The 144,179-nt window shown below is 41.7% G+C and overlaps 1 protein-coding gene across 2 annotated transcripts; it reads right to left on the bottom strand.

Moving 5' to 3' along the window:
- Positions 1–53,064: 53,064 nt before the first annotated feature.
- LOC126210482 (GATOR complex protein NPRL3) lies at positions 53,065–143,740 on the bottom strand. 2 transcript variants are annotated; one of them, XM_049939715.1, is made up of 7 exons: positions 142,978–143,740; positions 129,018–129,275; positions 103,289–103,463; positions 89,368–89,532; positions 81,880–82,062; positions 61,957–62,189; positions 53,065–53,738 (listed from the first exon to the last, which is right to left on the bottom strand). In XM_049939715.1, exons 1-7 carry the CDS (start codon positions 143,511–143,513, stop codon positions 53,561–53,563), a joined length of 1,728 nt encoding a protein of 575 aa, XP_049795672.1. In that variant the 5' UTR covers positions 143,514–143,740; the 3' UTR covers positions 53,065–53,560. The 2 variants fall into 2 exon arrangements, with proteins under 2 accessions (XP_049795672.1, XP_049795673.1); XM_049939716.1 differs by having other exon boundaries at positions 129,039–129,275.
- Positions 143,741–144,179: the final 439 nt, after the last annotated feature.

Here is a 144,179-nt window from a genome sequence, read left to right as displayed (position 1 = left end):
TCAACCCATATTTGTCGGGTTTCGATGGGAGATGCGTTTTGAATGGACAGGCACCCAGAAAACTCAGTAGAGTCTCATCTACTGTGACATATTCAGATGGACTATAATTTTTTTCACTGTTAGATTCAAACATGTCCCACACTTCTCTGAAAGCCGCAAATTTATCGTTGATTTTTCTGGCCTCTCTGGCGGCTTTATCATCGAAGCGGAGATTTTCTAGAAAAAATGCAAACCTTTTCTTGCACATAGTGCAACGGAATACCGGAGGACCATAGGTTGCTGAGAATATCTCACCTACACTGAGCATAGAATTTTTTAGGACACCACTCACGAAGAGAAGGCCCATCAACCCTTTTATTTCAACGCTCTCTGTTGGTGAATGAAACCACTGGACCGTATTGTACTTTTGCCTAGATTTCTCGATTTCAAAATTTGTGTACAAAACTTTTTTCTATAATTTTCGAATCTATAAATAATAAAAATATTTCCAATGCACTAGTGACACTCCTTGCTTCCCCACCTGGACCAGGGAGATGAGTAATAATATTTGACGCTGGTGTCCTAGAAAATTTTGAAGGGATGGGTTTGTTGGTCCATATTGTCTCTAAGTCTTTTCCTAGCTCAAAATTTCTCTCATCATCTACATCTGACTGAGAATTATCAGACTCGACTACTCCTGCCGCACAATGAAATACACTCCTGGAAATTGAAATAAGAACACCGTGAATTCATTGTCCCAGGAAGGGGAAACTTTATTGACACATTCCTGGGGTCAGATGCATCACATGATCACACTGACAGAACCACAGGCACATAGACACAGGCAACAGAGCATGCACAATGTCGGCACTAGTACAGTGTATATCCACCTTTCGCAGCAATGCAGGCTGCTATTCTCCCATGGAGACGATCGTAGAGATGCTGGATGTAGCCCTGTGGAACGGCTTGCCATGCCATTTCCACCTGGCGCCTCAGTTAGACCAGCGTTCGTGCTGGACGTGCAGACCGCGTGAGACGACGCTTCATCCAGTCCCAAACATGCTCAATGGGGGACAGATCCGGAGATCTTGCTGGCCAGGGTAGTTGACTTACACCTTCTAGAGCACGTTGGGTGGCACGGGATACATGCGGACGTGCATTGTCCTGTTGGAACAGCAAGTTCCCTTGCCGGTCTAGGAATGGTAGAACGATGGGTTCGATGACGGTTTGGATGTACCGTGCACTATTCAGTGTCCCCTCGACGATCACCAGTGGTGTACGGCCAGTGTAGGAGATCGCTCCCCACACCATGATGCCGGGTGTTGGCCCTGTGTGCCTCGGTCGTATGCAGTCCTGATTGTGGCGCTCACCTGCACGGCGCCAAACACGCATACGACCATCATTGGCACCAAGGCAGAAGCGACTCTCATCGCTGAAGACGACACGTCTCCATTCGTCCCTCCATTCACGCCTGTCGCGACACCACTGGAGGCGGGCTGCACGATGTTGGGGCGTGAGCGGAAGACGGCCTAACGGTGTGCGGGACCGTAGCCCAGCTTCATGGAGACGGTTGCGAATGGTCCTCGCCGATACCCCAGGAGCAACAGTGTCCCTAATTTGCTGGGAAGTGGCGGTGCGGTCCCCTACGGCACTGTGTAAGATCCTACGGTCTTGGCGTGCATCCGTGCGTCGCTGCGGTCCGGTCCCAGGTCGACGGGCACGTGCACCTTCCGCCGACCACTGGCGACAACATCGATGTACTGTGGAGACCTCACGCCCCACGTGTTGAGCAATTCGGCGGTACGTCCACCCGGCCTCCCGCATGCCCACTATACGCCCTCGCTCAAAGTCCGTCAACTGCACATACGGTTCACGTCCACGCTGTCGCGGCATGCTACCAGTGTTAAAGACTGCGATGGAGCTCCGTATGCCACGGCAAACTGGCTGACACTGACGGCGGCGGTGCACAAATGCTGCGCAGCTAGCGCCATTCGACGGCCAACACCGCGGTTCCTGGTGTGTCCGCTGTGCCGTGCGTGTGATCATTGCTTGTACAGCCCTCTCGCAGTGTCCGGAGCAAGTATGGTGGGTCTGACACACCGGTGTCAATGTGTTCTTTTTTCCATTTCCAGGAGTGTACATCATCCTCGTCATCGGTATTAGATAATACGTCATCCTCGGTTTCTAAACAGTTTTCTGCATCGGTATTGTCGCCATCCTCTGACTCAGCCTCCTGTCGGAGAAACTCGTTGCATATCTCCTCAGGAGTTCTAAGGAGTTGCTGCGCCATTTTAGTAAGATACTAGAAGAGAAAACAAAACTTAGATGTAATATAAACATCAATATGGGATTTAATCCTCCCCATAAAATAAACTAGTAAGTGTGACGTAAACAGTAAGGTGGGGTCGGATCCAACCCGAGCGCGGGTAATGTAGGTTTCGGTTAGAGAGGGTAGCTGCAGACTGACGTGGCCTCCTCGGCGTTCTCGGGACAACTGGCTGCCAGGGTAGCTGGAATCACAGCGCTCTCAGAAAAGGGAGTGGGGAGCTATAAACAAAACAGACTCGCTGGGGTCGGATCCAACCCCAACCTTACCATTAGAGGGTTAAGTTTGGAAGATAGGAGACGAGATACTGGCAGAAGTAAAGCTGTGAGGACGGGTCGTGAGTCGTGCTTGGGTAGCTCAGATGGTAGAGAACTTGCCCACGAAAGGAAAAGGTCAAGAGTTCCAGTCTCGGTCCGACACAGTTTTAATCTGCAAGGAAGTTTTAAAAAATGGTAAATCTTAACAAAGCTTGTTTCATTCAAGGAGCTTTAAGAGCTTACACATAAGAAACTCTGAGATTAATTTTGAGTTTGGCCTCGTACGTCCCCCCCCCCCCCTAAAGTGGCAACTTAAACGAAAAGCGAGAATGCTGTATTACCAAACGACATCAGCTGTTTGTGACACATGAAAATTTGTGCCGGACTGGGACTGCACTCCTTTCATCATATGAATAAACCAGATGTAAACAAACACAAACGCGATGATTGGTCAGCATCTGTAGCTCTGGAGCACTGGTGTTATTCCGGTCTTGGAAGTAGGTCCAATTTAAGTATAACATATTTTACTACCAGAGGCGATTCTAGAAGTCGGTAAAGGGAGGGGGGGCTATGTGGGGGAGGGAGGGGGGGGGCAGCGGATTTGGGAGAATGGAATACCGCTTAACAAAAGGAGAGTTGGGGTCCTCCACCGACAAACTGGTAAAATTTGGTGTTGCTTTAAGTAGTTTTTGGTAACTGTTTTGGAGTTCAGGGTAAAAAATGAGTATTAATAAATAATAAGACGCACATTTTAAGTTAAGTGCTATTTGTTGGTTTATACAGTAAGCTATTTGCTACTCTTATTATTTTGTTAAAACGTGTTTGAAATACATGGCAACCTAAATTGCTACATAATTATATAAAAAAATTAAATCTGTTGGAGTAATATATTCGCTGATTCCTGAAGTAATTTTATCCAGCTTAATATGATACTCCATTGGGGGGAGGGGGGAGCGCTATAGCCCCTATAGACACCTCCTTGCCACCGCCCCTGTTTATTACTATGTCACTGTAAATTAATCTTTAAGACATTTTGATGTATTAACAGCCATCAACGTTTTTCTTAATCACACTTTAGGTACGTATTTGTTATTTCAATACTCGTGTTCAGTCACATTCTCCGTAAGCTCTACTTGTGCTCTGATTGTCCCGCTGTTCCTAAGTACCACGAAAATGGATGACACTGCTTCCTGCTTCGTAGTAAAACACGCGCGCGGAACACCGTTGATGGCTAGAAACAAGTTGTTCTTAATGTTTTTCACAACATTACAGAGAAAAATCAGCTTCGAAGTTTTTCGAGAAACACAATGTACTAAATATACGAGGTAGTAATTTAATTATATTCGTAGCGTAATCGTTAGCGTCGTAGCTTGATAATCGAGTGGGTGAGCCGCAGTTCGAAACTCGTTGTGATCTACAAAAAAATGGCTCTGAGCACTATGGGACTCAACTGCTGAGGTCATTAGTCCCCTAGAACTTAGAACTAGTTAAACCTAACTAACCTAAGGACATCACAAACATCCATGCCCGAGGCAGGATTCGAACCTGCGACCGTAGCGGTCTTGCGGTTCCAGACTGCAGCGCCTTTAACCGCACGGCCACTTCGGCCGGCTGTGATCTACAAAAAGCTCGGTTTGAATACCTAAACCATTTAATTTAACATTTATTCAATATGTGGTAATTAACTCACACTTAACCATCATTTTTTCAAGAAAAATGCACGTCTTCTGGTTTCTAATTATATACCACACGCAGAATTCTGATTTTCATTGCAAATACACATTCTTAATTACCGATATATTAAAAAAGATTGTTAAAGATTTTGAGGTTAAGAACACATTACATATTTAAATTTTTTCGAGGGAAATGAAAAATCAGATACTCTTTGTTTGAATATGCCCATCGTTTTATAGGACAGATGTGGTCTCACACGAGATAGAATGATAAGCGTCGTATAAACACGGAAAACAATTTTTATGACGTCGAGTACACGGTACAAATGCTGCATTTTTACAGATATCACCGTAGCACTGTTATCTGAACACAGTAGAACTGATCTGGAACCAAGTTAAAGGATTTGTCGCGAGAAATAACATTTAAGGTGCCAAACTTACTGGAACTAACGCACGAAGCTTTATGACACATCACTGCCGAACGATGGCGAAATACAGAACAACACGTCATAGTAGAGGAGGAGGAGGAAATGTCGTGGTTTGGGATCCTGTTGTTCATTGCCTCGGTATCAGCGTAGCAGTACTGAAATGTACCGCTTTCCTCGAAGTCCGATATGGAAGAAGTTCAGAGATTATCAGACGACTGACTGTAATACCTTCAGTGGCTTCAATATTTAACTACATGGTTAAATCCCAGCAGTGCGCTTTTACGCCGTACATAGCTCGTGCAGAAAAATTGCTCTTACTGAAGTCATGAATTTTCATCCTCTCCCTTTTAATTACAGTACTATGTTAACTAAGTTCGAGAGCATCTTTTGCTTTAGATCACCTAAGAAGCGTTTCACTTGAGTTTTACCTTTATTTCCTTCTGTTCAAAAATTAAATGACATTCGAGACTATATTGTTCTCTGCTCGTCTCTTTCTGTGCCTGTACTACAACTGTTCACAGCACAGCATGTTAGTTGGACCCGGTGGCTGGCCAGCGCTTTCCAGGTCAAATGCGCCGGTAAAGTTGTCTTGTATTATCTCAGAGTCGACGTACGCGTAACGTACAGCATAAAACGTATCCTCATTATCGTACTTGACTGTACTCGAGACAGATTGGCTTCTGGTCCACATAGAAAGAAATCCAATGAGATTCCAGCAAACGCCGAAGGATACATAGTGCAATGTTTACATGAGCTTTATTCTTATGATGAATGGGGTATAGAACCCGCATTTCCCACTTACTGTGAGCGGTCACCTTAACCATTTCGGCTATGCGAGCAAGCCTCCGAACCAGATTTCCATATGGCTCGGATTCCACAACCCCTACAATCGCGCATTACGTGGTGCCTGAACAGAGACACAGATATTTTATTGTCATTTTAGCTCGACGAGGGATGGACACATTATTCATGGTTACAATTTCTGTATTTATACAGTGTCAGAGTGGATTATTGAAGTTTTGTGGGTTAGGGCGTTTGCCTAGAAGAGAAAAAAGACCCAAGAGTCTCTCCTTGAATGCTAAGGAAAAAAACATCAAAATCTAGTTTTATGCCGTTTTGATACTTAAAAATATCAAGCAATTGCAAAAATGTGTTTTATTTTAGCCAAAAACTTATAAATTTCTTGAAATGTGTAGCACTCACAACCTTTTCTTAGTAAATTCTTTTATCTAATTGTTTTTATATAATTCTTTTTGTGTTGGAGTTTCACATTTTTGACTGAATGGTGTGTACAACATTTGCACATCAAATTTCATCTTATTAATATGGGATACTCCTCTGCACAAGGATGACCATCTACATGCACTCACGAAGTTTACATTATTTTAATGTTGTTAGTTACTGTATTTGCTTGAATGACTCAGTTCCATTTTAATTCCCCTTTCGCAGCCAATACGACAACTGAACGTTATTCATTCTGATTATTTAAAAGACAGTGCGCATCCCGTTGCTTTTATTGAGCTATTGAAATAATGGGAATACGGTCTCATTTTATACGCGGGAATGCGTTTGTAAAGCCACAAGGATATTACGGTCCTGTAATGCGAATTCAATATCACGTGTTAAAAGGCAGCGTGATAACATAGTCTGGTTAGGAACCGCACAGCTGTTGCTGATACAGCCATACTGCGAGCACAGTTATCGGCGAACCGACGACATCGCCCCCTACCATGATCAACAGTGATTCGCTGTCAATCACTTCGTTATTGTGATCCGGGTGTAGACGTTCGGAAAAATTCAAGCAAATAGACACCATCATTAGCTCAAGAGAACTCATTACGTCAACAAATACGTCTATCCACAGGGGGGACAGTTAAGAAGTAGACATTAAATTAAAAGAACACAGCTGGCAATTCATTGCACACTTAAAATAACAGGAGTCAAACATAAGGTAAAAGTCGGCCACAGTATAAAAATCACACAGAGCGAGACACTTAAAAAACAAAACTGCTGGAAACGACGAAACACTCACTAAGAATAAAAACTGTTGGAAGGGACCTGCCGAGGGACTGGAGGTCGGAGAGGACGGAAGAAGATGGGAGGGGGGATGGGGGTGGGAGGAAGAGGAAAAGAGTGGCAGGGGGCGCACCAAGACGCAGGAGATGGGCAGGGTGGGAGATGGAGAGGGAAGACAAGGCAGGAGGGAGTGCAGAGACACTGAAGGGGAGCACTGGAGAGGGAGGGGGTGTAGGAGGGGGAAAGATGCTCAGGGGAAGGAAGTGGGAGGACAGGGAGCCCTGAGGAGGAGGCAGGAGGAAGGTGGGGCTAGAGTTGGTAGGAGGGGTGGACGTCAGGACGAAACTCATCATCTGGGAGCAGTAGGTACTGGAAGTTGCGTTGGGAAAGGAGGTGTGTGGGTGTGGAGATGGAGAGAGGGCAGGACACAACGGTAAAGGTGCAGCAGCATTCTAGGGATGCAGAGGAAGGGAGACACCAGGAAGTGGAGGGGATTGAGTCGGCAGACAATATACAGGATGCAGATGTGTTCAACGAAAAGAAGGTGGGGGAAGGGGATGAGGTCATAGAGGATGCACATGGGGGACGGAAGGCAAGGCGGAGTGCATGGCGTTGTAGGATTTGGAGGGCGTTATAGAACCTGGGAGTGGTGGAAATCCAAGTGACACTGTCATAACAAAGGATGAGGCGGATCAAGGATTTGTAAGTGTGAAGGATGGTGGAAGGATGCAGTCCCTGTGTCCAGCTGAACAGGAGTTTCACAATGCGGAGTTGGTTGTGAGCTTTGTGTTGGATTGTAAGATAGGGAGTCCAGGTGAGGTGGCGGTCGAGGCCAAGATATGTGACGGCAAGAGTGAGGAGGATAGGACAGCCATAAATGATTAGGTAGAAATCAAGAAATCATGGAATCAGAAGGAGTGGGTGGTGCAGCCTATGATGATCGTCTGGGTCTTGGAGGGGTTGACATGAAGGAACCACCAGTTGCACCGAGTGGTGAACTGATCAAGGTGGGTTTGGAGGGTATTTTGGAACTGTTGAAAGTTAGGATAAAGGGCTAGGAAGGTGGTATCATCAGCAAATTGGAGGAGATGAACAGGGGGGGGGGGGGGGGGAGGTTTGGGCATATCAGCAGTGTACATGAGATAGAGGAGAGGGGAAAGGACAGAGCCGTGGGGCACACCAGCAGAAGGTACAGGAGTTGGTATTGTGGATAGTGACATAGGAGGGGTGATGGGAGAGGAAGGAAGCAATAGACAGACGAAATTGATAGGGAGAGCATACGTCTGGAGTTTGAAGAGGAGCCCGGGATGCCAGACATGGTCTTAGGCATTCTGGAGGTCAAGAGAAACAAAGATAGCGCAGTGATGGGAGTTAAGTTGTAGGGAAAGAAGATTGGTAAGGTTAAGGAGCTGGTCGTCAGCTGAGAAGGAAGGCTGGAAGCTACACTGGGTAAGGGGAAGGAGGTGGTGCTGATTAAGGTGGCAGTGAATATGGCGGGAGAGGATGGTCTTGAAGATATTACTGAACACGGAGATGAGGCAGATGGGACGATAGGAAGAGGTATCAGAGGGGGGTTTGTTGGGTTTAGGGAACAGTAGGACACAGGAAGTCTTCCATAGGTCGGGGTAAAATCCAGTGGAGAGGAGGGTGTTGTACAGGGTAGCAAGGACAGCCAGAAAGGACAGGGGGGATTTCTTGAGGTGGCAGCAGGTGACGCCATTGTGGCCAGGGGTGTGTTGCGTTTGGAGCAGAGGACGAGTGTGATGTTATGGGTGGTGATAGGAGTGTTGATGTCTGAGGGGGTAACTGATCCAAGTACTGGAAACCAGGGGCGAGAGGTGGGACAGAGGTATCAGTGTGGTCAAGGATGGTAGGGAAGAGGGCATAATCAAAATTGTGATTGTCAGGAATGGACAAGATCTCGGAGAGGTGGGAAGCAAAATGGTTAGCCTTACTAAGGTTGTCAGGGAAGGGGCGATTGTTGTGGAGAATAGTGTCATGTGGGATGGGATGGCTACCAGTAAGGTGGTGGAAGGCTGACCAGTACTTGGAGGAGTTGACAGGGAGTGTGGAGTTGAGGTATGTGCATGTCTGGTGGTCTCATCATTTCTTTGCTTTAATGGGGTTCTGTATGTGTTGCTGTAACTGCCGGTGGCAGATGAGTGTATCCTGGTCACGGTTGCAGGGGAAGGAATGGTAGAGCCTGTGGGATTCACAGAGAAGGACAGCCTGTGGAGGAAGCAGAGGGTGGTGAGGATGGATCAGTTTGATAGGGACGTGGGCCTTCACAGTGTCAGTGATGGTCTTCTGAAGGAAGGAAGAGGCATGGCATGACGTCAGTGGGACAGTGAAAGGTGAGGGGGTGGCTTTCGACCTGTGAGGCAATAAATTCCCAGTAGGCATCCCAGTCAGTGCGGCGGTAGTCATAGATGGACTTTGGAGGGGCAGCTAGATGGGGAGCTGCAGGGGAGCCATGGCAGTGGAGACGGCAAAAAGGATGGGGAGGTGGTCACTACCAATGGGATCGAGGACGTCCATGGCGATACAACTAAGGAGGTTGAGGAAAGTGAGGATAACACCTGAGGTGGAGTTACTTTCAGGACGGGTATGTTGTGGGAGAGGAACAAGATCACCGTGGAGGGTGGCAAGGAACTGATGCCACTGCCGAAGGGTGGCAGGGTCACGGCTATGGATGTTGAGTTCGGCGGCAGTCACAGAGGTGGAGAAGGTACGGTCAACATTGAAAATGAAGTTGTAGGGGAGAGAAGCTGAGGGACAGATATAGATAGTGTCAGAGGTGATTGTGATGGAGGGATAAAAGAAGTTGAGGAGAAGGTGCTCAGTCGGGTCATTGAGTAGGGGTTGTGGCCAGACAGGGAGAAGCTTGAGAGGGCCAATAGCGACCCCTCCTCAGACGAGGGGAAGGGGATTGTCGGTACGGTGAAGGAGATAGGGAGAGGTGTGGACAACTGCACATTATTGCTTTGCTTGGCCGTCAGAAGATCTGGTTGCAGCAACAGTGTCGACTCCTTCCATGACGGCTTCAGAAAACTTGTTCATCGTTGGCAGAAATGTATCCAATTGGCTGGTGATTATGTGGAAAAGTGAATATTGGTAATTAATGATCATATTCTAACGATTATTTGTACGTTTGATTTACTAAAATATTCCCATCCAAACCCAATTAACGAAGGTGGAGGCATTACTTTTCATTCAACCCTCTTATGTATGACATGTAACACCTCAACTGATATTGAAAACGGAATACAAAAATTCGGAGGTATTACGATTTATACTTTCAGTTTCGATCAATAATTATACGAAATAGCGAATATCAAAATTTTGCTTCGTCTCGAAGCCTGTAATTGGGACCGCGTGACCGTTTTAGGAGTTTAGTACTGTACATCTGTCTAAAAGGCTAAAATCTCGCTAACAGACCTCAAATTCATCCATGACGTACTGCAACTAGAAATGATTACTTAGCACGTTATGTGTTGAATTTACTGTACACTCCTACCTGCTAAAATAAGTGTTAAATGTGTCGTCCTTGTATTTGGATGAAGTACTGCATTGACCTCTGTGGTGAGTTATTAATTCTGTCAAACACCCACGGATAACGTCAGAGAGCTTGATCAGATTTTCTGCCCTAGTTCTTCGACCTTATCGATGGGAGAGCTGGACTCTTCACTTCCGAGATCGCTCCAGACAGAAAAAGACAGATGATTGAGATAAGGTGACTTTGGAGACGAAGGTATACACTGTGATCGTTCTACCCATATTGGACGAAATTTCTATGTAAGATGTCTTCTGACATCAGTAGCAAAACATCCTGGTACCACATCCTGTATGTACCATATTCCCTAACCATAAGACATGGGTGAAATATGGGCCCAATTAGATGCGACCGTAATAGAAAACTTCACATTTCAAATACATTTGTACTAACCAGGACAATATTTCATACCGAAGTCAGTGACAGCTAGTCACCACACATTGGCAGTTACCTCGCAAATGACTCATTGGCGAACCCATGTTTCCTGGTACATTTTTGCACCTACACTGCATGACATAAAAAGGCAAGAACCCATAATGGGAGGAGGAAACTAAATAAAGCTTCAACGACTGAGAGCGCGTGTGACGTATGTGATGCACCCATTGATTCGGATGAGAAGGGTGTCATATAGCCGTCTGGTGAGGCAAGCTGGCCACAAGAACACTCTAAGACAAAAGAAAGTCAGTAGATGTGATGAACATATACAGATCAACAAACGGTTACAGATTCAGAAAAAAATGGATTTATTCAAGAGAAAGAGCTTCACAAACTGAGCATGTCAATAAAGCGTTGGTCGCATCTGGTCCTTAAGCAATCAGTTATTCGGATTGGCATTGAATGACAAAGAGGTTTTGGATTTCCTGAGGGACAGCGTGCTATATTCTTTCCAATTGGCATGTCAGAATCTCTAAATACCAACCTGGTTGGAAGGCTCTGCCCATAATACTCAAAACATTCTCAATCGGGGAGAAATCTGGCAACCTTGCTGGCAAAAATGTGCCAATGGGGTGTAGAATATCGTCGACGTACCGCTGTAACGTAAGCGTGCCACAGATGACAATTAAAGGGGCCTCAATCTGGAAACAAATGGCATCCCAGACCCGTCAGTCCTGGTTGTTGGGCTGTTGGTGGCGACAGTCAGCTGTCATCCCACCACTCTCTGGGGCATCTGCAGACACGTCTTTGGTCTGGAATCTCGTTGACTGCAGTAGAATTCCCTCCAGTAATGAGTTTTGCTTCAAGCTGAGCCCCAATGACTACCGGAGATGTGTTAGCAGATGCCCCAGACAGCAATGTGATACCAACCTGAGTGTCGCCCGCCATGCAGCCCAACAACCAAGACTGACAGGCCTGGGATGCCATTTCTTTTCAGAGCGAAACCCCTTTAATTTCATCCGAGGCACCCTTACAGTACGACAGTACGTCGACGATATTCTACACCCTATTTCGCTGCACCTGGGCTTACATTTAAGCAAGATAATGCCTGACCACACATGGGGAGTGTTTCTTCTGCTTGTCTTTGTGCTTGCCAAACCCTGCCTTGGCCAGAAAGTTTGTCAGATTTCTTCCCAACTGAGATCATTTGGAGCATTATGGGCAGGGCCCTCCAATCATCTTGTGATTTTGATGATCTAATGTGGCAATCAGCGTCTAGCATGATATTCCTCAGGTGGACATTCAGCAAATCTTTATCTATCATTGGCAAGCCGAATAGCTGGTTGCATAAGAGCCAGAGGTCGACCAACGGGTTATTGACTTGCTCAATTGCGAAGGTCTATCTCTTGAATAAAACATCCAATTTTTCTGAAATTGTAATCATTTCTTTTTCTGTGCACATCACATCTACCCCTTTCCGTCATGTTGGGACAATTCGTTCGTCATGCTTAGTTCTTTTTCTTTTTAATTTTTTTGGAGTGTATTATAATGGTCATTGATATCGTTGATACTGCCACTGGGTACATTTGATCTCTGAGCCAGTCTGACTAATCTTCTTTTGGGGACAGGTCTGGATAAGTGGTTTGTTGGAGGTACATTGCTGTTTGCTGAATGGTGACAATGATTTTTGGCACATTGAGTTTGGAGATCATACCAAAAATGAGTTAGATGTCAGGTATGACGTTTGTGAGTGTCCCAGTATGAGTTGGAACGAGGGACTGGGACGGAGAAGGGGAAGTTTGGTGATTACAACAAGCTTTGCGAGAAGTAGCGGTGCGTGGTTGCGAGGTGAAGTCGACTTGAAATCTGACTAGTAGGAATCTTTGCTTGGTAAAGAAGGAAATTGCTTCGTATTAGACGGAGAGACTACCTGTGCTGGAGTTTTCGTTATTTGGCCTTCCGATCATTGTAGACTCAGAGAATCTGCAGGTACAGTGGGCAGTTTCTGTAATTGACAGCTTGTTTTTTTTGTTTTATTTTTGCAGTTATAACAAGTTGGTAAAACGTCTGCTGCTTTCCTGCAGTATGGTATTGACACATTTAGCGGTAGGTTACAGTTTCTGTGTCCATGAAAGAATTCCTGTCAACTGTTGCACTGGGTTGTAGCCCCGGGACGTTTGTGTGTTTCCATTGATGCCATGAAGTGGAGCAGAGAGCGGTGGCTGTAAATACGTCTGTCAGTTCGATATTCTCCAAAAGTACAATAAAATTTGGTAGAAGTTCTCCTTAGGCTCCGACATATGCTCTACTTTGCCCACTGGAAATTGTTGAGCCAACAGGAATTCCTTGATGACCTCGAGATCCATGCCAATAAGTAGTTTCTTCATGACAGCTTCGAACTGTTTTGCCGGATTCATTTCGCGAGTATAACACAGAAAGCATTCATTTTTAACAGGACACGGGGAGAACGAAAATCCTGTTCTCCAGTGAACTGCAAAGAGACGTATCTCTACCCTGTTCCCCTTTGAGTGAGCCAACCATGGATTACTTGATGACTCCTAAAACGTCCAGAAAAATTTTAGTGTTATAGACCGCGATCGGAGGGATGTGTGGTCTTGATGCACATTCTGTTGATGCTGAGCGGTTGGACTGGCTTCTGTCTTGATCTGGTGAAGGAGTGTCCTCCGTGAGAGAGGACTTAGAAGTGGGTAGAAGTCAGAACGTTGGGAACTGGATCCGTCTCCATTCCACTTTCTTCGTCTGAAGTGTGATAATCTGCTGTGGCTTCCTTTTCGGAACAGTAACTGGCTTGGACGTGCCGGAGTCGCGCCTAAATGTGAAGATGCAAACTGCAGGTTGAGATTTTTCTCCTTCTTAACTTTCCCCATCATTGTACCATGTCTTTGTGTTTCATATGACTGTGTGTGGTGGGATGATGTGTGTACAGTGTCATCATATTGGGAATTGGAGGTCCTATCGGCCATAGTAGGCCCTGAGGACTCCAAAGCGGATTGGGAAAAAGTCGGAGCTTGAGGGTTTGTAGACTCATACACGAGAACACAAGAACTTCCTTTTGCCTGGCCGACGCGGACTTGTCCCGCATGAAGGAGGTCCTGGCACACAAGTCCCCTTGTTAGCAAGGAGATGGACAAAATAGTATGAACACCTAACACATACATAATATTCATTTATTAAGCCATACATTTGAATGTTGTACCACAATACAGCGAGACCTTCAGAGGTGGTGGTCCAGATTGCTGTACACACCAGTACCTCTGACGCCCAGTAGCACGTCCTCTTGCATTGATGCATGCCTGTATTCGTCGTGGCATACTATCCACAAGTTTGTTAACGCATTGTTGGTCCAGATTGTCCCACACCTCAACAGTGATTCGGCGTAGACACCTCAGGGTGGTTGGTGGGTCATGTCGCCCATAAACAGTCTTTTTCAATCTGAGATGAAAACTGCGTGTCGAACCGAGACTCGAACTCGGGATGTTTGCCAGGAGAACTTCTGTGCAGTTTGGAAGGTAGGAGATGAGGTAGTGGCAGAATTGAAGCTGTGGGGAGGAGTCGTGAGTCGTGCTTGGATAGCTCAGTTGGTATAACACTTATCTGGCAAAGGGTCCGAGTTCGAGTCTCGGTCTGGCACACAGTTTTAATTTGCCAGGAAGTTTTGTATCAGTGAACACTCTACTGCTGAGTGAAAATCCATTTGGGAATTCTGAAGATGCTTCAAAATGGCGAAACGTGTTAATAAAGCTTATGCTGTTTTTGCAACCTATTGGGAATAATACAGTTAAATAATAAACCATTAATGCAGAGTTATAGGCTTTTAATTCAGAGGATTAACGACCGTGGCCTGGTACACCAGTCAGTTTAAGTGTAGTTTTCAGGCGATTTATCACGCTCATTTGGGAAAATGCTGTGTTGGTCCCCTAATTCCGCCTCAGAGAATACGATCTACACGATTAGATGCAGAAACGAGGTTACAGAATTCGCAAAGAGGTGCCGCATACGAGTTCCCACCCTAATAGACCTTGAAGATAGTGCCGTCAGGAAGGATATCTGGACAGAAAGTTAAATAATTAAATAAAATTTGTGGTATTTTGGAAATCATTAAAAGAGCGGCTAACCAAACCATACAACTACAGAAACAAACGGCTTATCCAGGCTTACAGGTTTCTATCGAGAAGACACAGTATATGACAAACATCAAGGCAGCCTCTAATTGTATGGCAATAAGCGGACGGAAAATTCTGGTAGAGACATTTAGATACCTGGTGCAAAGAATAGTAACGGGTCTACTATAAAGAGCAGCAATGGGAGCACGAATAAACAAGATGAATTTAGCGTACAAACTATGAACATCTATGATAAGAAGAATTTTTCGATCAATCAAAAACTGAGAGATTTTGTGAGACTGTTCCCCTATGAAGCCTTATCCGCAACAGGAAGTCTGAGCATAGTAAAAACAGGAGTACTTAAGATACTAGAACATGTGGAACGAAGGATCCTCAGGAGAAATTTGGACTTCAAAGAGCAGGGGACGCCCAGTGTAGAAGACGAGCGAACCGAGAACTGTATAGCCAGATAGAGAGAATCTTGGGTACCATCAGGAAAAGTAGGAGCATGTGCTTCGGACACAACCTTTGAATGGACTTGTGGAGATTGGCACATCAGATATAGCGGTTGTTAGAGAACCAAAATACGGTGGATCCAAACGGTTAAAGTCATCTAGAAGAAATGGGAATATAAAAACTACAGATTTCCAACAGGGCGATTTTCAGGTAAGAAGTTCAGGCTTTCACGGAAGATTTGCAAAATATAAGGATGGAGGAAAAGAAATACAGTAGAAGAAGAATGGGTAGCTCTGAGGGATGAAGTAGTGGAGGCAGCAGGGGATCAAGTACGTAAAAAGACGAGGGCTAGTAGAAATCCTTGGGTAACAAAAGAAATATTGAATTTAATTGATGAAAGGAGAACATATAAAAACGCAGTAAATGAAGCAGGCAAAAAGGAATACAAACGTCTCAAAAACGAGATCGACAGGAAGTGCAAAATGGCTAAGCAGGGATGGCTAGAGGACAAATGTAAGGATGTAGAGGCATATCTCACTAAGGGTAAGATAGATACTGCTTACAGGAAAAATAAAGAGACCTTTGGAGAAAAGAGAACCATTTGCATGAATATCAAGAGCTCTGATGGAAACCCAGTTATAAGCAAAGAAGGGAAAGCAGAAGGTGGAAGGAGTATATAGAGGGTCTATACAAGGGCGATGTACTTGACGACAATGTTATGGAAATGGAAGAGGATGTAGATGTAGATGAAATGGGAGATACGATACTGCGTGAAGAGTTTGACAGAGCGCTGAAAGACCTGAGTCGGAACAAGGCCCCGGGAGTAGACAACATTCCATTAGAACTACTGACGGCCTCGGGAGAGCCAGTCATGACAAAACTCTACCATCTGGTGAGCAAGATGTACGAGACAGGCGAAATACCCTCAGACTTCAAAAAGAATATAATAATTCCAATCCCAAAGAAAGCAGGTGTTGACAGATGTGAAAATTACCGAACTATCAGTTTAATACCGAGCGAGGTGGCGCAGTGGTTAGCACACTGGACTCGCATTCGGGAGGACGACGGTTCAATCCCGCGTCTAGCCATCCTGATTTAGGTTTCCCGTGATTTCCCTAAATCGCTCCAGGCAAGTGCCGGGATGGTTCCTTTGAAAGGGCACGGCCGACTTCCTTCCCGTCCTTCCCTAATCCGATGAGACCGATGACCTCGCAGTTTGGTCTCTTCCCCCAAACAACCCAACTCAGTTTAATAAGTCACGGATGCAAAATACTAACGCGAATTCTTTACAGACGAATGGAAAAACTGGCAGAAGCCGAACTCAGGGAAGATCAGTTTGGATTCTGTAGAAATGTTGGAACACGTGAGGCAATACTGACCTTACGACTTATCTTAGATGAAAGATTAAGGAAAAGCAAACCCACGTTTCTAGTATTTGTAGATTTAGAGAAAGCTTTTGACAATGTTGACTGGAATACTCTCTTTCAAATTCTAAAGGTGGCAGGAGTAAAATACAGGGAGCGAAAGGCTATTTACAATTTGTACAGAAACCAGATGGTAGTTATTAAAGTCGAGGGTCATGAAAGGGAAGCAGTGGTTGGGAAGGGAGTGAGACAGGGTTGTAGCCTCTCCCCGATGTTATTCAATCTGTATATTGAACAAGCAGTAAAGGAAAAAAGAGAAAAATTCGGAGTAAGTATTAAAATCCATGGAGAAGAAATAAAAACTTTGAGGTTCGCAGATGACATTGTAATTCTGTCAGAGACAGCAAAGGACTTGGAAGAGCAGTTGAACGGAATGGACAGTGTCTTGAAAGGAGGATATAAGATGAACATCAACAAAAGCAAAACGAGGATAATGGAATGTAGGCGAATTAAGTTGTGTGATGCTGAAGGAATTAGATTAGGAAATGAGACACTTAAAGTAGTAAATGAGTTTTGCTATTTGGGGAGCAAAATAACATGATGGTCGAAGTAGAGAGGATATAAAATGTAGACTGACAATGGTAAGGAAAGCGTTTCTGAAGAAGGGAAATTTTGTTAACATCGAGTATAGATTTAAGTGTGAGGATGTCGTTTCTGGAAGTATTTGTATGGAGTGTAGCCATGTATGGAAGTGAAATATGGACGATAAATAGTTTGGACAGGAAGAGAATAGAAGCTTTAGAAATGTGGTGCTACAGAAGAATGCTGAAAATTAGATGGGTAGATCACGTAACTAATGAGGAAGTATTGAATGGAATTAGGGAAAAGAGGAGTTTGTGGCTCAAGAAGGCACCGGTTGGTAGGACATGTTCTGAGGCATCAAGGGATCACAAATTTGGAATTGGAGGGCAGTGTGGAGGGTAAAAATTGTAGGGGGAGACCGAGAGATGAATACACTAAGCAGATTCTGAAGGATGCAGGTTGCAGTAAGTACTGGGAGATGAAGAAGCTTGCACAGGATAGAGTAGCATGGAGAGCTGCATCAAACCAGTCTCTGGATTGAAGGCCACGACAACAACAACAAGGATGGAGGAATACTGAACAGGGATACAGATAAGAAGAAACGTGATCCTCACATGGCCAAAACACAAATAAGAAGAAGAAAAAATAAAATTTACCAAATCCTGGAAAAGCCTAGGTCCTATTCTCTTTTCGCTGTACGTAAATGAAGTGTCATCAGTTTTGTCCTATTGCAAATATCAAATGGTACGCTGATGACATACAGTTGTATCTAACTGCTACACGAATAAGCCTGAAGACAGCTATCGAGAAGCTCAGTACCGACCTGAGTGCACTACCAAAATGGGCGCAGGATACACGGCTAATGCTCGACCCGTCCAAAACCCAAGCTGTACCTGGTGGTCATTCTAGGCTCAATAGCCTAAATTATCATGAATCCCTGCCCTAAATGGGACAAATATCAGCAAGGAAAAATAATACATGAAAATATAAACTGGACTGAGCACGTAACTGCAGTATTCAAGAAGTCATCAGCATCTCTCCACACCCACAAAAATATAAAAACCTCTTCCCTGTAGAACTGAAAAGAAACTTGTGCAAGCATTTATACTTCCAACTACTGTTTAAAGAGACGTTATCCTGCAAGGCCTTCCTCAGGAAACTCACAGTGCCTGGAACTGGTTATGCCTGTGTTCGTTATAAGGAAACTCACAGTGCCTGGAACTGGTTATGCCTGTGTTCGTTATATCTGTGATGTTAGACCTTTTGATCATATTTCATCATATGCACAGTTATCCTGGTTGCGTGAGGACAAGCGCAGAGATTTCCGGTATGGAAATGTCTTCTCTGCTGTCTTATCAACGAAGACGACCTCTCATATCTCTCCTCGACGTTAACGCTCTTACCTGAACAACGTGGCAGAAACACGCGTTCCTGTCAGAGTAAAATCCTTTCTGACCCACTGTCATCAGCCACTTTCTGGAAGTTCTTATCAGTACCAGGAACTTGACTCTGGAATAACCTCCTGCATTGTATTAAAGAACTGAATAACATATGCAGCTTTCAAGACAGATATCTACTAAAACATTAATAAGGATTACAATTGTCCCTGTATCCACTCTAGTCAGTGTTATTTATTTGCCACTTTAGGGACTCAAACAATTGTAATACTATTTATCATATTAAAATTGTTTCACCGGATGGGGATATGGAGGGGCATGTGGACAGCACACAGCACTCCCACCTGTACGTTAGCTTCCAAGACCGGAGCCGCTACTTCTCAATCAAGTAGCTCCTCAATTTGCCTCCCAAGGGCTGAGTGTACCCCACTGGCCAACAGCACTCGGCAGACCGGATGGTCACTCACCAAAGCGCCAACCGGACAGCGCTTAACTTCATTGATCTGATGGGAACTGGTGTTACCACTGTGGAAAGGCCGTTGGCTCAGATGGCTCTGAGCACTATGGGACTCAACATCTTAGGTCATAAGTCCCCTAGAACTTAGAACTACTTAAACCTAACTAACCTAAGGACATCACACACACCCATGCCCGAGGCAGGATTCGAACCTGCGACCGTAGCAGTCCCGCGGTTCCGGACTGCAGCGCCAGAACCGCTAGACCACCGCGGCCGGCTGGCCGTTGGCACTAAATCGGTTAAGCGCTAGGAAAAAGAAGAAATAAGATAGACTTTTAATTAAAAATCAATCTAAAATGGTATAATAGTGGGTTGGTTATTAGAAAATTTTCCCTTCTACGGCCTGTGTCAGCGGTTAAACCTAGGGGTGCACAGATCCCAAGTGTTGACCTGATTGAGGAAGCTAAGAGAATCGGTATTTGCGGCAGGCTGCTGAACAATTCTACTTCCCGTAACATTAGTCTCATCTCACATAAGGGCCACGATGACAGATTTTGATACAGACGTAGTGCAGGTTGCATAAAACGAATCGGAATGGGTATGGGCAGATGAATCGCCATGTATGTTTTGAAAACCAGTGCCTGTTGAGATATGGGGAGTGTTACTTGACATGAGTAACATGTGGTATTCTGAGGTGTAGGCCACTGCAGGAGATGGTACAGTAAATTATGACGACACACACTTGTAACCAGATGAAAATCCTCGAGCAATCATTTAGGATAGGCATCAGGATCGCTTGAGCATTAATGTAAGGGCAGGAATTGTCAGTGACAAGGCGGCCATACACTTTATCAAGCAGATGAGTTATCATCAATATCTGCACGATGTATTACCAGAGCCATTGGAGAAAGTTACTTTTACAGAAAGACAATGACTGTGGTTTGTGCAAGACGTGGACCAAGTCATTTTTTACGGTTTGTGGCTGAACCTTCTTGGGCTATGGATTGGTCGAAAGGGTCCCGTAGCAGTGCTGCTTCGTCCACTGGACCTGAATCAGTTTTATTTCGGGTTATGGGGACATGTAGAGGCACTGGTGTATTTCCAAACCACCAGCAATGTGCAGACGTCATAGGAGCGTGTGAACATTGCATGTGACGTAATCCAAATGAAGCCAAGTGTATTTGAAACATTACTGTATTCATTCCGAAAAAGGGGTGAAGATTGTGTCAGGATGCAGGGTAACCACATGCATCTGTCACTATAGTGTCTGCTTCTACCTAACAAACAGAAAAAAAACGGAATAACGCCGCCGTGGGCGGAGCTTGTGTAGTACGCATTTCTGCCGCTAGGCGTGCATAGCGCAACTCATGGTCAGTTCAGTGCCGCCTGTGTTGCCGACTTGGCTTGTTCTGTTCATCTGCAGTGACTGTTTTTGCTAGCACTATTTTGTTCTTGATTGGTTTTTTATGATGACAAATTTAAGTGAACGAAGTGCAGCTGTGAAATTTGGTTTCTACTCGGTAAAAATGCTGCTGAAACTGTTTCAATATTGAAACTAGCTTACCAAGATGACGCTATGGGAAAAACGTAAGTGTACCAGTGGTTTGCTCTATAAGAAACGGCGATATGTCGATTGATGACAAATCTCGTTCTGGACGTCATCAACTGCCCGAATCGACGAAAAAATTGTAAATATTCGAGAGCTTCTGCTGACAGACCGCCGACTGACAATTGATCAACTGTCAGAGATTAGTGGGTTATCTCGGAGCTCTGTTCAGCGAATTTTAATGGAAAATTTGGGAATGAAAAGTATTTGTGCCAAGTTTGTTCTTCAGGTTCTGAGTTACAATCGAAAGGAATGTCGAGTTGAAACATGTCATGTTTTAAAACAACAGCTTAAAACTGATCCAGATATTCTGTCACTGGTCATTACTGGTGAAGAGTGACGGTGCTATGGTAACGACCCAGAAACAAAGCACGAGTCAAGCCAATGGAAGATGTCATCGTCACCCCATCCAAAAAAATGTCTTCAAGTTAAACATCAAAACAATGCTAATTTGCTTTTTTGATGCCAAGGGCATAGTTCATTTAGAGTTTGTGCTGCCAGGTCAGACTGTCAATCAAACCTTTCATTTGGGGGTTTTAAGAAGATTACATAAAAATGCTAATCGAAAAAGACCTGATTTGAGGCAGACAGGCTAAAAATGGCATGGTTTAACTGCCCCATGCACCTTACTCACCTGACCTGCCTCTGTGCGGTTTTTTTTATCCACGCATGAAAAGGGTCACGAAAGGACATCGATTTGACAACACTGAAAAAGTCAATAAAAAAACGAGGGATAACTGTCAGCCATTTCTAAAGGTGACTACAAAAAATGTTTCGAACAGTGCAAGCACCGGTGGGACAAATGTATTAGTTGTACACTACTGGCGATTAAAATTTTTACACCATGAAGATGACGTAATACAGACGCGAAATTTAACCGACAGGAAGAATATGCTGTGAAATGCAAATGATTAGCTTTTCAGAGCATTGACACAAGGTTGGCGCTGGTGGCGACAGCTACAACGTGCTGACAACAGGAAAGTTTCCAACCGATTCCTCATACACAAACAGCAGTTGACCGACGTTGCCTGCTGAAACGTTGTTTTGATGCCTCGTGTAAGGAGGACAAATGTGTACCATCACTTTTCCGACTTTGATAAAGGTCGGATTGTAGCCTATCGCGATTGCGGTTTATCGTATCGCGACATTGCTGCTCGAGTTCGTCGAGATCCAATGAGTGTTAGTAGAATATGGAATTGGTGGGTTCAGGAGGGTAATATGAAACGCCGTGCTGGATGACAACGGCCTCATATCACTAGCAGTCGAGTTGCAAGACAACAACCATCTGCACGAACGGTTTGACGACGTTTGCAGCAGCATGGACTATCAGCTCGGAGACCATGGCTGCGGTTACCCTTGACGCTGCATCACAGACAGGAGCGCCTGCGATGGTGTACTCAACGACGAACCTGGGTGCACGAATGGCAAAACATCATTTTTTCGGATGAATCCAGGTTCTGTTTACAGCATCATGATGGTCACATCCGTGTTTGGCGACATCGCGGTGAACGCACATTGGAAGCGTGTATTCGTCATCGCCATAGGCGTATCACCCGGCGTGATGGTATGGGGTGCCAATGGTTACACGTCTCGGTCAACTCTTGTTCGCATTGACGGCACTTTGAACAGCGGACGTTACATTTCAGATGTATTACGACCCCTGCCTCTACTCTTCATTCGATCCCTGCGAAACCCTACATTTCTGGAGGATAATGCACGACCTCATGTTGCAGGTCCTGTACAGGCCTTTCTGGATACAGAAAATGTTCGTCTGCGCCCTGGCCAGCACATTCTCCCGATCTCTCACCAACTGAAAACGTTTGGTGAATGGTGGCCGAGCAACTGGCTCGTCACAATACGCCACTCACTACTCTCGTGTTGAAGCTGCATGGGCAGCTGTACCTGTACACGCTATCCAAGCTCTATTTGACTGAATGCCCAGGCGTATCAAGGCGGTTATTACGGCCAGAGGTGGTTGTTCTGGGTACTGATTTCTCAGGATATATGCACCCAAATTGCGTGAAAACGTAATCACATGTCAGTTCTAGTATAATATATTTGTCCAATGAATACTTGTTTATCATCTGCATTTCTTCTTGGTGTGGCAATTTTAATGGCCAGTAGTGTAATAAAGAGTATTTTGAAGGTGTTAAGGTTGTTTTGCAAAGTGCTTGAAAGTGTATAGCTTTTAAAAAATAATATCGTTTCTTTTGGGCACCCCCTCGTATGATTATAGTAACTTCTTTTTATAGTTTTGATCAGTACTATTTCTTGTTGGAATACGAGGTGTGAGGGAAAAGCAATGAGACTGACAACACTGCGATCGATCTGGCAACGCTGTGTTGTTCTACTTGGGTAGACCGGCGTGTTCATCCCTTCCAGATGCTCAGTCCAAGTTTCAGCTCCATACAGCCATCGCGCGATTTTTGAGAGCGCCATCAGTGATAGGTTTTTGTCTTGCGTTACGAAAATGGAACAGCTGAATTTAGAGAAACACTATGACATCAAATTTTGTGTTGAACTTGGGGAATCTGCGAGTGTGACCTTTGAGAAGTTGAAACGGGCGTATGAGGAACATTCTTTATCATGATCAGAAATTTTTCGCTGGCAAAAATAATTTTTTGGAAGGCCGAGAACACGTTGTAGATGAAACTCGCTCAGGAAGACCGTCAACTTCAAAAATTGATAAAACATAGAACTTGGACTTGGTCTTGTGGCTTCAGACCGACGTTTAACCATCAGTATGATGAGTGACCTGTTAAATTTCCACCATACAACAAATTCTGACTGAATTTTTGCACGTACGAAAGCTTTGTGCCAAAATGGTGCCGGAAAGTCTCACAACTGAACAGAAGAACAAACGAGGAAATGTGTGGGTTTATCGTCTTGAGAGGATTGCCAATGACCACGAATGGTTCAGTTGTGTGACCACAGGTGATGAATCCTGGATTTTTGAGTACGGTCCTCAGACAAAGCGGCAACGTGAGGAGTGGCACACTGAGAAATCCCCTCCACCGAAACAAGCTCGAATGACCGAATCAACCTTCAAAACAACTGTGATTTGCTTTTTTGACAGTAGGCATATCGTGCAGAAAAAATTTGTTCTTTCAGGACAAACAGTCAACCAGGTGTTTTATAAAGATGTCCTTGAAAGGCTCAGGGAAAGGGTGAGACCGGAAGTTGCAAATAAGTGGATGCTCCATCATGACAACGCCCCATACCACATGGCCACGGAAGTTTTTACCTCAGAAGGCATTCCTGCAGTTCCAAAGCCTCCCTACCCACCTGATATGAGTTCGTCACACTTTTTTCTTTTCATGAAATTGAAAAGTGTGTTGAAAGGACATCATTTCGGGGCTCTGGAGAACATTCAAAAGAGTATGTACGACATGTTAAGGGTCCTACCAGTTGAATCCTTTCAGGGCTGCTACCAAGATTGGAAACATCGACTCTGTTGGTATATAACCGTCGAAGTGAACTACACTCATGCTCATAATTTACGGATAATTGCAGAATGTGGTGCCACACAACGTGGCACTACACAAAACTGGCGCTAATAGCATAGGCACATAGGGAACACACACGACACAGATCTGTAAGTCCACGGTATGGGTGATAATTTGAGAAAACTGTCCCAAAACAGATGTGCTACAAAACGCCATTGTTTCCTGCGCATGTACCCCAACATCAATTTGGGATATGTTCACCATGCACATGCACACAGCCCGCACAACAGTTTTTCTATTCTTGTTTACAGTATTCCTGTCATTATTTTGCAAACACGACTTATTAAATTAATAGATCGATAATATTCATACCAGCCAGCACCCTTTTCTTTTCTTTTGCCCGTATCACATATTTTGCACACCAGATGGACTAGTTTTATAATGCCTGGCTATCCCAGACATCTCAGTAATTCTGACGAAACGTCGTCTACTCCAGGAGCCTTGTTTCGACTTATATCTTTCAGTGTTTGTCAAATTCTTCCCTCAGTATCGTATCTCCCATCCCATCTTCATCTACTTCCTCTTACATTTCTATAACGGTATTTCTAAGTTCATTTCCCTTGTAGAGCCCTTCTGTATTTTCCTTCCACCTCTCAGCTTTCCCTTCTTTGCTTGGTACTGGCTTCGCATCTGAGTTCTTGTTATTCATAAAACTGGCTTCTCTCTTCTCAAAAGATCTCTTTAATTTTCCTATAGCCATTCCGATATTAGTTACTATTTGTCTACGATAAATAATTTTTTTAGTTCGTGCTGTGTATCCTGATGTCCATTGTAGCTGTAGAGCTCGTTTTACGATATGTGATTTCTCTTCTTTAAATGTGAATTGCTCGTTATTGTTATAATTCGAGTTATTTTCTTCCTGTTGTAGCAAATTATCGTATTCAAAACTAAATGGTTTTCTATGTTTCAAAATACCATCAAAGATATGACACTATAGTCGCGACGTTGTTTACGTTGTTTGTCGTTATGTCCACATCGCCACTGGTCAAAGCCGACTCCTAGTACCACAGTTTCTTTATTTGTGTGTAGACGTACACTAGAGAGCCAAAGAAACTGTTACAGCTATCTAATATCGTGTAGGGCCCACGCGAGCACGCAGAAGTGACACCATGAATCCTGCAGAGCCGTCTATAAATCCGTAAGAGTACGAGGGGGTGGAGATCTCTTCTAAACACCACGTTGTAAGGCATCCTGGATATGCTCAAAATATTCATGTTTGGGGAGTTTGGTGGCCAGCGGAAGAGTTTAAACTCAGAAGAGCCATTCTGTAGCAATTCTGGACGTGTGGGGTGTCATATTGTTCTGCTGCAATTGCCAAAGTCCATCGGAATGCACAATAGACATAAATGGATGCAGGAGATCAGACAGGATGCTTACGTACGTGTCACCTGTCAGAGTCATATCTAGACGTATCAGGGGTCCCACATCACTCCAACTGCACACGCCCTACACCATTACAGAGCCTCCACGAGCTTGAACAGTACCCTGCTGACATGTAGGGTCCATGGATTCATGAAATTGTCTCCATGCCAGTACACGTCCATCTGCTCGATACGATTTGAAAAGAGACTCGTCCGATCAGGCAACATATTTCCAGTTATGAACAGTCCAATGTCGGTGTTAACGGGCCCAGGGGAGGCGAAAAGCTTTGTGTCGCGCATTCATCAAGCATACACGAGTGCACCTTCGGCTCTAAAAGCCCATATCGATGATGTTTCGTTGAATGGTTCGCACGCTGATACTTGTTGGCGGCCCAGCACTGAAATCTGCAGCAATTTGCTGAAGGGTTGCACATCTGTCACATGGAACGATTCTCTTCAGTCGTCGTCGTTCCCGTTCTTGCAGGATCTTTCTCGGCCGCAGCGATGTGGGAGATTTGATATTTTACCGGATTCCTAATATTCACGGCACACTCGTGAAATGTTCGTACGGGAAAATCGTCACTTCATCGCTACCTCGGAGATGCTGTGTCCCATCGCTCGTGCGCCGATTAAAGCTCCACGTTCAAACTCACTTAAATCTTGATAACCTGCCATTATACCAGCAGTAACCTGTCTAACCACTGCGTCAGACACTTGTTGTATGATATAGGCTATGCCGACCGCAGCGCTGTATGTTGCCTGTTTACTTATCTCTGTATTTGAATACGCATGCCTACTCCAGTTTCTTTGGCGCTTCAGTCTAGATCGACGAAGTCTTCCGCTTGAGACGGTGACCGCTGAGATCAACGACCTACACCCGTATCGAGTTGCTACTCCCGTTGGCACACGCTAACACGTGAGCCTCTTCTATATCTGCAGACGTTGGCAGCCACCTCTGACTTACAAGGTTGGCCACACTGAGATAGCGCCGGCTGACACAGACAGAACGTATAGGTCACTGACATTCGTCCGAATGGAACTACATAGCTCATTTTAGAACGCTAAGCGAGTTTACGTAACAACTCAAAGTACAAAATGTTTGCTTATGAGATTACTGAGTTTCGCTCGTAATAAACAAAACAATGTCGAATTAAGGCGCGAAATCAGGATACGGTTCGCAGGAGATATCGTATTAACGCGCTGATCCAGGGTTCGGTTCGCGGGAGGCAGATGGAGACAGTTATTATTATATTATTATTACGGGTAGGTGAGGGCCTTCAGTGCGAGAGGACTCGGGTTCGATTCCAGGAACTACGTCAGATAATTTCTGAGGTAGGTGTAAAACGGGGACCTCACAGCTCATGTGAGGCCAGATGTGGAGCTGATTGGATAAAGGAGCAGCGGCAGCATCAGGATTCATGTACGGGCAGCAACGGCTGGACAGGTTGGCGATATACTGATTACATGTCCCTCCATCATAGGCCGCTTCTCGTATTGCATTGCAAACAGCAGTCGGCCAATCATGTCAGGCCTCATCCGTGAATGGTATTTACGATTTTGTAATAATAGTTGTAGTCACAATAATAATTTCTTCACACAACATCTCAAATGAAGTTTCTGAGTGAAACGTCTGAGCCTTCTGCAGTACATACAGAAGTTCCACAAGGTGCTGGCCTCTCCCCGTTTCTATTTAACATTGTGTTAGCCAGTGTCATCAGAGAATGGGGGAAAGAAATCGAGAGTACAAACATCAGGACCTCAGGACAGGGAATCAAAATGAAGTGCTTAGCTTTAGTTGGCGATCTAGCTACTTTCACTAATTTTTAAATGAACACAATGGCGGTGTATTCATTTAAAATTATTGTATGACTGTTGCTGAAACCAAACACGCCATAGAGAAGTTACACCAGACACCACAAAAGACAGGCCATCAGCCATCATATGAGAAGACTCATTTTATGGAAAATTTACTTAAAAGTATCATAAGATCCTCACTACAAAATAAATGTGAAACAATCACACATTTGTCTCCTTTTAAATATATCGGAGAAATCATACCACCATCTGGCCTAGACAGTAAAGCCAAAGGGTCGTCGAGCAGATGCGCAAAACTATAGGGCTATATCTCTGACATTGATCTGTTGTAGAATTTTGGAACATGTTTTTTGCTTGCGTATCATGTCATTTCTGGAAACCCAGAATCTACTCTGTAGGAATCAACATGGATTCCAGAAACAGCGATCGTGTGAGTCCCAACTCGCTTTATTTGTTCGTGAGACCCAGAAAATATTAGATACACGCTCCCAGGTAGATGCCATTTTCCTTGACTTCCGGAAGGCGTTCGATACAGTTCTGCACTGTCGCCTGATAAACAAAGTAAGAGCCTACGGAATATCAGACCAGCTTTATCGCTGGATTGAAGAGTTTTTAGCAAACAGAACACAGCATGTTGTTATCAATGGAGAGACGTCTACAGAAGTTAAAGTAACCTCTGGCGTGCCACAGGGGAGTGTTATGGGACCATTGCTTTTCACAATGTATATATAAATGACCTAGTAGATAGTGTCGGAAGTTCCATGTGGCTTTTCACGGATGATGCTGTAGTATACAGAGAAGTTGAAGCATTAGAAAAATGCAGTGAAATGCAGGAAGATCTGCAGCGGATAGGCACTTGGTGCAGGGAGTGGCAACTGACCCTTAACATAGACAAATGAAATGTATTGCGAATACGTAGAAAGAAGGATCCTTTATTGTATGATTATATGATAGCGGAACAAACACTGGTAGCAGTTACTTCTGTAAAATATCTGGGAGTATGCGTGCGGAACAATTTAAAGTCGAATGATCACATAAAATTAATTGTTGGTAAGGCACGTACCAGGTTGAGATTCATTGGGAGAGTCCTTAGAAAATGTAGTCCATCAACAAAGGAGGTGGCTTACAAAACACTCGTTCGACCTATACTTGAGTATGGCTCATCAGTGTGGGATCCGTACCAGATCGGGTTGACGGAGGAGATAGAGAAGATCCAAAGAAGAGCGGCGCGTTTCGTCACAGGGTTATTTGGTAAGCGTGATAGCGTTACGGAGATGTTTAGCAAACTCAAGTGGCAGACTCTGCAAGAGAGGCGCTCTGCATCGTGGTGTAGCTTGCAGTCCAGGTTTAGAGAGGGTGCGTTTCTGGATGAGGTATCGAATATATTGCTTCCCCATACTTGTACCTCCCGAGGAGATCACAAATGTAAAATTAGAGAGATTCGAGCGCACACGGAGGCTTTCCGGTAATCGTTCTTCCCGCGAACCATCCGCGACTGCAACAGGAAAGGGAGGTAATGACAGTGGCACGTAAAGTGCCCTCCGCCACACACCGTTGGGTGGCGTGCGGAGTATAAATGTAGATGTAGAATTTAGGAAGAGCCGCCAACCTCCTGAAAGCGTACAGAATGACATGGAAGCACTACGATTAAATGAGTGTTACCGCATAATGAGAAACTCGGGCATTACAAGGCAGTTGTCTTGCCGGAAGCACTATTAACAATAGAAACTACATCTCTAGAAGGCCATTCAAAAACCGAAGAAACTACAAAGGAAGAACGAAAAATTCTAAGAAAAATTTATGGTCCCGCTAACCCACTGATGTGACAGAAGTCGCGGGATTGCGATATGAACACATTCATATGTTGGTAGTGCTGAGTAAACAAGATATAAAAGGGCAGTGCATTGGTGGAGCTGTGATTTGTCCCATTTCGGTTATCATTAGGGAATTCAGTATTCCGACATCCAGTGTCAGGAGTGTGCTGGGAATACCAAATTTCAGACATTACTTCTCTCCACGGACAAAGCAGTGGCCGGTGGTCTTCACTTAACGACCGAAATCAGTAGCGTTTGCGCGGAGTTGTCAGTGCTAACAGACAAGCAACACTACGTGAAACAACCACAGAAATCAAAGTGGGACATACGACGAACGTATCTGTTAGAACAGTGCGGCAAAATTTGGGGTTGTGGGCTATGGCAGCAGATGACCGTTTCAAGTGCCTTTGCTAACAGCACGACATCGCCTGCAGCACCTATCCTGGGCTGGTGACCACAGCCGTTGGACCTTATACGACTAGGGAGCAGTGCGCTGAACGGATGAGTCCCGGTATTAGTTGGTAGGAGCTGGTGATAGGGTTCAAGTGTGATGGATACCCACGAAGGCATGGATTCAAGCACTCAACAAGGCACTATAAGCAGGTGGTGGCTCTATAATGGTGTGGGCTGTGTTTATATGGAATCGACTGGGTCTTCTGGCTCAACTAAGCCGATCATTGACTGGAAATGGTTACGTTCGGCTATGAGCAGCCATTCATGGACTTCATGTTCCCAAACAGAGATAGAATTTTTATTGATTACAGTTCGCCATGTCCAGACCACAGCTGTTCACGACTGGTTTGAAGGACATAGTGGACAGTTTGAGTGAATGGTTTGGCCACCCAGATCACCCAGCATGAATCCTATCGAACATTTATGAGACACAATCTGTAGGACAGCTCATGTACAAAATCCTGCACTGCCAACATCTTCGCAGTTATGGAGCAGTGTAGAGGCAGCACGGCTCAGTGTCTCTACACGGGGATTCCATCGACTTGTTGAGTCCACGCCATGTCGAGTTGCTTTACTACGCCACACAAAAGGAGGTCTGACACGAATTTAGAAGGTATTCCATGACTTTTATCACCTCATTGTATAACTGGCATACAGATTAAAAGAAAAACTAGGAACCTATACACAGCACTAGACAAGTTCTCTGATGCAATATGAAGAAGATGCTGAAGTTCTTTGGACACATCTACAGAATGGACGACACTAGATTAACAAAAAAAGTACTTATCATAATAAATCAAAAAAGGCTAAAAATTACTTGGTTAGGAGAATGAGATTTTCACTCTGCAGTGGAGTGTGCGCTGATATGAAACTTCCTGGCAGATTAAAACTGTGTGCCCGACCGAGACTCGAACTCGGGACCTTTGCCTTTCGCGGGCAAGTGCTCTACCAACTGAGCTACCGAAGCACGACTCACGCCCGGTACTCACAGCTTTACTTCTGCCAATACCTCGTCTCCTACCTTCCAAACTTTACAGAAGTAAAGCTGTGAGTACCGGGCGTGAGTCGTGCTTCGGTAGCTCAGTTGGTAGAGCACTTGCCCGCGAAAGGCAAAGGTCCCGAGTTCGAGTCTCGGTCGGGCACACAGTTTTAATCTGCCAGGAAGTTTCATTTCAGCGCACACTCCGCTGCAGAGTGAAAATCTCATTCTGGAAACTTCCCCAGGCTGTGGCTAAGCCATGTCTCCGCAATATCCTTTCTTTCAGGAGTGCTAGTTCTGCAAGGTTCGCAGGAGAGCTTCTATAAAGTTTGGAAGGTCGGAGACGAGGTACTGGCAGAAGTAAAGCTGTGAGTACCGGGCGTGAGTCGTGCTTCGGTAGCTCAGTTGGTGGAGCACTTGCCCGCGAAAGGCAAAGGTCCCGAGTTCGAGTCTCGGTCGGGCACACAGTTTTAATCTGCCAGGAAGTTTCATGGTTAGGAGAAGTTAAGCAGGACTCACGAGAAATGAATGCCACAAAAGATATCGCCAGAGAATACAAAGTTTTTGGAATCCTAGTTTCGAATCACAAAATCGTAGAGGAATCTAAAATAAAAGAAAAACTGGAAAACAGTAGACAGAGGAATGCAAGAAACAATAAACAAATTCATGAAATAATTTTGGGAGGAGAAGAACGAAATGAAGCTGTCAGACCAAGCTACCATGTGGAAAAGTAGCTTCCTACCAGGGTATGACTTAAAATAAATAATCTCTAATTTTCAAAACAAACTGTAGTATAACATTTCTGGTGTTGAGATCGCTGAATCTGGGTTTTCCAAAGTAATGGAGATAATATAGTATAAGATATTAATGAACTTCATAGAAAAAACTATTTCTCTGGCTCTCAGCACAGTTTTCGTGAATCCAGATCTACTGAGACTGCCATCTTTGCATCCCTGAATGAAGTTTTAAATGAAATTGACATTAAAAAGCACATTTCTGTAATTTTCCTAGACCTCTCAATAGCATTTGATGTCATAAGCCACAACATATTGCTTACAAAACTGGAGTGTGTAGGTGTTAGGGGACCAGTTCATGATTGGTTAAAATCTTACCTTCGAACTAGAGAGCAAATAGTTGAATTTGTGTTCCAAGAAAGGAATAACATGAACACCTGTCATTTTGAAAAACTGTGTATTAAGTATAGTGCACCGCAAGGTTCCATTCTGAGACCAGTTCTATTTTTGCTCTGTGTATGTGACCTGGAACCAGCCAGCCCCCATCACAAGTATATTAAATTTTCTGTTGAGACAAATGTGTTAGTCAAAGGAACAGCTAAACAACAGTTGCAGTATGAAATCAAAATATGCAACTCAAGACATTATGAATTGGTTCTCTGCAAACAATTTAATAATAAATATTCAAAAAACAGTTACTATGAATCTACACATAGTACAGAATAAGCATCCATTAGTTCCACCTGTAGAGTTATTCACCAGAAACTTGGAAATTTAAATGCTACAGAGTTTCTTGGAATATGGGTCCTGGAGGATCTGAGATAGGTCAGACATACAAAATATGTAAACAATAAACTGAACACCAGCTGTCACTGAATAAAAATTCTCTCAAGCTGCACATCAAAGCAAACAATTCAAAATGTGTACTTTGTCAAAGCAGAATGCCTACTGGAATATAGTGTAATCTTCTGAAGAAACTCGAGTTCTAGAAAAAGTTGTTTTGCAGTCCAAAAGAGAGTTGTATGTACTGTGGAAAGGACAGTTCTCAAAAGCTCGTGTAAGGCTTTATTTAAAAAACGTCAAGTTTGTTTATATATTTTGCAAGTAATACTTTTTATAAAGAGAACCTTACGTAATAATAATCAGCTTGTAGTTAGAAACCATGTATTCACTCACATAACACAGGAATAAACCAGGACATACATGTCCAATATTCAAATACAACACTGAAACAAAGTGGACCACTCCAAGCAGGAAACAAGCTTTACAATAAACTTCCTTGTGACATCAAAATTATCAAACATTTCTCAGTATTTAAAGTAGTTGTACATACTTACCTATTGCAGAAGTGTTGTTATAACTTAGCTGAATATCTATCAGGTTAAAATCTAAATGTGTAAGATTATTATTGTAATAAACAGCGCTAGAGGAAAATTTGTGTTGATTGTGTTAAGTGTGGAATAGAAAAGACAGACTGCAAAATTCAAGGATCTGTACACAACAATTTTCTTAATAAATATTCTTTCAGTACAAATAAATACGTATTAGCATAACTAGCAAGAACTGGACTAAAAAATGGTTCAAATGGCTCTGAGCACTATGGGACAACATCTGAGGTCATCAGTCCCCTAGAACTTAGAACTACTTAAACCTAACTAACCTAAGGACATTAAACACATCTATGCCCGAGGCAGGGTTCGAACCTGTGACAGTAGCGGTCGCGCGGTTCCAGACTGAAGCCCCTAGAACCGCTCTGTCACACCGGCCGGCCTTTTAATTTTCAAATTTGTGTCTTTTTTACAAAGAGCTGCAGTTGTAAACTATGGTCACAAACTCACTGCAAAAATTTTAAACTTTTTTAAACTAGATTAATTATTGTAAATTCGTAAGCAGAGTATGGTGTTTTATATTTGTGCCTTTCATGTAAAAAGAGATGATGAAAAGTATGATCACAAAATGTGGTAAGAACATTCTATTGCTTTTATTTCTCTTATTAAGAGTATCAATGCATTTATGTTTTTTGATGTTTAGTCAAAGTTTGAATTAATGTATAATTGTAAGTAATAATTTGTTTACAGCCTTATTGTATGTAAATTTCTGTACATTTCTAATAGATACACAGCTTATAATCATCAAATTAATTCATTTTCTCTCATCACATCTTCTCAAAACACTGGCTTGTCCCATATCAATCTGTATCAATGTACAACAATTATGAAGAGGATCAATAAAACAATACAATTCACTATGATACAAAAGCAAAACCCTGATAACTGTATGTAGTCGAATTAAATCAGGTATGCTGAAGGAATTAGATCAGGAAATTAGACACTAAAAGTAGCAGGTAAGTTCTTCTGTTTGGGCAGCAAAATAACTGAAGCTGGCTAAAGTAGAGGGGATATAACATTTAGTCTGGTATAGGAAGAAAAGCGTCCTGAAAAAGAGGAATTTGTTGACACTGAATACAAATGTAAGTGTTAGGAACTCTTTCCTGGAGGTATTTGTCTGGAATGTATGCTTGTACGAAAGTGAAACGTGGACGATAAGCACTTCAGACAAGAAGAGAATAGCAGCTTTTGCAATTTGCTACTACAGAAGAATGCTGAACATTACATTAGTTGTGGCAAAACGTGACTAAAACAAGAAATCGGTTTATAGTATACATTCTGAGGCACCAAGGGATCGTCAGTTTGTTAATGGGGAGAAATGGTGTGGGGGAGGGGGGGGGCAGAGGCGTAATAATGGCAGAGGGAGACCAAGGGATGAGTACAGTGAAGATATTCAAATGGACGTAGGTTGCAGTAGTTATTTGGTCATGAAGTGACCTGTACAGGATAGAGCACCTTGCAGAGCTGCATCAAACCAGTCTTTGGATTGAAGACCAGAGCCGGCCGTTGTGGCCGAGCGGTTCTAGGCGCTTCAGTCTGGAACCGCGCGAACGCTACGGTCGCAGGTTCGAATCCTGCCTTGGGCATGGATGTGTGTGATGTCCTTAGGTTAGTTAGGTTTAAGTAGTTCTAAGTTCTAGGGGACTGATGACCTCAGATTTTAAGTCCCATAGTGCTTAGAGCCATTTGAACCATTTTTGAAGACCAGACCAGCAGCAACAACAGTAGTGGTAACAAACACTCACGACTTTGGCAACGTCATAATTTGCACAGTATATACTGCCTGACGAAACACAAAGCTCCCAGTAGTGGTTCAGAGGATATGTGACGTTACTGCAGTGATCAAAAAAATCGATTGAAAAATACAAAGATCAATGTGAGCCCATTTATCAGTTTGACGTTGCACCCCCTCTGCACTGAATGCATGCATTGATTAAATTGGGAAGGGTGTATCCTCAACTACACCAAGCATGCCTACAACTGTCATAACTGTTCCTTCATATCCTGGATACTGCCATTCGACTGGAGTCGACGTCCGAATTGGTGTCAAACATATTCTATTATGGACAGATCTGGGGAATTTACTGGCCACAGGAGTAAGTCAACGTCACACAGACCGTTCATAGAGGCACGTGCCACGTCTGGACGAGCATTGTGCTGTTGAAAAATGGCACCATAATGCTGTCGTATGAGAGGTAACAAGAGAGGATGCCGGATATCTGTGCAATATTGTTGTGCCATCACAGTTCTCTCAATCCTACCTGGAAGTCATATCTGATGACTCGACACACGAAGAGTATCACCACTGTGCCTCTACAAAATATTGCAATAATGGGACCTCTCTCCAGGTCACCGCAGTACTCGCCAACAATGGCCATTATGGTTAGTGGAGAACAGAAATTCATCAGTGGACTACTGCGACGCCATTTATCGGCAGTCCTTGCTTCCCACTCACAACACCACTTCGAACACAGCCGTTTCCGTTGTGGTGTAAATGGCAGTCAACATGTGGTAAGGTAATTCCCAGCTACTGCTCTGACCAATGGTGCCGGATACCCAGAATGTTGCAGGGGCCCATCACTTCTTCTTGGATGACAGGCACAGACATGAAGTGGTCATTATGGTTCATTGGTTTGTGGGAGGGGACAAGGCAGCAAGGTTATCGATTCTACCGGACTAGGGAAGGGTGGAGAAGGAAGTTGGCTGGGTGTTTTCAAAGGAACCATCTTCGCCTGGAGGTATTTAGGAAACATGGAAAACCTAAACGAGGATGGCCAGATGTGGGTTTGAACCATCGTCCTCACGAATGCGAGTTCAGTGTGCTACCTCATACAATGTAATGATGTGCTTGGTGTACAGCACAGCGATCGTCCCTTGTCATGAGTCAGATGTGACTATGCCTGCTCTCACATTCCAGTGCAAGCCAATATTGTGCCACAGTCACATCCGAATGCCCACAAATTTGGGTACTGGACAATTCGACCAGCTGGTCAAATGGAGATTCACAATAAGGACCAATTCAAACGTTGTCAGTTGCTGATAACACTGCCTCATACGAATATGTGATATCTCTGTGTCCTTCACCATGATCAAACAACATTTGTTCATGCCACTTATATGCCCTACCAGGCCTGGTACCAACACTAAATACGAATAACACTAATCCACGCTGTTGGCCATTCTACCTTCCACAGAGAACTACAACTCTAATCATTTATGTACTCAGTGGTAGTGAATGCATGTATAAAGTTATACTGACATCAGACCATGTCTTCTAGAGTGCTTCACTGTTTTTAAAAGGAAGTGTATGATTGTTCAACATTACGAGTGTTTTACTTAGCAGTATGTTTGTGAACTCTGGTCTGAAGACTATCTCTATGTGAGCTTGTAAATGAGGACAGTGTTGCTCCATTCAGTCGTTTCCACCTACGTTTGGGGAGTCAGTCTTTTTGTTTTATAGTTTTTTAGTTGAAGCAGCATTCCTTTTCTGTTGTGCCCTTTCTCAGCTTCTTGTAGTTTGCTGGAGCCACCTTTGGACTCACGATTCTTGATGGGCTTGTTGATAGCAGGTAAGGTCAGCGTGGAATCGGGTGCCTTTGCCTGGCTGGAACGTTACCGGTCAGCACATCCACGTAGGAGGTCCTCATATACTGACGTGACAAAAGTCATGGGATACCTCCTAACGTCGTGTCGGACCTCTTTTTGTCCGGTGTAGTGCAGCAATTCCACATAGCGTGCACCCATCAGGTCGTTGGAAGTCCTCTCAAGAAACGTGCAGCCATGCTGCCTCTATAGCCGTCAATAATTGCGAAAGTGTTGCCAGTGCAGGATTTCACGCACGAACTGACCTCCATATTATGTCCCATAAATGTTTGATGGGATTCATGTTGGTCTTGGTTGCCAAATCATTCGCTCGAATTGTTCAGTGTGTTCTTCAAAGCAATTGCAAACAATTGGCATGGCACATCGACATCCATAAAAATTCAGTCATTGTTTGGAAACATGACGTTCATGAATAGCTGCAAACAGTCTCCAAGTAGCCAAACATAATGACTTTCAGTCAATGATCGATTCTGTTCAACCAGAAGACCCAGTGGATTACATGTAAACACATCCCACACCATTATGGAGCCACCACCAGCTTGCCCAGTGCCTTGTTGACTAATTGGGCCTATGGCTTGGTTCATGGGGTCTGGGCCACACTCGAACCCTACCATCAGCTCTTACCAGTGAAATCGGGGCATATATGACCACTCCAGGGTTTCCCAGTCGTCTAGGGTCCAATCAATATGGTCCCGAGCCCAGGTTAGGTGCTGCTGGCGATGTCGTGCTGTTAGCAAAGGCTCTCGCATCAGTCGTCTGCTGCCGTAGCCTGTTAACGCCAAATTACTCCACTCTGTCATACCGGATCCGTTCGTCGTATGTCCCACTTTGATTTCTGCGGTTATTTAACGCAGGGTTACTTGTCTGATAGCACTGACAACTCTATGCAGGCACTTGCATCGGTCGTCTGCTGCCATAGCCCGTTAACCCCAAATTACACCACACTGTCATACCGGATACGTTCGTCGTACGTCCCACTTTGATTTATGAGGTTATTTAACGCGTGGTTGCTTGTCTGTTAGCACTGACAACTCTACGCAAATGCTGCTGCTCTCAGTCATTAAGTGAAGGCCGCCGGCTAATGCTTTATCAGTGGAGAGACGTAATACCTCACATTTGGTATTCTGGGCACACTATTGACGCTGTGGATCTCAGAACACTGAATTCTCTAACAATTTCCCAAACAGAATGTCCCCTGCGTCTAGCTCCAACTACCATCCTCAGTTCAAAGTCAGTTAATTCCCGCCATGGAGCCATAATCATGTCGGAAACTTTTTCACGTGAATCAACTGAGAACAAATTACAGCTCCACCAAAGCACTGCCCTTTTATGCCTTATGTACACAACACTACCGCCATCTGTATGTGTGTGTAGCGCTATCCCATGACGTTTGTCACCTCAGCGCACAAGCAACTAAAAGCTACCCTGTAATAAAAGTAGCTTAGCTCGTAATTTTTAAAAATCTTTGTCATTTTGGAGTCTGTTCACTCACTTCTTTGGCCTTCGACAATTAACACTGAAATCTGGAAATTCGTATATGCCATCTGACGACAATTGTGAAGTGCCCAGAAGATATGGCGGGATGTCAGTGTAACTCCCTATACGTACACACCATCAGTGGGCATGTGAACAACTAGAGTTCCAATTCTCTGTGACAGGTAGTATTGTCAACCAATGCTCTATTGTTGCCTATGTTTAGTATTATTACCAGGCCGTGCAGGTTACATAAGGGGCGCGAACGGCGTCGATGACACGTGGTCTCTGTGAAAGACGCGAAGATGCCGTGTTCTCGTGTGAGACTGAGTTAACAGCAACTGACAGAATTCGAAAGGGGCCTTGTAGAGTCTTGTACCATAGGAATCAAGGGAGAGGATGTTTGGTAGCCAGTATCATTTTTCTACACCACAACTGCATAAACAGGAAGCTACTTATCTTTAAGAGAGTTCATGAGTTTTGGTAAAAGCTCATCTGTAATAGTCCATGTTAGCCTCAAAAATGGTTCAAATGGCTCTGAGCACTATGTGGCTTAACTTCTGAGGTCATCAGTCGCCTAGAACTTAGAACTAATTAAACCTAACTAACCTAAGGACACCACACACATCCATGTCCGAAGCAGGATTCGAACCTGCGACCGTAGCGGTTGCTCGGCTCCACACTGTAGTGCCTACAACTGCACAGCCACTCCGGCCAGCCACGTTAGCCTCATTGCTGGTGAAGTACAAGTCCCGCTACAAACACTATGCTGGTCGCAGTGTACTGACAGGCATCAGGTTGGAGTGTGAGTTAATGCATGCTGCCCTTAACACCACAACACAATCAGCTAGAGTGGCGCTGCGACCACGAAAAACGGATTGCAGATGAATGGCATTGCATTGTGTTTAACAATGAATTGCAGCTCTACACTACACTGGATGGGCCTATTTAGCTAGTGTTGTGGTGGCCTGGGGACAGGTTTTAGAGAGGCACCAGTGGTGTTAGTCCGTGCATCATTTGGTGGCGTGACATTGGGTATGACGTCAGGCTGTGCTACCATAAGCTGTCGCCAGCACATCGATAGGCAAAGATGAAGTGCGAAGGTTGATATTAGGTGCTGGATCAAGGGCACCTATCACTAGAGAGGTCAGAGACACACTGACAAGAAACATGCCACCAACGCCCTCTCGATAACAAGTAATTAGGCCACTGCCACTGACTGGAGGGCCTCGCTCACTCACTCATCGAGTCTGGCGTCTGTCAGTACAATTGCTGAGCGGGCTCAGTTCATGTCACAGCCTACAACAGTACCTAGCTACCAGATTAGTGCCTATAACGGGGCTGGCAGTGGGACTAAAGTTTGTCCGCTAGTCTCTATGTCCTGTGTGCATGATGTTGACATACTCCCATAGCCAGTAAGTTCGCCAGCTGTGTCCGTGACAGTGTATGACTGTGTGGGACCAGCTCGAACGTCAACCCTGTTCCTGTACCAATGTACCAGATATCAAAGTCCAGTCAGAACAGTTATGGGCTAGACGTTATGATACCCATCCCAACCGAATCAGTGCATGCATCCAGGAAAGACGTGGTGCAATATCATGCTTATAAATGGGTTTCTACCGTCAAGTTCTTTGCAAATTTGACTCGATTTTCATTTCCTCCTCCCCTTCCAGATGTTCCACTTCTTTTTGTCATGAAGTGTATCCTCGAAGTTATTTCGATGTCTGCATAAACATCTACAATGAAGCGCCAAAGGAACTGGTATAGGCACGTGTATTCAAATACAGAGACATGTAAACAGGCAGAATACGGCGCTGAGGTCGGGAATGCCTATATAAGGCAACAAGTGCCTGGCACAGTTGTTAGATCGGTTACTGCTGTTACAATGGCATGTTTAAAGTGAGTCTGAATGTGGTGTTATAGGCAGCACACGAGCGATGGGACATGGTATCTCTGAGTTAGCAATGAAGTGGTGATTTTCCCATATGACCATTTCACAAGTGTGCAGTGAATATCAGGAATTGTTTAAAACATCAAATCTCCAACAGGGCTGCAGCCAGAAAAAGATCCTGCAAGAAAGGGACCAATAACGATTGAAGAGAATCGTTCTATGTGACAGAAACGCAACCCTTCGGCAAACAGATTTCAATGCTGGGCTGTCAACAAGTGTCAGCGTGCGAACCATTCAACGAAACATCATCGGTATCGGCTTTCGGAGCCAAAGGCCCACTTGTGTAACCATGATTACCGCACAACACAAAGCTTTACGCCTCGCCTGGTCCCGTCAACACCGACATTGGATTGTTGATGACTGGAAACATGTTGCCTGGTCGAACGAGTCTCGTTTGAAATTGTATCGAGCAGATGAGCATGTACGGTTATGGAGACAACCTCATGAGTCCACGGACCCCGCATGTCAGCAGGGGACTGTTCAGACTGGTAGAGGCTCTGTAATGATGTGCTGCGTGTGCAGTTGGAGTGATATGGGACCCCTGATACGTCTAGATACGACTCTGACAGGTCTGATCACCTGCATCCATTCATTTCCGTTGTGCATTACGACGGACTTGGACAGTTCCAGCAGGACAATGCGAGAGCCCAGGCGTCCATAATTGCCACAGAGTGGCTCCAGGGACACTCTTCTGAGTTTAAACACTTCCGCTGGCCACCAAACTCCGCAGACATGAACATTATTGAGCATACCTGGGATGCCTTGCAACATGCTGTTCAGAAGAGATCTCCACTCTCTTGCACTCTTACGGATTTATGGATAGCCCTGCAGGTTTCATGGTGTCAGTTCCCTTCAGCACTACTTCAGACATTAGTCGAGTCCATCTTACGTTGTGTTGTGGCACTTCTGCCTGCTTGCGGGGGCCCTTCACGATATTAGGCAGGTGTACCAGTTTCTTTGGCTCTTCAGTGTATAAACACATTCTTTGGAAAAAACCTTCGATATATCGAACTGAGATGCCGTGTCAATTTTGTTCATAAACTCTTTCACCTGGAACTTGAAAGCTTCTATTTTCTTAACTCGCTTTGTTGTATCAACAACTCTCCCACATTCAGTTCTCATTTTTCAGGATAAGATACAGAGCTCTTATTCAAGGCATTTCTTGAACACAAACTAAAATCATATGACATGATCTGATATGAGATCTATTTTCCATTTCACTTATTCTGTGAAACTGTAGCTCCGTAGCTCAGTCCTGCTACAGTCCTCAGACGTCTATGGTCAGATAGCATTGTTTGCTACAGCAACCGCTGGCCGACCTTCGAGATCCTACAACACAGCAGCACTGTTGCCACATAAAGCATGTTTACGACAGACGTCTGTTCGGCAGTAGTCGTTTCTTTATGATGCTACTTGCACGAAATGACGTAGGAAAGACATAGTGAAACAGCATCCGTTTACAGTAGTGGGCAGAGGAAAAGGCTTCCTCGAAGATAGAAGATATGAGGAGTATTCAGTAAGTAATGCAAAAACGTTTTTTTCTGAAGGCAGTTTGGTTTTATTCAGAATTCCAATTCACCATATTATTCCCCACTCATTTGGTTACAAAACCCTATTTTTCAACACGATCTGCATTCAATGCGATGGCCTTATGCCACGTTCTACACTACACTGGATGGACATCTTTGGCGAGTGTTGTAATGACCAGGGCAGAGGTCCCATTCTTCCAATGTTTTAGAAAGGCACAGCGGTATTACTCCACGCATCATTTTGTGAGGAGCTGTCGGGTATGACTTCAGGCCAGGTAGTGCTTGAGGGAACTCTTGACAGCACAACAGTGTGTCACGGACATCCCACATCCTCATGTGTTACCTCACTTGCAGCAGAATTGTGGTGCCATTTTTCAACAGGACGTGTATCAGTCTACCAGTAGACGTCAGAGCCAACGTCTTGTTGCATCAGTACTTTCCTCATCATCCACAAACTCTTCCAGCAGACTGAATCCTTCATTGGGCCAAAGAGATGGAAGTTGGAAGTCCAAGATCCGGGTTGTACAATTGATGAACAGTTCAACGACGTTTTGTGAGCTTGTAGATGGGTGTGTTAGCACTACCAATAGAGACGTCCAGTTGAGCAGCGAGGTGTTCGATTGTGATCCGTCGATCACCTCGAATGAGAGTGTCCGCACCTTCCAACATTGCAGGAGCCACAGTTCTGTGCGCCCTGAAGCCACGCGAGAGAACTGACAGATCTATGCGGTGCAGTTGCGATGATAATAGACGCCTTGCCCAATGACTCATGGTACTTTTGTCCACTGACAGATCTCCATAGACATTCTGCAAATGCCTAAGAATATCTCTATGCTCTGGTTTTCCGCCAAAAGAAACTAAATGACAATTCTCTGCTCCTCCATTACAGAAACCATTTTGAAAGCTATGCATAGCTTTGCCACCTGTCAGAGCTTCATCAAACTGTAGGGGCAAAAGCTGGAATATTCCACGAAGCCCAACAGTAAACTCAGCATTTCTTTCAATCGAAATTGGCCAAGAAAATTGCATCATTTGTTTAATGCTCCTCATAGGACCTTCTCTGGTTAGTGCTTACAAGGGGAAGTGATCAGACATGACCAACCGATTTCGCAGTTCACTCGTATACAACCTAAAATGAAAGACTAAGATATTTTAGTTAAACACTCCATTGTTTTTGAGAAAACCATTGCTAAAGTTAATGATGCCCAAGCGACTCAAAATTGACGGGATCAGTAGGAGCAGTTTTCATAATGACACGATAAGAGATCCGCAAACACATATTTTCCTAGAAATCGAGGAAAGAAACTTCTGCGACTGCCGCTTTTAAGAAAACCACCTATAAAGTTCATGACTCACAAGCGACTCAAAACTGACAGGATCAATACATGACTCAAAACTGAACGATTTTCGTACTGAAACGATATGGGGTTCGTAAACACAAATTTTCCTAGAAATCGAGGAAAGAAACTTGTACAACTGCCGCTTATGTACCCTCAAGATAAACGCTGCTCAACAAAAGCGACGCTGGTGTAGCGACCAAGGTCTTTGACTGGCGAGGAGAGAACCTGTGCTCGATTTCGAAATTCATTCTGGATTTTTATTTTCATTGGTATTTTTTCCATCTCCATATTGGTAGAAACAGGGCGGTTAATAAGGCAAACAAGTCAATAAAGAATAACGACAAGGTAGGCAAATAAATTTGTCTAACAAAAATGGCTCTGAGCACTATGGGACTTAACATTTGTCTAACAGTTTGGATTATTAAATAATTATAATTTTAATCTTGATCGCTTTACAATCACTCTCTCTGTTACATGTCCTCGCTTCCCTTCACTTCCTTGTCACATCGCTATTCATTTGTTTACCTTATGAACCCTCCTACTCTTAACAATTTCGAAACGTGCAAAGATACAAACAAAAAAAACTGTGGAACAGATTTGGGAGTCGAACAAATATTCGCTGCACCCCAGCAAGATGCCTTGGTGTTTTACGCCAAAGGTGCGTTCGATGAACAATTTATACATTATAGGTATATAAGCGGCAGTCGTAAAAGTTTCTTTCTTCAATTTCTAGGAAAAGATGCATTTGCGGATCCCATATACACTGAAGTGCCAAAGAAACTGGTATACAGGCATGCGTATTCAAATATAGAGATATGTAAACAGTCAGAATACGGCGCTGCGGTCGGCAACGTCTGTATTAGACAACAAGTGTCTGGCTCAGTCGTTAGATCGGTTACTGCTGCTACAATGGCAGGTTATCAAGATTTAAGTGGAGGAATCCAGTAAAACATCAAATCTCCGACATCGCTACGGCTGGAAAAATATCCTGCAAGAACGGGACCAACGACAACTAAAGAGAATTAAATGGCTCTGAACACTATGGGACTTAATATCTGAGGTCATCAGTCCCCTAGAACTTAGAACTACTTAAACCTAACTAACCTAAGGACATCACACATATCCATGCCCATGGCAGGATTTGAACCTGCGACCGTAGTGGTCACGCGGTTCCAGACGGAAGCGCGTAGAACCGCATGGCCAAAGTGCCCGGCTAAAGAGGGTCGTTCATCGTGACAGAAGTGAAACCCTTCCGCAAATTGCTGCAGATTTCAATGCTGGGCCATTAACAAGTGTCTGTGTGTGAGCCATTCAATGAAACATCATCGATATGGGCTTTCAGAGCTGAAGGAACACTTGTGTACTCTTGATGACGGCACAAGACAAAGCTTTATGTCACACCTGGGCCCGTCAACGATGACATTGGACTGTTGATGACTGGAAACATGTTGCCTGGTCGAACGAGTGTCATTTCAAATTGTATCGAGCAGATGGACGTGTACAGGTTCAGAGACAACCTCATGAATCCATGGACCCTACATGTCGGCAGGGGACTGTTCAAGCTGGTGGAGGTACCGGTGTGGAATGTGTGCAGTTGGAGTGATATGGTACCCCTTATACGTCTAGATACTACTCTGGCAGGTGACATGTACGATAAGCTTCCTGTCTGATCGCCTGCATCCATACATGTCCATTGTGCATTCCGATGGACTTGGGCAATTCCAGCAGGACAATGCAACTCCCTACACATCCGGAATTGCTTTAGACTGGCTTCAGGAACACTATGCCGAGTTTAAACACTTCCGCTGGCCACCAGAATCCCCAGACATGGACGTAATTGAGCATATCTGGGATGCTTTGCCACATGCTGTTCAGAAGAGATCTCCAGCCCTTGGTACTCTTACGGATTTATAGACACCCCTGGAGGATTCATGGTGTCAGTCGCCTCCAGCACTACTTCAGACATTAATCTAGTCCATGCCACATCGTGTTGTGGCACTTCTGCGTGCTGGTGGGGGGCCTACACGATATTAGGCAAGTGTACCAGTTTCTTTGGCTCTTAAGTGCATGATGGTGAAAAATGCTCGGTTTTCAATTATCTATCGAACCTGTCACTTTTGAGTTGATTGGGTGTGATGGATTTTAGGGGTGGTTTTCTCTCGGTTGGTTGTGTCTGAAACTTTCCCCTTGTTAGTCCCATATTACCATATTACACTGTGAACTTTGCCAAATATCTTTTATAAAAGACATCTTATGCAGTCTTTGACGGCGTACTTGGGGACTTGTGTCTTATCTTTTATACAAGTTAGAGCTTGTTCATGGCTTTTATAAAAGGCATGTCATAGAGCTTTTGACAGCGTACTACAGGCCTCAAACCATCTTTCTTCCTTTTCCTGTCAGTTTTTGCGCTGCCCAGTCCTGCGCTCAGAAGGGACCTATCTCGCCACACCCTTATCATGGGCATGATGTTAGAGCCTGAACAGAGTTTATTAGTCCAGTAAAAATATCTGTTTCCCAATAATTAGTTGTTTGACACTAATGGCCTCAGGAAGTCAACACTTCTAGTTTCCAATATTTAAATATAGGATGTGAGTACCTTCTTAGTCAGTCCAATATTTCTTCTCCTCCTTCACTGCACATTTGTTATAGTGTGTAAATGAGCCAATATGTTTAAAAGTAAGTCATAGCCTGACAACACCCGTATCAAAAAAAGGTGGAGCGTTTTTCATGGGAGCAAATGCACATGATGTATGACTATTATAAGTACACACAAAAAGGGCGGCTAGAGTGCAATAAAAACAAACATAGGTCCAGAAACCAATCGGTTCCCCGATATATACATAAACACCTTAAATACAGTCTCTGAGGATTCAAACTGAAAATATGCACTTCAGGACACATTACGACAAACGCCCGATATGGTCACCATTCATGTCAACCAAGGCTCAGCATGTCTCCTCACCGATACATTAAAAAATCCCAGTCGTGTACCACAATCATTGACAGCCATACACAATGCATTGCCAGAGTTCATCGACACTGTCAAGGAGGCAGGGAGAAACCAAAGATTTTAAATAACCCCACCCAAAAAAGTCCAACTGATTCCAGTTGAGGGATCCGAGATGCCATGGTATTGGCAAACAATGAGCGACACACTAGTTGTCAGAGACCAACAGGAAAATACTCCTGTTGGAGCACAAAAAGGTGAATATCTTTATCTTTCAAAGACTCTGATAGAGAACTGGGGAAGCAGCTGGCTCAGCCCTCATTCCATCTTCCTCTCCAAAACATTTGGCAACTGAACATATTTGCACTCTATTAACATATAACTTTGTAAAGCATTTGACCCAGCCTGTCTTTGTAGTTATGCCTTCATACTCAGCATCATTTCTGTTAAATCATTTATTCAATGTCAGTTTACAGTCTTTCCAGAACTTAACAAAGTATTCTCCCCGTGCTTCAATGCACCGCTGTCAACGCTTCATCCAATCACTGAAGTCTTCAATGGGAATCTTCTTTAGTGCAGTTGTCAAGCTGCTTTTACCGCCTATAATGCCCCACCTTGAGTTCCTTTATTGGTTCTTTTGATCCTTGGGAACAAAAAAAAAAAAAAAACCTCTGGTGCCAGATTGGGGCTGTATGGCAGCTGGGGCAGCGCTGACACACCCATCTTGGCCAGGAACTTGGATACAATGAGCACAGTGTCCGTTGACGTGTTGTCACGGTGCAAGATCCAACTGTCGCAAATTTCTTTTCGGATGCATCGAACCCTATTGTGCAGCTGTTTGAGTACTTCACAGTAAAACCCCTTGTTAACCATATGTCCTTGTGGCTCAAAACTTTAAAAGTGGTCTATGTGGTGCCTGTATATTTAATAGGATCGTGCCACACAGGCAGCGGCATCTATTGAATAATAATCATTTTATCCATAATTGCTGGTGTCTGCATTCATTGTAAAAAACCTTTTGTCATTACCATATTAATATTATTTTGATGATTTCACATGCTCCAAGAGATGTATCAGGAAATTGTGCACACATTGTTTGAAAGCAGAATGACCGATTGCTTATTGCACATCCTCTTAGCATCATAGTCTCAACAAGTCAAACCTGCAGACTTATTTTTACAAAGTCTGAATTAATATTTATTACCACTTTTTATGTGGAAAAGCATACAGTATTTTCACAGACAATGAGCTTTCAACTTGTGATGATGTTCAATAGCCGCCAGGCCCTGATACTTCAAAAGATCATTGTACACAATTGTATGGGTATTTAATGACAGGAATTCAGTACAACAGAAAATTTGATTGTACCTTGATGTGTGTCATATTATTAACCACATTGTGCCATCGCATTTGTGGTGTATCTTTCCCAAGGCAAACCTATATTCATGTGTTAGATCATTTCGGCAGGATTTAAATATTTCTCTTAGTTTTATCGGCCAGAAAGAAAAGGTATGTTACAACGATATGTTACAATCCCAACCAGCAGAGGGGGTGTGCTGTAACTACTGAGTATATCTATCAGCAGGTTTAGACAACTAAATGCTGTTAGCCTCATTTTGCTGTGACCATTAGTACCGAGCTATATCAGATCAATCACAAAGGGGCAATGAAAGAGCTTGAAAAATAGTGTGTGTGTGTGTGTGTGTGTGAGAGAGAGAGAGAGAGAGAGAGAGAGAGAGAGAGAGAGAGAGAGAGCAGGGGGTGGGGGGTGGGGGGAATTCAGCTACAAACTTGGAAAAACTTTTCCAGGGACATTTCAATCGCTAAGCCAAGCATATGGAAAGCATGGATAAAGCGTCTCTTCATCCGAGAAAAGCAAGCATGAATCAGTCAAGATCAAGGTGGTGCAAAGACACTGTCCATCAGGATTTGTATGACATCTTCAGATGGTACACGAGGAAGTCTACCAGGGAATTTTAGCACATTTTTGAATGCTGTGCACAGGAAGAGACTCGAAGTGTGGGAAAACCAGACTTGGATGTTGCTTTGTGACAAAGTGCTGACTCATGCATTGCTCCTTGTCCACAAATATCTGCCAAAACATCAGACTCCCATTGTGCCTCATTCACCCTATTCTCTGGACCTGACCCTAGCAGAATATTTCCTTTATGTTGGAATCCACAGGACTGCCTTGCACAGCAACCAGTAGATATACAAATTGAAGACTACAGTGGTCAGTGACAAATACTTTGACTACTGCAGACTGATTTCGACTACAGAATAGGAGTCATCAGTGCATACATCAGCCAGCCGGGGTGGCAGATCGGTTCTAGGCACTACAGTCTGGAACAGTGCGGCCGCTACGGTCACAGGTTCGAATCCTGCCTCGGGCATGGATGTGTGTGATGTCCTTAGGTTAGTTAGGTTTAAGTAGTTCTAAGTTCTAGGGGACTGATGACCTCAGGAGTTAATTCCCATAGTGCTCAGAGCCATTTGAACCATTTTGCATACATCACACAATTTTGTCACATCAAACTTCAGCATAAACACACATCTTTCAAATTACAATACATGGTCACACCTATAAACATAATGAGAAAATGAAGCAGCATATCTGATAGAATACAAACATGAACTTTAACATTCAGACATGTCCAAAAGAACAGATACCATCTTCATTTAGTTTACAAAGCTGATCATCAAACTAAACTGAGTCAATAAATGTGAAGAGAAATGAAAACTAAACACTACAGTGTTGTGTACATAATTTAATAACAGTTCAGCACAATCATTACCCACAGGAAAGAAGATATAACAAAGTAAGCAGGATCTATACCATCTACTATTATTGCATTACGATTAACAATTACTTTTTTTTCTTTGTGTCATTTTTCACTTGCATCCAATTATTTACTTTCTGCATATACAGCATATGCCCAAATATTTTTCAGACCATATTCCATGCAAATTTATTATTCAGAGCACACATTTTAATATGCTGAGCACATCAGTGTATTTAGTTTATCAGGAAACCATATCAATTAAAAGCAATGAATAATTGATACTTACTATTGAGAATAATAATAAAAATTGATCGGGTATTCAGAGATTTTGGACTTACTGACAGCTATCATCAGAAAGCAATGACTCCAGACTGCACTGTAACATGTTTCAGTTTCATTAAATTAACTGGCTTGAGAGATAAGTGCAATCAAAGTTTAAATAGACCAAACATTTCTGCTGCCTTTTATACCATTATGCCTTCTGGATTCCTAAGTCTGACACTACACTTTCGTTGCCCTATTTTTATGGACCAAATGTCATAGACAACCTTTCAAAGATTAGATTGGTTGGTTTGGGGAGTAAAGGGATCAAACTACGTGGTCATCAGTCCCCAAAGATTAGAATGAAAATTTTATGACACTTGTGAGACAGAGGCATGTGAACCAGATCGCAAAGTTACAAGCTGCCCTTCTCTTTTATCATCATCATACACTCTTGGCTACGTCATCCTCATCTTGCTCACACTGTTTTGGGGTGTTAAAATGTCAACTGTAGAAAAGTCTGTAACTTTCAACTGTTCAGCAGAATTTAATCATTTAGTTATTTCCAGATTTTTTGCCTCTTCACAGACTGGCAACCTTTTGATTAAATTATACAATAGGTTATCATCCTCCCTCATTGCCAAATCTTCATCTTCTGTGCTAGGCCTCCTTTACGGTAAAATTTCTCCCCACGACTTAGAAACTGTATCTGACTATCTTGCTCCAAGACTCACTGATCCAGTTAATCAAGTGTTTCACAGTCAGACTCCTACAATGCCTTCACTGTCATCAAAATTGCAAGACTGATTGCAGCAATAGCTAACGATACTTTTTCTTCGGGCATTCAAAACACCCTGATACATCGGCTGAATCAGACTGGTAACATTTTGTAGGAGAAACAAGGAGCAGATCCCGTCACACTGCAGTTCTTCTACACTTGGATGTGAGAATGCATTATTCACTATCAAAATAACTTTGCAGGGCACTCCATTTTGGTTTTAAGAACTTTTTGCACTCTGGTACAAATGATTTTAAAAATCAACTATTAAGGATATCCTGATTCATCCAACCGTTATTTTGATGTATGTAGACAACTGGAAGAGCTGACATGATTACAGAATGCTGTTTGCTTGGCAGACCTCCCAATCACAACCAGCTTTACTCTGTGGTTTCTAGCTGCATTTGAAGCTGCCATATCTGAGTAACTCTTCAATTTTTTTTTTCCCCCAGAAGCACTTTTTTCTTTATGAGAAGCAATTGTTCTTGCAACAACATTTTGAAATTTAAATCAGTTTTGTTGCAGTCGTAAATTTGTTCATTAGATAAATTTTCTTCAGTTATGATTTTTTTGAATTTTATTGTAAAGTCCAAAACCGGAGAGTTTTTCTCGCAAACATCTAGCAGAAACATTCCACATTATATCTTGAACTTGCCGAGCCAGCCCACACTAGTGGCGAGACTGTCATCTCCCTCCTGTAGGTCTTTTTCCTGCAAGATTGAAACAGAAATCAGAGCCCCCTTTTTTCTTTGTTGCATAAACCACATCAACACGGTCTCAGTTGTTTCTCAAAGTCCAACTTCTTTATAGATTTTTGGTTGACAGATTCTTCAGAGCATTTCTTTGAAGAAAACTATTCCAATTTAAGTCAGTTTCTTCACCATTCACCAATAGTAACTTCGTTGGCACTCTATTCGAGAGCATTTTTTTATTGTTCCTCCTTTGTCAAGATGTTTCAAAACGTCATTTTCAACAAGATTGCTAGTTTAAACAATAAAAAACAGGGACAAGCAAGTGTGTGGTGCCATGGACACAGGCACAACAAAGGGGACTGGGTGGTTTGACAAGTGTTGTGCTATGGGCAGGGCAGCAATTCTGCCACCTAATTGTTATGTTTTTCTTATGTGAATAAAAGCAGTTTATGTATCGCGACACATATTTTGTCTAAATTTATTGAAGTCTCTTCAGTGACCTGAAACAAATGCACTTTTATTTACATGCAACACAAAGGGAGTTACACAACGCTATAGACTATACTCCATGTTAGTCAGTCACTACAATAAGCAAGTAATAAAAACTTTGAAGTTTGCCCATCCCATTATAATTCTGTCAGTGAATGCTGCCATGGTTGAAACATCAGTTCAATGGAATGGACAGTGTATTTAAAAGAGGTAATAAGTTGAACATAAACAAAAACAGTTATGTTGGACAATGCTGAGGGAATTAGATTAGATTAGGAAGTAAGCTGAAACTATGTGAAGATTTTGCTATTTGGGCAGCAAAGTAACACCCAATAGCAGAAGGATAGAGCAAGGAAAGCTCTTCTGTAAAAGAGAAATATCTTGCCATCAGAGGAGTCTTTTCTGGAAGTACTTGGAGTGTAGTCATATATGAAAGTGAAAAGTACTGACAAGTAAAGACCATAAGCTTTATTGAACAGTGAAGTTTGGAAACTCGTGGAGTTGAAGCACTACACAAGCACATGAACGTTTGTCGTTTGTTATCTGAACTTTCAAAAAATTTTTACAGTGTTTGCCTTCAGAAACGAATAGTAAAGGTGAATTGTTAAAGAATAAAGTAATTGATATCATACAATGATTTGTAAAAACATACAGGTCAGTCAGCAAGAATAATGCATAGAATGGACAGTATTGAGAATAACTACATAGGTGAGAATAAACTTCCACTCTGCAGTGGAGCATGCACTTACTTATAAGATCCTGGGAGATTAAAACAGTACGATGGGCTGCGGCTCAAAGCTGCGACCTTTGTCTTTTGCAGGAAAATGCTATACCAACAAGTTATTCGAGCATGACTCATGACCCGCCCAATAGTCAAGCCTGTCCAGGTAACAGGTGTGAGTGCTGATACAATATAAATGAGGCTGATGCAAATTTGTTTATTTACTGAATACCTTCAGTTACCAGCAGCAACTTAAAAGTGGGGCCCATTTGACAGTACAGGCATCTGCACAGATTACTTCCACTGCTCCAATCATTCCTGCACATCTTTTCCATGAAGCTGCGTATGTGTTGCACCATTTTTGTCTTTCATTGGAGGGCAACAATACATCTGTAGTAATCTTCTTATTCATTGCCACTGAGTTGACAGAGTTTATAAAACGTGCCATAGCATAAATGACATGTTCAAGGTTGAAAAACAGTTGTCACCATAACAAATTGTTCCTTGGGACTACAAGCAGTCTAGTTTTCTTTTAGTCAGTAAGCATATGGATACGAAACATATTGCGACAAAAAAGGTGAAGCATGCAGAAAGAGAGGAGCAAATGAAAGTTCATGTGTTGAAAGAGCATGTGATGTTATTTCAATGATTACAATATCAAATGAAATTTCCAAATAACTTAGCCGTATAAGCACCCATTTGTAAGTATGACGTCGCACCCCTTCTGGCCTGGATGCACCCACTGATTTGGCTTGGAATGGTGTCATAAAGCCACTGTATCCCCTCCTGAGGCTAGCTGGCTCACAACTCTTGTAACTGATCTTCGATATCATGGATACTGGATATGGGACTCAGTAACATCTAAGCTGGTCCCACCCAAGTTTCATAGGGGGCAGATCTAGGAAACTTGGTGGCCATGTGAGTACATCAAGGAAGGAAGGAAGATTAGAGTTTACCAACCTGTCTACACTGAGGTAATTTGGAATACCAAAAGTATGGGGAAGGGAACTGGAGTGTGCTTCCAAAGAAAGCATTCCAGTATTTACTTTGGGTGATTTAGGGAAATAATGGAAAACCTAAGACAGGATGGCTGCACGGGGATTTGAATCGTCATCCTGAATGTGAGTCCTGTGTGCTAGCCAAGCAGACAGTTCGGAGCGACACATGCCGTGTGTAGGTGTGTTATTCTACTGTTGAAAAATGCCAGCACAATACTGTCCCATGAGAGGTAATGCGTGAAGATACAGGATATCTGTGAAATACTGTTCTGCCGTCAAGAGTTCTCTCACTCACTCACTACCAGTCCTGAGCTGTAGTTGTACCCAAAGGCTTCCCACAATGTGATGGTGCTAGGTGTAATACTGTCGTGACTCTTCAAAACATAGGAAGAATGTGACCTCTCCCCTGGTCCCCACATACTCGTCAACAGTGGTCATCCGAAGGAGTGCAGAACTGCAATTCATTGCTATTCGTCAGCTGTCCATGCTTTGTGGTCACACCACCGTTCCAAGCACAGCTATTTGTGTTGTGCTGTTCCTGGCAGCCTACACAGGGGATGGCAATTCCACTGTCCGGTTGCTGCTGGTCTCATACCAATAGTGTGGGATGACACAGTATGAGGCAGGGAGTTCATTTGTATGTAACACAGCTGTAGTGGAAATGTTTGTATCAGGATTCTATACTTCTGTACAACCTGACATGTCTAATACCATTCTGTTAAATGACAAGACCAATAAATATTATTATCACCACCACTGCTACTACTATTACATCCAGGTAACAAAGAAAACACACACAACAGTATATAAATATTTATTTATAAAAAAAAATCTGTAAATACAGAAGCAAACTGGCCTTTCAACACATGCAAAATTATTGCACAGAGCTCACAAATGTGCTCTGTGTAAGCTACATATGCTTCTGGTAAAACTTTACGGATAACAGAAATCACAATTTAAAAAAAAGAAAGAAAACATCACAGATTGTCTTTATGGTAACAGTGGAGAGGCACAAATTTTACATCACAGTTTTGTACACTGGCTTAAAACTGGGTAGCACAGAGTTTCAATTATTCAGTATGTTCCTTAGTAAATACAAGTCAGACATTTGTACTTTCCTGTGCCTCGTAGTTTTGGTTTCCACTTGTTTTTAACACGCATGGAATGGTCGTCGAGATATGGTGAACTACCGAACTAGTGATTCTGGCCGCATCATAAAGAAATAGCTTTTATTACTTAGGAACAAGATACCATCCACAGCACAAGATGCTATTTGGGGTAATTGACACAGACACACTTTCCAGTTGCAGAAAAAGCATCCACTCCTGTCCTTTTTCTGCGCGAATATAGGCTTAGCAGATACCTGGACTGTCGGTGTGTGTGTGGAAGACTGCTATGTCGGGGTCTTCAGTATCGCAGGTAACTAGGACGTCACGGAACTTGTCCAGAAGCTGGAGCAGTGTGGATCGGCGCAGGTTCTCCTGGTACATGATCTCTTCCAGGTGGTGTTCTCCACGCAAATAGCCTGCCCTGTCGACAGAAAACAAAGTGTGATATAATTCTGTTGATGTCTCTGCACTTTATGTCAATCTGAGATCAATTGCAAGCATTCCTATTAGGCCTAATCACTGCTCAGATCATATGATCTTTGATCGTGATAGCCTAAACTTTTGTATACTGAAAGTTGGGTTTCATATACCCTAACAGACATTTTTGTTTTCAAATTACCTATCTCAATTCGTATCAGTCAGACGAAGGCCAGAAAAACAAAAAGTCTTCAATGTAAGCAGTGCTCAGTGTTTCTCAGTTCACTAGCAAAATATCAAGTCCATAAGAAATAAAATGAAACAGGCTACTGATAGCTCACTTGTTTGCATAACAGAACAATGGTGTGGGGGATCTCAAATAACACATGTAGCTCCAAACTCATAACATGTCATTATACTAGACATTCTTGAAAAATAAATCACAAATGGCTGTTGTATGATCCTTTTATAGTACTACTGGTTTCCAAATATTCGAACTGCATCTTCAGGTACATCTAAATAAAGAAAGATAGTACATGAGTGATTTAGGATATAAAACTTCCAAATTCCTTTTTAGAAATGGCAAGAATCTACAGAGAATAAAACATGATGCTCGATATATGATGCATAACTGACAAAAGCAAATATAAATACAGTAGTCAACTTATTTTCAGATCATTTACATGAAAAAGTTGAACGCATTGGATGTCCCATTATTCCCAGTCAAAATGGCTATAAAAGCAGGTCACCTCAGAATGTACAATAAAGTTGTAGAACAAGGGAAATGGGCTTAAAGATGAACAGTCATATTAAATAGTAGTTGCGATCAAACGACAAGACAGAGTGAAAAGCACAAAAAAAGCACAACAGAATAAAATCAGAATTGAGAAATAAATGGTAAAGAGATGCAAAATAAATAAAACGACTCATATCGGAACAGAACTGATGCACATCGGTAAAAAGCATCGCAGGTAGCTGCTAGCAGAATACTGAGCATGTGCGCGAGTGACAAGTAAACAGTGGACACGGCTTACCCAGAAGAGAAAGAAAACTGTAAACAATTTCAATTTGGGGAGGCGTCCTGAAAATACAAATATAATGTTAAAAAGTATGGTAATTACTTGGAGGGCTAGAGGTAGCATCTCTGATTCATAATCAAAATGTCTTCGGTCCCGTGTTCGAATCCTGCTACTGCTTAAATTTTGATTAATAATCAGCATTGGTGGCCGAAGGCTTCCGGCCTAAGAAGTCACCCTCATTCTGCCAACGGCCTTATCAAAGAGGGCGGAAGAGCGGGCAGAGGTTCAGGGCACTCTCTTGTCCTAGCGGTAGAAACTGCCCCTAAAGGCGGAAGAATCAGCAATGATCAATAGCATGACGATGCAGAAGGCAATGGAAACAACTGCATTAAAGACATGTAAAGTGTATCCACAGGACATGTGGCCTGTAACTGAAGAAGTGTCATGATGATCTCTCCATTGGCAAAAGATTCCGGAATAATCCTCCATTCAGATCTCCAGGAGGGGACTGACAACAGGGAGGTTACCACGAGAAAAAGATTGAGTAGGCAACGGAAGTATAATGTTCTAAGAGTTGGGGCATGGAATGTCAGAAGCTTGAAAGTGGTAGGGAAACTAGAAAATCTGAAAAGGGAAATGCAAAGGCTCAATCTAGATATAACAGGGGTCAGTGAAGTGAAGTGGAAAGTAGACAAGGATTTCTGGTGAGACGAGTATAGAGTAATATCAGAAAATGGTATAAAAGAAGTAGGATTTGTTATGAATAGGAAGGTAGGGCAGAGAGTGTGTTACTGTGAAAAGTTCAGTGACAGGGCTGTTCTTACCGGAATCAACAGCAAACCAACACAGAGGACAATAGTTCAGGTATACATGCCGATGTAGCAAGCTGAAGATGATGAGATAGAGAAAGTGTATGAGGATATTAAAAGGGTAATACAGTAGTTAAGGGGGATGAAAATCGAACAGTCGTGGGAGACTGAAATGCAGTTGTAGGGGAAGGAGTAGAAGAAAAGGTTACAGGAGAATATGGGGTTGGGACAAGGAATGAGAGAGGAGAAAGGCTAATTGAGTTCTGTAACACATTTCAGCTAGTAATAGCAAATACACTGTCCAAGAATCACAAGAGGAGGAGGTATACTTGGAAAAGACCATATGATACGGAAGATTTCAGTTAGATTACATCATGGTCAGACAGAGAATCCGAAACCAGATACTGGATTGTAAGGTGTACCTAGGAGCAGATATAGACTTAGATCATAATATAGTAGTGATGAAGAGTAGGCTGAAGTTGAAGACATCAGTCAGGAAGAATCAATACGCAAAGAAGGGGGATACGGAAGTACTACAGAATGACATGATACAGTTGAAGTTCTCTAAGGCTATAGCTACAGCAATAAGGAATAGTTCAATAGGCAGTATAGTTGAAGATGAATGGACATCTCCAAAAAAAGGGCATCACAGAAGTTGGGAAGGAAAACATAGGTACAAAGAAGGTAACTGTGAAGAAACAATGGGTAACAGAAGAACTACTTCAGTTGATTGATGAAAGGAGGAAGTACGAAAAGATTACTGAGGAATAAAGTAAATAGGAAGTACAGGGAAGCTAAGATGAAATGGCTGCAGGAAAAATGTGAAGACATCGAAAAAGAAATAATTGTTGGAAGGACAGACTCAGCTTACAGGAAAGTCAAAACAACCTTCAGTGGCATTAAAAGCAAGGGTGGTAACACTGAGAGTGCAACGGGAATTCCACTGTTAAATGCAGAGGAGAGAGCAGAGAGTTGGCAAGAATACACTGAAAAACCTCTACGAGGGGGAAGATTTGTCTGATGTGATAGAAGAAGAAACAGGAGTCGATTTAGAAGAGATAGGGGATCCAGTATTAGAATCAGAATTTAAGAGAGTTCTGGAGGACTTAAGATCAAATAAGGCAGAAGGAACAGATAACGTTCACTCAAAATTTCTAACAAAATGACTATTCACGTTGGTGTGTAGAATGTATGAGTCTGGCGACATACCATCTGACTTTCGGAAAAGCATCATCCACACAGTTCCGAAGCAGTCAAGAGCTGACAAGTGCGAGAATTATCGCACAATCAGCTTAAAAGCTCATGCATCCAAGTTGCTTACAAGAATAGTATACAGGAGAATAGAAAAGAAAATTGGGGATGCACTAAATGATGATCAAATTGGCTTTATGAAAAGTAGAGGCATGAGAGAGGTAATTCTGAGGTTGCAGTTAATAATGGAAGTAAGACTAAAGAAAAATCAAGACACGTTAATAGGATTTGTCGACCTGGAAAAAAAGTTCGACAATGGAAAATGGTGCAACATGTTCGAAATTCTGAAAAAAGTAGGGGTAAGCTATAGGGAGAGATGGGTCATATACAATATGTACAACAGCCAAGAGGCAATAATATGAGTGGACAACCAAGAACGAAGTGCTCGTATTAAAAAGGGTGTAAGACAAGGATGTAGCCTTCCCCCCCCCCCCCCCCTTGTTCAATTTGTACATTGAGGAAGGAATGATAGAAATAAAAGAAGGGTTCAGGAGTGGAATTAAAATTCAAGATGAAAGGATAGCAATGATACAATTCCCTGACTACATTTCTATCCTGAGTGAAAGTGAAGAATAATTACATGATCTGCTGAATGGAATGAACAGTCTAATGAGTACACAGTATGGATTGAGAGTAAATCGAAGAAAGACGAAGGTGATGAGAAGTAGTAGAAATGAGAACACCGAGGAACTTAACATCAGGATTGAGGGTCACAAAGAAGTCGAAGTTACGGAATTCTGCTACCTAGGCAGTAAAATAACCAATGACGGATGGAGCAAGGAGGACATCAAAAGCAGGCTAGCTATGGCAAAAAAGGAATTCCTGGCCAAGAGAAGTCTACTGATATCAAATATTGGCCTTAATCTGAGGAAGAAATTTCTGAGAATGTACGTCTGGAGTACAGCATTGTATGATAGTGAAACATGGACTGTAGGAAAACCAGAACAGAAGAGAATTTAAGCTTTGAGATGTGGTGCTGCAGGTGAATGTTGAAAATTATGTGGACTGATAAGATAAGGAATGAGAAGGCTCTATCCAGAATCGGAGAGGAAAGGAATATGAGGAAAACACTGATTAAGGAGAAGGGACAGGATGATAGGACATCTGTTAAGACACAAGGGAATGACTTCCATGGTAACAGAGGGAGCTGTAGAGGGCAAAAACTGTAGAGGAAGACAGACATTGGAATACATTCAGTGAAGATATAGGTTGCAAGTGCTACTCTGAGATGAAGAGGTTGACACAGGAGAGGAATTAGTGGCGGGTCACATCTAACCAGTAAGTTTAGTATACATTGCAAATGACAATTCCTATTTTGCAAAATTTGAATCTCTTACAATTATTTGAGGTATGGTGGCAACTGCCAGTGACAGTTCTCACCAACATGCATCAGATCCAATCCATTAAGTCTTGTTTTATTTGTTTTGGATCTCTTTACCATTCTTTTATCCATTCTAATTTTCGTCTATCTCACTTTTCTGGCACTTATGACTACTTACGTCTTTTGAGTGCAGCTACTATTAATATCTCTGTACATCTTTAAGACCCTTTTCCTTGTTTTACAACTTATTGTCCTTTCAGAGCTGACTTGCTTTTATGGTCGTCGTCTTCATTTCATCTGTTTTAAATTATGACTTTCATCACTATTTCAATGAATTTATTATAACCTGAATGGGAATTATGGGACATCCAATGCAATCAACTGTTTCATGTAAAAGATGTGAAAATAAGTAAGCTGACTACTATATGTAAAGTAGATTTTGTCAGTTCGACATCTTGTATCACATTATAATTTTTTCTCCCTAGAGTCTTGCCGTTTAATAAAAAAAAGTTAAGTAGTAATTCCTATATACCTTATGCACCACTATCAATCAAACAATGGAAAATCCAAGATGAAATGTAACAATATTATGAAAGGAAAAGTTGCTACTCACGATATAACGGAGATGCTGAGTCACAGATAGGCACAACAAAAGGACTGTCACAAATAAGCTTTCAGCCAGCAAGACCTCCGTATAAAAAAACACACACACACACACACACACGCGCGGGCGGTGTGGTCTTATTTTTGACGAAGGCCTTGCTGGCCGAAAGCTTATTTGTGACAGTCCTTTTGTTGTGCCTATCTGCGACTCAGCATCTTGCTATACAGTGGGTAGCAACTTTCCCTTTCATAATATCATAAACTACTCTTCTTTATTTAGATGTATCTGAAGATATTATGAGGGTCACTGCAGAAGTCATGGCAACTATTCTTTGTCACAAAAGTGGCAACACATTAAAAAATTCTGGAATACACAAATGGAAGGTTAGTTCTTATGTAATCATTACACGTAGGAAGATTGATGAACACACACTGTCATAAAGACACAGCACGAGAAAAATTATGAAAAAAAGTTTGTCGGGGCAAATGTATCAGTTGCAACAGTAGATTACAAAGTACACTCATTCCATGGCGTCAGGAGTCTCCCCAAGAAGCCACAGTAACATGGCATGACATAACATGACACAACATGGCAGTCCTTTCCAGGAGAAAAAGCCATTGTGTGGAATACACTTTGGAACACATGAAGATGTTACCACAGCAGTGATGTGTAAGATGCGACCATTCGCTCATCTTCGACAGGGTTGACAGGGTGTGACGTATTCATTGGGAGACCATTTTGAGGGACTCTAAGATGTCACAAGCCTGTGATCCTGCCCTGTACTATTGTATACTGTTGCAATTGAGAGTAAAACACATTTGAAATGACAAAATTTTTTTCTTATTTTTCCTTTTCCTATATCTTCATGGCAGTGTGTGTTCATCAACTTCCCTACAAGTAATGTTTACATATGAACTAACCTTTTATTCGTATATTTCAGAATTTTTTAATTCGTTACCATTTTTGAGGCAAAAAATAGTTGTCATAACTTATGCAATGACCCTCCTATAATGTTTGCATTATGGTAGAAGCATTATGAGACATGATGGATCAAGTATACATGTATAGGAGGAGTTTATGTCCCAATTTACAAGTAATATTATTTCGTTAAGTGAAGAAAAGCATTGAGGTACCAGCTATAGAGATAAGCAAGCCTGTCATGTTCCATAGGCTACCTATACTACGTTAAAGCCACTAAAGCTAATTAGTAATTACTTTCACGGGAGAGTAGTGTGTTCAAGAATATAACTGTACTTTCGCATGTCGTCGAACACAGGAACAATAACACAGCCGAGATATATAAAAAGATATGGCATAGCACTAGAACAAAACCAAAGAATAAACACATCGTAAATAACATTCTTCACAGAATAAACACCAAAGTCCACTGTGTGATGTCGTCGTGTCACCAAGCGGTTCCTACAGACACCCCCCTCCCCCCTGTAGAGTGGAGCTCCGGGCACATAAGGATACTTGTATTTTATAATTCTGCCCGCCCTAGAGCACTTCCCTGAGAACGGTGGGTCTTCCCGTGTGGTTTCCTGCTTCTGGCTTGGTATGTTGCTCTCTTCTAGCAACACCTCTTCATCATTTTGTGTAGGCGGCAGTTCTTCACTGGTGTCATGATTTTCTTCGGCAGCTGGTGGCCACATGTGCGCTGGTTTAACTCTCTTAATGGAAACTGTTTGGCGCTTCCCATAATGATTTATCTGCAGCGTATGTTCACCTCTCGCGAGTACTTTATACGGCCCAGTATATGGTGGCTGAAGAGGTGTTCGTACAGCGTCTGTCCTCAGCCACACATAAGGGCAATTGCTAAGCTGCTGGTAAACGAATGGTGTGTTGGTGCCATGTCGAGAACCAGGTGTCAGTCGTAGCTGTGCCATGTGGTTGCGGACTTCCTTGTAAGAAAATAAGGTATGTCGCCCACTGTCGCTTCCGTCGGTTCAACAAGAAATTCTGCCAGCAGCCTGAGGTTCTCTCTGTAAACCAGTTCAGCCATGGATGCACCTAGGTCTGATTTGCAGGCAGTTCGGAGGCCTACAAGCACCACTGACAATGCTGAAGTCCAGCTGTCCTTATGGCACAACAATGCTGTCTTTCATGTCCTGTGCCACCACTCAACTATGCCATTACTCGCTGGGTGATAAGTGGTGGTGCGGTGGTGGCAGGATCCACTGAGCTTGGCTAATTGTTGGAACAAAGTGGATTCAAATTGTCGTACTTGATCGGTTGTCACATATAGTGGACATCCAAAATGGGAGATCCAAGAAGCCAAAAATATTCGAGCTGCCGTCTCTGCTGAAATGTCCGATAGTGGAGAACCTTCTGCCCATCTTGTATACCGGTCCACCAATGTCGACAAATACTTGTAGCCTTCCAAAGGTGGTGGTAGGCCCACAATGTCCAAATGAACGTGGGAGAACCTCTTTGTTACCGAGGGAAAATCTCCAACTGTTTTATGTACATGCCGTCCAATCTTGTTCCTTTGGCACAGCATGCATGTTGTTACCCAACCGCGGCAATCCTTCCTTATACTCGGCCAGACAAAATGTTACGTGAGTAGTTTGATAGTCGCTCTGCTACCCGGATGACTGAGTCCGTGTATGCTGCCGAAAACCTCTTCTGCTGTCGAACATTTTCACTTATGGAGATTTAAAGATCAACAGGATGAGCTCCAACAGACTCCGCAAAACATTCATGAACATTACGCGCAGCTATAAGATATCACTATCAATTAACACTGCTACAAGGGCAACATAGCATTCAGTTTGAATCATTGACCAGTAAACTGCCATAGAGAAAGAAAGTTGTCATATTGTTGCAGGTAACTATGACCTTTCAGAGCATTCCACTAAGATGTTAAAATTAAACATTTCTGTATAAAATAAAACTAAAACAAAAAGGATTTTCTCTAAGCTAAAAAGAGTTTAATTTGCCATGACGAACAATGAAACTTGGGAAGAAGTGTACACAGAGACTAGCACATATGGAAAGTTTTCAAAGTTCATATCAATATTTAAATTCAAATTTGAAGAAGTATTTCCAAAAGTACTACGAATCATTAAAGCACAAAGCAAAATACACCACGTTACCAAAGCAGGATAAGGAAATCGTATGTAACTCTTAGGAACGTCCATATTCACTTATTATGTACATACAGCAAATGGGAAGTGTCATGTTTCTGTGTCAGTACAAAAGCAGAGCTGCTAACTTGCCTACAGAGCCGTGCCAGCAGCCGCAAGTCCTCGGGGTTGGCAGCTGCCGGACACCGCAGCACGGCGGCTCTCTCGTCGTCGGTCAGCTCTGCGAACGGTGGCTGGTCCACCACGGGGGTCAGGAGGTCGGGGACCAGGCTGCCGATACCCTCGTCACTCACAGTTGAACTCAGGTCACTCTCGTCCGGCGTCCCGCGGAAGCTCCCTCCTCCGCCTCCACTACTGCTTCCCGCCTTAAACAGAGGGCCGGTCGGTTTGAAAACACTGTCCCTCACTCCCTCCTCCATCTGAGGTTGGTTGCATTTCCTTGGTAAGATATTTGAAACAAAATCTGAATCTAATGATCATGGAAATGACAGTGAAGGATGATGAGGCTAGGTTGGACATACTACCAGACATCCCTCTGTAACAGAAATACATTTCTACAATATTAGGATAAGGACAGACTGCTCTCACTGTAAAGACAACCTACTGAATTGCAGACAGGCACAACAAAATGACTGTTACACATTACAGCTTTCAGCCAAAGCTTTTTTCAGCAAAGAAAACACACATTCACACAAGCAAGCACACATACGCACACATGGCCGCTACCACGAGTAGCTCTGACCGCAGTGCACTGTCACCCTGCTAGCAATTCAGGGTGGGCCAAGCAAGGGGGAGGGATAGTAGGGTATGGGTGGGTATAGAGAAAAACACTGTCTAGTGGGGGGCAGGGGGGGGGGGTGCAGGGACAAGAGACTTCCAGGCGCAGTGTCAGGAGGTGGAGTGTAGGGGGAAAAACCAGGCGCAGCAGAAAAGGAGAAGAGCAGGGAAGTGGAAAGGACAGGCAGCAGGCAGGTACACTGGCAGAGGGTGAGGGAGTCTGAAAAGGGAAGAAAAGCTAGGACGAGAGGAGGAAACTGTTGGGTGGAGTGTGTGGGGACAGCAGGCTACCATAGGTTGAGGACGGGATGATTTTGGGATCGGAGAAAGTTTTTTAAGGATACCCTCATCTGCGCAGCTCAGAAAAGCTAGTGGTGGAGGTACAGGTCCAGATGGGCTGGGTTGTGAAGCAGCCATTGAAATCAAGCATGTTATGTTCAGCTGCAAGTTGTGCCACGTGGTTGTCTACTTTGCTCCTGGCAACAGTTTGGCGTTGGCCATTCGTCATAGTGGACAACTAGTTAGTAGTCATACCAATATAAAAGGTTGTGCAATGGTTACAGCAGAGATGATATACAACATGCTTATTTTCACAGAGGACCCGGCCTTTCACAGGGCAGGATAGGCCTGTAACAGGAGTGCTGTCTGGGTGGATTGGGCAGGTCTTGCACCTGGGCCTTCCACAGGGATGTGATCAGTGTGACAAGGGGTGGGGATTGGGACTGCGACTGGGATGGACTAGGATGTTGTGGAGGTTGGGATGGGCGATAGAACACCACTTTAGGAGGGGTGGTAAGGATCTTGGGTAGGGTCCTTATTTCAGGACATCATGATAGGTAATAAAACCCAGATGAAAGATGTGTTTCAGTTGTTCTAGTCAAAGGTGGTATTGGGTAACAAAGGGGAGACTTTTGTAGCTAGTTCTTGGGGTTGGTAGGAGGATTGGGGGTGTGTGGGGAAATGGTATGGGAAATCTGTCTGCAAACTAGCTCTGGGGGCAGTACCTATCTGTGAAGGCCTTGGTGACACCTTCAGCATACTGGGAAAGGGAGTTCTTGTTACTGAGGATATGCCATCCCTGGGTGGCAAGGCTGTCTGGGAGAGACTCTTTTGGTGGTGCAGAGATGCCAGCTGTCAAAATGCAGGTACTATTGATGGCTGGTGGGTTTAATGTGTCCTTAGCTGTGGGCAGAGCCATCAGAGAGGACAAGGTCAACATTTAGGAAGGTAGCACATTGGGCTGAGGAGGACTAGGTGAAGTGGGCGGAACAGAAGGTGTTGAGGTTTTGAAGGAATGAGGATGGAGTTGTTGTGAGGTGAGTCCAAATCATGAAGATACCATCAATGAACCTGAACCAAAGCAGGGATTTGGGTTTTTGGGAGGCTACAAAGGCATCCTCTAGATGGCCCATAAACAGGTTGGCATACGGGGGTGTCATGGGTGCCCACAGCTGTGCCGTGGGTTTATTTGTATACCTTCCCTTTGTAGGAGTAGTAGTTATGTCTTAGTATAAATCTAGTTGGGTGGATGGGGAATGAGGTAGCAGGTTTGGAGTCTGAAGGACACTGGGAAAGCAAGACCATGAGCATGAGGGATGCTGGTGTATAGGGAGGTGGCATTGACAGTGACGAGTATGAACTCAGGAAGTAAGAGGGTGGGGGTGGTACAGAGTTGGTGAAGGAAGTGATTGGTATCTTTTACTTGAGAGGCAAAATTACAGGCAACTGGCTGGAGGTGTTGGACAATGAGGGCTGAAATCCTTTCAGTGAGGGCACAATAACCAGCCACAATGGGGCATCGATGATTGTTGGGTTTGCTAATTTTGGGAAGCATGCAGAAGGTTGATGCGCAGGGTGTCACAGGGGTGAGGAAGTAAATGGAGTCATGGGAGAGGTTCTAAGAAGGGTCTAAGACTTTAAGCAGGGATTGGAGGTTATGTTGGATTCAGGGATGGGATCACTCTGGCAGACTTTATATGTGGAAGAAACAGGCAATTGGCAGAGGTCTTCCACCAGGTGGTCACTGCAACTGATCATGGCAGTATTGGAGCCTTTGTCTGCAAAGACGTTTAGGTCTGGATCTGTTTTGAGACTGTGTTTGGCTATCCTTTCTTCTCCTGAAAGGTTGGTGTTCTGAGGAAGGGAACTGAGGAAGGATGGTGAGGCCAGGTTGCAAGTAAGATTGGTTCAAATGGCTTTGAGCACAATGGGACTTAACATCTGAGGTCATCAGTACCCTAGACTTAGAACTACTTTAACCCAACTAACCTAAGGACATCACACATATCCATGCCCGAGGCAGGATTCGAACCTGTGACCGTAGCAGCAGCAGCAGCAGCGCAGTTCCATACTGAAGCGCCTAGAACTGCTCGGCCACAAAGGCTGGCTGCAAGTAAGAAATTCCTGAATGTTGACCTGGGGGTGGTTAGGTGGGAAGGATTACAGTTGGTTGGTGGTTTGAATTGGGAGAGGCAGGGTTCAATGTTGGAATTAGGTTGGGTTTGGTTAAAGGGATTGCTGGCAAAGAAGTGTTTCCATTGCAGGAATTACAAGGAGTGCAAGTCATTGAAAAGCTGTGTTCTCGGGTTCCACAGTAACTACAAACTCAGAAATAGCAACAACATATTTGGCGGAAACAGTCAAATAATTGTGACAATGAAGATATAATTTTCACTGCTATCTTGTTAGGATGATGACAATGATGATTAAAAGTACTGATACCACAGATGACAGACTAAGTAAACAAAAATGTAGTGAAGGCTGAAAGTGATATAAACAATTTCTTTTTGTTTATTTAATTTTTCCTTGTATTATAAAAACATAGATAATTAATAAAGGGCATAAATTTAGAGCAGGCATAATTTTAACTTTCTGGACAGACCCCATACATTCATATAAGTTTGCAATTTGCATTATTCAGTACATGTTAAAAATAATTTTTTTTTTTTCAGGGAGCCTCTAAAATAAAAATAGTAGGGGGAGGGGGGGGGGGAGGGGGCATCAGGTGTCATATACTGGGTCATGGTGATATTTGGTGATTCAGTGATTAAGTGCCAGGCTGCAAATCTGAATGTTCAGGTTTGATCTCCAGTCATTCCTAGTATTTTTATCTGTCATTTATCACTTCTTTCACCTCTGACAACAATTGTTGACGTGAAAAATGTTGAGCTGCTCTGTGGTTTGCAACCCATGTTAAACAGAAGGTCCCCCCTATCATCAGCCGTGCAAGTCAGTGCAAAGGCCAGAGGAAGGCAACGACATACCGCCTCCGACAAGGCTGTGCCTAGTAAAACACTTTGATGTTCAAAAAAATCTTTGGATTGATGACTGCTTTACTTTCATCACATTATTAAAGCCTTCTGCTGACCGCATCTTCTTCAAAAAGTTGCCAACAATTTCGAGCAGATCCACAGCTTTCTTTAGGCTTACAGCAACTCTTTGGAGAACTTTGCTGACCTGGTTGACCCTGAACATGACTACATACAGACCACTGTACAACAAAAAAAGTTTTCTTGCAATACATCTACAATTATCAAGCAAGACGGCTTGTTCACCAACATGTTTACTGGACTATTTTTGCTTCTATTATTGTATACTTTATACTATGAAACACACTGTCACAGCAAACATGCAACTATTTGGCACCTGTTGTCTGTTTCTCACACTCAACCTTTCCAAGGTTGCCCAACAAATTCAGATTATACTGGCTTTATTGCTTTAATACAGCAGAGACATAGAAAGCAGTTATCATTCTGTCAAAGGCGCAGTTACCAGTTATGTTAGGTGCTTAGTTAAGAGCTCGTGGGACTTCTTGCTGTAAAATTATGGTTTTGCAGTACTTTTTTTAAAAAAAAAAATGATAAATTCATTAAAACGAAAATAAATTAGAAGTTTTTATTGCAGGCCAGAACTTCATGACACTTGCCATCTGCTGCCTGGTTTGATTTCTCCACTTCACTTAATTTCAACACCAGCTCCTCTAACTGATTGGATGAGAATTTACCACCCAGAGCTTTTTAACTCTCTTGGTTTGCAAATACAAATGAAAGAAGATTAGGTTCTAAGGAACCTCTTGACTTGCATTCATAGATGCAGAGCACAAGTTCAGATTTCTTAAAATTTCAAAACAGGGTCAGACTGATTATATGTAATGTACAGTTAACATGTGAGGACATTTAACAAATATTAAGAGAAATAAGAATTTTCATATAAGACAAATAGTTCATGAATTTTATGAAAAAGATCACACACTTTATAAGAAATGTGAAATCTGTAAAAGATTTCGATGTTAAATTTTAAATGTTGAAGGATCATAAACAGACACAAAGAAAGTAATAATGAAAGCATGGGATAATGAATGTGTGGCTGAAAACCGCAATTAACAACTTATTATTTCATTAAATACTGACAGCTGTTCTAGTGATCACACAACCAATAGTGAAAGTGATTCAGATATAAGCATTGTGCATCCACTAGTGGTTGTGTGTGTTATGGAAAATTCAATTGATTTATTTGGATAATTTGTTACTTTGCAACATGTGTGTACGTGAACACCTCTGATTACAGTATCGCATGCTTCACAGATACACTGATATTATGACCATTTTATAACACAATTACAGTAAAATTCTTCTTTCATTACAGAAATAAACAGGGTGACTATTAGTGATTCACTCACTTTCAAAACTCTATATTTTACAAAGTGTTACATGTACAGGTATGACTGATGCATGAAAAGAACTGTAATCTCACCCCAAGTTTGTATTTGGAACACTGCAAACATTCTACGAGTGCCCCTCTGGTCACAGAATACATATACAAAAAGCAACCAAGTTTGTTCCACACCTAATGTAGCAATGTCCTGTCAATGGTCACCATAGCCGTATTGATGCATTCTCTGAAGTGTTTCAGTGTTCTTCAAAGTGGGGGTACATAAATCTGGTCCTTCATGTACCCCCAAACGAAAAAGTGGCAGGGGGATAGGTCAGGCAACCTGAGAGGCCAAGCGAATGGAGCCACACCGCCTTTACCACTGTGCCCAATCCGGTGATGTGGAAGTTGTCATTTAGGTAGCGACAAACATCAATGGTCTGGCGAGGACGTGCCCCATCTTATCGGAGATGAAATTTTTGAAACTGGCTGTCGGTTGTGGAAACAACCACAACTACAATATATCAAGGTAAGAGCTACACTACATGATCAAAAGTGTCCAGATACTCCCAAAAACATATGTTTTTCATGTTTAGGTGCATTGTGCTGCCACCTACTGCCAGGTACTCCATATCAGCGACCTCACTAGTCATTAGACATCGTGAGAGATCGTAATGGGGCACTCTGCGGAACTCACGGACTTCCAATGTGGTCAGGTGATTGGGTGTCACTTGTGTCATACGTGTGTATGCGAGATTTCCACACTCCTAAACATCCCTAGGTCCGTTGTTTCCAATGTGATAGAGAATTGGAAACATGCAGGGACACGTAGAGCACTAAAACGTATAGGCCAGCCTCGTCTGTGTCTGTTGACTGACAGAGACTGCCAACAGTTAAAGAGGGTCGTAATGTGTAATAGGCAGACATCTATCCAGACCATCAAATAAGAATTCCAAACTGCATCAGGATCCACTGCAAGTACTATGACAGTTAGGCAGGAGGTGAGAAAATTTGGATTTCATGGTTGTGCGGTTGCTCATAAGCCGCTAAATGCCAAACGATGCCTCGCTTAGTGTAAGGAGCATAAACATTGGACGACTGAATAATTGAAAAACATTGTGTGGAGTGACGTATCACGGTACACAATGTGGCAGTCTGATGGCAGGGTGTGGGGATGGCGAATCCAAAGTGAGTGTCATCTGCCAGCGTGTGTAGTGCCAATGGTAAAATTCGAAGGTGGTGGTGTTATGGTGTGGTCGTGTTTTTCATAGAGGGGGGCTTCCATCCCTTGTTGTTTTGCGTGGCACTATCACAGCACAGGCCTACATTGATGTTTTAAGCACCTTCTTGCTTCCCACTCTTAAAGAGCAATTGGGGGATGGTGATTGCAATTCTCAACAAGATCAAGCACCTGTTCATAATGCACAGCCTGTGGTGGAATGGTTACAAAACAATAACATCCCTGTAATGGACTGGCCTGCAGTGAGTCCTGACCTGAATCCTATAGAACACCTTTGGGATGTTTTGGAACACTGACTTCGTGCCTGGTCTCACCTACCAACATCAATACCTCTCCTCAGTGCAGCACTCTGGGGAGAATGGGCAGCCATTCCCCAAGAAATCTTCCAGCACCTCATTGAACGTATGCCTAGAGTGGAAGCTGTCATCAAGGCTACGGGTGGGCTAACAACATACTGAATTCCATCATTACCAATGAAGGGTGCACGAACTTTTAAGTCATTTTCAGCCAGGTGTCTGGATACTTTTGATCACACAGAGTACCATCACAGTCTTTTCACAGAAGAATAAAAGAGCCCATACAGCTTTGTCTGTGACATTGCAAGGAAGCATTAACCTCCAATCAATCTCAACTGAAGAAGTTGGTCATAATCTTCCAGTTTTAACTATCGCAAAATCTGGAGACTGTATGGTCTGAAATGTAACCAATATCACAAAATCATCCACACAGTTTGTTGTGGTGTTCCAAGTTTATCGGCCTGCATGGACCACTGATTTTTGTGGACTGCATACAAAACCTTCCCTCACCCTCTTCAACATTGCATCTGGCACATTTGGTCGACCAGTACTTTTCTGTTTACAAGAGACAACCAGTGCTCCTGAACTATCAATACCAACATACAATGCTCTCTTTACATGGTTGTCAAGTTTTGTAATTCCTTCTGAACACACACTCCACTGTTGTAACTGATAAACATCTTTCATATTCCAACATACAAAAAATCTTTTCTTGCTCTGTTGCCATTTGGTCAAGGCACTACACTTGTAACACCAGCTGTTGGGCACGAAGCAAACCCACTGATTATACGATTCTATTCATACATCAATCACATCTGTACATGTAATACTTTGCAAAATATAGAGCTCTGAAAACAAAACCCTAGAAATTTTAAAATCTAAGTTCTTTAGAAATTGAAAAACAAATAAGATTTTTGCCATTTCATTTAAATATTTTGACACAAAGGGATAACAGAAAGAAAAGGCTCCATAGAAATAATGGAAGGAGTCAAAGTAATCAATCACTGTGTATTTGACACATAAATGGCTGACCAGTTCATAAACAATGTTTGAAGCTATTACAAAAAACAGCACTACAATATGATCTCACTCTAACACAGAAAAAAGTTGTTGCATGTGGTACATAAGGAAGAGGAGGAGAGCACCAACAGAAGGAAATTTGAGGGTAATCCCAAAAGTAAAGTGTTCTCTTATTTTTTTTCTGAAATAAAAAATATATATATATTCTATAATATTTAGATCATGTTCTCTTATTTTTTTTCTGAAATAAAAAAAATATATTCTATAATATTTAGATCATCTTAAGGTTGAAAATTTATTTGTTTATCTACATAACTGCCATTTCAGACAATACTAAGGTTTTGTACCTCAATCAGTAAAAACGGAACCCTTATAGAATCACTTTGATGTCTCCCTGCCTACCTGTATGACTATTAAAAGAAAACCCTTCTTCTGTTGTTCGTTTGTTTGTCTGTCTGCCTGCCCATCCGACTATTATAAAAAAAAAATCCTTCTTCTCAGGAAAGAGTACATGGATCAAGTTGAAATTTATGTCACACATTAAGGTCTACGGTCCCTTGGTGGTGTACAAAATCGAAGCTTCTAAGTCGATGCAATTAAAAGGTACTGCCATTTACGTTACATATTTTGACACTCGCAAACTCACTTATTAAAACCTATAAGATACTTCCCATTGGCCAAGAATGAGGAAATTTGGCAGGAAGCAAGGTTTTACAGCAAAAGTAAAGGGGAAAAAAATCTGCACACTGTTAATTTGTAATCATATCACATGAAATAAATAGTTCTTCTGAAACTGGTTATCGAACTTCAGGCTTAAAATTAATCAATCCTCGAATGTCTTGGAATTTCCATGATTAGTATCTTGTCAATGTCAATGCTGATAACACGCAAAAATCATTGAGTTTCTCAATTCCCAGTATGGATAACCGGTCTATAAACATAATTAAGTTTGTACAGAAGCCTCAAAGCACGAGTCCTACTCATATCTGGCCATTTTTTTTTTTTTTTTTTTTTTGTAGATGCTGTGACAGTTTTTGTACATCCATGTAATATCACCTTGCTTCCATGCCCTCGAAGGAGCATTGAACCTCACCCATTACCTTGTTGCAGGGACTGAACCGGCTTCTGGCCAAATGTTCTTTTAACTAATGGAACAGGTGGCAGTCACTGGGTGCCAATTCTGCACTATTGGGTGGGTGGCTCACAATGTTCCACTTAAATGTTTACAGGAGAGCAACAGTTCTACATGGGACGTGGGAGGGAGCGATGTTTTGGGGAATGCTTATGCCCTTGCTCAATATTCCTCTTCTCCAGTTCTGAATTGCTGATCTGAGTTTTTTTGGAATTCGACAGTACCTGCCTGGACCTACTGTGGTCCCAGCAGGTATAAAGTCTATCAACAACACCCACTTCCTGTTCCAAAACACAACTGGAGAGACTTCACCAACAGACTTTGTGTGTTTTGAGTTTTTGAGGCTCAAGCAAAGAGGAGTGCCACCATTCATGTTATTGTTGTCTGATCTCAGGTGTAAAGTGGAACACAGGTTTTGTCACCCTTGAAATAGAGTAAAGCAGTGAAGAAATTTGTGGAAAGGAACAAATCGCTATTTATGGTCTTCCATAACAATCTGTGGTACCCAACACACCTTCAGATATTGCATTTTTTCTGTTAGGCAATGGATTTCAATCAGTACACCCATTTGTGTGTGTGTAAAAAAAATAAAAAAAAATAATGAGCTCTGACCGGAGTGCATTTCTCAATGGCTGCCAAGCCGAGAATAAGTGTCATGTGAGGCACACGCATATCTGTTTGGAAGTGTGACAAGCAGCAATCATAACTATGTGACCAACAGCTGAACGAACTACTGGGTTGGCACCTAAGTTCGTAAGGTTTTCCATAAGTTTAATAAACATAACTGAGATTTAAGTCAACAATAATATATTCTCCTCACTATTTACAATATTCTATCAAAGCTGATGTACTTTTCTGATTTAGCGACTGTAGAAATCACGTGGTTTGGAGGTGAAGAATTCATCGAGCTATGTTTGGAGCACAATTTTAGTCTGGAAAGAAAGTTTCTCGACAGTTGTTTGATGGAGAGTGGCAAAGGTCAAAACCTGAGGGATCAGGTGAATAAGATGTGTGTGGAACAACTCCTGTATAGTATTTTTTGTCAGTCTAGCAGAGTGTGGGTGGGTGTTATCACTGAATAGCATCACTTCACACAGTCCCCGTGGTCATTGTTCTTGGACTGCATCTGCAAAACGCCTCAGCTGTTGGCGATAAATGTCAACAGTGATGGCTACACCATGGGGAAGCAATTCGTAGTACACCACAACATCGCTGTTCCACCAGATGTAGAACATTATCTTTTGTGGGTGTGTACAGGTCTTTCGTGTGTACAGGTCTTTCTAGGGAGAGTTGCTACTTTGTTTGGGCTCATCTATTCCTTTCTTTTCCTTCTGTTAGCATACAGAAACCATTTCTTGTCACCAGTAACGATACAAGATAGCATGAGACAACTCGTGGCGTGCAAGCAGAGGTGCACATATGGCCTCTGCTGATTTTTGCTTAGAACATGCCTTACCCATACACCCGATTTTTGAACCTTCCCCATTGCAAGCAAATGTTGCTTCACAGTAGAATGATCACAGTTCATCACATTTACCAGTTTCTTGAGTACAATGACATAGATCATTTTGGATTAATGTGTTTAAACAATCTTCATCACACCTCGAAGGTATTCCCGAGTATGGAGAGTCACTAATGTGAAAACAATCCTCCTCAAAACAAGACAACCATTTTCTTGCCATGCTCCGTCCAATGACATTATGCCCACGCAGGGTGCAAATGTTTCTGGCTGCCTCTACTGAATTCAAACTGAAGAATACGTCAGAAATGCTCTGACTTCTGTACTTGGTACTCTTGTTGTGGTGTCACCGCCAGACACCACACTTGCTAGGTGGTAGCTTTAAATCGGCCGCGGTCCATTAGTACATGTCGGACTCGCGTGTCGCCACTGGCAGTGATCGCAGACCGAGTGCCACCACACGGCAGGTCTCGAGAGACGTACTAGCACTCGACCCAGTTGTACGACGACGTTGCTAGCGACTACACTGACGAAGCCTTTCTCTCATTTGCCGAGAGACAGTTAGAATAACCTTCAGCTAAGTTAATAGCTACGACCTAGCAAGGCACCATTTGTACCATTGCATTTATCTCAAGATAGTCTCACTTGTATCATCAAGAATGCTGTATACCAAAGGACGATATAAAAGTTAAGTGTTCTAGTAGCTACGTTTTTTTCTTTATCACATTCATTACGAATCCTGTTCCAGACTTCGCGCCAGTCGGCGTGTGTGTACGTGTGCCCTTTCGGCTACCCGTCACTGTGGACTGGCTGCCTTGTCAGTCCACTACACTTGTTTTCTAACATCCAAAGCTCCACTCACTCTCCAAATGACAAAGTGACAATACATAAACTCAAATGGCAACACGCAACTAAAAAAATAAAACATTACACTCAATAAATAAACTCATAGCAACAGCACTACCAACATAAAAAACAAAAATGCTACGAAAAAAAAAAAATGCTACGAAAAAAACAAGATTGCTACGAAAAAAACAAGATTGCTACGGAAAAAAAAAAAACAAGATTGCTACGAAAAAAAAAAAAAAAACCAAGATTGCTACGGAAAAAAAAAACAAGATTGCTAAAAAAACAAGATTGCTACAGGAAAAAAAAAACAAGATTGCTACAGGAAAAAAAACAAGATTGCTACGGAAAAAAAAAAAAACACGGTTGCTACGGAAAAAAAACACGGTTGCTACGAAAAAAAAAAACACGGTTGCTACGAAAAAAAAAAAACCACGGTTGCTACGAAAAAAAAAAAACACGGTTGCTACAAAAAAAAACACGGTTGCTACCAAAAAAACACGGTTGCTACGAAAAAAAAAAACACGGTTGCTACGAAAAAAAAAAACACGGTTGCTACGGAAAAAACACGGTTGCTACAAAAAAACAAGATTGCTACAAAAAAACAAGATTGCTACAAAAAAAAACAAGATTGCTACAAAAAAAACAAGATTGCTACAAAAAAAAAAACAAGATTGCTACAAAAAAAACAAGATTGCTACAAAAAAAACAAGATTGCTACAAAAAAAAAACAAAAATGCATGTACCTAATATTTTTCTGCATCTCCAATGTTTTGGGAGACCTCTCTTTCAGGATTACCCTCGTGTAACAGAGAAAGAGGGATACTGCAGAATGGACGGTATCAGCGCAGGAAGTGTTAAGTTATGGTCATACGGCAGGCGGGCATGTTGTGCCCAGCAGCATGTTCTGTCACCAAGTAGTCAACTCTGTTCTCAGACACAGTTTGGCAGTGGCCATCCATTCAGATGGACAGCTGGCTGGTAGTATTGCCCACATGAAAAGATGTGTAGTACAGCACAACTGGAATATGACTTGAGTTCTTTCATAGGTGGCCCTGCCTCTGATAGGATAGGATAAGCTTGTGATGGGGCTAGAGTACGTTGTGCTTGGTGAGTGCATCCGACAGGTCTCACAAATGGGTGTCCCACAGGGGTTTGGAACATGTGGCAATGTGTCATAAGGAGGTGTATGAATAGACAAGCAAGGCTATTTTTTTTACATTCAGTGAGCAATGGAATACCACTTTTGGAGGGATCGTACGGATTGTGGGAAGGACACTCCTTGTTTATTCAAAATGATAAATAGACAAAACACTAGAGGAGCATATAGTCAAGTTGTTACTAGTGGAGCATATAGTCAAGGTGTTCAGTCCTTATTTTGAGAAAAGAGGATTTCAATACCCTAAATCTTGTAGCTGACACTGTCTCAGAACAAGCTAGGTATAACTATAGCCAACAGACATTGGGGTATGGACATGTGATGCCTGTAGCTGACCTGATGGAACAGGAATGAAGTCCAATAGTTCTATGACCACTAGGCCGAATACCAGAAAAGTGAAGGGGTGAAGAAGAACAAGAAGATTCAATGAAAGATAAGTGATGAGCTTTGATCCGTTTTGTTTTGTTTTAGGGAGCAAAAACAACTAAGGTCATAAGCGCTCACGTCAGAACGGTAGAACACTAAGACGAAAAAGGAATTAAAAGCTACTACAAGTTGAGCCCAATCAACAGACGGAGAGACAGCTAAAAACAGATACTTTCTCTTGGATCAAGTTCCACAAAATACACCGTAGAGACAATGGAGGTTCTGAACAAAAGATTAAATGTCTTTCGCCATATTGCTAAGTTGGATAAAAAGCAAAATGTGGGCAACAGCCAACACATCGTTCTTTAAAACGACCGATAACTCAAGTCGGACAACATAAATTAGAACGTAAGTGCTTAAAAAAGGGGCATTCCATCACGAAATGGTGAACCATCAAAGGTCGATGACAATGAGCACAAAGTGGTGGGCGATCAACACTTAACAAATGACGATGGCTAAAATGACAGTGCCCAAAATACGGAGCCTAGCTAAAATGATCTCCTTGCAGCGAGAGAGCCCAGAGGAGGTCGATCAAAATGCTGGGTGAGGTTTACCTCCCTGGAGCTTGTTCCCATGAAGGGAAGACCAATGGTGAGCCCGAAGGGATACTACCTACTGACTGATGGCAATACAGAGATTGTCACAGGGAATGGAAGAACTAGAGGGCAAAGGTATGTGGACTGCAGCCTTGGCAATAGCACCAGCAGCTTCATTTCCCCATCAGACTGAGATGACCAGGGACCCACATACACACCACAGTGGCTCCCTCAGAAGCGAGCAAGTGAAAGATTTCCTGGACCTGTTGCATCACGGAATTGACAGTGTACAGCACACAGAGGCTCTGAAGAGCACTGAGAGAGTCAGAGCAGTTGGCACAATTGAAAAGCCTATGTAGCTGGATGTACTGGGTGGCCTGATACAGAGCAAAGAGCTCGACTGTACATACAGAGCAGTGTTCGGAAGCCGATCCCGAAAATTGTCGGTGCCAATGATGAAGGCATACCCAACACCAGGATCAGTCCCAGAGCCATCAGTGTACACAAAGTTCCGTGCGGAGGTTGAGAAGCTTACGTTGATAAGAGAGAGTTTGCAATAGTGTCCTTAGAAAGTGAATGAAGTGCAAGGTGAACACGGGCTGCTGCACGACGCCAAGGTGGTGAAAGGTTCACACCCACTGGGAAAGTGGCAGGTAGAGTGAAGTTAACCTGCCAGAGCAATAGAGAAGAGGAACACACCCCATATTGGCAGTCAAAGGAGTCAACGAAGAAGGATGCACAGTGTGGGTGGCCAGGCATGGCTAACAGCATATGTATCTGCTGAGGACAATGTCACATTGGTATGACAGCAATAGTTTGGCAGGTTCTGCATACAGATTCTCAGCCAAGCTGGTGTAAAAGGCACCAGCGGTCAATGGGATGCAACAATGGTGGATTGTGTTGAGACGATGTAAAATGGATGGACATAGAGATGCATAAAGGAAACACTCAGTCTAGTTTTGAATGGACAAGCAATCAGTACAAACGGAAGAGGTGGTTCGCTCCGCTCTGCGGAAAGCACTGCTGAGGACATGTAGGACATTGACGGACCAGATACAGTGGGTGGCCAGGTAAGACATGTGGGAGGACCAAGAAAGTTTCCTATCTAGCATGAGCTCCAGGAATTTTGTAGTTTCAGTGAACAGAAGAGCAACAGGCCCAAGATGTAAAGACAATGGAAGAAACCCGCTGCACCACCAGAAAGTCATACAAATGGTTTTGTCAGTGGGAAAGCGAAAGCCATTGTTAATGCTCCCCAAGTAAAGACAATCAAGACAACGCTGCACAAGGAGGAAAGTCTGTGAAGAACTGCAATAGCTCAAAAAATCATGAATGAAAAGGGAGCTGGAGATACCCGGTGGAAGAGGCCATAATAGGATTAATGGCGACAGTAGGACCACGCTCAGGACGGAACCCTGAGGCACATAATTTTCCTGGATAAAGACGTCCAACAAAGCAGAACCCACATGTACCTTGAAAACATGGTCTTTTAAAAATTTCAGAAAGAAACAGGGTAGGCGGCCATGGAAGCACCACGTACAAAGAGTACAGAGGACACCAGTCCTCCAACAGGTGTTGTAGGCTTTCTCCAATTCAAAAAACACTGTCACAGCCTGGTATTTCTACAGAAAACCATACATGACATGGGCTGACAAAGTGACAATACGGTCAACTGCAGAACGGCACACTCATGAATCCACCTTGTGCAGTCGCCAGTAAATTGCGAGACACTAACCACCATACCAGCTGGGCGTGAATCGCCTTGCAAACACGGCTGGTAAGAGAAATGAGGCGGCAGTTAGAAGGAAGGTGTTAGTCCACACCGGACTTAGGTATGGGTACGATAGTGGCTTCATGTCACTGTCTGGGAAATGTGGCCTCTGCCCAGGTGTGATTGTATGTATGAAGGAGAAAGTGCTTGCCTGCAAGAGAAAGGTGCTGCAACAGCTGAATGTGAACACCATCCAGACCTGGAGTAGAGGATTGGGATGAAGTGAGGGCATGATTTAGCTCCCTCATAGTAAAAGTGGCACTGTAGCACTCATGATTCTGAGAAGAGAAGGGTATCGTCTGAGCCTCCTCCACTCCTTTCCGAGGGAGGAAGGCAGGGTGATAGTGGGTGGAGTTTGAAATCTCCGCAAGTTAGTGGCCTCAGGTTGTTGGAGATAGCAATAGGGTCCATTATGACACCATCTGCTATGGTCAGGCCAGGAATTGGGAATGGACTTCGGTCCCATAGAGCCATAAGAGGCTAGTCCACATGACAGAAGAGGGAGTGGAACTGTTGAAAGAACCAGTAAATGAAATCCGGCTAGCTTTTTTGCTAATCGGAAGATCACGACGACACTGCTCATGCAATTTTTATAATGAATACAGTTCACCATCGCAGGATGACAGTTAAAAACACGGAGAGCACATCTCTGCATGTGAATCATGTCACGGTACACCTCAGTCCACCAAGAGACCGGGACATGGCACGGTAAAGATAAAGTGCAACGAATGGAATGTTTTGTGGCGGTAAGGATAATGTTTGTAAGACATTCTACCTGGCCATCACAACTGATGAATAGTTGATTGTCTAAGGTCACCTCCAGTTAGCCTTAGAAAGCTACCATTTGTGTTTACATGTAGGTGGGGTAGGAGTCAGCAAATGGACAGCATATGGGAAATGGTCACTCGAGTGTGTGTCAGAGAGAACGGACCACTCAAGACAACGGGCAAGCTGGGCAGTGCAGAAGGAGAAGTTCAAATGGGAATAGGTGTGCATGGAGTCTGAAAGGAACGCAGGTGCTCCAGTGTGAAGGCAGATGAGGTTGAGTTGATTGTAAAGTCAGCCAAGAGGACACCTCTCTGACAGGTTCCAGGAGCGCCCCAGGCAATGGCACACACTTAAGTCACTAAGCAGTAGAAAGGGGTGAGGGAGGTGCGCAATAAGCTGGAGGAAGTCTGCTCAGGTGACTTCGAATGACGGAGGGATGTAAATGGTACATAGAGAAAAACTGAAGCGAGGAAGGAAAATGCAGACTGCAACAGGGCAACTTTTAACATTGCAGCGCGTCAGCAATCGTGAATAATTTTATGATTATAAAGAGAACCCGTGGCCCACCGAACATTGGCTGGAGTGAGGAAGCATGCTTCTGACATTTGAGCTAAGTACAGCTATTGACATGGTGCACACATACTGTTCATTTTACATTTTATGCGAGTCTTTTGCACTTTTGAGCATTCTGTATTAATGTTGGACCATGCCTCTTTCGACAGTTTGTAGTTTTAGTGCGTTCCGGAGAAGGCATGGTTATCCGCGCCGAAACCTAGGTCAACATCCGGTTTCTATTTGCAATCGAGACGGATTCTTTAAAAACATTAGACCGCAACAGCTTGCAACCGGGTGTTCAGGAAGAGGGTCTGACTATGAATGTCACCCTGATGAGCATCGTGACTTCCCCATGAGATGGAAGGTCAAAGCGAACTGGAAAGAAATGTGAGAGGTCAAAGCGGTCGTGAGGACACAATTTTGATTCCTGGTGGCAGAGAACAAGTGGACACTGCGGTTCCAAGAGCAGCCATAGTTCCTCTTTGTTGGCTCTAAGGCTGCGAACGTTCCATTGGACGAGTGTCATGACCAGGAAGGGGAGGAGGGAAAAAATGAAGGGGCGTCACCTCAGCGACTGCCGAGTGCCAACCTTCGAAATCTCTCTGCTACAGGGCACAGAGGGTGGAGGATCCTGCTCCATGACATGTACAGAGATGTCAGTATTCTCCCTCAGTCAGTCTGCAGAGTCAGAACAACAGCTAACTGTGTGGACTGGCTCACAGAGGTCGGCCGGGTGAGGGTATCACACGGTAACACAACTGAAGAGGATTGTCGAATCGCCGAAGGAGAAGACCAATTGTCTTTATTAGATTTCTTGGAGCCTTTGCGGTTGGCAGATGAAGACGCAGATGTTTGTTGGCTAGAGGGAGTGTCCAACCTGCTGGTTGTGTAGCAGCTGATTTCGGCATATGAGATGAAAATTTAGTGGCTTGTTTCACTGCTGGAGGAGGAGGAGATGGGGATGCTACCATGAAACTGGGCGACTTTACAATCGCAAGTCTGCATGGCCACGTCCTTCATGTAGCGAGATGTAGCAACAATGGTGCTGTAAGTGCTGCAGGGTTTTTGACTAGCCAACAACTTGCTAGTAACAGGGTAAGGCACTTTTTCCTTCACCCTGATCTCCTGGATGGCCTGTTCATCGAGATACACACAACATTCTCGGGAGGAGGCTGCATGGTCGCCAACGCAATTGATACAGCAGGGAGAAGGAGTCCGACTATCTGCCTCGTGAGCATCCCTAGCACAGATTAAATATTTGGCCAGGTGTGGACAGAACATTTGATTGTGGTGAATGTATGGTCGGACTGTGATGACTTCATGGATTGGTTTGATCTTAGATGGAAACACTACTCGATCAAATGTGAGAAAAAGAGTTTGTGTGACCACTAAGGATGTATCTACCATTTTCATCATCCAGTGGCCTGCAATGACGCCCTGATCAGAAATAAGTCTGGATTTCTGCCTTGATCAGACCATCGAGAAGCCCAGTGTAAATAACACCACGTGAAGAATTCAGTATTCCATGGGTCTCGAGACAAACAGGATAGCTGTGGAGGAGCAAAACTGGAAGCAGTTGCTGTGGATGAGAATCACAAGTAGTCTCCAAAAGCAAAGTGCCATTGTGTAAACGAGAGCAGGATTTCACAGGGCCAGCAACTGCATCAACGCCTTTCTGAATAATAAATGGATTAACCGTAGCAAAGGATGGATCACCTTCACTACCTGAAACCATGAAGAACCGAGGTGCAGCCATGAAGGTCTTTGAATCGTTAGCTTCATTCCATTTACATTTAGTAGACTTAGACTGAGATGATGATGTTTGGCTCATTGTGAGAAAATCCCCCACGACTTTCAGAGACTTCCACAGCATGCTCCTTGTTGGGGGGACTCCCCTCAGATGGGGACGCACCTGTCTTAGGGGAAGGTAAGCTCAGCAATCAACCCTTCCTGGACATGGCCTGTACCAGGGGTATGTGTGAATCCTACCTGTAGACCCAGGGCTGGAAATTACACATTACCCAGACACCTGTTATGCGTCGGACAAGTGGGCTCGCCTTCAGGAGCGCATAGGGGAGAAAGAAAAAGAGGAACCTCAAATGCCAAAGAGGAGGAGGAAAATTAAGAAAGAGAGGAAAAAAGAAAAAGAACGTAAAAACAGTGGAGGAACTGTCCTGATGTGAGGTTACTGAAAATTCCCAAAAATATCCCAGACTTATTCCACAAGAGAGGGGAAAAAAAGAGTAGCATGAGGATAGACATGCAGTACAGAAGGTAAAAGTGCTCCAAAGGCTAAGGCCCCACGGTACCCAAGCACAAACTCACGAAAACGTGGTGTGCCCCTAAGGGGTGTGATTTGTCTGTCACTGCACTTCCTGGAGACAGCAAAGGTACAGAATGTACAGAGAAACTAGGTACACTTTGTGTGTGTGTGTGTGTGTGTGTGTGTGTGTGTGTGTGTGTGTGTGTGTGTGTGGAGGGGGGGGGGGGGGTTTACTCGCAAGCATGTCAAACAGGCACGAGAAACAGTGAAGCTAAACAGTATGCTAATGAACTGTTCTCCGAGGGTCAGAGACCCTTACATTATCGTAAGTACTCATACTAGAAATATTTGTATTGGCGTAGAAAAATGAAGGAGGTGCCAGCAGCAATAGGGGCTTTTTGCAGTACCAGTATTTGCTGTTGTAATAGTACCAAGACTAGTAGTTCATAAAGATAACTGTGTAATTAGTCAGAATAGATTGAAGTAATGAAAATCTATGGCTCTTTTCTGTCACAGTGAAGGAACATCTGAGAGTGGGAAAGATGGTGTCAGGGAACTAAACGTAGAGTAGCTTATATGTACCCATATACAGTAAATGTTAGAGCTATAGTAGTAGAAACAAAAGAAGATAACTAGTAAAATACTATGACAGGTGCTGTAAACTTAGTTAAATTTTTAGGGAAAAAATATCATAGATTCACATAAATGTGATAGCCCATTGCTGTTGTCAAGAAAGTGGATTACAACAAATAAATAAAATAATTAGTTGGTTCAAATGGCTCTGAGCACTATGGGACTTAACATCTGTGGTCATCAGTCCCCTAGAACTTACAATTACTTAAAACTAACCAACCTAAGGACATCACACATATCCATGCCTGAGGCAGGATTCGAACCTGCGACCTTAGCAGTCATGCGGTTCCAGACTGAAACACCTAGAACCGCACGGCCAAAATAATTAGTTCAGAGTGATATTAGATAATGAAGGTGTGTCCATTAGCATTTGGTTTATTGAGATATTAAAGTGTGTGCAAATATGGTGGTGTAGATTCGGAGGAAGAGGGTAATGCCTGTCTGTAAAGCTCCCCAACATACTGGGCAAAGGACTGCTTGTCACTGCAGATGCACTGTCCACTTTGACAGAAGTAGTGTATTACCTGATTTCTTAACGGAGGGCCCCTCGCCGTTGGCATGAAGTAGACATATGTGTGCAACTGCAGCAGCATTTTGTGCTGCAGCAGCCAAACAACTACCTTCACCAGCTGCGACTGCTGCTGCGGGTGGTGTAGGGGGTTCTTCTTCTGCCCCAAGGGAGTTGGCAGTGAGAAGTCGCTCATCACCTGGAGGAGACAGTTTGACAAGTGGTAATCATTATGACCAAATTGTGTTATGATTTAAAAAGCTGTTCAGTATTAAAGAAGTAACAATTATTTGTACGTGGGCATGCTGCAAAGTAATGTCACTGAATTTATGTGAAAACTCTTAAAGCTTTTTAAATAAAACAAACTTTATTAACATTCTATATCTGCGTGATTCCTGAAATTTTCCTGGTGTAAAGAGTATTCTGTGATGTTTCAGGACTGTAGCTGGATGACATCGACTTCCTGCCAAAGTATTTCAGCTGACAACCAATGAGCCATCTTCAGGTGAGTGTTTTGCACTGACGGTTGCTAGTTCACATCGTTGACTTTGTACCAAAAATTGGTGTGGAGTTGCACGCACAAAGGTAGTTGCTATGTGAGCAACCTATGTCAAATGCTGATACTACACGCATGCTCTCTCAGGGTGTATACGTAGACAAGAAAAAAAGCTTTCTCATCAAAAATACACTTTCCCCTCGGTGAAAACACACTATACCCTGGGTGGATGCACATTTTTCCTTGTTAAGTGACAATATACTTTCTCTTGGAGCTATAAAACATATCAATCCTTTGAATGGTAAAGGTTTTATATGACAGGCATAGAAGTTCCCAGCTTTTTAGGAAATGAGATCCAGCAAAAAAATACAGCGTTTTGGTGAACTGCTGCAACTATATATGTCTTACAAGAACGATTATAAATTCGCTGTTGTGCACTGAACATTTTATGGGATACCTGGCTGAATACATGTTCCGTCAAGCACTTTGACTTTTCCATAGAAAAGCCATTTATGTGTGAAATCACTCAAGAACTCACCTCGCACTTTTTTTTAAGGATAATTATACTTTTCACCATCACTGATGCACAATTTGTAGTTTATGAAATCAGTAAAATAAATATGAAAACTAACCTTGAAGTTTGGTCTTTTTTAGTTACATGTTAGGATATATAACAAACAAAAATTTTAAATAATGGCACAAATGGCTGGTCTTCTGAACCCGAAGTTTTACTAAGTGGCTGGTCCTCAAACTTTTGGCACAAGTCAAATGCTCCTTGATTTAAGAAATACATGGCACATTCTCACATGCAATATAATTCAGCTCATGTAAAAGGAAATTTACTTTGAAACTAATACTTTACAAACCACCATTCACATTATTTTCCTGCATCCTGTTAGACATGTAAACAGTTGTGACATCACAGTTACTGAAAGTAGTTTGTTGTTACGACATATTGCATAGTCTTTATCCTACAGCCTCTGACACATTTTGCCGTCAAAAGACACTTACGCGGTCACTGTGTTTTGTTATTGCAAATGGCAAATTTTCTTTGAAACTTAAGTTTTAATTTGGAATTATTCTCTCGTTTATGTGTTATTGCTGCAGTATTATTCTGCTACACTGAAATTATTTGTTAGAGTGGCAGGTCTTACCAGCCAAAATTACAAAAATTTAACTGAAATCCAAAACAATGAAAAATTCCTGAATTTTTCTTGAATGAAATAATTCCAGTGTTTTTCCCAGATTTCGCGATTCTCTTGGGGCACGTAACACCCCTGTCTCTTTCAGAGTGCGGACTGAGAGCTAAAATTCACTGTTGAATATAATTTTGAGTAAATTAACAGTGTTGCCACGGGTAGTCGTCTCTCCCCTCTGGTATTAAAATTTTCATGGTAGACTTTCAGGAAACAGCACTTGATTCGTGAAAACTTAAACCAAAAGTCTTCTGGCAATATGTCAGTGATATCTCTGTAGTGTGGTCCCACAGTGAAGAAGAACTGTCATGCTTTCTGCAGCACCTGAATCCAATCCATGAGAATATCAAATTTAAGATGGAAGCAGATAAGGGCAGCTGCCAGCTGTTTCTGGATGCTTGGTCAGTTGGAAAGTGGATAGATCAGTGTGGCATTCTGTTTATCGTAAGAACACACATACAAACTTGTAATTGCAGGTATCTAGTTGCCACCACGCATCACATGCTATGGGAATCCTTTGAACATTGGTGCACTGGGCACATCTTGTGTCTGGTGAAGACAGCCTTGCAAAGGATTTGGAACACCTACAATATGTGTTCAAAGATAATGGGTATTCTCATCTGATCAGCACAGCTTTAGAATCTTAAGGAAACATGTAAAACAATCTTCCACCCACCTACAAAGTCGTGTGCTCCACTTGATTTGGTGAAGGACAATCTGGGATTATGGAGGGTTGGAATCTACAGAATACTTTGCCAGTGTGGCAAACCCTCTATTGGTCACACAACACACACTGTGTGTGAAATGTGCACTGAACATAATTGGCACATGTGCCTTTCTCAGACCAGTAAGTCAGCCATACCTGAGAATTGTATCTCCACATGACATTCCATGGATTATACAGCTACAGAAATCTTTGCCTTGACTAGATCCTTCTGGGCTTCAATAATTAAGGAGTCAATGGAAGTACGTTTGGCATAAGATCTGATGAATCACAATGGTGGTTTCCAACTGGATAAGACATGGAACCCAGTGATTTCTTTAATATATTCAGAAAGAAAACATTTTATGACTAATGACATGTCTGATGATTGTTAATTTTATTAATCTGACATCTGAATTTCAGCTCTGTGAGCCTGCAATCCGACAGAGAGCACGCATTTAGTATCACCAATATGCATGGGCCTGCACGCCAGAGATGGAGCAATATTGGAAGGAGGAGTGAAACTCGATACAGGTCACTCATCTAGCAGTTGCCTTGTGCATGCGTCTCTGGACTAATTTCTGCTATAACTTGTGCAATGTGAACTTATAATCTCCAGTGCAAAACACTCACCTGAGGATGGCTAAAAGGTTGTCAGCCGAAATACTTTGGTGAGAACCCTGGCAATGAACACATCTCCCCAGACCAGATTGTTGATACAGTCACTACAGAATGTCCGACTTTGTTGACGGAGCCACAACCTCACTTCCACTTCCATGGCTTCACCACCATCAAAATGAAGCTCTCAAAGGTGTACTTTAAGTTTTGGGAACAGATGAAAATCAGAGAGGTCCAAGTGGGGACTGTACAGAGGATGATTAATGATAGTGAACCTCATGCAACAGATTGTTGTAAATCACCATACAGCGGCGATGCTGAGTCGTAGACAGGCACAACAAAAAGACTATCACAAATAAAAGCTTTCCGCCAGTAAGGCCTTCGTCAAAAGTACACGAGAGACACACACACACACACACACACACACACACACACACACACACAACTGCAGTCTCAGGCAACTGAACCCACACTCAGGAGACTTCAGCTGCCTGAGATTGCAGTTGTGTTTGCGAGTTGCATTTGCGAACACGTGTGTGTGTGTGTGTGTGTGTGTGTGTGTGTGTGTGTGTGTGTGTGTGTGTTGTCTATTTTTGACAAAGGTGTTATTGGCCAAAAGCTTTCTTTGCGATGGTATTTTGTTGTGTCTATCTGTGACTTAGCATCACCGCTATATGGTGAGTAGCAACTTTCCTTTTCATAATATTGTTACATTCCATCCTGGATTTTCCACTGTTAGGTTGTTGTAAATGTCGCAGTACTCATGTGGTCTGGCATTGTCATGCTGAAGATGATGGTGCTCCGTGTGTGGAAGAACTCTTTGAATTCATGTTTTCAGTTTTTTGAAGGTCTCACGGTGCCTTTCTCATGCCCTGACACAGTTCCATTACACACTGTCACATTACACGCTGCCATGCTACAATTTGGAGCCCTCTAGCAGCGGAGGGTTGCAACTTGGGTCATTAACATGCATGGCTTGTAATAGCTGAATCAATATTGAGAACAGAATAAAAAATTCAGAGGCATTACTTTTCAGCAAACATATTGTAAAACATCCAAGAGGACGAATGGTGTATTGATAAGCATTAGGCATGAAGGTAACACACAGAACATCCCAACTGCAATATTTAATATTTTTAATGCTACATTAACAAAGCTTTTTACAAAATCTATGCAAAATTATTAACAGTAGAATGATAAAGATAGCTAATGTCCAGCTAACGGAAGAAAAAATAGGTTTAGAAAGTGATGATCTTGCTTATGATAATGTTGCTACTGCACACCTGTTGATTGAAAAGTGACATGAATACAACCTGGAAACTCAAATTGCATTTGTAGATTATGAAAAGGTTTTCAAGAGGGTGAACAGGAAATGAGAGTATCCAAGACATTTAACATAATAAAAACATTGTATCGATACACAGGAATTACAAGAAATACAGTGAAACAGGAAGTTAAACAGAATCAGATTAACACCAGAACACGCGCGCGTGCACAAGCGCACGCGCGCACACACACACATACACACACACACACACTTGCCTCTGATGAATGAAAATGACCTCCACTTTGCTGCATATCACCTAAATTAAAGACGTAAGAACTTACCTCTAAGAATTTCAGAAAATGAACAACAATTAATATTAGGAAAAGAATGGATTGCTACTGACCATAAAAATGATATGTTGATCTGCATACTTACAAAATTAAAGGACATTTACACTCAGCTTTCCAACAAAGCCATCTATTTTTTTAAAAACTGCCATCTCTTGCAGTTCAGACCGGAATAAAATTGTCATGCTGAACAGCAATCTGGTGGCAGGGAAGGGGAATGGCAGACAGAAAAGGAGAGAAGCAGGGAAGGGGAAAGACAGGCATGACAGGCATGTGCACTGGCAGAGGGTGGCACACAAAGAGGGTGAGGGGTTGTAAATAGAGGAGATGATACAACAGAGAGGGTGGAAACTGGTGGGTGGAGGGTGTGCGGACAGTAGGTTACTGTACGTTAAGGCAGGGTTAATTTTGGGAAATGCGAAATGAAAAGAGCACCTGCAAACTAGATTTACCAAAGTCCTTATTAGCAAGTTCTGCCATATGGTAGGTACGATAGGCGATAATGTCTCTATCAACAAAACTTTCAAGTCCAGGAACACTAGGTACTCCTGTACCTCCACGTACTATGGCTACAGTGAGCCAACCATTACCGTGATCGAAAGTATCGTTAATGTCAATACTAAAATTAAGTCTGCAACCACAGAAAACACAAGGTCCGTCAACAAGTGCAGTAGCAGCAACACTCTTAACTGGTATGCGGTTCTTCTTGTCTCCAGCTGTTGTGGCGAATTCGATGTTCTCAATTGTTTTATAAACTGTGTGTTTAGAACGGCGACGAATTCTCCTGTAAGGCATCGTGTCTCCTTCTGCATTGTCATGTATACTCGTAATAAGAGAAAAATATCTGTTTATGAGTCTGTATTTATTTGGGTTAAAGGTAAAGGAGTATGTAAAGTTTGTTGGTGACTGTACTTTGTATTTTCATAAATAAAATTATCTCTATGCAAACTGATCTGTAGCGTCAGCCATTAACCGGACACGGGTACATCACGAACGGGGGGGGCTCAAGGAGGCAACAGTTTTGTTTCATTAATAGGCTTATCGCTTGACCTTAGTGACCTCTCGAAGCTGCGGCCGGCTGACGCAATCGTGGCAGCGCGCCAGCAGACGCACACACCCTAGAACACCCAGTGTGCACGTCTGGGATAACACTCCGCTGGCACTGTGAAAATTTTCAAGTCCAAGCTACTGCATATACTATATAAGCGAGCGAGAGCCGCGCAGAGGCTCATTCGCACTGCTGCTGCTGCACAGGCAACTGCATTGAACGCCGCCACGATGCCTTACAGGAGAATTCGTCGCCGTTCTAAACACACAGTTTATAAAACAATTGAGAACATCGAGTTTACAAATTGTTTTGGCTCAAGAGGAACAGACAACGCTTCCAGCGCAGACGACGACTCATCGAAAGAAGACGCCTACCTGTCAGCCCACTGATTGCTAGCGTCAGCCGATAACCGGACACGAGTACATCTAGGCTCTGTCGGAGACAGGGGTGTAACAGTTTGAAAAATATTTTAGAACACATGCCACGTGAAAGAATTAATATTCGACAGAACTGGGCTTGGAGACATATTCAAGAACATTTTCCAAATGATCAAAGTGTATGGCCTACATACTTAAAAAAAATAATACTTTGCTCTAACTTTACATCTTCTGATTGTGTTACATTAGCTGCATTTCTTTTTGGACACTCAGTACATCCTTCTTTACTCTGGTTTGACATATACTCATTGAACAATAAATTTACAGCTGACAGATATCACGTTGTTGTCAGGTGGTATAACCATTTTGGACGTAGTAATTATTTAAGAGAGAAGCATACATATTACAATCTTAGACACGAAGCAGTGTTTAATTTCGATCACAATAATGGTTGGCTCATTGTAGCCATAGTACGTGGAGGTACAGGAGTGCCTAGTGTTCCTGGACTTGAAAGTTTTGTTGATAGAGACATTATAGCCTATCGTACCTACCATACAGCAGAACTTGCTAATAAGGACTTTGGTAAATCTGCTTATATGTCTCCTTCTGCATTGTCTTTGTATACTCGTAATAAGAGAAAAATAACTGTTAATGAGTCTGTATTTATTTGGGTTAAAGGTAAAGGAGTATGTGAGTATGTAAAGTTTGTTGGTGACTGTACTTTATATTTTCATAAATAAAATTATCTCTATGCAAACTGATCTGTAGAGTCAGCCATTAACCGGACACGGGTACATCACGAACAACCTACTGATATGAGTGTGCTGGTGCCTATGGAAATGACAAATAACGACCTGTCTTTTTCAAATACTCATGGTACAGATAGGAAACTAAGACGGAATCTACATGAAAAAATCAATCTTAGTCTTTGTTACTCAGCCCTCCTAATTAATCTTAGACCCGAAAAGTGCCACTACAAAACGGCTGAAACATCAGTCTTGGAAATTTGTGGTAAGGTCTTATGGGACCAAACTGCTGAGGTCATCAGTCCCTAAGCTTACACACTACTTAATCTAACTTAAATTAACTTACACTAGGACAAAACACACACCCATGCCCGAGGGAGGACTCGAACCTCCGACAGAGGAAGCTGCATGGACCGTGACAAGGCGCCTCAGACCACGCGGCTACCCAGCGCAGTGAAATATCAGTCTATTTCAGTATTTTAAGTAATTTATAAGATGATGTGGCAGTGCATCCAGAAGGATTTTAATGAAATCTTGAACCATTATTAGATGGTTCAGTACTGAAGTGGTCTTCAATGAATATATTACAAGAGTATTACTAAACATTGGCTAATGTGTTCATATTAGCGATATACAAATTTTCCGTGCTTGTAATAAAATTTTTGTTGAAACTTGTGAGGTGAGGCAGGAAACAAAACATGCTAACCTGCAGCAGATTGAGCCCTGGGAAGCTTTCTGAGAACCTCTCAACTAGAGGACTGTTGATACCAGTTGGAGCGTCAGGTGAAACCACATACACATTGTTCTCACACAGTGGGAAAATCACAGTTGCCTTTGCCCAGTACACCAAATGTCCTGTTAGCTGGAACACCTGTAAAAATTAACAGAAACAATTTAACATACATTTACAACTGCAGTTTTCATTCTCGTGTGTTATCTAGGCAAAACCTAACTGCACTCTGATACATCAGGAAAGACACACCAGATTGACGTGACAAAACTTTAAGTACTAGAAGTCTCGATCATAAATTTTCAGACTTCTTGTGCATTGTCTTTGTGCACCCACACAGCATTACACATGACACATCTTTTACTAACCAACTGCAATAACTGGAATTCCATTCTTTTGGGATTTCATTCTTCTCCTCTGCAAACAACATCCTAAATTTCTCCAGAACGTAGTTTACAGCACTTAACAAAGTGCTCTATGCGCTGTTTCTATACCATAATGAAACATGTACTTTGAAAGACAAGTGGAGATACCTTTCTTTCATTTTCTTTATGAGACTGGACTTCATTACTTTTTTGAGCCAATATCATTGTTCTTGTTGACACACAACAGATGTTGTTCTGTACAGGTAGGATTATGTTTGTCAATAAGAACAAAGCATTGAGTGAAGAAGGTGAGGGCGAGGGGGAGGAGGGGAAAGGAAGCAATAATAGACTGGCAAACTATCAAGATGTCCAAAATTTTTGTGGGAGCAAATCTGGAACACTAAAGGCACATAGCACGTAGCTGACACTCTTTACAAAGCCTCTGTTCAGCTATTTTTATCCATATGTAGCTGCTGATTTTGGCAACAGATTGTGACACAGCCACCACAGAGAATGGGGAGTACATAAGACAATTAGCCCAGTTTCACATCAATAACATCCCTGTACTTTTCTGCTGTTTTAGTCAGTTTGGCAGTTATTGACTTTATTCTGTATAGCCAAATCCTCTCAGAAACAAAAAATATATATTTTTAATCAGAAAAAATGGTGAAATAAGAAGTGATTGACTTCTATCCTGACTGTGTGACTACTTGGGTGAAAAAATGATAGGAAACGTGCCATTGCTGTACTGACAAAAATAAATCATCCTCTTCAGTTACGTAACTGAAACAGATGTTCTTGTTCAGGTATCATTAAATTGTTTTCTGAATTTTATAGGATTTACGGCTGTTGTCAATTTCCAGAGAACAATTAAAATGCCACTGCTCTTATGGAAAGGTAAAAGTTTTACACTGGCAGCTGAGGATGTTAAAAGAACTACCAGAACATTAGCCTGATTCATCTAATTTCATTCATTAGTGTAATGTGGAATAAAATTTTAGTTACGGTCTTAAATTACACAGAAGATATTATTTACATAAAAATGTGAAAATAGAGTAACAGCAAGAAGTAGGCCTTGACACTCTTCTATGTTGCAAAATAATTATGCAACTAGCGATAGTTTTAACAGCCTCACAACACAATTACTTCCATGAGAAATTTGTTAACTATTCAAAAACTGACAAAAATACAATTCATTAGTATAACATTAGGAATAAAAATGATCTCCACTATACATGACTTAAATTTCCATCTACAAAGATGGCAGGAAAAATAAAATAAAATAAAATTATGATTTAATTGTCATTGGCCATGTTTATGTGAGAGACAACTTCCAGCAGATGGAGCCAGAATTTCCACATGTTTTTCACTCTCCTATTTACAGGTTACGACTTCAGTTGGTTTTGCTAGACCAGTCAAATATTGGTTTTCCGATCATTAATTTTTTTTTTACATAAATGGCCTCTGGAAATCAGCTGTCCTGGTTTCATATTTAGTCAGCATGATGATTGTTTCTCTTCAATTAAGAGTCATTCTGTACGGAGTAGCCGAAAATGTTTAAAAGCAATATGTACCTGACAACACAAGCAAGTTTCAAAAACGGTTGTGCATTTACACAGGAACAAAAATCAACTGTGGGAAAGGAAATCTGCCAGCTAAAATAGCATTACCAGAACCAACATTGGAGTGTTTATATGACCAACCAGAAGTAGTATTGGGAAACTGGTTTACAAAATACAGTTTTGGGAGCCCCATGTTAATGTAATGGCAACATATGATGAGGCTCAAACTGGGAAAGGAAATCGGCCATGTCCTTTCCAAAATGGCCTTTCTAAATCACCTGCCCCAACATTTATCTTTAGCAGTTTAAGAAAAATATGGGAAACCTAAGTCTGGACAGTCAGGCAGGGATTTGAAGTGCTGGCTTTCAGACTGTGAGTCCAGTGTTTTACTACAGCAACGCCTTGTTTGGTAATTATGAAGTTGCAAAAAACTTTCACTGCCTTCTTAGTAAATGAAATATGCTGGCACGTAAGTTACTTTTATAAACAAACTGAAATAAATTCTGTTGGACAATTTATTCTCTTCCATACAGGAGTTAATAATAGGTGATGGAGTTGCACTCACATGCGCACATTCGTTGAAGTCTCGTCCAAATGAAAAACCAAATTATTTTGAATTTAGTGCCATTCCATTTCATCACATCATCATGGATTATGTCTGATCCATGTAACACACAAACTACTAATTTATATCATCTACTGCACATCGATACCTACAAAGTTACTGTGCAATTCACACATAACTCGCAGAGAGTTTGTAGAACCATTTTCAGTTTATTTTTCCATGGTTTCATTTTTGAATAGCATGTGAGAAGAATTAACAGCTAAATCTTTCCGTATGAGATCTGATTTCTCTTATTTTGTTATGATGGAAAATTCAGGATGGAATAACGACAATATTATGAAAAGGACATATTGGTCATTTCTCCTCCTGTAGGAGGGTGTAAACAAATTAATTTTGCATTTGGAGGAGGAAGTTAGTGATTGAAATTTCATGAAAAGATCTCACCACAATGAAAAACAGCTTTGGTTTAGTGACTGCTGTTCCCACTCACATATCATATCCATGATAATCTCTCCTATATTTAGTGATAGTACAAAACAAGATGCCCTTCTCTGAGCTTTTCAGATACCCTCTGTCAATCTTATCAGGTAAGGATCCCATAAAGTGCAGCACTGTTCCAGAAGCAGACCGACAAGCATAGTGTAGGCGTCTCTTCAGTAGATTCACTGCAGCTTCCAAGTTTTCTGTCAATAAAGTGTAAACTTTCATTCACCTTCCCCACAACCTTTTCTGTGTGACAGTTCCAATTGAAGTTACTCATAACTGTAATCATTAAATCTTCAATGTTTAAACTTGTGTGATTTATTGTGTAATTGAAAGAAGAAAACAGTACCGTACCACAAAATTTCCAGAATACCTATCAATACAGTTCACCTACAACATACAAATTTCAGGTAAGTTCTATCTGGACATTAAAAAACAACGCAAAGATATAGGGATGACTGCAGCCAAGCCTCATCAAATAAAAAGAATGTTTTTTTTTTTTTTTTTTTTTTTTTTTTTGGGGGGGGGGGGGGTGTCCAACCCAGAACACTTTCTCTCTTAATTAGAATAAAGTAGCTTGCTGAAATATTAACTTTATTTATTCAGTTGTATTTTTCACTAGACATCACTTTTTCATATGTGGTGTTAGTGTTTAACAGTGTGGAATGAAAACATAGCATATTCTGCAGCACACTCCATACGACTGTTATTCACATCTTTCGCTTACAACTTTTTTTATTTAATTTGGCAAAGCAGTACTATTAATAGTTGATCAACTCAGCCAATGAACACACCTGTCAACTCCTATCCTTAATAAATGTCCTCAATCTTTCCTCTCCCACATCCACACCGGCTATTCAGAGCATCCTCCTACAGGCCGCAAATTAGAGCAGCATGCCACCCTTCACCTCAAAAAACTATCCAATCTCCTGGTTTCCCACCTCCGGAAAGGCAACTCACTCACCCTTCACAACCTTTCCAGCAAACCTCAACCACCTCTCATTGCGCACAAACCCAGTCTCTCCCATCTACTCAATCTCCCACTTCCAGCTCCACTCCCTCCAAAAACTCAAAATTCCAATCAACACAATCTGGTACCACAACACCCTAATTTAGTAGTTAACCTTTCCTCCAAACCTCTCTCCCAATCCGAAACCTCTGTCCTATCCAAAGGCCTCACCTTCAGCCCCACTCCCAGATTCAACCAAACAGCCCTCGTCAAAGATTTACTGTCCTACACTCGTACTCTCTGCTGGAAGTATCACTTTGCCACGAAGAAAAATTATCCTAATCCTACCCCTAATGATCCAACTCCCCAAGACACTATCCAAATTGAACCCTGCCTTGAACAGTTCCGTCCTCCAACACAGCGGGACCCACCTCCTCTCCCTCGAAATCACCCTCTCCAAACCTTCCAGGAATTTCTGACTTCCAGCCTTGCCTCTCAATCCTTCTTAAAAAACCTTAATCCTACTCCCAACATCACCACTGCTGAAGCCCAGGCTATCCGTGATCTGAAGGCTGACCGGTCCATCGTCATTCTTCCGGCGGACAAGGGTTCCACGACTGTGGTACTTGATCATCGGGAGTATGTGGCTGAGGGACTGCGTCAGCTTTCAGACAACACCACATACAAAGTTTGCCAAGGTAATCCCATTCCTGATGTCCAGGCGGAGCTTCAAGGAATCCTCAGAACCTTAGGCCCCCTACAAAACCTTTCACCTGACTCCATCAACCTCCTGACCCCACCGACACCCCGCACCCCTACCTTCTACCTTCTTCCTAAAATTCACAAACCCAATCATCCCGGCCGCCCCATTGTAGCTGGTTACCAAGCCCCCACAGAACGTATCTCTGCCTACGTAGATCAACACCTTCAACCCATTACATGCAGTCTCCCATCCTTCATCAAAGACACCAACCACTTTCTCGAACGCCTGGAATCCTTACCCAATCCGTTACCCCCAGAAACCATCCTTGTAACCATTGATGCCACTTCCTTATACACAAATATCCCACACGTCCAGGGCCTCCCTGTGATGGAGCACTTCCTTTCACGCCGATCACCTGCCACCCTACCTAAAACCTCTTTCCTCATTACCTTAGCCAGCTTCATCCTGACCCACAACTTCTTCACTTTTGAAGACCAGACATACCAACAATTAAAGGGAACAGCCATGGGTACCAGGATGGCCCCTTCGTACGCCAACCTATTCATGGGTCGCTTAGAGGAAGCCTTCTTGGTTACCAAGGCCTGCCAACCCAAAGTTTGGTACAGATTTATTGATGACATCTTCATGATCTGGACTCACAGTGAAGAAGAACTCCAGAATTTCCTCTCCAACCTCAACTCCTTTGGTTACATCAGATTCACCTGGTCCTACTCCAAATCCCATGCCACTTTCCTTGATGTTGACCTCCACCTGTCCAATGGCCAGCTTCACACGTCCGTCCACATCAAACCCACCAACAAGCAACAGTACCTCCATTACGACAGCTGCCACCCATTCCACATCAAACGGTCCCTTCCCTACAGCCTAGGTCTTCGTGGCAAACGAATCTGCTCCAGTCCGGAATCCCTGAAGCATTACACCAACAACCTGACAACAGCTTTCGCATCCCGCAACTACCCTCCCGACCTGGTACAGAAGCAAATAACCAGAGCCACTTCCTCATCCTCTCAAACCCAGAACCTCCCACAGAAGAACCACAAAAGTGCCCCACTTGTGACAGGATACTTTCCGGGACTGGATCAGATTCTGAATGTGGCTCTCCAGCAGGGATACGACTTCCTCAAATCCTGCCCTGAAATGAGATCCATCCTTCATGAAATCCTCCCCACTCCACCAAGAGTGTCTTTCCGCCGTCCACCTAACCTTCGTAACCTCTTAGTTCATCCCTATGAAATCCCCAAACCACCTTCCCTACCCTCTGGCTCCTACCCTTGTAACCGCCCCCGGTGTAAAACCTGTCCCATGCACCCTCCCACCACCACCTACTCCAGTCCTGTAACCCGGAGGGTGTACACGATCAAAGGCAGAGCCACGTGTGAAAGCACCCACGTGATCTACCAACTGACCTGCCTACACTGTGATGCATTCTATGTGGGAATGACCAGCAACAAACTGTCCATTCGCATGAATGGACACAGGCAGACAGTGTTTGTTGGTAATGAGGATCACCCTGTGGCTAAACATGCCTTGGTGCACGGCCAGCACATCTTGGCACAGTGTTACACCGTCCGGGTTATCTGGATACTTCCCACCAACACCAACCTATCCGAACTCCGGAGATGGGAACTTGCTCTTCAATATATCCTCTCTTCCCGTTACCCACCAGGCCTCAATCTCCGCTAATTTCAAGTTGCCGCCACTCATACCTCACCTGTCATTCAACATCATCTTTGCCTCTTCACTTCCGCCTCGACTGACATCTCTGTCCAAACTTTAAATATGTCTGCTTGTGACTGTATATGTGTGGATGGATATGTGTGTGTGTGCGAGTGTATACCTGTCCTTTTTTCCCCCTAAGGTAAGTCTTTCCGCTCCCGGGATTGGAATGACTCATTACCCTCTCCCTTAAAACCCACATCCTTTCGTCTTTCCCTCTCCTTCCCTCTTTCCTGATGAGGCAACAGTTTGTTGCGAAAGCTTGAATTTTGTGTGTATGTTTGTGTTCGTTTGTGTGTCTGTCGACCTGCCAGCACTTTCATTTGGTAAGTCACATCATCTTTGTTTTTAGATATATTTTTCCTACGTGGAATGTTTCCCTCTATTAAAACCAAGGAGAAATTTAGACAAGGGATTAATGTTCAGAGAGAAGAAAGAAAAGCATTACGAATTTGCCAGTTACACTGTAATTCTGTGAATGACAGCAAAAGGCTTCGCAGAGTAGTGAAATGGAAAGAAGAGTGTCTTGAAAAGAGTTTATAAGATGAATATCAAGCTCTGATTTCTCTTATTTTATCATGATGATCATTTCTCCTTATGTAAGTCGGTGACAAAAAATATTTTCACATCCAGAGGAGGAAGTTGTCAAATCTCACAAAAAAGCTCCCATGATAATGGAAAACGCTTTTGTTTTAATGAGTGCCACCCCAGTTTGCATATCATATTTGTGATACTCTTGCCGTTATTTCATGATAAAACAGAATGAGCTGCCCTTCTTTGGATTTTTTTAAAATTCTCCGTCAATCCTATTCCCAACAGTATTCTTACTAGATGACAAACAAGTCTAGTGAAGGCAGTCTCTTTAGTGGACCTGTTGCATCTTCTAAGTGTTCTGCCAATAAAACGTAGTCACTGGTTTGTCTCCACAACAACATTTTCTACATGGTTGTTTGAATGTAAGTTGTTTCTAATTGTAATCCTAAGGTATTTAGTTGAATCAAAAACAACAACCTTTAAATTTGTGTGGTTTATCGTGTAACTAAAATTTAATAGATTTCTTTTTGCGCTCATGTAAATGACCTCACACTCTTCCTTATTCAGAGACAATGGAACTTTTTGCACCATATATAGTGTCTAAGCCATTCTGCAATTGGCCTTCATCTTGGCTATAGCATGAAAAGTGTTTCTGAAGAAAAGGACTCTGGTAACTTCTAATATAAATATAAGTTTAAGGAAGTATTCCTTTTTTAAGTTATTTATCTGGTGTGCAGCCTTGTACAGAAGTGAAACATGGATGATAAGGTGATCAGATAATAAGAGAATACCTCTTTAAAGTCAGTACCATCATTAGACTGTTGTTTATTTACAGTGTTACATTTACACTTACACAATCGTGATTTCGGCTTCAAAGTGCCATTATCAAGTGTTTTAAGTGTTATAAATTGCCTGAGATGGCATACTGTCATATTAAAAAATTGTGTAAGTGTAAATGTAACACTGTAAATAAACAAGTCTTATGGCGGTACTGACTTTAAAGAAATATATTATGACTGTGGCCCCGCATTATGAAAAAATTAATAAGAGAATAAAAGCACCTGAAATGTCATGCTACAGAAGAATGCTGAAGATTAAATGGGCAGACTGACTGACTAGTGAAGAGATACCAGACCGAAACACTGAGAAAATAAATTTGGGGCACAACTTTACTAAAACAAGGGATCAATTTATAGGACACAGCCTGATGCATGAAGAAACCATGAGTTTGGTAATGGAAGTAAGTGTGGTGGAAAAATTATAGTGGAAGACCAATGTACGAAATCAAGCAAGTTAAAATGGATGTAGGTTGCCGTAGTTATATGGAGATGAAGAGGCTTGCTCAGATAGGTTAGCATAAAACCAGTCTTCCTTAGACCAGAACAACAACAACAACAACAACAAATTGGCATTAAACTTCCTGTAAAGATATCCACAAAATCTGCTAAAATTGAAAGACAAGGTGGCAGGAATCGGCTATTGCAATGTAGTACCACCAAGAGGGGTTCTTGTGCCTGGCCTTGTCATCGTATCAAGCCTTTCAATGCTTGCTTCACCAAATGCTGTTCACTTAAAACACGAGCATATACTAGAGGTCTGCACCTGATGTTTACGTGCACTAAAATTGCTCAGCGCATGTACAGCCGCTTTGGATTGAGGGGGCAACCGCACTTGACTTCCATGAAACTCATTCCAGTGCCGCATGCTCAAATTGCCCGGCCATTTGCTAATAGTTACCCGAGCACCATTCAGTTGCCCACTGTAGCATTGTGGTGCGTGAACTTGGGATGAAGGAGAGTGTGAAAGAAAAACCGATTTGAAATAATATATCCCAAGTGTGAAGGACACTGGTTGTATCAATGTTTCGGAGAGATTTTCATTAGTGACTGACGAGGATGTCGGCTGTATCTACCGTACCAAGTGTTCTGCCCTGCTGTCTTACAGATCCGCCACCATGTATCTGAAGGCATATCTCTGCACAACACGACAAGATGTTTGGAAACATTAGCAGTTTCACTGAAAGCTGCAGCAATTGAAAAGATGTGTAGAAATGTGTGTCAGAGACCTATGCTCATTTGCATTAACATTAGACGTACGATTTCACGTTTTATGTTACGAGAAAGACTTGGAAGATGTAGACATTTCCAACATTTTGCGTCACACTATAATGGCAGCACAAAACAATGAAAGACAAGCCGATGAAATATGATCGAGTATGATGACCAGCATTACCCAGGCCATAGGTGTGAATGCATGAGGATGTACAGCACATATATGAACCGATGCATATCAGAAACTGTGTTACCTGTCTTTTACTGTGCAATTTGCTTACCAAGATTAGGCAGTTGTTAGGAGTAAATCCCCAGAATTTTAATAGGATTTCATTTGTCACTGACCAAGGAGCTGCAATCCTTTCAACATTATGCATGCTTTGCACGTTTTGAACACAGTCAAGAAACATACGTTGGATGACAGTTACTTGATAAATGGGCTTGGAATGGTTTATTCCATATCTTATGCTGCAAAAGATAGTATCCGTTTCATAAAGAAAACTGGTGATGTGAATTTGATGTAGACAAGCTTGAAGCAAGAAATGGATGGTTTGTGGAACATCTTGTTTAGAATGCTACAGTATGTAGTAAGGCCATATGACAAAATCATGGAACTGCTTTCAGAGAGAAGTGTCTCTGAAAAACTAACTGGTTATGACAACAACACTGCAAAAGAACTCATAACATTTTTAGAGACATTTAAAGATGCACAGATGTACACTCGAATCAATAAAGCAGATGGTGTTGTAAAAAACAATAAGGTGATTTTTCATTATGAGACCAACAAAAGTTGGTAGTTACACAGTTTTCATGTGAAACTCCAAACTGTTTCCAAATTTTTGTTACTGCATAAAGCATGATATTTTCTCTTAAGGATCATAATGGTGTCATCATCAGAAACTACCACACAGGTAACCAAATTGATCTGAGTGTATTTCCATTAGCTGGTGAAACACACAGGTAACCAAATTGATCTGAGTGTATTTCCATTAGCTGGTGAAAGTATGTCAGAAGCAACACGAGCCTGCAGACACACAGAGCTGCTACCAAAAAGACCGCAACAGCAGCGCTGTGAGCACACCAGACTGCGTGGCCTCTGCCCTCCATGTGGTGCCTCATTTGACCAAAGCCTGTCCGCTTGGAGTGTTCATATTCGGGGAAGCTGTGACCGAGTACAGTGAGCTTGAGTGAGCAAAATGCCCTATTTGCAGACCTCTTGTACATGCAAATATTTGAAAAAGTTTTCCTTCAGTTCTTAGCATATAGTTCCATTACAACAATCTTTGCTGCCCTATACCTATGTCAAAAGTTTCAGTGTCAACATTAACAAGTGTTAGATCATTGCGCTCGTCTCCTCAAAGGATTTCAAGAATTGTCTAAAAATATTATATCATAAATAAATTAAAAAAAAAAAGGGCGGACGGGGAGAGGGAGGGGGGGCACGAAGAAATTAACTTGGATCAACAAACCAGTGGTGTGCTACCTGACAGTCACGTGAAATACCTACAGGTAACATTGAAAAGTTAGATGAAATGGAACAAGCACATAAAGTCAACTTTGGTTTATTGGAGGACTTCCAGGAAAGTGAAGCTTTTGTAGAGAGGACACTGAATACAAACCTTATGTGACCAGTTTTTGAGTACTGCTCGATGTTCAGGTTCCCCACCAGGTCAGGTTAAAGACAGACATCAAAGTAATTCAGAAGTTTGCAACTAGATTTGTTACGGGAAGGTTTGATCGACATGCAAGTATTACAGAGAGGCTCCGTGAATTCAAACAGGAGTCTCTGGAGGGAAGAAGATGTTCTTTACCTGAAACAATATTGACGATGTTTAGACAACTGACAGACTGCAGAATGATCCTAATGCCACCAATGTACATCTCTTGAAAGAATATAGACAGTCTTCATCTCGCTCATTTGTGAGTTGAACAGGGAAGGGAATGACTAACACTGGTACAGTGTACTGTCCAGCATGCATCCTATGGTGGCTACGGAGTTTCTATATAGCTCCAGTTACAAGATTAAACATACAACAAAATTATATACCACTGTGTGTACTATGATTTATTGAAAATCTCATTTCGATATCATAAGCCATTTGTGAAAGTTAATTAGTTAGTTATTTACTTGTTTCACAGATCATTTGAACAACTATTTTACTGAAATCATGTGAAATGGGTCAGCTTATAGGAAATGTATACATATTGATTAGTGTTAACATCCCTAAATGTGTTTTTTTGCATTTAAAAACTATGGATTTTTTTGTAAGCAGGCTACCAGTTTTCAAATAAAAATTTGGCCATGGAATGGAAGATTGTTGAGGAGAAATGATTTTACGTTAGATTCAAAACTCGCTTCACTATCTGCACTACATCTTATGTTACTGAGCAAATGGTCAAATATTATTTGTTTCTGCTTTCTCAGCCACTAAAGCTTTAATAATGGATACAAAGAGGTCATTTTTCCTTTATTATTGTAGATGTGTACATCTACTATTTTTCTCAAATTGTGATGGATTATTTATGACAAATTTCATTAGCAAATCCATGTATCGTGATGGCAAAGTTAAACTTCCTAACTCCTTATACGACGCTCTTCTGTGAACACCACATATTCCTACTGCTCGCTTTTGTTCAGTCAATACTTTCTTCCTTGAGTTGTACCAGAAAGATATTACTGAGTGGAAATACGCAAAATACAAGGGTTATTCAAAAAGTAAGGTCTGAATCGCACTGGCTAGTTGAATGTCACACGAACATGGAACCGTACATGCGCACCTACTCCCAACATGCCTTGCTCACCAAACGATGTCATTTGCATTGGTACTGTTGCAGTGTGCTGTCAACACTGTTCGTTCAAAATGTTTAAAACAATTGATCAGTCCACCAAGTGTGAAATAATTTTGAATAATTTTGACAGCAAAGAATATTGCAACAGTGGCAATTCATCAACAGATAAGTGAGGTCTATGGCCCCAGTGCAACAAGTGACAATAAACTGCATAAAAGGGTGAGATCTAGCTTTCAGGAACAGGTGGGTAAATATCCAGGACAAAGCGCGATGAAGCCAAGCATTGGTGTTCTCAGCAGGTTTGGTCAATACTGTGGACAAAAAGATTTGTGAAGAGTAGTGATTCACAATTTCAACTTAAGCACTAGAATTTTCAAATGTGGGTAAAACAACTCTGTTCAAAACTGTCTCTGAGAACTGTTCCCAGGCTGTTTACCGAGAAACACAAAATGGAAATAATGGCTAGCATTCTTGATTTTTTTTTGACCAATATCATAATGAGGAAGATGATCCATTTTTAGAGAATATTCTGACAGAGGATAAGGGGTGGATTTCTCACATGACCTCAGAATCTACATGTCAGTCAATGGAATGGCATCAACGTGGTATCACCAGTCAAGGTCAAGAATAAACAGACAATCTTTGTAGTCGAGTTTACGCAGCAAGCGATAACAATAAACAATACAGAATAAATGTAATGGCCTTCTGATGTCTGGCGTTTTGCTGCTCCATGACAATACCAGACCCCATTCTGCCATTCACACCCAAAAACTGATCAGATCTTTTGATGGGAGCAATCTAAGACTTGGCACCGAGTGATTTTTCACTTCTCCTGCAACCTAAAGGAGTTTCTCCGAGGCAAGCACTTTGCAACAGAAGTTGGAGTGAAAGAAGCAGTTAAAGACAGGTTATCCTCACAGGCAGCAGGCGTCTGTGACCTACGGATACAAAAGCTTGTAGAATGTTGTGGCAAATCTGTAAAAAAATATGGAAACTACGTAGAAAAACAGAGGAACATGTAAGATATTAAATAAAAGCAGATTTCTGAAAAAATCTGTGATAAAAAGTCGCACATTATTTTCTGAATAACCCTCGTGTATCAGGAGGATGATCCATTTGCTTCCAAGACAAGCAATTATAGAAGGAGCAAAAGTACCTGACCTTAATTTTTCAGCAGCTCGGTAATACTCTTCTTTCAGTGCAAGATTTCTTCAGTATGTACACTCAAAAATTTCAAGTATTCTACCCGGCTTACTGACTCCTGTTTATGTCCTACATCAATTGTTGGTATGACTATCTGTCGCACAGAACTGAACACAGTGTGTTTTCTCAAAATTTAGCGGGAGTACAGTTTCACAGAACTGTTAAGTAATTCTTTGAAAAAACATGAGTAACAATCACTTCCACTGTTTTCTACCCAATGGGATTCATTATCACAATAGTTTCATCTCTAAAAAAGTACCAGTTCTGCTTGATGAATGTTAAGAGGTAGATCAATCAGATATATAAGGACTAGCAGTGGACCCAAAATTGAAGCTTATGGCACTCCCTTCATGATCTCTTCAAAGCTCTAATATTTTCTCTCCTTAAGACACTGAATTATTTCATGCAACTTTTGGCATTCTGTTTGTTGAGTATTATTCAAACCAGTTGTGTGTAAAGCCATCAATTCCATAAAATGTAGGTTTTCCCAGGAGAGTAACATGATCTATACAATGAAAACACCCTGAGAAATTTTTTTTTTTTTTAAAAAAAAGGTAATATTATATAATTTACAATTAGTAATATTTGGGGAATGAATTTATAAATAGCATTCTCAGTTAGGCAACCCTTCTCAAATCCAAACCACGACATGCTAAGTAAATTGCTCCTGCTTCAATGTGAGATTATGTTTGAGTACATTACTTTTTCAAATTTTTTTTGGAGAAATGTCTCAGTAAGGATATTGGACAATAATTATTTATGTTTTTCTTGTCATCTTTCTTGTAATGAGATCTAACAATAACCTATTTTAATCTGCCCGTAAATAAATGGGGTGTTACATCTTACACCATACACCCAGTTTATTTTAAAAATTATCCCTTGAAATTTACGTATAACAGAATCTGCAGCATTCTTCAACTTTTAAGGCAGTGTCATCAATATAGAAGGCACTAACCTGCCTAAGTGTTAAGTCCGCATCGGCAGCAAGTGTCTGCAGTGACTTTATGGGGGAGTAGATCTGCACGAGGCGCACGAGTGCCGGCGACGAGTCTGGAGAAAGAGTCTCCAGCAGCTCCGAGGGCTCCACCAGCAGCAGCAGGCCATGGTACGGCTTCAGGGATTGCAAACACCTGCACGAAATTGAGGGCAGTGTAAAACATCCACTAAAAATATGTAGTGTGTCAAAATAATGTATACACTCTTTGGAACATAATACGATAAAAATGTGTGGTGTGTCCAAATAATTTATACACTCTTTGGACCTTAATACCCCTTTAATTAAAGCAGACAGAAATGAAAAGCTTTTGGTGTCGTATACATTAAGGTGAAACTTAAGAAGGTGATTGTTATTGTTGTTGTTTTCAGTCCTGAGACTGGTTTGATGCAGCTCTCCATGCTACTCTATCCTGTACAAGCTTCTTCATCTCCCAGTACTTACTGCAACCTACATCCTTCAGAATCTGATTAGTGTATTCATCTCTTGGTCTTCCTCTACGATTTTTACCCTCCATGCTGCCCTCCAACGCTAATTTTGTGATCCCTTGATGCCTCAGAACATGTCCTAACAACTGGTCCCTTCTTCTTGTCAAGTTGTGCCAAAAGCTCCTCTTCTCCCCAATCCTATTCAATACCTCCTCATTAGTTATGTGATCTACCCATCAAATCTTCAGCATTCTTCTGTAGCACCACATTTCGAAAGCTTCTATTCTCTTCTTGTCCAAACTGGTTATCGTCCATGTTTCACTTCCATACATGGCTACACTCCATACATATACTTTCAGAAACGACTTCCTGACACTTAAATATACTCGACGTTAACAAATTTCTCTTCTACAGAAACGCTTTCCTTGCCATTGCCAGTCTACATTTTATATCCTCTCTACTTCGACCATCATCAGTTATTTTGCTCCCCAAATAGCAAAACTCCTTTACTATTTTAAGTGTCTCATTTCATAATCTAATTCCCTCAGCATCACCCGACTTAATTCGACTACATTCCATTATCCTCGTTTTGCTTTTGTTGATGTTCATCTTATACCGCCTTTCAAGACACTGTCCATTCCGTTCAACTGCTCTTGCAAGTCCTTTGCTGTCTCTGACAGAATTACAATGTCATCGGCGAACCTCAAAGTTTTTATTTCTTCTCCATGGATTTTAATATTTACTCCGAATTTTTCTTTTTTTCCTTTACTGCTTGTTCAATATACAGATTGAATAACATCGGGGAGAGGCTACAACCCTGTCTCACTCCCTTCCCAACCACTGCTTCCCTTTCATGCCCCTCGACTCTTCTTATAACTACCATCTGGTTTCTGTACAAATTGTAAATAGCCTTTCGCTCCCTGTATTTTACCCCTGCCACCTTTAGAATTTGAAAGAGAGTATTCCAGTCAACATTGTCAAAACCTTTCTCTAAGTCTACAAATGCTAGAAAGGTACGTTTGCCTTTCCTTAATCTATTTTCTAAGATAAGTCGTAGGGTTAGTATTGCCTCACGTGTTCCAACATTTCTGTGGAATTCAAACTGATATTCTCCGAGGTCGGCTTCTACCAGTTTTTCCATTCGTCTGTAAAGAATTTTCACATCTGTCAACACCTGCTTTCTTTGGGATTGGAATTATTATATTCTTCTTGAAGTCTGAGGGTATTTCACCTGTCTCATACATCTTGCTCACCAGATGGTAGAGTTTTGTCAGGACTGGCTCTCCCAAGGCTGTCAGTAGTTCCAATGGAATGTTGTCTACTCCCGGGGCATTGTTTCGACTCAGGTCTTTCAGTGCTCTGTCAAACTCCACACGCAGTGTCGTATCTCCCATTTCATCTTCATCTACATCCTCTTCCATTTCCATAACATTGTCCTCAAGTACATTGCCCTTGTATAGGCCCTCTATATACTCCTTCCACCTTTCTGCCTTCCCTTCTTTGCTTAGAACTGGGTTTCCATCTGAGCTCTTGATATTCATACAAGTGGCTCTCTTTTCTCCAAAGGTCTCTTTATTTTTCCTGTAGGCATTATCTATCTTAACCCTAGTGAGATAAGCCTCTACATCCTTACATTTGTCCTCTAGCCATCCCTGCTTAGCCATTTTGCACTTACTGTCGATCTCATTTTTGAGATGTTTGTATTCCTTTTTGCCTGCTTCATTTACTGCGTTTTTATATTTTCTCCTTTCATCAATTAAATTCAATATTTCTTCTGTTACCCAAGGATTTATACTAGCCCTCGTCTTTTTACCTACTTGATCTTCTGCTGCCTTCACTACTTCATCCCTCAGAGCTACCCATTCTTCTTCTACTGTATTTATTTCCCCAATTCCAGTCAATTGTCCCCTTATGCTCTCCCTGAAACTCTACAACCTCTCGTTCTTTCAGTTTATCCAGGTCCCATCTCCTTAAATTCCCACCTTTTTGCAGTTTCTTCAGTTTTAATCTACAGTTCATAACTAATAGATTGTGGTCAGAGTCCGCATCTGCCCCTGGAAATGTCTTACAATTTAAAACCTGGTTCCTAAATCTCTGTCTTACCATTATATATTCTATCTGATACCTTTTAGTATCTCCAGGATTCTTCCATGTATACAACCTTCTTTTATGATTCTTGAACCAAGTGTTAGCTATGATTCAGTTATGCTCTGTGCAAAATTTTACCAGACGGCTTCCTCTTTCATTTCTCTCCCCCCAATCAATATTCACCCACCATGTTTCCTTCTCTCCCTTTTCCTACTCTCGAATTCCAGTCACCCATGACTATTAAATTTTCGTCTCCCTTCACTAACTGAATAATTTCTTTTATCTCATCATACATTTCATCAATTTCTTCATCATCTGCAGAGTTAGTCGGCATATAAACTTGTACTACTGTAGTAGACATGGGCTTCGTGTCTATCTTGGCCACAATAATGTGTTCACTATGCTGTTTGTAGTAGCTTGCCCGCACTCCTATTTTATTATTCATTATGAAACCTACTCCTGCATTACCCTTATTTGATTTTGTATTTACGAGGTGCATTCAAGTTCTAAGGCCTCCGATTTTTTTTCTTCGGACTGGAAAGAGATAGAAACATGCGCGTTGTTTAAAATGAGGCCGCATTCATTGTCAATACGTCCCAGAGATGGCAGCACCGTATGGCAGATGGAATTTTACCGCCAGCAGCGAGAATGAGAAGTTTTAAATACTTAAAATGGCGACGTTTTGCTTACTTGAACAGTGTGCAATTATTCGTTTTCTGAATTTGCGTGGTGTGAAACCAATTGAAATTCATCGACAGTTGAAGGAGACATGTGGTGATGGAGTTATGGATGTGTCGAAAGTGCATTCGTGGGTGCGAGAGTTTAATGAAGGCAGAACATCGTGTGACAACAAACCGAAACAACCTCGGGCTCGCACAAGCCGGTCTGACGACACGATCGAGAGAATTGTTTTGTGGGATCGCCGAATGACTGTTGAACAGATCGCCTCCAGAGTTGGCATTTCTGTGGGTTCTGTGCACACAATCCTGCATGATGACCTGAAAATGCGAAAAGTGTCATCCAGGTGGGTGCCATGAATGCTGACGGACAACCACACGGCTGCCCGTGTGGCATGTTGCCAAGCAATGTTGACGCGCAACGACAGCATGACTGGGACTTTCTTTTCGTCGGTTGTGACAATGGACGAGACGTGGATGCCATTTATCAATCCAGAAACAAAGCGCCAGTCATCTCAATGGAAGCACACTGATTCACCGCCACCAAAAACATTTCGGGTAACCGCCAGTGCTGAAAAAATGATGGTGTCCATGTTCTGGGACAGCGAGGGTGTAATCCTTACCCATTGCGTTCCAAAGGGCACTACGGTAACAGGTGCATCCTATGAAAATGTTTTGAAGAACAAATTCCTTCCTGCACTGCAACAAAAACGTCCGGGAAGGGCTGCGCATGTGCTGTTTCACCAAGACAACGCACCCGCATATCGAGCTAACGTTACGCAACAGTTTCTTCGTGATAACAACTTTGAAGTGATTCCTCATGCTCCCTACTCACCTGACCTGGCTCCTAGTGACTTTTGGCTTTTTCCAACAATGAAAGACACTCTCCGTTGCTGCACATTCACGAGCCGTGCTGCTATTGCCTCAGCAATTTTCCAGTGGTCAAAACGGACTCCTAAAGAAGCCTTCGCCGCTGCCATGGAATCATGGCGTCAGCGTTGTGAAAAATGTGTACGTCTGCAGGGCGATTACGTCGAGAAGTAACACCAGTTTCATCGATTTCGGGTGAGTAGTTAATTAGAAAAAAAATCGGAGGCCTTAGAACTTGAATGCACCTCGTATAACCCTGTATTCACCTGACCAAAAGTCTTGTTCCTCCTGCCACCGAACTTCACTAATTCCCACTATATCCAACATAACCTATCCATTTCCCTTTTTAAATTTTCTAACTTGCCTGCCTGATTAAGGGATCTGACATTCCACACTCCGATTCATAGAACGCCAGTTTTCTTTCTCCTGATAATGACGTTCTCCTGAGTAGTTCCAGCCCGGAGATCCGAATGGGGGGACTATTTTACCTCTGGAATATTTTATCCAAGAGGACGCCATCATCATTTAACCATACAGTAAAGCTGCATGCCCTTGGGAAAAATTACGGCTGTAGTTTCCCCTCGCTTTCAGCCGTTCGCAGTACCAGCACAGGAAGGCCGTTTTGGTTAGTGTTACAAGGCCAGATCAGTCAATCATCCAGACTGTTGCCCCTGCAACTACTGAAAAGGCTGCTGCCCCTCTCCAGGAACCAAACGTTTGTATGGCCTCTCAACAGATACCCCTCCGTTGTGGTTGCACTTACAGTACGGCCATCTGTATCGCTGAGGCACGCAAGCCTCCCCACCAACGGCAAGGTCCATGGTTCATGGGGGTAGGTATATGCCCAAAATGACCACCTCTGACCACAATGCATCATAGATGACAACTTAGAATGGATACCAGCTGTACTGTTTCTAATGGAACAGTATTCCTGCTTGGCCAATTAGATCAACCACTGTTTGTGGTTTTGAAGTGTACTGTGTTTTTGGCAGAAACCCAACAACAAAAGTCTAAAAGGTTACAAACGGCGATTGAGATGGATTCTTCACAGCACTTTCCCTTTGTCCTATCCATTTTGAAGGCACTGTGCTAACGAGAAATTGCCCCCACTTCGAGCCTCATCCCATTAAAAGTAATATTATTCATCAACAAAAATACAGTTAAGGCCTAGAGTTACCACGGATAATTTCTAGGTGTCAGTCTCTTCAAAGAAGTACAGTCCGATTAACCTTCAAGGCGGGCAGACCACAACGGCCTGATACTCACGACAGATTAATAGGCCTTTCTTCAGTTACTTATAGATTTTTATTAGCCTAGTACACACAAATATAGCCAACAGCCTTGCCACAGTGGTAACACCAGTACCCAACAGATCACAAAAGTCGAGCACTGTCGGGCTAGGCTGGCACTACGATGGGTGACCGTCCAGTCTGCCAAGCGCTAGTGTCAAGCGGGGGTGCACTCAGCCCTTGTGAGGTGAACTGATGAGCTACTCGATTGAGAAGTAGCAGCTACGGTCTTGTAAACTGAAATATGGGCGGGAGAGCAGTGTGCTGACCACATACACCTCCATACCTGCATCTAGTGACACCTGTAGACTGAGGATGGCACAGCAGCTGATTGGTATTGTCAGGCCTTCATGGCATGTTCAGTGGGAGTTTAGTTCTGTACACACAAATATGGAGATCAATTTTTCTTTTAGGCTTAAAGGTAACTTCATCTAACCAAAGATACATTCATCTTCCTCACCCATTTTGATGAACTGCTCACAAAATTCAATTCACCTACTGGAATCATCCTCGTTCACAGCATGGATAAGTGTTGGGAGTGTGAATCTTCTATCTCTCTGAGACAGCAGAATTCTGTGAATATAGTTTTGCTGCTCCCAGTCTCGTGAGAACATTTCCTCACAGACTTTTTCAGGTATTGTGTGTACATCTAAATTGCTGCGTCACTACTTCTGCTATCTGCTGAATGTCTCTTTCTTCTGCTATGTCCATTTTGCACATCATGCACTATTCCATCAACTTCAAACTTGTCTCAGATTCCTATAATTGATAATCGTGAAGGAGGTGGTGCTACTAATTCAACTCTCCAGCATCATCGAACATTCACACACTGTTTTCCAGTAACACTAACATCCACTTCCATTCTCCAAACGATAATGGTAAACATTTATTTCCAATCCTGCAACATAAGGAAGAATGGCTATGTCTGTCCATTGCCTTCTGAATCAGTATACACCAAAAATTATTTCTATCTGGTTAATCAAAGAGAGATTCTGTTTCAAAGCGTGTATATATATATATTACTTTAGACAACCTGTAGATAAGACAGTGAGAGCATCATATCAGCAGAGTTAGAGAGGTGGTGCATAGCCCAGATGTATACCTGCTCAGGTGTTAGAGTTTCCCAGTATTCAACTTTTTAATTGTGTCCCCATTTTCTCTGTTAGTTTAGCAGCCATGACCTTCACTAGTTGTCTCAAGAAGCCATATCAGTTGCAATGAAATATAATACCAATGACACCGAGTTGCAGACAGGTGCAATGGAAAGACTGAAAGCATTCAGCCGAAGTCTTCTTTATAAAGGAAACGCGTGCATGCGCGCCCCCACATGCACACACCCACACAAAAAAGCAAGCAAGCACACCTCACACACACATGATCGCTATCTCTGGCCACTATGGCAAGAATTTTGGCATTCTAGAGTGGTCGGAAGCAGAGGTCGTGTTTGTGAGGTGTGCTTGCTTGTATGAATGTGTGTGTGTGTGTGTGTTTGTCTTTTCTGAAGAAGGCTTTGGCCGAAAGCTTATATGTAACAGTCTGTTCTTTATGCCTGTCTACAGCTCAACGTATCACTTTTACCGCGAGTAGCAACCTACCCTTTTCATAATACTGTTGATATTCCAACTTGGACATTCCATGCAAACATTATCATTAGTAAAGAGCCATTATCACCAAATTAAAACAACTGCAATAAGCATTTAATCTTTTATCATTAATTATTTTGAGATAATTTTACATTAATTGAGGCACTGGAAAGGGATAGTGTGTAGGGGAGGGGGGAGGAGAGGGGGGGGGGGAGGATGGGAATTTACACTTTAAAAAATGGTGAACAGTGTATGAAGAACCCATACCAGTGGTATAGAGGAGTCAGTAAGTCCCTACAAGGAACAATTTTTCAGCAGCTTTCCAGAGAGAGCATTAATGTGTAATGACCCGCAGACTGTCAAAATTATATTGGACAATACACTGATGGTTGTCTCCAGACAGCAAAGTGATTTCAGTATTAAATAATCTTGATGGGGCAATATGACTAATATAGATGCCAGCTGTTACTTGGCCATTCGGTTCATTTCGCACTCATAGACGGAAAAGAGGAAGTGTACATGGGTTAAGGAGTGGTGCAAGAAAAGGGAAGACCGATACATAAAAATTTACTGACTCAAGGAGAAGCAAGCCAAATGATTATCAGAACTTTCTGAGGATGGACACTCACTCATTTGATGTACTGTTGCAAATGATTACACCTATAATTACGAAAAATGGCCATCATTTGCAAGATGCTACTCTTACAACTCAGCACCTGTTAATATCTTACATTATTTGGCTACAGGAAATTAATTTGAAGACCTAAAAATAATGAGTGCAATATCACTCACTACAGTCAATAAGATCAATCATGATGGAAATATGCATGGTCATTATGAGAAGCTTGAAACATTACATTAAAGTAAGGATAGATGTATGTACTTCTTTAAAGCTGAATTTGTGGCTGTATTTAAATTAGAAGGGGTTTCTTGTCTTTGCAAAAAGTTCACAGAATCAAAACTACCAAAGCATTTGCTACAGTAGCTCAACAGCTATAGCTATGATTTTCGTTGCACTTCCCATAACTAGTCTGCAATGAATTTAATTTCTTTACCAATTGCAGATTGTCTGATTTTGGATAAGTTTCTCTGTATTTTGACAATGATTGAGTGTCTCACTCAGTTTTCTTCCAACTATTGCTGTACTCATTTGATTTTACATATCATAAGGCTGGCAACCCAAATAAAACTCCAGTAATTCTAAAACGAATGTGCATTCCACATATTTTGAGCTGTTTCCCGAAATGATTCAAACTTTTTTTCAAAAATTATTGCAGGTGACGAAACTTGGTGTAATGCTTATGATCTGAATCAAAGCAACAATCAAGCCAGTAGAAGATTCCAAGTAAGTCTCACCCCAAGAAATCTCACCAGGTAATATCAAACATTTAAACAATGCTGACTTGTTTTTTCAATGTGAGAGGAGTTGTCAATTCAGTGTTCTTTTTGCAAGGTCAGACAGTTAACCAGGAAGTTTTGAATAGCCTGCAAAACTGTGTGTGGCAAAAGCAGTCAGGTGACTGGTTTTTCCATCATGATAATGTCCTTGCTTACAAAGCCCTGTCTGTATGACAACTCTCAACCGAAAAAGGTATGACTGACCCCTGTTCCTCAACCCTTGATACTCACCTGACCTTGCCCAGTAAGACATGTTTTTGTTTCCTACAATGTAAAGTGACACGAGATGAAAGTGTTTTGCTGATGTTACTGAGGTGAAGACAAAAAAGATGGAGATGCTGTCAAGCATCACAAAAGATAAATTTAAATACTGTTTTGAAAAATGGAATATAAGATTAGACAAGTGTAATACTGCAGATGAAGATTACTTGTTTGTGATTAAAATTTGAATAAATAAGTTAAAAAATTTTGGTTTCTTTTGGGTACCCCCTCGTACTGTACCAGTCATATACCATCAGCCAGCTGAAAACCACAGAAGATTTAAATCTCAGCAACGCTTTGATCTTTTAAAAAAGACTAGAGCTGATTTTGCATTCTAATTAGTTAATATCAATAAGCCACAATTCCATTACTCCGTGCCAAAATGAAACAGCATTCGAAGTAGTGAGAAGAAACCGGTGCCTCAGCATCAGAATAGGCGATGTGGACTCCATCTGCCACAAATATAGAGACCAGTATTTTCTGAAGTTCATTACTTTGCAAAAAGTATGACAACTAGTCAGTAATACACAATTCTTGTAAGGAAACGAGATGAAAAATGAGAGAGAAGATGCTAGAAAGCTTCTTTATGAGAGGTACCAAAGTTTTAATTATCACCTAAAAAATAAGTTGACTAATAATTTTTTGTTTGTTTGCAAGTAAATGCCGGCAGACATGTTATACATTGAAATCCCCAGATTTGAAATCACAGGAATGTAGCACACCGCTAGACGAGCCAAGAGAAAATGGCAGAGACTGTTGATAAAGTGAAGTATTGTGCGGCAATTCATTTTCTGCGTCTCAAGGGGAGCAACACTGCAACAATCCATTCCAAGCTGGAAATGCATGGTAACAGTACACCATCAAGTGACACAATAAGTGGATGGTGCAGACATTTACATTATGGTCAAACAAGTACGAACGCCAAAGAACAAAGTGCCACACCAGATCTCTAAGAAGAAGCAGGAACAATTACAGATATGGAGACCCAGTGCTAAGTAGGATTATCACAATCAATGTGATGGCGGGCGAAATGAAAATCAGTCAAGGATTAATCATTTTCACCATCCTACATGTAACAACAATATGAGGGCTGTGGATCCACTTTGATGCAAAACACTTTTGTTTTATTTATCAGATTTCCCAAACTAGTTTCAGCGGCAATATCACCCTCACCAGTGGGTTTTTCATTAGTCTGTAATGCAAAATCAGCTTCATTATGTACATTACAAAACACTATTATACATGTACTTTTTGGTTCCAAATATTGTAGTCCGTGAATAGTTTTATAATGTCTTTACTTTAAATCACAGCAGGGTTTCCATGCTCGTTGCCACTATTTCAGTGTATTTTGTGTGCCTGGTTGTCATTTCTTTGGCATGCAGCATGTCATGTCATCGGCAATTGTATGAGTGGTTGTTACTAACAAATATGAAAAACTGAACTTGTTTATGTCAACGTTAGTGATGTGGATACAGTTTTGGTGTGCACTAGGATATTACATAATTTGTCACGTACTCTAGTTTGCTGGTCAGCTTGTAGTTTCTTTTAAATCCAGACACACATTACTTTTACACCTTGATCATAATTCAAAAATATTGCACCATTTTGCTGTTTTTGTGTGGGGCAAAAATCTATTGCATACTGTGGGAAGGTTTTGAAAATTTTAGCACGGGTTCCGACGACTTCTGTTCCTTATTTATGACTCTGTGTGATATGTGGGAATTTGAGAGAGATAGTAATAACGCTGGCAGATATAAATGCTCTTTTTTTCATATTTGTTAATAACACCTGCTCATACAGCTGCAGATGGCATGATGTATGCTGAAGAAATGGCAACAAAACACAGAAAATATGCCAGAAAGAAAGGCAACAAAAACAGAAACCATACTGATACTTAAAGTTAATAAGTGATTATAAAACTATTAACACGCTACAAAACAGCACACAAGTAATTAATGTTTTGTAGTGTTTATATCAATGTTAATTTTGCATGTTCTAGTATGATGGTGATATTGTCACTAAAACTAGTTTGGAGAAGAAAATAAATGAAACAAAAGTGTTTTGAATAAAAGCAGATCCACAACGCCATCTTCTTGTTTTTATGCAAACACCAACCTTAGGGAGATCATCCTTATAAAATGATTGATCCTGTATATTGTTGTGAATATGACAAAAAGGTGATTGCCTGCTGGGTTTCATGATTGTTCACTTCCTTTCAAAGAGCCTGGTGAATGGAGGCAGCAGTGAAAATTTTGTTGCTGTGTCGGGACTTCTTTAGTGTTCTAATCACCTTGGACAAATGACGGACATATGACTACAGCCCCATGACAAAGGAGCATAGCAAGCAATGGATATGTTGATTTACTTCTGGACATCATCGAACAAGGCGACACCGAGTGCTTTTTGGGACTACCATTATGCTTTAACTGTCACAGAGCAAATTATTAATGTCTCCTGAGAAGATTACTGGAGGCTTGCAAGAAGACAAAGTGTCACAGGAAACTGTCTGGGAGGGGGCGAGGGGGGGGGGGGGGCGGTGTTTGCTCCCTGGGAGTGGTGTCCAACCCACAGCAGGCAGCCCAAAGCAAGTATCAATGCAGCCCATCTAGTGAGCATCTATCTCACAATCAGGTAAAAAAATCCACACAATACTAACACACATTCCTTACAGAACAACAGAAAAGGTGGTAGAGATCGACCTTGAGAAACATCAGTTTGGATTCCAGAGAAATGTAGGAACAAGTGAGGCAATACCTCTTCCCACACTCCATATGTGAATGGAACAGGAAGAAACCCTAGGAACTGGTACAATGGGATGTACCCCTCTGCCATGCAGCTCATGGTGGTTGGTAGAGTATAAATTTAGATGTAGATGTAGGAGTGAGACAGGATCATAGCCTATCCCCAATGTTATTCAATCTATATACTGAATAAGCAGTATAGAAAACCAAGTAAAAATTTGGAGCAGGAATTAAAGTTCTGTCAGGCACAGCAAAGGACTTGGGAGAGCAGTTGAATGGAATTGACAGTGTCTTGAAAGGAGGATATAAGATGAAGAACAACAAAAGCAAAGCAACAATAATCGAATAACGAGATAAGGGAATTAGTAAACGAGACACAAAGTAGTAGATGAGTTTCAGTATTAGGGCAGCAAAATAACTGACGATGGCAGAAGTAGAGTGGATATAAAATGTAGAATGGCAATACTTTAGACAAGAAGAGAGAAGCTTTTGGAATGTGGTGCTGCAGAAGAATGCTGAAGATTGAGTTGGTAGATCATGTAACTAATGCGGTGATACTGTATAGAATTGGGGAGAAAATTAATTTGCGGAACAACCTGAAAAGAAGAAGGGATCGGTTGACAGGACACATTCTGAGACATCAAGGGATCACCAATTTAGTACTGGAAGGAATTGTGTGGGGTAAATATTGTAGAGGGAGACCAAAAGATGAATACAGTAAGCAAATTCAGAAGGCTGTTGGTTGCAGTAGTTATTCAGAGATGAAGAGGCTTGCAAACGATAGAGTAGAATGGAGCGTTGCATGAAACCAGTTTTCAGACTGAAGACAAAGAAACGATGAATATTTCCAATTTGAAACTGATGCAAATCATGATGATGTTCTCTGTTCCTCCATACCTTATTCTGTACCCTGTTGTTGCTTTTTTTGTTCTCTCCCCCCCCTCCCCCCTGTAGTTATTGTTAGCAGTGTTTAAGTACGAGGTGTGGCTAGAAAAAAACCGGACTAGTACTGGTGAAACAATAAAACGAATGCAATAAGGCTGAAAGTCGCGTGGCCTGTCACGTGACTCTCGCTCCGCCTACTGCTCGAGTTTCATCTGCCTCCTGCACTCAGTCTGCCCGTGGCGTCTGTTTTAAGTAGTTGATGTTTTGTCTGTGCGTCGGAAAATGTTGAGTGTACAGAAAGAACAGTGTGTTAACATCAAATTTTGTTTCAAACTAGGAAAATCTGCAAGTGAAACGTTTGTAATGTTACAACAAGTGTACGGCGATGATTGTTTATCGCGAACACAAGTGTTTGAGTGGTTTAAACGATTTAAAGATGGCCGCGAAGACACCAGTGATGACACACGCACTGGCAGACCATTGTCAGCAAAAACTGATGCAAACATTGAAAAAATCGGTAAACTTGTTCGACACTTTCCTTGTCAACTCCTGTTAACTCAGACACTGCTCTGATTGTTAAACGGCGATCTTGTCGAACAAGTTTACCGATTTTTTCAATGTTTGCATCAGTTTTTGCTGACAATGGTCTGCCAGTGCGAGTGTCATCACTGGTGTCTTCGCGGCCATCTTTAAATCGTTTAAACCACTCAAACACTTGTGTTCGCGATAAACAATCATCGCCGTACACTTGTTGTAACATCACAAACGTTTCACTTGCAGATTTTCCTAGTTTGAAACAAAATTTGATGTTAACACACTGTTCTTTCTGTACACTCAACATTTTCCGACGCACAGACAAAACATCAACTACTTAAAACAGACGCCACGGGCAGACTGAGTGCAGGAGGCAGATGAAACTCGAGCAGTAGGCGGAGCAAGAGTCACGTGACAGGCCACGCGACTTTCAGCCTTATTGCATTCGTTTTATTGTTTCACCAGTACTAGTCCGGTTTTTTTCTAGCCACACCTCGTATATTATGTGTGGCCCAAAAAGTACTTGTCTTCTTCCAATGTAACCCAGGTAAGCTAAAAGGTTGGACATACCTGCTCCACAATGATGCCACAGCTCATTCTGTGACTGAAACTTGTCACATATGCTCCTTCTCTTGGGCTATAAAACTATTCAAAGTATTCTCTTGGCATGGCAGCTATGAAGCCTCAGATGAAGAAACCATTGCATGGCAGGAATGTCAGAATGACTATGAGGGATTCTCAAGCTGGAATGTTTCCTGGATTGCCAAAATGAAAACTTCAAAACCAGGGTCTCAGTCCACATTGGGGAGAGTCAGAGAGAGCAACAGGTCAGAGGCATTGGTAAGCACTATCCCAGCTTCAACTGGGAGATTTTCAAAATGTTTGGTGAAATTGTTGCAGTTAATGAAGCAAATAAAATCTATTTATTTCTAAATGTCTCGCCAACAAACTACAACTGTGCACTAAAACTTCAACCTGATAAATAATGTCAGAGATTGCAATGTGTGTGACTAGTATACTATTTGACCCTTCAATTTGAATGTAAAAATTTCCCCGCATTATTTCAGTCTGAAGCACGTCATCAAGAAGTCTGTCAAATTAACACCAAACTTAAAGAATGCAGTGATAGTATCTCTGTTATATGGGAGAGAAACCATAAGCACTAAAAAAACTGAAGAGAACATGTTGATGTTTGAATGGAAAATTCTGAGAAACATCTTCGATCTACGAAGGTGGTTTGAAAGTTCTCGGAATCACCACAAAAGGTCAGCATTGATTTGATTTGATCTGATTTTAACAGGGAAGCTAAAACAGCTTAGGTCTAACCCGCCACTGTCCGCACCGAAACTAAGTTTACTGAGGATAGTGTTAGCACAACAAGTTGTTCACGTGATATTCATTGGACTGTTGCCTGTAAACACATGCCACATCAGTGCTCTTGGAAGAGGGCTGTGGCGGTAACATGGTTCTGCTGCTGTTCCTGCATAGTGATTTGCGAATATGGAAAAAAAAAAAAAAAAAAAAAAAATCAAGATTCAAGCAGTGATTAAGTACTTTGTAAAGAAATGTATGAAAGCAAAGGACATTAATGCTGATTTCCAGAATACCCTGGGGGACTCTGCTCCTTCATATTCAGCTGTTGCCATGTGGACAAATTAATTTAAATTTTGTCGAGAAAGCTTAGATGATGATCCGTGCAGTGGTTGGCCAAGAAGTGTCACTACGCCAGAAATCATTGCAAAAGTGCACAAAATGGTCATGGAGGATTGCTGATAAAAAGTGTGTGAAATTGCTCACAGTTGCCAGATGTCATCTGATAGGGTATATCACATATTAACTGAAGAGTTAGAAATGAAAAAATTATCTGCAAGATGATGACGCTGGATCAAAAACGCATGAGAATGGGCATTACACAAACTATGGTATGAATTGTTGCCACACCCACCTTATTCACCTGATATGGCTCCATCAGACTTCCCACCTCTTCCCAACACTAAAAATTTTTCTTGATGGATGAACATTCATTTCAAACAAAGAACTGACAGCCGGAATTGACAACTATTTTGCAGGCCTGGAGGAAACTCATTTTCGAGATAGGATCAAGGCACTGGAACATCGTTAGACCAAGCGCATTAATCTACGAGGAGCCTACGTTGAAAAATCAAAAAAAGTTTCAGTGATGAAAGTACTTTTTTCTATTCCATTCCAAGAACTGTTCAAACCACCCTCGTAATCCATAAAGAGAACATTGGGAAACAGAAAGAACCAGGAACTGTACGACCTGATGAAACAATCGAATGTCATGCAGAAAATGGAAGTGTGGAGAGTAAGTCCCGCAGGGTACACTGCCAGGAGGTAACACACTGTGCCAAAGCTGTGCTTACGGGAAAGTCTGATGGTACCCGTCAAATTGGAAGACATGGAAGCATTGGGAGGATGAACTGCAGAAGGACCTTCAGGAGTTGGGTGTCCGTGAGAACTGGTTCCAAAGTGCACTAGAATGCCATCTATGGAAGGTCATCATGAGGTCAACACATGATCGATATATATTTATGAATGTAAGTTAAATGTAAAACCTGCTAAACAGCTTGCAGAAATGATTATGTTTGAAATTACTGTTAACTTTTCTCATACATAATTTTGATGTTTTGTTAGCTTGCAAATGTAGCTAAACTTAATGAACGTCACTACTGGATGCCACAATATTATTATTTCATACAAACCATCTACGAATCCAACTTTACATATAACCAGGTTAAAAATGTGTAAAAAAAGTATTAAACAAATATCTGACTGTAATGATTTATTCAGCTTTAGTCCAAAATTCAGGGAACATTTAGTGCCAAAAATTATTAAGCAATTAAAATACGAGGGCTATCCACAAAGTACATTACGGTTCAAATGGCTCTGAGCACTATGGGACTTAACATCTATGGTCATCAGTCCCCGAAGTACATTACGTTTTGGAATTAAAAATAAATAAAGAATTGGAAAATTTTTGTATTATATACAGATGGAAGCCACACTTAAATACTACTTTTCTACATAGTTGCCATTTAAATTAAGGCACTTATCGTAGCGATGGACGAGCTTCGAAATTCCTGCGTCGTAAAATTCGGCCACCTGCGCCTTCAACCACGTGGTTACCTCTTTTGGGACAGAAAAGGTGTGATTTTTGTGGATTTCCTGGAAAGATGCACTACAATAAACTCTCAAAGGTACTGCCAAACTCTGCACAACCTCAGAAGAGCAATAAACAAGCGCAGGGGAAAGTTGGGCTCAAAGATCTTGCTGATTCACGACAACGCCCGGGCCCACACGGCAAATGCCACTCGTGAAGTTCTCGAATCTTTCAAGTGGGAGTTGTTTCCTCATCCGCCGTACAGTCCCGACCTGGCACCGAGCGACTTCCACTTATTCCCAGCAATGAAGAAGTGGTTGGCTATGCAGCGTTTTGATGACGACGCACAGCTTCAAGAAGAGGTAACCACGTGGTTGAAGGCGCAGGCGACCGAATTTTACGACGAAGGAATTTCCAAGCTCGTCCATCACTACGATAAGTGCATTAATTTAAATGGCAACTACGTAGAAAAGTAGTATTGAAGTGTGGCTTTCATCTGTATATAATAAAAAAATTCCAATACTTTATTTATTTTTAATTCCAAAACTTAATGTACTCTGTGGATATCCCTCGGATAATTTAGTTCATTTCAAGACAACTGATTGAAAAAACTATTTTATTAATTTTTAATTATACATTTAAATATGTACGCATATCAATAATGGATCATAATACGGTAATTTTTGTATGTTATTTGTGCTCTGGCATCAGTCCCACCAATTTAGTCAAAGTTTCTTGTTGTCACACTGCAGTACCAGTCTCTGCTACGTCATGTGAATTTAAGCCATGGTTGGTTGGTACGAGGGGTGCAGGGGACCAAACATTGAGGCCATCGGTCCCATCGGATTAAGGAAGGATGGGGAAGGTAGTCGGCCATGTCCTTTCAGAGGAACCATCCTGGCATTTGCCTGAAGCGATTGAAGGAAATCATGGAAAACCTAATCAGGATGGTCGGAGGCGAGTTTGAACCGTCATCCTCCCAAATGAGAGTCCAGTGTGCTAACCACTGTGCCACCTCGCTTGTTTGAAGCTATGTTAAAATTCATCCGCACATAATGTTTACTGTATAAAGTTTTGTTAAAAGTTGGTGCAAATGCAAGTAATTGAGAGAAGAACATGAATGCAAAAACTTGTCTGGTTATTAATTTATGCAACAACCCACACAAACATTTTAGTTAAAGCACCCAAAGCTAAGTAAATTTTCAAAATTCATAATTAGTCATTTGTTACCATTTGTTATATTTGTCTCTTGATATACAATGGCAATGTATTCCAATCTAATCATCTGCCGTTTCTTAAAGTCAAACAATTCTTATAATTTTGTAAAAATTATCATATCACATAAGGTACAGGTAATACATCAATATTACAAATCAATAAACAAAGGCATGGCATTTTCAATCTCATAAATGCATACAAGGTGTGGTTTAACAGGATTTTTTTTTAATTTCATAGGCTTTATACACCTGATTTTCAAATTTTTTTGTCTTCCTGGAACACATGTTCTTTATGTATGTTTGCATTTTCAGCTGTTTTGAATATTTAGTTCATTGTTGACAATTGAAAATATTATGTGTTTTTTCACATGCTCAGCATATTTTTATTTTTGAAAAAGATGGAGCACAGAATTTGCATTACATTTTCCTTGAAAAAATGGAATAAAGGTGCTGCAGCACATTCAAAATGTTGACTGTGGCTTTTGGTAAATCTACAATGAGTAAGATTGATAATCGGCAACAATATGGAAGAAGTTAAGAAAACTGCTGAATCACCATCAGAGAGGTTGCTGATGATATCGACATATCCTTTGGCTCATACCAAGCAATTTTTTTGAATGTTTTGGGTATGAAATGTACAGCAACAAAATTTGTTCCAAAACTTGAATTTTGACCAAAAACAATGTCCCACGAAACATCGCTCAGGAATGCTAAATGAAGTCGACAATGATCCAGAACTTCTAAAGAAGGCTATAACAGGTGACGAAATGTGGGTACATGGGTATGACATCAAAACCAAGGCCCAGTCATCACAATGGAAACTGCCTGAAGAGCTAAGACCAAAAATTATTCGAGAATTTTTTTCTCACTGTTTTCTTTGATCGTAATGATTATGGTCGTACAGTCAACAGGTATGCTACTGGAAGTTACGCATTATTTGCTTGAAGAAATCTGAAGAAGATGATCAGAATTGTGGCAAAACCACTTGTGCAAATTACATCACGATAAAACTTCCGCTCACACTTCAATACTTGTTCGTGATTATTTTGATAGAAAACAAAACCATTATGTTGCCTCAGTCACCATGTTCACTGGGCGTGGCCCCCTGGGACTTTTTCGTATTCCCGAGGCTGAACAGAACCACGAAAGATTATCAATTTTCCGCCACTGATGAGATAAAAACAGAATCATTGAAGGAGTTAAACAACTTAATAATAAGCGAGTTCCAGAGGTGCTTCCAAGATAGGAAAAAATGATGGCACAAGTGTATTATATCTGAGGAGTATTACTTTGATGGGGACAAAGCTGATGATGATGATGAATAAATAAAATTCTTCTTAAACAAAAATCCCCTTACTTTGTGATCAAACCCCATATGCAACTGAAATCTACAATTTTCCTTTATTACAGTTTTTATTTTTAGAAGTAGTACTGAACTTCTTTACATTGAGAGGTTTTGAAATTAGTTCACCAAAAAAAGTCTGGTATTCCCTTGCAAGATGTTTACGTACTAAAGTATGAGGCACCTTTTTTTAAAGTGAGTACTGTTTTGAAATAAAAATAAAGCAAACAGACTTTTCTCAGCAATTTTTTTGGTACATGGATTGTACCATCAAACCAGCTTTCAATACCATCCTTGTAGGAATCTGCTGCCTCAGCATAACTTTCGATAATTTAGATATTCTTTAACAATTTTATAAGGTGCTCTATATATAAGCCTGAAAGTTTTGTTCTGGCTGCAGAGTTCTATGTGGATGGTATTCAAAGTTGGTTGTACAATATGGTAAGTGCCGTAATATTGGTGGTAATTACGTTGAAACATAGATTAAAGTACAGACTTTCATGTAAGAAATAAAACTGCTGAGAAGAGTCAACTTGTTTTATTTTTATTTCAAAACAGTACCTACTTAAAACACACACACACACACACACACACACACACACACACACCTCGTAAATGTGTTATCAAATAAAATAACTCTGCTATGTATACTAAATCAATAGTTATTTCTTGTATCCTACTCCATAGGGCAAAGAGAAATTTAAAAATGAGTGGATTAATGCGAATTTATAAAACATCAAAAATTGTGAACTCACATATTCTAACTGTTCTCCAATACACAAATATATCAGATCCTCACCAGTTCAGATAGCAGCTTGTCATAAGAGAACTACTTGTCGTAAGAGAACTACAAATTCAGAAGTACGTATTTACAATTACGCTATCTAAGCTACACACTAGTTTTAAAACTGAAGGGTCTGCAGTGGAACAAAAAGCAAGAACGATTTTGTCTACTACGGCAGTATCAGTACATGCTTGTTGCGAGTGCTGAGGAAAAGCAAGGGGGGTGAGTTGGAGATTGGTTGTAAGTAGCCAATGAAATAGTATCAGACAGACATAGCAATTCCTAGCAATTAGTTGAAGCAGTTCTACCACCTCCTTATTTTAATATCACCACATACAGTGCAATTTGTTATAAGAACAAGACGATCAAAAAAGTAGACACAGAAGCTCCAAATGCAGTAATTCTATGTAATTTTTCACGTTCCAATGTAACTAAAAGGTTAAGGCAATGTATTCGAAGAAACTGTAATCAGCAATCCACAGAAGAAATTTAAAATGTCAAGGTAAAGAAACAAAACATGAAAGTTAAAACAATTCCATACATTAGGATAATAAATGTAAACAGCTGACCAAATGAAGTGATTGAATTAAGACTACATTGTGCCACTGCTTACTCCACATGTATTCCAAGTATTATGGTAAGAGTTACACAGTCATCACGAAGATGCAGAGGAACGGCCAACACCTGCCACCCAGTGTGTTGAAAACCATCGATCAACCAAAACATTATAACCACCTGCTTAACAGTGAGCTGATCCACCTTTCGAACGCAAAACATCAGCAATTCTGTGTGGCACTGATTCTGAGCTGTGTACCAGCTCGTATCGACAAGCTGCGAGACATTGCTACTCACAGACTTGCTGACAGATATCATGGCTTCCCAACAGGTGCAGACGGCACACAAAGAGGCAGAGAAGGAAACTTGATGCTGAGCTTGCTGATATGACTTTTGTCTCTGTAGGCTTTGCAGTGCTTACTGGGCCTCGGTTCTGAAGCCGTAGGTTCTGCGTTTGAGAGATTGAAACCACTGTTTATATTCCACGGGAAATGAGGTGACGGCTGAGGTGATGCAACATTCCCTGCGTGTGGTGCACAGCCAATCAATGGAAGTATACAGCCGAGTGGGCCTCAAACTCTTCATCCCGAGTTCTGGAGGCAGGCCTCAGTGTGTTCGACATCCCGTGTGGTGAGCGATGGAGGACATCAGTTTCTGTGAAGGTATTATAGAAGTTTCATCCACTTTCTTATTTAATCTGGTGATCTTGAACTTCATTAAATTTCAATTATTGATCCATTAAAGACCCACTGTCTTGTAATACCACTGGAAGAGCTTTGGAGCCGTAAAATAAAAGTAACGGTGATCTAAGGCAACAACACATTTTTATAGAGGTACTTTTTGTACGGTAAAAACATTCTTATTTTAGATAAGCTATTTAAGGCGTTGTTCTGCAGAAAGTTGTAAGTATTTTTTAAGACCTGCATGCCAAGTCTTGCTGTGACATGACTCCTTTGGTGAACATTTATCTTTTAATATACATAATAATTAACAGGCCAGTTGTGTGCTGCACGGAAAGTTTGGACCATAATTATTTCTTGTATGAATTTCAATTTTCATTCCTAATAAGTTGTGTGCATTTCCCTTGGTTTAACCATTTATATTGCTTGTTGTAACTCTGCTCTCTTACACTGTAGTAAACTGAGCTGCTAGTGTGGCTTTTTGTAACTGAATTTAATTACTCCTTAACTACTACGGACCATCTCTCAGACTGCTACGATTTTTTGCATTGTGATATTTCGACCCTCCTCTGCGAAGTGAAACAGACTCCTCTGTGTACCTTCCTATTGGTTGGCAAGCTACACATGCCAGAAATCTTGCATTGTTGCTGTTCTTTGTTTCTTATTTATGGGCCCTGAGAGGACCCACAGATGTACCAGTGTTCTGTTGAATGCTACTGTTTTTTCATTGCAGGGAAACGGGAAAGCTGGGCTGGGCCTTCTATGGAACACGTTTTATGTAAGACAGATGCGGATGTTCAAAGACATCTCAGTGAATCTTCAGATGAGCCTTTGATTACAGTGATAATGATCCAGATTTCAAGATCTTTAGTGATCACAAAACAAATTCAGAACAGGAAACAGATTATGACCTATCCTATCTACGAGATGTTGATGTCAATGAAGTAAAAGCATTAATTTGTCTGTTAACATATTCATGCATTTTCAAATTGGGAAACAAATGGGTTTACAGCTTGTTTGCAACCAATGCGACAGGCAGAGATGTTTTCAGATGCACTGTTAGTAAAAAGAGATTTCTGTTTTTGTTATCTGTCTTACAATTTTACAGCCCAAATGACTGGGAGGAGACAAAGAAAGTAGACAAGTCAGCAGCAATTTCCCAAATCATCCTGTGTTTCATCGAAAATAGTCAACTTTGCTACTCTGCCGGTGCAACAATGTGTGTCAATGAAATCTTTGTACCTTTCTGGGAAGGTGTGGGTTTAGAATGTATATGCCAAACAAACTTGCAAAATATCATAGGAAAATTCAGTGTTTGAATGAGTTGCCGCATGAGAAGACGGTCTTTGGTCGTTTGTGGTACATCAAGCTTATCCAGAGGCAGACCTAATGATGAGATTGATCTTCACGTAGACTCTAGCATGAGATATTGCTGGGCCTCATATGCAGTGCAGACTTTCTGTTGGATACTTGCCTCGAGAACTGAGTGACACCATAATCATTATTTTAAAAATTATAAGCTATCAAAGAACCAAAGTAAATATGAAAAATAAATCTTGAGGCTTGGTCCTTGTATTGCTATATAAGTTACATCAATGACATATGTGCCAGTAACACTTTAAATAATAACATAAATGGCCAGTCTTCTTGGTCCGATATTCCTATAAGTGCCAACTTCAAAGTGTTAATGGGATGACTAATACTTTTTCCAGTGAGCTTACATCTGTTAGAGGATATCACTTGAATCACTGACTGATGTCAAGGACATTCAAGGGAATCCTAGTGATGCAATAAAATATTTTAATGTTTTGCTACAAACATCACTATAGTAGAAAGAAATGCCATCTTTTAGAGACATATCAACCAATAATTTCCTGAAAAGGTTGCAAAAACATTGTTTGATAAAGAGACAGATGACCCATGCCCCACCATTTAACAGAGCTCAACTGTCTGATCCCTAAGACGTTGCAGCACTGCATGCCCCAGTTACATTAGGAATGCTTGTGTGTAATTACAAACTGAAAGGCTAACTCATGGCAAGTTAATACATTACAATCCTTGAAGTTTCAACAACGACTGCGTAGAGGATCAAAGCGCTATCGTTACTGCCAACGGGTGTCCTGGTTGCAAATGTAACAGTATGTGTCTTACACTCATTGGAAAATGGCACTGGAACAGTTAGGTAACATCAAGTTTTGTGTTGAAGTTAGGCACATAAGCCAATCACTAATATTTGCAACTGCCTTAACTATAGATTAAGATTTATTCTATTTGGCTGAATTAGTCACACCAATCATATATTCACATACAGTAAAATGTTTGAAAAAAGTGTTTATTGCAGTGAATGTTTAAGTCATCCAAAATTTTTTCATGGTATGCTTTGTTTCATGACGGCAGGGAGGACATTAAGGAGACGCCAAGAGCATCAAAGCCACAAATAAGATGTACAGATGAAAATATGTAAAAAAGAAGCCAATATCATTGCATCAGATACATGTTTTTCTCCATTGCTAATCAAGGAGCTGTCAGGAATACCGAAAACTTTCATGCACAGAATTTTGCCTGAGGGTTTGGGCAATTTGAGTGTGGTTTGTGCTGCATGCAATTTGAGGCGATGAAAAATATGGCAGAGTCCAACTCTGCAATGACCTGTGTTACAAGCAGCTCAAAGTGATACTGTAATTGGTAATGAAACAAGATGTTTCCAACAGGAACCCCTTAAAAGGCGGCAGAGTGTAGTGTGGTTTAGCCCACAAAAGCTGACACCCAAGAAAGTGCACTTGCGAGAAGAGCCATGCAAAGACAAATCTGACACTTTTATTCCATTCCAAAGGAATGATTCACAAGGCATTTGTACCACATGTGCAAACCATTGATTCTGAGTATTATCTCAACATCCTCCAAATGTTTGTGGATGAAAATTTGTTGAATTTAACTTGACTACCATAAGGTAGGTTCCCAGTCGCTCCTCCACAATGCCCCAGCCCACAAAGAAAAGACTGTGCACTTGCCGGCAAATGGATCACATTCCTTGGCCAACAGATATCTGGTTGTTCCCTAAATTGAAGTTAGCATTGAAGGAACATAGTTACAATGCAGTTACAGACACCCAAGAAAATTGCACTGCAGCACTAAATGCAATTCAAAAAAATAACTACAGTGATTGTTTCAAAACACTTCTAAAATGTTTTCAGCTGTGTATTGATTCAGGGGGAGGCTATTTTGAATGAATACAGTGATTTTGTGAACATAATAAATTATTTTTCATACCCATCATCCTAATGGAACTGGGACACGTCTACATCTGCATACACCATATGGTCCGTGGTGGAGGGTACTCTGTACCACCAATGATCATTTCCTTTTCTGTTCAACTCACAAACAGAGTGAGGGGAAAAAGACTGTCGACACACCTCTGTACAAGCCCTAATCTCTTAATCTTATCTTCACATACACTGGTGACAGTAGAACCATTCAGCAGTCAGCCTCAAATTCTGGTTCTCTAACTTTTCTCAATAGTGCACCTCAGAAAGAATGCTGCCTTCCCTCCAGCAATTACCATACGAGTTCGACAGCAACTCCGTAATAGATGTGTGTTGTTTGAACCTACGTAACAAATATGGCAGCCTCCCTTTGAACTGCTTCGACGTCTTCCTTTAATTCGACCTGGTGCGGATCCCAAACACTCGATAATAGGTCGCACTAGTACCCTACAACCCTATAAAGTCAACCAATCACCTCTCCTACTACAATCCTCACATACTCGTTCCATTCACTTTACAGTGTTATGCCTAGATATTTAATCGACATGACCGTGTCAAGAAACACACTACTAATGTTGTATTCAAACATGAGTTTGTTTTTCCTAGTCATCTGCATTAACTTACATTTTTCTACATTCAGAGCCAGCTGTCATTCATCACACCGACTATAAACACACATTGTGTGTGATCCTAGAAGATTTTATAAAACATGCTTGTTCTTCGCCCATTGAGCTCCTAACAGAGAAGCCTTGGCTAAAAAAACTAAGTGTTAAAATGCCAACGATAACAGCAGTGATGCATTGTGGCATGGAAACAATGAGGCCTTGGTAGGTTGCTAGAGCACCACTCTGCACACACACAAGTCACTTAATTCCTGCAAATTCCAAGGAGGGTGGCAATGGGCTCCAATGTCACATTCAATCACATCCCAGATGTGTTCCATCGGGTTCAGATCTGGCGGGTTGTGAGACCAACACATCAACTGAAACTCACCACTGTGTTCCTCAAGCCACTCCATCACTCTCCTGTCCTCATGACTTGGGGCAATATCTTCCTGAAAACCAGTGTACATGGATAGCCACGTAAATGTTCCCCCGAACATAATGAAACCACTGCCAGCTTGCCTCCATTCCACAGTACAGGTGTCAAGGAGCTGTTCCCCTGAAAGATGAGATGGTGGATTTGTGATCTCTCATGGGCACAATGAAGGAGGTATTGGGATTCATCAGACCATGCTCTGCCACCGTGCCAATATCCAGTGCCGATGGGGTAACATGGCCATTTTTTTTGTTGTTGCCGATGTTGTGGTGTTAAAACTGGCAGATGCATGGGTCATTGGCTGCAGAGGCCCATCATTAGAAGTGTTCGGTGCACCACGAGTTCACATACACTTACACTCCACCCAGCATTAAAGTCTGATGTTAGTTCCATCGCAATTTGCTACCTGTCCTGTTTTACCAGTCTGCCCAGCTTACGATGTTTGACATCTGTAATGAGGGGTGGCCACCCAACCACACATCTGGACATGGTTTCACCTTGGTTTTTCCACATGTTAAAGACACTCCTTGAACACCCAACAAGTCTTTCAGTTTCCAAAATGCTCATGACGAGCCTCCAGACTGTCACAATGTGCCCTCGGTCAAACCCAGATACATCGCACGCATTCCCCATTCCACACACAGACAGCACACTCACTGATAACTACATGCACCAGTCATTCCTCGATTTATACTGACAGGAGGTTGCTGGTCATAATGTTCTGGCTGATCAATGTATAATGCTGCTTCCTTCATTTGAATTTACGTTATTAGTATGTGGACATTTTCTTACCTTCATAATTTAACAAATTATATACATTACTTAATACAACAATTCCACACCAACAAGCATAAGATGAGGCTGAAGAAAAATACAGAAAAGTGCGGTAAGCGGGGTCCAGTGCACAACAGGCATATGTTAGATTGTATATCGCACCTTTCTTCAAACTCAAGGTACCTCTTGATGGATTCTGGCTCCAGCACAATGCCCCTGCAGTGGCACTGGTGCACCTTCTGTGGCAAACAGAAGCTCACTTCTATCCAATTGTTGATGCGGATCTGTACCAGCCCTGTCGTGCTCAAGTCCTCGTACACAGAGCGCAACTTGCGAGCTAGAGCAGAGCGTTGCACTATCAGCTCGAAGGGACACTCAGTATCGTCCAAATGGCTCCCGCGATCTCGATCTTCCTCCGGCCTGTAAATATACAGTACAGTATCGACCAACAATAAAAAATGTAGTAAGTGTTATAACAGGATTCGCAACACATAAGAATATAAAAAATGTAAACAAGTAGAATCATTGTGAAGATACTGAATTATTTTTGAACAAACTCTCCTGGAAGAAGACGGAAGAATTAAAGGGATCGGTAGAAGGAAGGGCTTACTGAAAACAGTATATTTTGTGTTATTGTATGTTATATGTTCTGTGGAATTCAAAGACAAGAACATAAATACAAAAAGCCAAAAGAATTTATATCTACATCTATATTCTGCATACTTCTGTGAAGTGCATGGCAGAGGCTATGACCCATTTTACAGCTATTACGGTTTCTTCCAACTCCATTTATGTATGAAGCACAGGAAAAATAACTGACTGAGTGCCTTTGTGCATACAGTAATTATTCTAATCTTATCCTCACGGTCTCTAGCTGAGCAATACGTAGGGGGTATATTCCTAGAGTCATCATTTAAAGCCGGTTCTTGAAACTTTGTTAGTAGACTTTCACAGGATAGTTTACATCCATCTTCATGAGTCTTCCAGTTCAGTCCCCTCAGTATCTCTGTGATGCACTGCCATGGATCAAACAAAGCTGTGACCTTCTCTGTGCATGTTCAACGTTCCTGTTAGTCTTATTTGGTATGGGTCCAACACATTCGAGCAATATTCTAGAACTGGTAACAAGTGATTTGTAAGCTATCTCCTTTGTAGACTGAATGTATTTACCCAGTATTCTACCAATAAACTAACATCTACTACCTACTTTACCCTTGACTGAGCCTATGTGATCATTCCTTTTCATATTCCTAAAAAGTGTTACATCCAAGTATTTTTATGAGTTGACTGATTCTAACAGCGACTTCATTGATTTTATAATCACAGGATACAATGTTGTTGTTGTTGTTGTTGTTGTTTTCCATTTTGTGCAGTGCACAATTTTAAAGTAAATTGCCAATATTTGCATCACTTTGAAATCTCATCAAGATCGGACTGAAAATTTATGTCACTTATTTCAGACAATACTTCATTATAAATAACCATGTCATTTGCCGGAAGCCTGAGGTTGCTATTAATATTGTCTGCAAGGTCATTAATATACAACATGAACATACCAACACACTTCCACACCTAAAGTTCCTTCTAAATCTGTTGATGACTGTCCATCTGAGGTAACATGCTGTGTACTCCCCACCAAAAAGGAGACAGTGCTCTCTAATCTTACATATGAAACTATTAGGTCCCGGCATGTGGTGCATTCAAGAACACAACTGATAATGTGATTAGGCTAGTAATTACTACACTGAGGGTCCGCAATTTCTACTGCTGATCCTTTCAATTATCAGGTGTGGTGTCACAAGGCTCATTAAATCGACCAAGACTTGTACGAAAAATTGTAAGAATAGTTAGTATTATTATGTTCTTACGTTTGTCTTTTTGGGTTTTCAGAAATACTGTGGGAAGAAAGTTTATTTATGTTGCAGATAATGTGGAAGATGTTGCCCAACGATCACCACGAAAGTTCGACGTAGCGGCAAGTTGGCAAGGAATAAAACGAATGCTGCAAACTACCGTGAGCCACGGAAGAGCCTGGGCCGCGAGGGTGTCGAGCTTCCTAGGTCGTTGTTGGACAACGTCAAAGGAAGAGATATTCTTTTTTCTCTTTGTAAACAGATTGATCAAGTCTTGAAAGGTTCTTGTAAAATGTTCAGGCAGGTGACACATTAGGTGGGACCCGATGCCTGTAATACTTACACAGTTATTAAAAAGGTGTTAAATGGCAAAACCAATAGTTCATAATTTATACAGATAAAAAGTAGTAAAGATATAGGAAAGAAAGAGTTGCAGCGTCAGAACGAAAAATGATACATCGCTCAGCAATGAAGGAGGACGTAAACTGCGGGCGTTACGAGGTGAAAACAAATCAACTGATGAATCAGTAAGTCTGTAATTAAGCATAAAGCCACGCAACACTGCACAGGTAAGTAGAAATCATAATAGACTACAGTTCAAAATGTAGTGGAAGAATCGCCACTGGAAAAAAAAAAAAAAAAAACACCCTATCTATCAATTTTGGACACTGACATACACTAACAAATGCTCATCCATCCACCAACATTTATATTTCCTTTAGTTTCCCTGAGAACATAAAGGCAAATACTGTGGTGCAAAGGAGTCAAAACTGGAAATACTGAACTTTATAACAGTCTCCTGTCTGCATTCATCCATGATGTTATCGCACTGGTGGGCAATGATATTATCAAATTGGTGGACATAGGCCACTCATTGAAATCCAACATGTGAATGGATGTGTTTAAGAGACAGATTGGGGGGGATAGAGGGATATTATATGCATGGCAGTTTGTAGCCATATTTTCCAATGAGATAAAACAGGAGGGGCCTTCAAAAAGTAAGTTACACATTTGGTCCCACACTAAGGGTTGGGTTGTTTTGGGGAAGGAGACCAGACAGCGAGGTCATCGGTCTCATCGGATTAGGGAAGGATGGGAAGGAAGTCGGCTGTGCCATTTCAGAGGAACCATCCCAGCGCATTTGTCTGGAGTCCCACACTAAGGCCATTGTGCAAGAAGAACGGTGACTGAAGGTGTTACCATTAATTCTCATATACCGATCACCCATTGCCCACTCTCCATCTGTAATAGAAGGTGGATATATGAAAGAGTGGTGCATTGTCAAAAGAGAGTACATACTCTAGGTTCCCTACTTACACAGTTCTGCTGCACTATGGTTAACAGGTGGACTACAATGTGCAAATTAAATGGCTTGGCACTGGGAAACATACTCCCACGTACAGAGCACAGTACAATTCTTGCCGGCAAAATGCCTAAATTGCACACGGACCCATGGGGAAATTCTGGCAGTATGTAGACCAAATCCAATGTCATGTTCATCCATAGTGAAACAGCACTAACAATTTAACAGAGGCTGCACATGCATGAGTGATGCTGATCATAAAGTAAAATCGTCAATTTTGGCCACAGATAACAATGCTGATGCAACTGAGGAATCAATTTGAAGCGACTGCAGATTTTCTGATGACGGGGACGTTCGCACAGCGGTTCTCAAATGTCTTCTATCGTCGAGGAACTGAATAACTAGTAGAACTTCCTGGCTATGTTGAAAAATACGTGTATCTGTATTATCTTGAAGTGAAGTACATCATTTAGTGGAAGTTACTTGGCCTGTCATAATAATGTGCTACTTCCATTTTGAAGTCCCTCATAATTGCAGAACTGAACCATTCCATATCATAATGAGAGGTCACAATTATGATCCACAGAACCTGGGAAAATAACACATCACAACAAGAATTATAGTTCTTCTTGTGGCATCACAACTGCTGCTTTCACCAGCTCATAACCAAACTGTCCGTTTCCAATCTTGGGATACACTACAACCCAGTACCCTCTATAACTAAGATTTCATATTCAGATTTGTTGACTTTGTCAACCTACAAGCAAACTGTCACCTTCCAATCTAATCTAGACCTCAGACTACACTACAGATCAGTCTGTCATCTTAAGCTACATTCACTCACAAAACTAACACAGATGCAAATTAAATATATTCAGTGTGCTGTTCTATCTCTATAATAAGTTCGTTAGTTTTCATATCCCATGGATCATCTTAAATTCACATCACAAATTAATTTATATGTATGGTTACATGCTGAACATTCCTAAGAAACGGTGGGGAGGGGGGAGAAGAAGAAGAAAAAAAGATGTGAGTTAGTAGTTCTTATCCACCAACTTTTACTCAACACAATAATATAAATTCTTCTACAGAACAGAAGAAGTTGACAAGGAGAACCTTTCTCTGTTTGTTTTCCTACTGTGCAGTACTGTGCACCACTTTATGTGCTTAAGACAACATTAATGTAGAGTAATGAATGTCGTTTTTCCTTCTAGTATTGTAATTCTGTACATCACTGTTCGTTTTGAACTGTAAGGATTATTTACAACAAATTTCATAACAGAATAAATATATTGTGAAGCAATAGGGAGTCCCCAACTCAAACAGACATCTACAATATGGTCATGGGTAAGCACAATTTTGAGCAATTAAGACTTTCTTTCCTAAAGATAAATTACCCCAAAACATTATTCCATATGACATCACTGATTGAAAATTTGTGCAATATATCAACTTACTGATTTGTCTTTCTGCAAGATTTGCAATGATTCAAAGTGCAAATGTGGCTGAACTAAGTTGGTTAATGGGTTACAGAATGAGCTTTTTACAGTTTAAATTTTAACTGGACACCTAAGAATTTTGAAGTTTTTCCTCCATATTCATTATTTTGTCACCTTGCGTTACACTTATTACTGATGTAGTACCCCTAAATATGCAGAGAAGAATACACTGTCTTTTAAAGCGGAGAGTGACACAATCTGCAAAAAACCAATGATACTTTTAAGAATTCTGTTAACCATTTCTTCTGCTTCTTTGGCTTGATTAGAATACTGATGCCATCTGCAATTCTGCTTGTTGTGTACTGGACAGAAGAACATTTACATATTTGAGGAACAACAGTGGACCTGAGATTGAGCCTCGGGGAACCCGATATGTGATTTCTTCCCAGTCAGAATTACGTCCCCTGACTACACTGGGTGAAGTACTAAGTACAACTCTCTGTATTCTTCATGTTAGATGTGATGTTATCCATTGGTTGACTACAGCATCAACACTATAAAACTTGAATTTATCTAGGAGACGACGCTGATTAAATGTCAAATGCCTTAGATAGGTCACAGAAAACACCAACTGGCACTATTTTATTATTTAATGCTTGTAAAATCTGGCAAGTGAGCCTGTAAATGGCATGAGGCATGAATGGCCTATGAGAAATGTCTAATTTGTGGGACACAGAACCCAGTAGCTGAACATGGTCTACAGCATGATTCATTGCTAAATCACAGAGGCTATTTGGTTCCTCACACCCTTTACCTCTAAAGCTGAGAACTTGACCAACAACGCATCCTTGCATCCAGACAACATCCTGGATTTAACCTCTGCAAATACCCCCCCCCCCCCCCCCCCAAATAGGGTGATTTTGCTAAATGGGGACAAAAGGCAAATAACAATCCCTATGAGGATAAGATGTAAAAAAGGTCATACGGGCATATGGCAGGAAATGCGTCCCAAGGCAGGTACACCCACTTGAAGGTGGAGATAGAAGATCTCTGACAGTGATCCCACTAGCAGAACCACGCAGGTGGTGTGCCAGCATGGGGTAAGCCAGACAACAGTGTGGAAAATTCTCCACAAGAATTGCCACTATCCACATCACTTACAATGCCTGTACACTTTTATTAACAACGGATCTGCCTCCGCAGTCAAAGTTTTGCCACTGGTTTGTCGCATAAACTATCACGGTGCTGGCATTTCTGTCATCCATGCTGCTCACAGATAGGCTACTTTTACAAGGAACAGTACTGACAACCTTCACAACACTCAATCCACACAGTATTATGGCCGTGAACCATCACCACCAGTTCAGCCTCAATGTGTGGACGGAGATCATTGGTGAGTACCTTGTGGGACCAGTTGTCCTTTCACAACACCCCACAGGCAAGATGTATCTGTACTTCTTGTGGCAGACCCCGCCGCCTCCCATGGGGAACACGTGCCTCTGGTGGTAAGGAGGGTAACGTGGCTATTACGTGATAGTGACCCAGCTCACTGCCCTCTTGAATGTGCGGCTAAAAACCTAGCACAGAGAAAATGTTCCCATTTGTCTGGTGTGTTTTCATGTGTGCTTTCAATCAATGAAACCTAACCTACACTGTCAAACATCTTTTACATCCAACTCTTAAGTGACAGTACCTCCCTTGGAACATATCTCCAGCCTCCCAGTACATATTGCATACCTACGAAGTTCGTTTCACTGATGCAATAGCTACAACTTAACAATATTAATACAACCGCTTGCTTGACGAAAGATCCATACCCAAAGACTGGAAAGTTGCGCAGGGCAAACTAATATTCAAGAAAGGCAATAAGAGCCATCCACTAAATTATAGGCCCATATCATTAATGCCAATATGCAGCAGGATTTTTGAACGTACACTATGTGATAAAACGTATCCGGACACCGCCAAAACATGCGTTTTTCATATTAGGTGCACTGTGCTGCCACCTACTGCCAGGTACTCCTTATCAGTGAGCTCAGTAGTCATTACACATCGCGAGAGAACAGAATGGGGCATTCCACAGAACTCACGGACTTCCAACGTGGTCAGGTGATTGGGTGTCACTTGTGTCATGTCTCTACGCGATATTTCCACACTCCTAAATATCACTAGGTCCACTGTTTCAGATGTAACAATTGAGTGGAAAGGTGAAGGGACATGTACAGGACAAAAGTGTAAAGGCCGACCTAGTCTGTGTCAGTTGACTGACGGAGACTGCCGACAGCTGAAGAGGGTCATAATGTGTAATAGGCAGACATCTATCCAGACCACCACATAGGAATTCCAAACTGCATCAGGATCCACTGCAAGTACTATGATGGTTATGAGGGAGGTGAGAAAACTTGGATTTCATCGTCAAGCGGCTGCTCGTAAGCCACATATCATGCCGGTAAATGCCCCTCGTTTTGCGTGGCACTATCACAGCACAGGCCTACATTGATGTTTTAAGCACCTTCATGCTTCCTACTATTGAAGAGTAATTCGGGAACGGTGATTGCATCTTTCAACACAATCAAGCACCTGTTCATAATGCACGGCCTGTGGCAGAGTGGTTACACGACAATAACATCCCTGTAATGGACTGGCCTGCACAGAGTCCTGACCTGAATCATATAGAACACCTTTAGGATATTTTGGAACACCGACTTTGTACAAGGCCTCACCGTCCGACATCAATACCTCTCCTCGGTGCAGCACTCCATGAAGAATGGGCTGCCAGCCTCAAGGAAGCTTGCGGCACCTGACTGCCTGTGAGAGCGGAAGCTGTCATCAAGGCTAAGGTTGGTGAACACCATACTGTATTCCAGCATTATCGATGGAGGGTGTCAAGAACTTGTAAGTCATTTTCAGCCAGGTGTCCGGATACTTTTGATCAATAACTCACAGAAAGTCATCGAATAAAACTGAAGTGATTTCTGGCAGCCCACAAGGTTTTTGTTATAGGCCCTCTGCTGTTCTTTATCTATATAATCGATTTAGAAGACAATCTTAGGCTGTTTGCAGATGATGCTGTCACTTATCGCCTAGTAAAGTCATCAGAAAAATAATTATAAAACAATTCAGATATCTGTATGGTGTGAAAACTGACAATTGACTCTAAATAATGAAAAGTGTGAGGTCAACCACATGAGTGCTAAAAGGGATCCATTAAACTTCATTTACGAGAAATATCAATCAAATCCATAGGCCATAATTTCAACTAAATACCTAGGAATTACAATTATGAACAAAATAAATTGGGAAGAACATGTAGAAAATGTTGTGGGGAAGGTACACCAAAGACTTCGATTCACTGGCAGAACACTTCGGAGATGAAACAGATCTATTAAAGAGACGGCCTACACTATGCTTGTCCATCCTCTTTTAGAGTACTGCTGCATGGTGTGGGATCCTTACCAGACAGGATTAACAGAGTAAATCGAGAAAATTCAAAGAAAGGCAGCAAGTTTTATATTATTGAGAAACAGGGGAGGAGTGTCACAGATATGATACAGAAATTGGGATGAATATCATTAAAACAAAGGCATTTCTCATGGCAGGATCTTCTCACAAAATTTATATCACCAACTTTCTCCTCCGAATGCGAAAATATTTTGTTGATAATGACCTACATGGGGGAAGTGCGCATTATAATAAAATAAGGAAAATCAGAGCTCACATGGAAAGATACATATGTATGTTTTTTTTCCGTGTGCTGTTCGAGAGTGGAGTTATAGAGGATTAGAGTGAAGGCTGTTCGATGAATCCTCTGCCAGGCACTTCAGTGTAATTTGCAGAATAGGCAAATAGATGTAGACTTATGGAGTGACCCTCATAGGCGGGTATCTCTCACCCTGGAACTAAGTGACTTGCCCTTCCTTTCAACCTTCCCCAAGGAAGAAATTAGTACTTGCAAATGTGTGTGTCACTTTTATATGTGTGCATCGGTATTCTACACATTTAGCATCCTGAAGGTAGGTACTGGTCAGAAATTCTGCCTTGTGTGTTAAAACCAAAGCATAGTGTCGATAGTTTCTGTACTTACACTGCTGGTTATTAAAATTAAAAGCTGTTGGCAAAAGTCAATATTGACACCAGAATTTGTTGCTCAAAACAGAGGGAGGACTAGACATAAGAAGAAAAATCTTCTACGTCATGACAACTCATCACCAAAAACATTTAACTAAAAGAAACAATTTTATACACCGGTATATCTTTTATTCTTGCAAAGTATTTGTGGAGATGTTTCTTTCTAGATAACATTACTACCATTTATTACCACCTATTAAACATTCTCCATTCCTTATTGGACTATTAACATAAATCTTACAATATAATACTATATCCAGTTATGAGGGAGGATCAGAAAGCAATGCACAATAACTTTTTCCCCCTATTATTGCAGGTGGAATGTTGAAATTTGATGATATAGTTTAAAGTTTGCACTACAGAGGGAATTTTGTTTTCACGATCAGCGAGAGAAGCCTGAACTACGAAACAAACATGGCGCGAATAACAGCAAAGTGTAGTTCGATATTTGTGGATCAAAGGGTATAAACCGAATGCAATTCACAGGGACATGTGTAGCCTGTATGGGGATGACTGTATAGACTGTAGCAATGTCTCCATGCGGTGTTCATTCTTGAGCGCTGTGTGAATCTTAGGGATTCACCACACTCCGGGCAGTCGGGAACAGCTGCAGCCCTGCAGAATGTTGGAGCTACTAAGGCAGAAATTTTTAACTGTGAATCTTACCACAGCAGTTCATTGTTCTCTATGGTGTGGCGTATGATATTGTTCATGACACGTGGAAATTTCGTGAAGATAGTGCTCATAGGTGTCTAAGAACCTGACAGACATCCACAAGGGCCAGCGAACGATGACAGGCTTGGATCGTTTAAAACATTACAATGCAGAAGAGCATGCCTTTCTGAAAGGAGACGAGTCATCGGCATACCACTACACACCCAAAACCAAGCAGGTGTCATTGGAGTGGAAACATGATGGTTCCCCAGTATGAAAAAATTCAAACTGACTCAAACAGCCAAGAAAGTTCTTGTGACAGTGTTCCGGGATATGCATGGTGTGTTATTGATGGACTTGGCTGAACATACAAGCAGTGTGAATGCTACAGCCTACATTAAAACTTCATGACAAACACCACAACTTTAATGTTGACGGTGTCAAAAGTCTTCATGACAAAAGTCGCCTCCCAAGCTGCTGTTTTTGTTCATGCGAAAATCATCAAATTTGGGTGGGAGATGCTCCAGGATTCACCTTACAATCCGGGTCTTGCACCATTAGACTTTCATCTGAGAATGAAAGCGATTAGTGTCATGGAACAAACTTTACACGTAATTTCAAACTTTTATGAAACATTTTCTCGCTGATGACTGCCACAAAATGAAGAAAGGAGAAAAAGGTTATCGTTCACTACTTTAGGCTGTAAAACTGCCGCACAATGCATGCCATTTTAATTTATTACATCTGTATTACTGACTAGATTCATGACACATTTTGGGTACAATATTCAGATATATCACTGAAGGCACCAGAAAAATTACGTCACTGTATGACATTTAGTTCAGGAGATATGACTTCAAATACTAAGATGTGTGGAAAAACTGCTACATCATATATGATGTTTTAATTTATTACTTCTTTACTACTAATCCAATTGACAACACATTTCACAGACAGTAGCCTCATATAATAGTGGATGTACCAGCAAAATTATATCATTGTACAGTACACTGTTCACAAGACACATAATCAAAAACAATAAGCTGCATAAAAATGAAGCTGTAGGGTGAAATTCACTAGACATACAGATCAAATATATGTACAAATGCGTGAAATATGTTATATATTTGATGTGTGTAGGTGGGCAAGGCCATAGGTAAACAGCTCACCCGAAACACCTAGAATGATTTCAATTACATTTAGTACACATATCAGTTACAATCAGGAAAGTAATACTGTAGGTGTAAGAACCACCATCCTCCTACTGGGGTAAGTGTAGTAATGTGGAGAAAGAAGGGATGAGAAAACAGACACACAGTTAGGGGGGGGGAGGAGGAGGAGACAGGCACAGGTGGGATGAGGAGATGATGGACAGAGGTAGGGGAGGGGGAAATGTACAGAAGGGGGGGGGGAGGAGAAAGCGGACAGAGATGGGGAGGAAGAGATAGGCAGAGAGAGGGGAGAGGAGGAGATGGACAGAGAAGGGAGAAGGGCACATTAAGGACAGGGGAGGAGATGAACAGGGAGAAGGGGAGGAGAATATGCACAGAAAGATGGAGGAGGAGGAGATAGATACAGAGGGGGGAGGAGCAAACAGAGAGAGGAGGGAAGAGAAGATGTACAGATGTGCAGGCAACTGGTATATTTTGTGATCTGTCAAAGGCATTTGACTGTGTAAATCACAATATCCTTTTAAGTAAACTAGAATATTATAGTATAACAGGAAATGCTGCAAAATGGTTCAAATCTTATATCTCTGGCAGGAAACAAAGGGTGTTATTAGGAAAGAGACATGTATCAAGCTATCAGGCCTCATCCAACTGGGAACTAATTACATGTGGGGTCCCACAAGGTTCCATTTTGGGGCCCTTACTTTTTCTTGTGTATATCAATGACCTTTCATCAGTAACATTACCAGATGCCAAGTTTGTTTTGTTTGCCGATGATACAAACATTGCAATAAATAGCAACTCAAATGTAGTCTTAGAAAGATCAGCCAATAAAATATTTGTGGACATTAATCACTGGTTCCTAGCCAATTCTTTGTCACTAAACTTTGAAAAAACACACTACATGCAGTTCAGAACTTGTAAGGGGTGTCCCAAGAGTATATGTCTAATATACGATGACAAGAAGATAGAAGAAGTGGACAGTGTTAAATTCTTGGGATTACAGCTTGATAATAAATTCAACTGGGAGGAGCACACCACAGAACTGCTGAAGCGTCTTAACAAATCTCTGTTTGCAATGCGAATTTTGTCAGACATAGGGGATATAAAAATGAAAAAGCTGGCATACTATGCTTACTTTCATTCCATAATGTCATATGGGATTATTTTTTGGGGTAATTCATCAAGCCAAGCTAAAGTTTTCCGGGCACAAAAATGTGCAGTGAGAGTTATATGTGGTGTGAACTCAAGAACATCCTGCAGAAGCCTGTTTAGGGAACTAGGGATACTAACTACTGCTTCCTAATATATTTATTCCTTAATGAAATTTGTCATTAAAAATATATCACTTTTTCAAACCAACAGCTCAATTCATGGAATCAATACTAGAAATAAGAATAAGCTTCACAAGGATTTAAAGTCACTTAGTCTTGTACAAAAAGGTGTGCATTATTCAGGAACACACATTTTCAATAACTTGCCAGCAGCCATAAAAATCTTAACAACCAATGAAATTCAGTTTAAGAGAAGCCTAAAGGATTTATTGGTGGCCAACTCCTTCTACTCCATTGATGAATTTCTTAGTAAAACCAACTGATTTGTATATAAGTACAACATAACTTCTGCACAATTTCAGTGCAGTAATGTGTTCATTGAAAATTTGTGTGTGTGTGTGTGTGTGTGTGTGTGTGTGTGTGTGTTAGTATAATCTAACTTCTGCACCATTTCAGTGCAGTAATGTGTTCATTGTAAATAAGTATTACAGTAGTTGTATTACCTTATAAATAAATAAAAAACTTTTTTATTTTAAATTCAGTGCATTAGTATTTGTAAAATTACTCTTAGTGTTCATTAAAAAATGACGATCATTCCACTTGGGACCTGTGGAATGGTACATTAGCTTATTTGTTTTAATTGTAAATATTTGTCATGTATTGTTGTTTTTCTGACATGTTCCACATCCTGGAGGACCTCCTCACTACGGATCAATTGGAATGAAAGTAAATCTAATCTAATCTAATCTAATCTGGGGGGGCCAAAGAGGATGTGAAGGAGGAGATGGACTATTGGAAGATTGGATAAAATACATACCTGGGCAACACCAGGTAATCAACTAGCACACAATATAATATAAATACCGTACAACATCAAAACATTGGAAAACCTCATTACTCACTTAAATTATGAAAATCTTCATTACACATTTAAATTAGAAAAGAGCTTCATTACTCATAATTTTACAACACTATCTGGTTAAGCTACACGATCTAGTCACTCTGCATGAACACTTGGCAACATCAGTAGGCCTATCAAAAAATTCACAAACTGAATATACAAGTTGCAGTCCCGAATTTTTGTTCTGAACATCACGCTTTCTACTGTGACATAGAATAAACATCTTCACTTGTGTGTTTGTTCCTTGTAAACTGTGAATCCTGGCATGAAAAAAAAAGTTTCACAAACATGGGAATGAGGTACTGAAAACATTAATAGTGAGAAAACGCTAATGTTAAGTATCTGTCTACCATTTACAACAAATAAAAGCTTAGCTGTTCAAATGATGTTAATTAAAACTTCATTTTTCCTCTGTTTTAAATATATACACCAAGGAAAGAAAACTTTATTCGTCCCACAGTTAAACTATTGTCCTTTCCAGCCCCTTATTCAGCATCTATTTCTCTACTATTGTTTGCATTTATAAATGTATACAGATTTTTTTGCAATATATCTTTCTGAAAGAATGACCACTATAAAAATTACCAGACATCAGTGGTTATGTTTTGGACTCCTCTTGCATTTTTCAATATGGTACAGATGTAAACATCAGGCTTTGCTACCAGTCAGATTGTTACCACAACCATATTTTTTGTTTCACATTCACTGGCTTTACCAACTCTAACCAAATTATCACCCACCAACCTAATCTAGACGTCAAGCTGTGCTATCTATTAGTCTGCCACTACAACCAAGATTTCAGAGGGAGTCTAATATGTAACTTCTGCCCCTTTAGTAATGACATGTATGCAATCCCTACAATAAACAATAAGAGCAATGTACAATGGGTGTAAAATTAATGTGGCAGTAAAAGACACCGATCAGAGATTCACGAGGATTAAGGTTTCTTCAAAAAGGGTACTGCTGAACACCTATCTAATACTAGTTAAACACATCTATATATGTTTATGTACCTGTGTATATGAGTTCTCTTTTTATCTGTAGGAAGTTTACAAACCCTATACCATTGTAAAACTATCTTTCGATGAATCAATTGCTACGCAACAGCACTATCCAAGAAACGAGATAATTTTCTGCACGTACAATATCAAATATGGTAATAGCAATTTATGTTAGACTATAATAAGTGCTCTTAAAATGTAATGAGAATGACCATTACAAATCCACTGAAGTCAAAAACAACTGTTTTTCATGGTAGTTGCAAAATAAGAGAATCAAAGCACGAGACAGTCCTATCATTGCAGTGCCCGACCTGATACAGATTCACAAGTGTTTCTTTGCTAAACATACAAATTACTACTATTATTTTATTATTATTATTTTACAGCTGACAACACATACCTGGAGGCTACTTCATCATGAGCTGTGACCATTATTCTATTTTCCTGGCTAACATATCCACAACGCTTTTCTTCATGTCTTAACGCCACACCTAACCTTTTGCTGAGGTCGTAATAACACTTCACAATTGAGTGGCTAGCAGTTGCTCGCAGTGCAAAAACAATATTTATCAATATAACCGAAGAATTATCTCTTTTTCCACCGTGTACTGAAGGCATCAAAGTAGGGTGTCCGACAAAACGCACATCGTTCACTTTGAGTTCAAATTTTCTCTCACATAACTCAGGTTTTACAGCGAACAGCGTTGATAGTACTTCATCTGAAAAACCTGTCAGCCGTCCTTTGGAAATGTTGGAAGTCTGAGGAGGTGGACTCTGAAGCAAATCTTCAGTCACAACGAGTGCATAGGGATTTTTTCGGCGTTTCTGGTGTCCGGACTCGGTGCGCAAGTCATTTGCATAAGGATACCGAAATAATAAGCGGTCACCTTTACTATCGCTCTTCACAAGAATGACACTTAATGGATCTGGTTCCATCCTCTCTCGGCCTTTACGAAACCGAGAAACCTACATCAACCTACATCGGCGTTCGGTATGTACAAAGCTTTGCTCCAGTACGAGGCATTGATTGATCTCCTTGCACCAGAATCACATACAATTCCTGTACTTATTTTGAGAAAACACCACACTCCATTATTCAACATAAACATCAGTTTGTTACTCAGATATGTAAACACATAACTCGTCCCTCTCTTGACGTTTCTGAAACTAACAAACGTCGTGCGCCAAGGATATTATACACAGCCATAGATATCTAACTTTATAGCACAGTCAACTTTAATTTCGTTTTTTTTTTTTTCCCAATAGCAGAACGACGCAAAGTATCAATTTAATTAAAAATGATCGACTTTGCTGCGTTAATGTACTTTACTACTTTCCTTTTCGCTTTTACACCACAAGGAATGCATTAAACTTATTCTTGAAACATTTCATATTCAAATGACGTTTGAAATATATCGTTTGGAGTGGTATTTCTTAGCTCAATTACTACATTTTTTTCCTTACGAAATTCCCCAATATAGTTTGTAGTCTATAACAACAACGTTTATCTTCTATAGTGGCGCACAGAAGAATATTTTCTCGAGAGAACTTGTCAATTCAGTGCCTAGCTACATTACCTTCACCTGTAACCCATCATAATAC

The sequence above is a fragment of the Schistocerca nitens genome, chromosome 10, assembly GCF_023898315.1.
Source record: "Schistocerca nitens isolate TAMUIC-IGC-003100 chromosome 10, iqSchNite1.1, whole genome shotgun sequence".
Taxonomy (NCBI): Eukaryota; Metazoa; Arthropoda; class Insecta; order Orthoptera; family Acrididae; genus Schistocerca; species Schistocerca nitens.
This window is presented reverse-complemented; position numbering and strand designations above follow the sequence as displayed.

Bases quoted from the DNA above. Each gene is read 5' to 3' on its own strand.
- LOC126210482 (XM_049939715.1), bottom strand. From the start codon at position 143,513: ATGGAACCAGATCCATTAAGTGTCATTCTTGTGAAGAGCGATAGTAAA. The intron at 89,533-103,288 runs GTTAGTGCCTTC...TAATTTTTACAG, and splicing joins CGGACTTAACACTTAGGCAG to GTGTTCCAGCTAACAGGACA. The intron at 62,190-81,879 runs GTAATACACTAC...CCTCTGTTTAAG, and splicing joins GCCCTCCGTTAAGAAATCAG to GCGGGAAGCAGTAGTGGAGG.